Genomic DNA, 137,938 nt, shown 5'->3' on the forward strand with positions numbered 1-137,938 from the left:
TGGATTTAACCTAGCACTCTCCCTTGTATGAAAAGATAATCAGCGCCTGATAAAAGGTGGCAGGACGCAGCGACTGTGTGAATTTACCTCACACAACAACCGTAATGAAGCAGTCCGATCCCCGGCAAGTTTTAAAAATGCATCCTTGCAAAGAATTCAAACGTTTTCATCTTTCCTGCAACCCCTCTTCCCTGTAATCAGCCCTCCTTCCCCCGTCTCTCGTACGCATTCCATCTTTCTAATCCCCTTGACTGAAGAGCAGGAGACCCAGTGGCTCCGGGGCGCGAAACAGGGGGAGAAGTAAATTAGAGAGGAGGGGAGGGCTGGAGATGAGAGATGGAAGGCAAGGGAAGAGCGAAAGGGGCTCTCAGGGCTGCAGACACAGAAACGAAGGCACAGAAGGGATGAGAGCAGCTGAGGACAAAGACGGCATGATGAATAAAAACGAGAGCAAGACAATTCATTAAAAATCCATTTTTATTTAGACAAAATAATTAGGTACTATCAGAAAAGAGGGTAAGACACAGACTTAAACAAACCACCTTTAGACAAGCAAGCAGCCAAAGCTGATTATAAGCCCGAAATCGCCTGATATCTGTGAGCCTTAAGTAGACATTTTGGAAATCGAGTGACGTAAAACACTGACGTTGGTTTTTACGTCCTCACAGCTATCGAGACAATCTATTTCTTGTAAAATTCACCCCACAAACATGGATAAAATCAAAATACAAACTTCAATTTATCAAACTTTAACAACACACAGAACTCCAACACTTTACCACTCCTAGCATTTAACAAAATAAAAAGAAAGAATAAAAAAAAAAAAAAACTCTAATTCATTGACTGAAGTATCCATTTAATTTTCTAGATTTTTGTAGCTTTCCTGCTTTTTGGCGGCGGTAGCCTTAAATAACCGGCACCTTTCACCTGACGTTCTGCTGGTCTCATAACAGTCTGCCCGCTAACACAAGTCAAGAGTCTTATCAATGCCGCTGGCAGTCAGGACAGGATGATAATTCATTTCCAGACAGACCCTGAGGTAGCGGAGGTGAGCAGCACCAGACTGCAGCACAGAAACCAAGAGATTTAACAAGTCCTGAATCAAACAGTGTGTGGCTTTGTTCATGAAGCCCAAGTGGAAGAGCAGCACACTGATGAGGCTGTTACTTTCTGGCCAAGCCGCAAAGCCGAAACTAACAATGTTCAACTAAAAAGCTAATTAGAAACCTAATCCTAACGTTGGCCTCACTAGAGACCTTATGGCTAATCGTAAGCTTAATTAGAAACAACAAAAAACTTTTTTTTTTTTTTGCGGCTTGGCCAAAAGGTGAAAACCTCTGTGATGAAAAAATCTCTTTTATGGAATCTGTTTAGATACTGAATGAGGGCTGAAGACAGTTCATGAATAGTAAGCAGTCTACAGTCAATGTAAGGCATTTATGAACTAGACCTGGGTTATTGCTTCATGTACGTGGGATGAGTGAAGTGATAAATGAGGAAAAAAAAATACAAAAAGGTGTCTATGGCTTTCCCCAATGCTTCTTTATACAGATGTAAAAGTGTGTGTGTGCGTGCACGTGTGTGTACTTGTATTGTTCAAGGGACAACAGAGTAGGGTTGATAGGGCAGCATCTTTTGTCGGTCATTGATTGCGTAAATCCATGTGGGTTTGACAAAGCTCAGGTTGCCGTTCTCCATCAGAGCCTGTGATATGAGAGAGAGAGAGAGAGAGAGCGAGAGAGAGAGAGAGAGAGAGAGAGAGAGAGAGAGAGAGAGAGAGAGAGAGAGAGAGAGAGAGAGAGAGAGAGAGAGACACAGAGAGAGAGACAACGAGTCAACGAGACACAGAGAGAGACAGAGAGAGAAACACAGAGAGAGAGACAGAGAGAGAGAGACAGAGAGAGAGAGACAGAGAGAAACAGAGACAGAGACAGAGAGAGAGAGAGAGAGAGAGAGAGAGAGGGAGAGAGAAACAGAGAGAGAGAGAGAGACAGAAAGAGAGAGAAACAGAGACAGAGAGAGAGAGACAGACACAGAAAGAGAGAGTGAAACAGACAGACAGAGAGAGAGAGAGAGAGAGAGAGAGAGAGGTCATGAAGTGTTCATGTTGCATTACAAATGAACAGATAGGAAGTGGTATGAAACCATTTGAATTAATGAGATCTCTCCACATCAACCTGAAAATAGTACAATATGTAGGTCAACTGGCAACAATTTCCCAGAGAGGCACACTATATTGCAAATTAGAAAAGGTGCAATCCTATAAATTCAGATGCTACGCCTCTAACACGGACCTCACAAAGCTGAAACCAGTCTCAAAAGCCACTTGGTCCCAAGAACGGCTGGGCTGGGGTGAAAATGCAAACTAAACTAAAATATTCAGGTTCCCAATTTGTTTGGGAACAGAATTGCTTTCACTTTATTATACCTTCCAAGATAAAATTAAACACTTATTGCTTTGAAGAAAATGGCTTGGAAGCCCGGGTGCCGATAGTGTTCATTCTGACATGCTCAAAAGAAGTAATGCTTTTTTTTTTTTCTGTGGCTTTTTGAACAGATTGTTGGCTGAGCACTTTGTATAATAGAGCAACACTTAGCCTTACCTCCCTAAGGCCATTACCTCCACAAAATAATCAAAGCCTTTTGTGCATGTGTGTGCAAGAACATAAAAGAAAAGCATGCACACACACACACACTCGAACCCATTGTAATGCTCTCTGCTTCGAGCTACTGTACAACATCATGAGGCTGCAACGGCTGCCAAAGAAATGTGGATGTAGGGAGAAAATGTTGGGTGATGTAGGGAGAAAATGTTGGGTGATGTAGGGAGAAAGAAGAGAGGCCTCAACTCACGTCCTCAAAGGAGTCGTGCCATCCTTCACTGGTCACAACAAACTGCACCTTCTCGTTCATGTAGTCCTCGACCGACCTGGAGAAGAGACAATAAAAAAAAGTGTTTTTGTCAAAGATTTCATGGCAGAGAGTCAGAAAAAGAACAATCACTTCTACTGGCAAGTACAACGAGTATGGGAATTTGTCTTGGTGACAATAACACAAAAGCAAAATTCTGACTTTTTTCATTCTGTCAATTTCCATGACAAATGAAAACTGCAGTCAGTTACTGCTACAAATGTTCACCCTTCTCACCCGTTGAATGCAACGATGTACCGCAACAGTAGCCGTCTCTCGTTGTTAGGGAATTTGCCGTAGAGGAAAAATCGCTTTCCCGTCAGGAAGTCTGGAAGTAATAGGAAGAGGAAGAAGGAGAAAAATGGGAATGATGACACTCAAGTAATTATTACTGCTCTGATAAAAGGGAGAAAGGGGCAAAGCAACAAAGAAAACTGAGAAAACGACATAATTTGACATCTTGGCGTTTGTGTGTGGCCTGAAAGCAAGCAAGCCATTCAGATGCTTGGTATAAAATTTTAAATGTCAAAAGAGCAAGTGAGGCAGGCATGCAACCAGATTTAAGATTTACACTTCCCATCAACTTGGGGACAACTTTGCTTTTCAGAATTTTCAAAGTACTATTTGGTTTTCTCTGCTATTTTTCAATTTATAAGTAAGGAAAAAAATGCCTGCAATTCTTTCGTTAACACAAAATAGATATTTACTAATACTTTGGATATATTTATTCTACACTCAGCTTCATGTTCATCAAGTTGTCATGAAGAAAGTGTGTGCAGCAGTTACAGCTGCTAAGGAGGTTTTTTCAATGTACGTATCGTTTAATTGTTTTAGTGTTACCGTCACAAAATATTAGCATGTATGTATTTTTTTCCTCAAACTAAACCTAGTTAGTCTTCATTGGGGGTTAACGTTATTGCAAACAGACAAAGAAAACATGCTTATTTATTAAACATTTTCAAAAGCTAGGTGTCCCCGAACTTTTGATGGGCAGTGTAGAAGAAACTGAGGATAAAACTACATAGATAAAACTACAAACTACACAGGTGTGGACAAATGAGACAGGAAGACACAGAGGTTAGACATAGGACAGACGTACCTGGCAGCTGGGGGATGGGATGCTCCTCCTCAGCCTCGGCGTCTGTATTCTCGTCCGTCGACCCGCCGTACGGATCCTCTTCTTTCACCGCTTTCCTTCCCGTCTGTGCTTTCTTCTGTCTGCTCTCGCTCTCCACCCTTTTAGAGGGACAAAGAAAAGGACTCTTGAAAGGTTTCATCACATCTTTAATGATATATATGTGGTTCCATGGCTGCCTATCAAAAATCTCTCTACTCTTTTTTTTTTTTTCATCTTTTCCTAGCACTTCTTTTGTACATGATCATTCAATGGCCACAGGAATATTGTCAAGGCACCATGACCCATAATCTCCTTACTACTGATTCATTGTAGTTTTGGTGATGGGAGGAAGTTTATTTTACTGCTCTGGATAAGATGGTCAAGCTCAATGCCTAAAATGTAAAATGTAACGTGAAACAGTACTAATAATGAATGTTACCTGATTTTAATTACTAAATATATCAAAAACAAGGGGCTATTTCTTTAACATGTTACTGTTTTCTAAGTAAACAACAATACTCAATACTGTGATTTACTTTCCTTCCAGCAACAATTTAGTCAGAGGAGGAATCTCATTTCTCAGAAAGCACATATTTCATTTGGCCGCACAACTGAAGGACACAAGTATTGACCAACTCCTGATTGGTGTCCTTGGTGTCCAGAAGCTCTACATACATTATATAGAGCAGCTGGTCCTAATGGCACATCCCATTTACTTTTAACACAATGGATCTGAATCCGACTCATGGCCTTCACTGCATGTCATCCACTCTCTCCCCCGCAACTTTCCTGTCTTTCTCCACAATACACCAGTTATGCAGCAATTCCATAAAAATGGTAATAGGCTAGTGTGTGTGTGTGTGTGTGTGTGTGTGCCAAGATAACGTATTTGCACCAAACACCATGCATAAATCTTCATTCAGAGGAGCCATCAACACCACACAACAAATCATTTCACAGGCTGAGGCCACAGCTAGGTGGACATTAAAGGAATAGTTCACCAAAAAAGGAAAACTCTGTCATTGGCAAACCTGTGTTTCAACTGGCATGAGGGTGTGTAGATAATGACAGAATTTTAATTTTTGGGTGAACTGCATGTAGCTTTATATTGTAGCAAAATACAGGGTTTTTTCCAAATTTCATAATTTACTGAATCTGGTCAGTTGTCAATATAATGTACTGTACACTTGATGTCATTTGTGATGGGACTGAACAACAACATTTCACCATTTCTAGGCGTCCCAAGCCTGTGTAGGATCCCTGCATAATATGCACTCGAAACAAAATTTCAGTTACAAAAGCATTCATTGGGGATTCACCAAAACCTGACAGCTGCTGCTAATGAATTTCAATGAGAGCCCCCTCTCTGTCTGTTGGTAGCTCATTGCACATCCAACACACAATCAGAGGGAAACAATAGCGATTACAGTATTGGAGCAGTAAGAAAGTAGCTGTGGAGTCAACCACTGTAAAGGACACAGGGACACAACCCCCTCCAGATCAATATCAGAGACACTGGTGTAATTTATTTCTTTATTTTTTACCTCTTCAGCTCGTCCTCTGTGTCCATGGCAGACTCATCATCGTCTCCTGTGAAATCAAGTGTTTATTTGTGAGTACAGTAAAATTAAACCATGCTACAAATATTACTGTCCAATGACTATACTAGATTGTTCCTATATCCTAGTTCTTCAAATCACCATCGCTGCACTAATCTTCACACTAAGTTATAAGTGTTATCGTCAAATCATAGCACCGTTACAACTTCCCTGTTCTGTGGCCGGTCAAACAATTAGATCTGCTTTAAAATTTTAGTCAAATTGGGGATGGAAGTGAATCTAGTTGCGTCACGTTCCACACAAGATATTATGGCTATTCCTTTTCTTTAGATTTGGGAGAAAGCAGAACATTACAGACAGAAGAAAACACCTGAGAATTACTGAACTTTGTTTCCTGCAGGAGATTCATGCATGGGTTTGAGAGTCATGACGCACATTAGACTATGTAACACAGTCTCACAGCATTTTATGTGCCAGTATTTTAGCATCGAACCTACTGTATGACAATTCTATTTCAGTGCACAACTTTGGCCCATAGCATGTGGCCCATTTTAGATGCAGAACGGTGTCATATTTCATTTGGGAAAAACTGCTGTGCCTGAAGTAGAGGGAACTTTAGGCTAAAGGATGTTATCGTCTCTTAAACGGGGTTAAAGCTGCAACCACCGAGAAATAATGACGGGAGCTGATGCGTTATATCTTCCTTCCGTCCTCCCTCACAAGATTCCTCGATTTGTGCCTGTAAAACTTCAGGAAGACAATGACACCTTTTTGAGAAATAGCTTAAATGCGTCAGTAATTTTAACACGACCTGCCTTCTCCTTTGCACTCTGAAACATTTACTCCTCTTTGGAAATTATCCTTCAATATTTGTTTGCATGTTATTCTGTCAGCGTACAGCATAGTGACATTAGCGAAGATAAGGTGGCCATTCCTTTTCAGTGCACAACATGGAGAGACTAGTGCACAAATGCGAGGTGAACTGCCGTTTTAATGAAACGCATTAGCAGGTCAAAGGTCGTAACCTTGTTGGTGGCCATTCTATGCTGCAGAAGGAGAGGACAGAGGAAGCTGGAAAATGAAAACGCTGTCTCCCTGCGAATTATCACCCATCCTCGCTGCTCTCTAATGGCATGTATGTATTTGGTGGGTCAGCGTTCGTCATGTCGGCTCACTAATGCACCCCGGCACTTTACTCCTGCCCTCGCATTAACATAGAAATGAGAATCATGCGTAAGTCCCTTCACGGTGATTGCGTCGTTGCTTTCATTCTTCCGTTCCCCTCAAACAGCATCTATATGCTCCTGTCCTTTTCACGGCGCTGCTGTCGATTCATCCATCTCCAAGTCTACTTCATGAAAGTGATCTCTCTCCGCTCTCACGCCGTCCCCTTGCCCCTCTCAATTCATTTCATCCTCTTCAGCTGTAGTGCTACGCTGTCTCCCTCTCAAGTTATTTGAGTCTGTAGCAGTGAATCGCTCTCCATGGCCCGCAGCCATTTACAATTCTGCTCACGGGTCTTTGCACGGCAGATACATGCACAGCAAATCCCCAGCCAGCTTGTTTATTTGTATACGTATAACGGTGTGACAAGGCATGACAGGGACAAAATGATTTTGAAGGTTGTTAGGAGGAGTTAGTTCAAATTTGAGGAGCATCCATCTTCCGTTTCAAATATCAGACCTACTTAAAGTGAGCTCAAAAAAATGCACTGAAAATAAACAAGTTAGCCTACATGCCATACAAAAGAGCATCTGTTTTAACCTATAACACCCAAGAGAATTTCACTTTGATAGCACTGTCTTGTTTTCGTCTCTATCCACTTGCACTGTACCTGAACTCTTCAATTGCCTATTTGATCTTTGCTGTCATCCTTCCATTTCCTCTATTTCACCTTTTCAAGGGGCTGAGTGTCCACTTCTTCCCCTATCATTTAATCCTGTCTGTCATGTCTCAGGTGGACTCCGGTTATCGTTCGACTGAGACACACAATTTAAGACTCTATAAGGTCATCATACAGCTGCTCTAAAAGTGCTTTCTCCCTTATCCCGACAACATTTTCTGCAGTACACGTAACAGCTTCTAATTTAAGGTCAGTCCCGACAGAGTGCTTGAAGTGGCAACGTTGACGTCGACGCCGAACTCGAGCTGAACTTTAGCTTCATTGAACTGCAATGCGTGTCTTTGTACAGTGTGACTTTCTATTCAAGTAAGCTCGATGCAAACCTGGTTCCTCTAGGTCTGTGGAGCCGCCGTACTCATCATCTCCCTTCATCTTTTCTGGCGTCTTTTTAGGAGTGACCCGCCTCTCCTGTTTCTGCGGAGTCTGCGAGAAGATTGGACGACATTCAAAACTTTGATTCATTTTTCATTTGATCATTTCTTTTCAGGTTCAGTAAGTAATACATTTTACCCGCGTGTCCCTCTCCTCTTCACTCTGGTCGTCCACCTCCATCTCGCTCTCTGAGCTGGACTCTGCTCCGTCCATTAAATACCTGAGGGAAGACGAGAAAAGAATTAAGATAAAGGACAGAAGGGAATGAATATACTTCGATACTGTAATGGGAGCAAGATTCAGGGTGCAGGTAATATTTTTTAGGCTGGGCCATTGACGCAGAACCACATACTGTCCTGATGTTTATTTCTCTCTGGTGATCAAGTTCTTTTTGATGTACCTAACATACTTTCTGCATCTATAAATTAAACAATAGAAAAATGAAGAAGTAAACTTTGGAAAAACAAACAAAAACAAGTGAACTAGTAGAGCAAATTATATTCCAAAAAGTGACCAAGGCGTACTGTTAGAGGACAGCATCATGACACCATCAGTAATGTTTTATGCAAAGGTTAAGAGAGTGTTCGAAATGGCGAGAAAAGAAAAGCAAACTGTCCATCTCAATTTCAGAGTCAGTCAGTCTAGTTAAAAAGGTGATAATAACACAAGAGATGGGACATTTACAAAAACAGACAAGCAACCACCATCCCTCCCTCCCTGCTTCCCTCTCACACATGCATGCACACACACACACACACACACACACACACACACACACACACACAGGATACATTTCTCAATGAAGAAGTGACCTTTCCCCCCCTCCCTCACATATTCCTTCAAGCCTCTATAAAGTCACTTGGAGATTATCAGCGTGGAAGTGCGGAAGCGCTTAGAGTGAAATACCACCGTCAAGGGCTAATCATCTCCGCTCACACTGTAGGGAGAAATTCACTGACCTATACTTATATGTCTCATAAAATGCAACGCTGAGGAAATTGGAAAATGAAAAAGGAGAGGGCGGTCAAGGGGAGCGCGCAGAACCTGTTGCGCACGGCAACATGTGCTCCTACCTGGAGATAAGAGAAACAGGCTGGATCTGCTCCAAAGACAATGAATTGGAGACGGATTTTCTAAACTCAGAATGTTTGTTTGAGAACGTACACACAAATTATATTTAGTGTATGAACTTGCAAACAGCTCTGAACCAGAAATAGAGCCCATGTGACTGGGAAACCCCCTTGGATAATGTTAGAGTGTCTGGGAGTTGGACAGTGGAACATCTCCAGACTCTTGTCTCGTGATGACATCATACATTTGAGTGTTTCTCGCCTTAGGAGAAACTTGATCATATTCACAGATCCAGACTGAGCAACAAGTGACCTAGCCTGGTCCCAGACTCGCAGACAGGATGTAGAGGCTAACTGGCTGCAGCATCAGTGTGACTGAAATAATGCCAGAGCGGCTGGATACGGCAGTCACTAGTGATTGGTTAGGGGAAAATCCCCCACACACACACCCACAGAAAACGGCTAATTAGGAGGCAAGCTCAGGCTGAATAATGGAGTGGTAACGAAATGGCCATTCATTCTGAATATCAGGCTACAATGACTTCTACCTTGGGGTTGATTTTCCGTTTAATGTTGTATAAAGGGGCTACAGCAATAACGGCTGTAGATGAAATTATCGTGCCCATAAACATGACATTATAATGGCCTGGCTAGTGTGGCCATTATTGTACAAAGTAGGTCCTTATTAGCACAGTGACTTTGAGCCAAGGTCTTTGAGATCCTGTTTCACTGAAAAAGATTAGTCTATCCTGAACAACTCTTCAAACGATGCACCAAGTACGCGTCTATAACTACTTCTACAGGGCCAACTGCGGACTCCATAACTGCAATTCCAGATAGTTTTAAGGCTCTGATGTATGAGAAGTTATAGCAGAGAGTACTATCACAATCCATCATTTCAAATAGTAATCATTGCGGTCGACGAGCAAGTCTCAGACAAAATGAGCATGTGAAATGTTTCCCACCGAGCTCTTGGGATGCTTCAACAGAGCCTCAGTTTTAATGAGAAATTTGTTTACTCATTTAGTTCCATTGTACTGGGACATTGTAGAGCTGCTCGAGTGCTTTTTCGCTTCCCCCTACCCCCTCTTCCTCCTTTCTGTCTGCGGATCTTCTCCGATTGGATAAAGACTACAGAGAAAGCATTTCTGCGGTGCTGAGCGGAGGACACAATCTCATTAATATATACAGTATATATGGAGGAGGGGCTGCGTTTTTTTTTACCTGTGGACGCATGGCAGCAGCTGACTGAAGTTGTGCATTTGCCTACGAATGCTTAATGACAAACTGTGTGCATGAAGGAGCGACAGATTGAGAGTGTGAGTGAGTGAGTGTGTGTGTGTATTTGTTTGGGTACTTGTCATCATCAAAGTAAGTGGTCCCTTTAATTACCCATGGCAGATGCAGCTTTTAAATAAAGGATACATCATCAAAGCTACGCACTCCAAGCGTTGCACAATAGAGGGGCTGGGCAGGGGAATGGATTAGTCTGGCTGGGGAAACGAGCGAGGGGGAAGGAGAGGAGGAAGGAGGGAGGGGTGACTGATAAGGGCGAGTGTGAGAGAGAATGATGACACAGGCTATAGTTAACTCGTCATTTCTATGCCCTTTCTGAGAGCTTCTGATGATGAATATCTGATTTTATGAGATCACATTGTTGCCCAAACCCTTTGGCTGTATTTATTTTGAAATCTGTACACGTTTATTTTCTGCCCCCTCTCCCTCTCCCCCTCCCTCTCAGTCTCTTTACATGGCTAGTATACACATTGTGGCTGTCCAGACTATTCCTGTCACAATGCAACTCTGACCACTTTCAAAGCTGGTTTTGTAATGTGAGTAAAAATCAATTTCTGCTCATTTGGACCTATCACTTCATGACAAAAATTTCCCTGAAATGACACTGAAAAAGTCACATTAAAATGACTAATTATGGCCAAAGACGTCCAGAAGGAACGTTAACAACAGGTTTGTGACTCTCTATATGTGCAGCAAGCTTGTCCACAAGGTAATCAAGTAATCAAATCAAATTTGATTAATCAAATTTCACCTCAACTCATTTTCGCTGTGGCACTTAAACACAAGGATTTCATAGATTTGTGAGCAATATAAATGGCTGAAGGCAGGATTCATTTTCCTACAGTGTCCAAATTGATGCTGGATAATACCACAATGCCACTCTCAGAAACAAGACGAAGCAAATCATTGTTTTTTGGTGTGGAATAATTAACAGGACACACAGGACATGAATATACTGTGTGCGGGCACTTTTTTTTTACCTTTAATATCGTTTATTTGTATGTTCAGCACCAGGTTGTGCATACACTATTTTTCACTCTCAGAAACAAACCTGTTCTGCAAACAAACCTGTTCTGCAACCTATTCTGCCCTGTGCAACCATCCATTCAACCGCATTGTACACTTGAATTAATTGCGAATGAAAACAGAAGCCTGGGACCTGAGGCAACCTTGGATGACCTCGCGGCGTACGAGCCTGATGGGGAATCGATTCAAGCCAGACACAATCATAATCAAAGTACAGAGGAATTCCCTAAAATATAATGGAAAAAGCTTCATGTAACATAAATACCAATTCCAATTAACTTGGACGTTGCTTTGCCCAAGATGAGCGTGCTATCCTGCATTATTCAGCACACACAGATTCATGTGAAGCGATGACAGAAGACCTTGGTGTTGCAAAAGCTCCCCTTGTAATGAGGCAGATAATTAGAGAGCGGCTGGAGCTGCCTGGGTTGAATTTATGATCACAGCAGGCATCCACTGCTCAAGGTTACAATGTTCACTCTCTGTAGCGAGTGGGCATTGCTGCTGTGAGAGATGATTTTTAGAAGCTTCAATCAGCGTCAGTACTGTACACAGGCTGTACTGTGTGTAGAGGTGCAGAGCCAGCTTAAGAGAACCTATTAATTGGATGTGGATTCATTAGTATTCCCCACACTCTTGTCTTTCAACTGGATGATATGGGTTAAAGCCCTGCGTGAAGTGTCTTTGAGCAAAGAAACGCTGAATCCCAACCAGATCCAGAGGAACCGCTCTGTAGCTGAACCTGTACTCGGCGAGCGAAATGAGAATTTCCCTACAAGGATCAATAAAGTTTCGCCTCATTATTATCATAACTGTAACGATCTCTCTTCACTGGTCCCTTTTGATCCCCCCCCCCCCCCCGCCCGCTCTCTTACCGCTTGTATGAGATCTTCTGCTTCCTCTTATGGCAGTCCATCACCCATTCCTTCCGTACGATGATGCCCCCTGCTGATTTCACTTGGCTGTACTTGGGGGTGTTGGCAAAGGCACAGCTGGAGATTAATCGGTCGAAACAGACACACACACACACACACAGACGTGGTTACATTATTAAAAAGACGCCCAGGGCAACAGTCTGCTCTTACAGCAGAGCACAAGAAATGCAATCAAACTGACTTTCTTGGGAGTAGAAGTCATTTTTGTGACTGACAGTACGCTCATGGAATTCTGTCAACTTGTGCAGGAAAGAGCAGTGTGTACAAGTAACAATAAGGACAAATAAGGACCGCTTTTACATCCCCCCCACTTGCGCCTTAACGTATTTAACATTACACATTAGAGCTGAACAACTAATTGGAAAAGAAATTGAAGTCGCAATATGAACTTCTGCAATTTCCAAATCGCAGAGGCTGCAATTAAGTGCTTAAGAGAGAGGGGCGTCCAAAATTGATTTCTGAACAAGGTGCTTTAGAGCTGCAGGTAATCTTTGGTCCACAAATCAAGTGCAATATTGGTGAAAACCTTTCATCATACTCAAACTCAGTAAATCCTGCACATCTTTTTTTTTTTTTTAACAAAATCACTTTTCTTTAAACAACTTAGTTCTAAAAAAAAGTTCTAAAAAATGTAAGACAAGAAAAACGTTTTAATATCGTTCATCCCTATTGCACATGGCTCATCGCACATATCTTTTATTTTTATTTGTATTGTATTTTTTTTTTTTTCTCATTAGATTTTATGTTGACACCTGCACCAAGAGAAATTCCTTGTACATTGTACTTGGCAAATAAAGTTCTGATTCTGATTCTAATGCATCAATAAACTGTTATAAATGGTGTAGCATGTACAGCCTAAGCACGTAGTTTTCACAGTCTTCCTCACTCCCTTCCTGCATGTCACTTACATAAGGTGCGTGGAGTCGGGGGTCCAGTCGGGCCGGTACTTGGCTCCCATGGCCAGAGCCTTGTCCCTCAGCTCCCCTCTGAAGGGGTTTTGGAAGCCGCTGAGGACAAACACCACCCCCTCCATTAACCGGTTCAATGGAACCTGCTCAGCGCTCGGGGATTTGGCTTTGTGGTGTTTGGGTTTAGGCTCGGGTTTAGACTGGCTCTCCCTCTTCTTGTCAGGACTCTTCTGGGCTGGTGAGGCTGCAGGGAGTAATTAGGAAAACCAAATTAGTTTTGGGTGAAGAGAGAATTTGGATGCCAGGATCGTTGAATGCAATATACACTGAACTAAATTCAAACACTAAGGTAAGAGTGAGTTCACCTTTAGTGGTGCTGGGGCTGGGGGTGCTGGCTGGGCTGGGTTTGGGCCTGGGTCTGGGGGTGGCAGCTTTTCCCTCAGGTGAGCCTGTTGGGCTGGTTTTCTTCAAGGCAGGAGGGGCAGGGGCCGACTGCCGCTCCTTGCTGAACTCAAATTTTCTCTTTACTGGTGGCTATGAGGAAACAGAGAAATAAGAAAGTTAACCAAATTGACACCTTTTCGTGCTTGAGCTATATGAAATAAAACATCCGCTCAGCATCGAAAAACTGATTCTGCAAACTTGTTACTTATTACATTCTTTGAAAGAGGTGACAGGCAATTATAATAAAAATGGCAAGCAACCCTGCAATCACTGCAACCATGTCCAAATCCTTACTAGACTGCACTAAACAATGCAGCGATGATTTATGATTAATATCTCCATTGTTTTGTGCAAAATAGTTCTTTGCTTTTCAGCATGTCAGACAACTTTATAATTACCTTCGCCAACAGAGTTGTGAAGGTAATCTGAGAGCAAATATGCTCTCGGATGTTGATCTTTGGCCAAAAATGTTCTCAGACATCCCAGAGATGGTGTGTTGCTTAAAAACCCCCAACTCTGATGACCCTGGATCAAATCCCACCAACAGCTTTCTCTCCTGTCAGCCCTACTCTCTGTCCCTCTCAGCTTTCCTATTGTCTCAATAAAGAAAAAAAAAGACTGGACGCCTGCTTTCCTTAGAAGAAGCGAAGGATGTGATGGTCCGTACCTGTGGTGATGTAGAGTTAGAGGTGGAGGCTTGGCCTGAGGAGTGGGAGCCTCCACCAGATTGCAGCGCTGCAGCAGCGTAGCTCATCTTCTCGCTCTGAGGCGACACTAAAGAGAGAGAGGCACTGAAGGTTGGTAAGAGAACAAAGGAGCGTTATTCTAACAAATACGCTCGATAATAAAGAATGTCTTTGAAATAACCTCCCCCTTGTCTCCTGGCTCACTTAAGCAGCTTTAAATAAAACTTAATTATTGCACTGCGGGCCATTTATTATTCAACTTGATTATCGCTTTGTTATCATAAGAACCTGAAAGAATTTAATTGGGTATGAGCAGCTGTTACATTAAAACAAATGGATTTACCCTTGAGTGCAGGGCTGGTTTTTGTCACGTTTTCCCGGCTGAAGAAGAGGCTGCCAGGTTGTAGACTGGGTCCGGCGGAAGGCGACTCATCTTTTACCCTGAACTGGCCCAGCTTTGTCAACTTCTGCCACGGGAGAAGAGAGAGAAGTTTAGTGTCAAGGGAAAAGGTACGTTTGAAGTCATATGTTGAGACAAAGCTCAAGTACTGTTTCTCTTAACATGTTTTAATCTGACAAATGATTTCAGAACCTCAGAAACTGTGTAGTTCAATGGATAGAGAATGGCACTACAAACATTGTAGTGACAAACTCTGCCAGGGTTAAAGGTTCGATTCCCACTAGGACCACCATTGCAAACAATGCATGTAATAATGCATTCATAACACTATAAAGGCACTGTGGATAAAAGCGCTTCATGCTAAAACCCAAATGACATTATGAAATTTGTTTTGGTCCATTTTGAGGCTAAGCTTTTTTTCTGCAGTAGAAAAGCAGTTGGAAAGTTTGGGGAAAAGTCACATTCCGATCAAAGTCTTGTTTCTTTTGTTACTGTATATAAACTTTACCTAGAAATTGTAGAGGCCAATATTTCATTAAAGAATGACAAATGTTTGTAGATCTCAACAAGTCTATTGCTGAGTCTCAAGTGAAAAAAAAAAAAAAAAATACATCAATAGGGCGACTGCAGCAGAGGTTAAAGGACGAGACTGTGCTCTACTCACTGGGGAAGTTGCTGCTGGAGGATCACTTTTGTCCGGAGGTGAATGGAACTTCAGAAAGGCCACTCCATACGCAATGTTCTGCAGACAAATTCATCTGATGTTACATTTCACCTGCAGAACTGACTTTAACACTGATGCAGGATTTAAAAGAACATCAACAAAAAAAATCTACAACATTGTTTTAAGATATGCTTGTTATGTAGGATTGTTTTCTTTTCACAGAAGTCACCTTTAGTTCAGTATAACTACCTTTTGGTACAGCGGTCAAATGAACCACTCACTACGCCTCCTCTACAGCTGCAACAGTACTGTATGTCATGCAGCTTGAATGCACATAGTTACTTAATGTTGCATGAGTAGAGAAAACTGTATAAGTCCACTGCCTATGTTGTGTCTTACAGCGTCCCATTGCACTTTATGTCAAGTCCTGTTGTACTTGTACTATGTGACAGAGTACTGTGAAAATATGCAAACCTTACTATGTCTCTACAGCAGTTCTAAATACATGTATTGTAGTACAGTTAGACCAATATATATCGGTTTGCAGTCTGTAAAACCTGCAATTAACTTTTATTTTCTTTGGACATTTTATTCATTAATTTCGTCGTTTAATTAAGTTTTTTGTACATGTATTCCTCATTGAAAGACCTTATGTATCCTAGAGTTTCTCCTATCATTGAATAGGGTCAGCCTGCCCTGCCCACCAAAATCAATTTCATTAGCATTGTTTTCAATGGAGAGTGTTAGTGTCCCATGATCAAAATTTAGTTTCAGAGACTTTCCCACGCAGCCTGGAATAACACTCTTGGAGAAACGCTGAATATATGTATTTTTTTGCCATGAAAATGGTCAGATTTAAAAACACTGAATATCGGCACAGAATAACGACTTTTGGTGACTTTAGTCTAAAAATATATCGGTCTTGAAAAACTCATATCAGGCGAACCCTAATCTGCTCATACTGAATTCCCTGGGTGATCCCTGGGTCTCTCACCTTGCTGTACGGCTGGCTGCACACAATCTTCACCCTGTCCCACTTCTCCTGCGCCGTGCTCTTCTGCAGCTGGTTGGGCCCAAAGAAGCGCACCCGGTTAGTGTTGGTGCCATTTCGGCTCTCCGTGGGCGACATGAAGGAGGACGTAACCAACAGAACCTAGAAGAGAGAGAATAAAGTCAACGAAATTAAAATTACTAAGGGGTAGAAGGTGGAAGAATTACTAATTATCACCCAGAGTACACTGGTTTTGCAAGAATACCTCATAGTCCTGGTCTCTGACAGCCGATGAGTTCCCCACCAACACCTCGATGAAAGCTGACCCTTCGTTTCCAATATCTATGCTGTGCACCTGCTCCTCCTTCTCAAACTGAGAGAAAAGCAAAACAGCATCGGTTAAAAGCTCTTATACAGGGTGTGCAAGAGTCAACAGATCTGCTAGCCTTATCTTAGTCATATCTATCAGAAGAGAGTTAACTAAGAAAGCTCAGGATATTCTTCAGGACACTCTGCTGCACCCTCTTTTTTCTGAGTTTTAACCTTCTTCCCTCTGGGCGTAGGTACAGGCTCCCTAAAGGTAGCAGTAACAGATTTCGGTGCTCCTTTAACCCTGAGGCAATCCGCAAATTAAATATGTAACTGTAGTTAGGCGCGTTGAACATGGGCCTGTTCCCTGCTTATGCATACGTAGGGGGAGGATGTAGGCCTACAGCTTTTTCGAATTGCCCCACTGGGGATAATAAAGATTTCTCTACTTTACTCTCTTAGCAGCTGCAACCACTTTGAAACATAAGTCTTATAAAAGTAAGCAGTTACTTTGATACATGATTATGGGAAAGAAAGGGGGAAAATATATACTGTATGTGTAGGTAAGAACCAACCATAACTTTTGAACACAATAAGTTCATCTAAACAATGACAAAACTGATGGAGAAACTTACCTGTAGAATGACAGATGTTTGCTTCTCCCCGGGTCTCGCTGCCTTCCACTTCCTATAGGTGTCAGAGCTTAGCAGGTTGTCAGCCTTGTGAGTCTGTTATGAAAAAATGATGGTTGAACTGATGCTCACATATGGCTAAATGCTGCATATTTGACTTAACCACAAAGGTGTAGCGGCAGGTCTTCATTTTTGAATAAGGAAAGCCGTGGGTTGCTGCATATATTCACAAAAGCAACGAAAGAAACGGAAGGATAACTCACATTGTCCTCGCTGCTGCAAGACACGACGTGCTTCAGTTTGATTTCTGGCATGTTGTTGTTGCAGACTTTGACACACTGCCGTTATCCTGTGTGAAGTCAATAAACCTTTCTAGCGGTATCGTGACTGGCTAGCAAAGAATAAAAAACGGCAAATTTATTTTGGCCGTAATTGCAGCCACGAAAAGTAAAAAAAAAAAAGTATTTGTTTGCTGATCGGCGTTAGGTAGAAAGCTTGCTAATGTGTTAGCTTGCTAGCAAACAATAGAGAGTGTGTACTTTTGCTAATTAGCTTGATGATATAAACACAGCTAAAGGGCTATTACACGTGGACTTTTACAATTATTATGTACTTGGAACATAGTCGCCCGCTTTCTCGGTAACTTGGCACTAAAGTAGACATCAGCAAATACCGATTAATACTTTTAATTTAAAGTAAAATGAATGAGAATACGAACTCATTTTCGCACCAAAACCCTGATGTGTGTCGTGTTGTGACGTAGTTTCCGACTGTCAGGATTTCCATCCAATGAGTGTTGCGATATTCTTCTTCTCTGATATATAGATAAAGTGTTGCAATGAGGCTTGGGGTGCAGCCTGTCTCCCCCTAGAGGTAATGTATTTAATAACACTATTAGATTATGTGCAATTAAAGAGTTTGTTTCCAAAATGAGATATACAACATCTAAAAAAAAAATGACACCCACTCTCCCATATTGACTGCTGGCATGGAAGTGAAGCACATTATGGGTTAGTATTGAAGTTAGGAGTCATCTTAAGACATTTTCTTATAAAATAGTTCATTTCTTGGGGACAGAATCATTTACATTTCTCAGATATTTGATGATGAATTTCAGGTAGCAAAAGTTTCCGAAAATGGATATATAGCATTTTGAAATGAAACCCTTCAATTGTGACAGATGGTTGAAACGTCTATCGCAGTGCAGTGCAGTCTACAGCTGAAGGTTACTTTGGGTTATAAATGCTATAGAGCTGGTATTAAATAAATGTCTAACAAGACTAACAGCAGTGTGCGTGCATGTGTGTGTGTGTGTATGTGTGTGTGTGTGTGTGTGTGTGTGTGTGCGCGCGTGTGAGTTTGTCTGTGTGTCTGTGTTTGTGCGTTGGGAGAGGAGGGCATCCTAGAATAGATACAAGATGAAACGATGAAACCTTTTTATCAAACCTTTTCATCTTTTATAAAAAAAAAAAAAACATGCATGAGAGTACAGAAGCAGGTTGTAGGTGAACAATCAAAAAGATAAAAAAAAGTTCATACATATATATATGTATAGAGAGAGAACTATTCGAGACCTTACACAGCGTATTGTTGTAAGATGCTGGTGACATACATACTGTATGTACCAGGGTTGGAGCCATTCATTAATTCTATTGAGAATGCATGGTAAATTCCAATTAAATTGGAATTGGGATTGGAATGTGAATGTCACCCAGCTCTAAGTAAACAGAATTGGAATTGAATTGGAATGACAGGAAACAGAATTGAATTCCATGAAATTCCACTTCTAAGAGAGTTTGTCTTGACTCGCTAAACATTATGAATCAAACATTATGAATCAAATAAACGACAGTTCAACAAATCAGATACATTCAATCATAATGCATGAATTACGATTACATGTTAAGCATCAAACACCACCTGAACGGTACATTATTACGTAACATTTTATGATATTCAGTACTGATAATATATAACACTACGTGTAATCTCAGATATGTGGTAAGAAAAAACAAAAAATTCAATTCCAATTCTGTTTCCTGTAGGTTTTTTCAAATTCCAATTCCAATTCCCCAGTTGAACTGGAATTGATGAATTGACCCCCAACCCTGACATGTAGGCCTACAGTACGATAACCTGTAAACTACATGTACTGTATATGTGTGTATCGCCGCGTTAGCTATCATCATATTCATCATCAGTGTGAGAATGTGTCATCTAATGTGAGTTGAATCATATTAGAGGATCAGAGGATCTCCACGTAGATGGCCGTCTCAGTTTCAGCCACGGTCTGTATCTCTCTCACTGCTCTCTCCGCTTGTCTCTCTCCTCCTCCTCTTCGCTCTCCTCCTCTTCTTCTCTCCCCCACTCGCCTCTCCCCGCCTCTTCTGCCCATCGGACGAATCTGGGAAACAGGGACAGATGTGATTAAATCAATCAAGTTGTAGGGAGATATTCGCTTTTCAACCATACATGTCTTTCACTGACCCTGGACTGAATCTCTGAGCACATTCCATACAAATTGTACATCTATAACTACATATTCATATCTATCATATTTGTATTCCCTGTATAGTGACACTATTTATTCATATTTGGTACTTTGGTCAAACACTAAATGCAACTTACTACTGACTACTACTTACACTTATTGTATTGTATATACTGTATATATTTTCAGGAATCTCCTCTTTCTTTACTTCTTTGTCTCTGACATTTGATGTTTAAATTTGATTTGTAAAGCTTGTTTGCTGCTTGTTTGTCTGTCTAAATGTCTGTATATTGCACTGCACCAATCTCACCAAGTCAAATTCCTAGTATGTGAAAATGTACCTGGCGAAAAATAAATCGGATTCTGATTTTGATTCTGATCCAAGAATCAAGTTAACCAAATACCTGTTTGGTGTGGACAAAAAGCGGTGTGCAGTTCTGGTATACTAGTTGGTAGCTGCCATTGGTGTAGACGTGGGTCACTTCTGTGCAGTTGATGTAGAGGGGCATCCGCTCCTGATAAATCCCCAATTTTTCAGGGTAAACTGCCACAGGTCTCAGGACGTGCCTTAGAGGAGAGCAATACAGGCATTTCAGCCTCACAGCATGCGTTTGGTTCAGAAAACAGTAAAAAGGATTTGGATGCACTGCTCATACTTTCCAGCCTTCCTTCGGCAGCGGTACAGCAGAAGAAGAGAGAGGAGGAATATGACGAGGCAGATGAACACGGCAGGTATCACCATCCACAGCAGAGGAGCCGCCGCTGCGAGTCGACAAAAACAGTAGAGGTGGATCAGTGTGTGATCTAACGCAGGGGTTCTCAACCTGGGGGTCGGGACCCTCCAGGGGGTCGTGAGTCAAATTTTTTTTGGGGGGGGCAAGATAATTTATAGGATAGGAAAAAAAACATATTTCTACTATTCAAAATACTATTATTAAATACTATCATGTTTATTTTTCAGATTTTTCTCTAGTTTTTGCTGTTTCTTGTGAGGTAGCCTACTGAATAGTTTTAAGCCTCTGTAGACCTCTTCAGATAATTAATCCAATGAAAAAACTTGGGAAAATCATAACACATATTTCTTGTCATTCATACAAAAGCATGACATAATGGCATCACTAGGGCTGAGCAATATGGTTGTCATGATCAATATCATGATCATAACAATTTTGATCATGATATTGATTGATATATTATGTCACAATATGGCTTACACATGCAAAATGTTGAATAATCAACTTAATGTTCATCCCATTGAACTGAATGGTAATGTTAGGTGTGATGTCAAACAAAACAGAAATTTTCAAATAATATTCCTACGTTACCTCATTTTGTCAGAGTTTTTAAATAACCTTTGCTTGTTATCATCATTTTAGACTTTAGAATTGTGCGTCACGATATCTTAAAATCATCATATCATCACGATATTATTCCACTGAAAGGCGATAAACGATAATATTGAATTATCGCCCAGCCCTAGGCATCACTTAGTTATTCCACAACAATTACATCTAAAAAAAAAAAAAAAGTCAATCATAACTGTAATGTGCTCCGTATAGATTTATAAAGAAATCCCCAGTTTGGAAACCCCAAGTTGGGAACTGATCTAACAGACAGCGTCAGCCTCACATCAGCATCCAGCAGAATTATTTATGAGGTGTTCCACAAAATGCATAAAGTCCAAATGACGTGCTCAACTTCAAACACTTGAACCTAATGGGGTGCCACGTTCAGAAAGATGCAACATAACAAGGAAACACCAGCACTCCCTAACCCAGTCTCCAGTCTCTGCTTGTTTATTCAAAGCTGCAGCGTGTCCTGCAGACATTTCGGCACCGACCTTCATCAGTGTGAATAAACAAGAGGAGACTGAAGAATGCATTAGCAAGTGCTGATTTTTCCTTGTTATATGGGTTCACAAAATGTGCCAGGAGTAGGCTTAAAGCAACATTCCACTTAATTCTAACATGGAGGTTATTCTGCACTTGACCGCCATGAAAACCAGAATATAATCTATTAACCAAGATCGGATGCAGCTGGACGAGTTTGTAATGTTCAGATTTTCCAACATTTTAGAACATCATTTCGCCAAATTACTGATAGTTGATTACTAATACTAACCCTAACCCTAACCCTAACCCTAACATAGCGGAGGGCTACCATTTAGGAGAGATAGTTCCTGTTTGGGATCTACTTTTATTTTCAAATACTAATTTTAGTGTAAACCAAAAATAGAAATGCAAAATGACAATGGACCCAGGACTGCTTTGTTGTCTTAAAAGCGAGATCTGTTGTTGAATCTGTTTACGAACGTGTTAAATGTCAATGTTTGGGCTATTTTCGTGGCCTCATTCAAATGAATGGCAAGTAAAAATCTGAACGCTAAAAAATTCATTCAGCTGCATCCGATCTTGGTGAGTAGTTTATATTCTGCATGGTTTTCATGGCGGTCAAGTGCCAAATAAACCCCATGTTAAAACTAAGTGGATTATTGCTTTAAAAATAAAGATTTCAGTGGCAACCTGCAGTGTAAAAAAAAAAGAAGAAGCTTTGAACACACCTTCTCCTCCCTGCAGCAGAACGAGGGAGTCGTTGCCCACTGCGTTGAAAGCAAAGCAGATCACCGTCAGGGGTTTGTCCATGTGGCCCCTCAGTACGGCTGTTAGAGTCCCAGGCTCTGATGTTACTGACATGTTGTAACCACTAGGGGGAACAGTCCCATTAACACTCCAGGTGACGGCTGCTCGGGGGTTGGAGTCGACTGAACAGCGACACACCACCCCCGACCCCTCAGCAACACAGGCGGAGGAGAGACGGAGGATGGCTGGCTTGTCTGGAGAAGAGACGGTGCAGAAAAGTAAGGGCCATTGAAATAAAGGGGGGGGGGGAATGGTTAGTATTGTTGAAACATAAAGCACAAAAGAAACCATTTTAAAAGACCTGCTCCAGTGACATCATGGCCCCGTTCAAATTTCTAAACTTCTCTGAAACCAGTCATCCTCCACCAGTCAAAGTCTCAGTCAAAACCAGGTTAAGGGGAATCAGAGTGGAAGTAACTAATTATGTTCATTCACGTTACTGTGATTGAGTAGCTTTTTTGCGTACTTGTACTTTTACAAGTATATTTGTATTTTTTGAACATTTTTGCTTAAGTATTGTACTTCACCTCATTTTAAATCACATCCATTATAGAGTACAGATTCAGTGGCTCTCCATAAGCATCAGACACTGGATAATCATAAAGTGACAAACTGTGGAGCCATTCACAGTGAGAGTAATCTGGCTTCACTTTGTTTGTGCACTTTATTTTGATATTTCCAGTTTTTCCAATTAAAAGAATCTAATTTGAACTCTGTCCTCTTGTCCTTATAGAATCGAATGGAGAAGATCACATCTAACAACGTTCTCTTTTCTAAAAAGTAACTCAGTAACTTTTACTCTGAGTCCATCTTTTTTACTTTTACTTAAGTACATTTTTACACCAGTACTTTCAGGACCCTTTTTCAATTGTCAAGAATCCTTTATAAAGAAAAACATTGCAGGCAAAGCTTGTTTGAAAACTGTCAAATTGTATGTGCGGTCACTGGAGGGGGACTTCTTCTAACTTCTGTAGCCTTCATAGGATTACATTGTATGTTCAACGCCGTGGGATGGGACTCTCCTCGACCAATCAGGTTCTGCGCCGAGCAGCGGACTCTCATGTCCCGGGTGACGTTGTACACCCGGACTGTGTGCGTGCGGCGGTGCAGGTTGACGGTGCGGCCGTGCTGGCTGTAGGACCAGCGGTACTCCGTCACCGGCGGGTCGGCTTTACAGGAGCAGACCAGCAACGCACTGGCTCCCTCCTGGACCATCAGGGACTGGACCTGAACCGTCACATCTTTTGGGGGAACTACAGAGTATGCAGGGATTTAAAAAAAAAAAAAAAAGAAAAAACATTAAAGCTTTAGTGTAAAGTCAGTGCAATTCTCAACTGTTTGAGAATATAAAATGATCAACAATATTGTATTTACCAAGTGATTGTGCCTGTTAAACTGGGAAAATAGGAAATTAAACTTCTCCATCAGGAAGAAGACTAAGGTCCCTTCCTTTCAAAAGTAGCAGAACCTATTCTATTCTATTCTATTCTATTCTATAGCCAAAGACACACAAATATAAGAAATTAATATGGTCACATGTCACATGGAGCTCCTTCAAAGCTGCTGCTGTCTTGGCTCCTGGGTAGCTGGCCTCACACCTGAGCCTGGGTTTTGCTCGGTACGACGCAGTAAAGGACACCGAGGTCAGCAGCGTCGGCCTGTGGGCCTGAGGGAAGAGCGTCTGTACTTCCCCGCGCTCGCTGCCGTTTCCCTGGGTTCCTCTCTCCCAGCGCCACTGGAGGGTCGGCGGTCTGGAGGGGCAGTAAGAGCTGACGGTGCAGTTCAGACTGACCAACTGTCCTTCTGTGGCGGCCAACGTGCCGCTGATGACAGGAGCCTCGGGGGTTTCTGCCAGTGAGGAAAACGTCTGTGATCGACTTGTCTCATTATTATTGTGTATTTCATTCAAGTCCCCATGACATCAACTTCCATTACTTTTGCTTCCTGTAAAGCAGAGTGTCTTTAATGGTGACCTCATGCTGCAGTACGAGTAAATGAAAAAAAAGGAAACAAAACATCAAATCAAGGAAGTAAAGATGCCGTTTCATGGGGTCTTTAAGGGCAAAATGTACAACATGATAATTCTACAAGAGAACAATTGGTTGAACGAGAGTTGACAAAACCCCCACTCACCTGAGACGTCCAGAGTGAAGCTCCTCGGTTTCCCCCAAAGTAACTCATCACCTCCCTTCAGGGCGATCTCAAAGACACGAGAGTCATCGAGGCTGACCGGTTCGATCCTCACAGAGCAGTCTCCGTCCGCAATTCGCCCGTGAAGAGACGTGCGGCCTTGGAAGTCCCTGCTCACCTGATCTCTGTCCTCGCTGTTGAAAGCTGTGCTGCGGAGAGGGAAGAAGTGGCCTCCACCTCTGAACCTCAGCCTGACGTCCACCCTCTCCTTCCTGGCCTTGAGCGGACGAGAAGCCGGAGGAGGGAAGGAGCAGGGAATCACCACGCAGGACCCGGCCAGGGCCTGGACACGCTCAGGGACTGAAGGTACAGGAGAGAAAGCCTGGGTCCCCCTCCACAAGGCTGCTGCTGCTGTGACGGAGAAAAGGCAAGGCAAAACTTTATTTATATAGCACATTTCATACACAAGGCAAATTCAATGTGCTTCACATAAACACAAAAAATACCTAATTTGTCTAGTAAAATGACATTAAGATGAAGATAAAAATAGGTAAGGATAATAATATAAAATAGAAATATTATTTTATCATACTCCAGTATAGAAATGAACCTCTATACTTATGATTTACCACATTCCAGCATAGGAATGACCCTCTATCTTGGAACACAGGAACGAAAAGAAAATCATTACAATACCCAGGATCTAATTTAACTATCCCTTGCTCTATTAAACTGGTGTGAGCACCTACTTAGAAACCCAGCTTGAATGTAGGAGAATGTAAGGAAGGGAGAGAGCAGGTTTGAGATCAAGCTATTGGGCGCTCACTTCCCATCACAGATGTTTCCCTGAATTGAGCCCATGACACTTTTAACTGCCTCATCAGTGAATTCTGGTAATAAAATTGGTGCAACTGTGAAAAATAAATTTGAGTTAGAGAGACTAGAACTATTGTATTGAACTGCACTGTCTGAAAATGCGTAATCCGAGACGGAGAAGAATTTCGCAACAGATGTATTTTTAGAAAAGGGAAGGGGAATTCTGCACTTTTGGCTTTAAAATAGAGCCAAAAGTGCAGATCTACTATGCCTGTTTTCCTGTTTTTTCTTTCTATGGATATTATTTGGTCAAGTTAAGTACTAAAAAGGACCTTGACTGAAGTGATTTGCTCTTAACTTTTCATAATTCAATTGGAAGCACATTGTCATCAACAGTAATTTTATGAAGAAATGACTGAAATACAGGTCTACTTTATTCATGCAACAGAAAGTGCTTTATCTGTGAATATAAGATAAGATAAGATGCACTTTATTGATCCCCTAGGGGAAATTCATGTGTCACAGTAGCAATGTACAGTACAGTTGTACAAAGTACTGGGAAGGTAATAAGGTAATAAAAATTATAAAAATAATAAGAAAAAATAAAAATAGTGCAGAAAGGATATAGGCAATATACATAAACAATATAAACAATATAAAAACGATTAAAAAGTGTCTCAATGTCGAAAGTGTCTAAGTGGTGTTATCCAGTGTAATAAAAACTCCTGTGTAAATAAGTATATATAATAAATATGCAGTAAACCTACTGTATAATCAACGTTCCCCATTAAAAACAAACATCTCTCGAATATCCATCAAATTCACGTACAAAATCCGATTCTAATATAACTTTTTTTAAAAATCAACACGAATAGATTAAACTACTTACCAAAAACCACAGGACACAAAAGAAAGACTGTGTCCACATGCATGACTGCAACCCCGGCTCTGCCAGCACAGACAGAGGGAAGGATGAACAGATGGGTGAAGAGGAGGAAGTTGGATTGGTTTCATTGTGCTCCTGGTACTACACTGTGGACCTTTTGAACTCGCAATATCTCACAGAGTCATGTTTATTATACTCCTTTATTAAATTCCATTGAGTTATCCTAATGGCTCATAATGTCTTTCAGCAGAATGTGACACACACACACATACACAAGCTATATCACACACTGTTAAATTGGAGACCGTTCTGCAAAGAGAGTGAATATAATCTCACAATTTCTGATGATAAGTTTGTTTAAAACTAATTTAACCATTTCAAAAGACTCCAATAACCATATGGCTGGTGCAACTGTGTAAGGTTATAGTTTGCAAGGGAAATAAACACTTCAGCAGATATGTGTGTGAGACAACACATGACAAAGGGTGACTCACTCTCATGCTGCTGTCCATTTCCTCTAACGCTCCAACAACTGAATCAGGTCATTTTGATTCTCTTTGTCTACATGGGTCATCAAAACCTGTAATAGTGTGAGATTTATTATTTTGATAAAATATTACAAAAGTTCAAATAAAACTGATTAATAATTAACTGCCTGATACCGACTTGTTACCTTACCGATCTGTTCTCCAGTCAATAAATATCCTACAACATAACTAGGTCACCAGCATTATGTGTAAAGATAAATGCTGAGCATGATGTGTTTGAGTAGTTCAACGAGAGATCCTTCAGAAAAAGTGGTTTATTGACAGTCTTTTTCGGCATTAGATGGGCTTTTGAAGGCTCATTAGAGACTGTAAGACATGAACATGAATAACATATTTTGATATTTTTCTTCATGTTAAAGGATCTTGTGCATTGTTTTCTAATCTTTCCCACCTGGAAGGAGTTGGCATGTTTCTGTGTGATCAAATAAAACACCGCAATCACCGTCACAGACAAAGACTTGAATTCTCTTGAACTATGGACTCTCTGAGAGGGTGTTTGAATTGCTGCCTAAGTCATATGGTACTCCGCCTCCGTGCACCTTAAGACAGAACACAAACCAGCTGCACTGCCAACAACGCAAGACTGTAATGGCAAAACTAGATAGGAAGAAGGGCGATACAGGACCAAAAGATATAATATCTTCTTAAGGTAAGTGTTTTAATTTGTGTGCATGGAGCTACTTGTACCAAATTTCTTATTGTTTTTCATATTGGGAGTTTGCTGAGTGTGGGTGTGTGAACTATAAGGTCAACACAGTATTCGAAAGGTATCTACACTTTAGCATCCTTTTAAGAGAGTGTAGAAGATAATCAGTCATTTAAAGCTGTAGTCATTGTTAGAATCACTTCTTGCAATTTGTGTGTTGCCTATTATCCACAAATGCCTTTACTTTATTCTTCTTGGCAGTAGCAACATTCATATAAGCCATGAACTCAGCTCAGCAGCTACTCCGGTCCCAGAGAGATTTGCTGCTGAACTGGACTCGTGACCATCCAGCACCCTTGCTGCGTTGGTTACGTGATGCTGAGGTGCTTTCATCTGCCCGCTACCTGTCCTTATTGGAAAGGTCACCTTCCAATGCTGTGGCCCAGGCTCTAGAGACAGTGTGTGCCAGTGAGGAGAGCAGCCAAAAGTTCCTACAGGTACTGTGGGAGGTGCAGGATTATTACTGCAGGGATCTGCAGGTCTGGGCGGAGAGACACTGCAGGAGTGGCACAGATGGGAGGCCAGCGCCTGCACCTGTTAAAGTTGAAGGTGAGTCTGTATTAATATGTTGGTGATGCCTGTGCTGATTTATATATAAGTATTTATATAAATGGTAAATTTGAAGTTAAATGAAAGGTGTCATTGGAAATCCCACAGTGCAAACTGCAGGACTGGAACTAAAGACAACCAGGCTTTACTGCCTGAGTAAGAGTCATGGGAAAATTATTAACAGGGTACAATTTAAATGCACTCTGATGTCTTGCCAAGTTCTCTGCCCTAACTGTGGCAAGGATATTGCATATATGCCTACAATATTTGGTTCAGCAATGAGAAAGATAGTTGCAAACAACAGTTAATGCAATACGTTTTTCCAAATGATGAGTAAGGAAAATCACTAGTGTTCAGTTTTTTCAACAAAAACTACAAGCTCTTGTGATTCTTTTAGTGAAATGCATGGCACCTGCATATGTGTCTCAAGTTAAATTCCAAGTTACACTGTGTCTAATATCATGATTGAATATGTTTTTCCATGTTCATTTACAATGCCATATATTTGTTTAATCCAATGATACCCACAGACAAGAAGCCTAAAGGCCCCATTGCTAAACTATTCAAAGGGAAGAGCAAGGGATTCAACATAACTGCTGAAGTCAAAGGTAGAAATCTCTTCTTTTATTAAAACTAGGTCATAGAAAATTATTTTCCATTTTCTTCCAAGCACCATAAAACCTCAGACATATCACAATTTATAAAGGCAATGCTCTATTTAATTTTCCCTTCATTCATTCCTACATTGTGAAAATTCATTCAAATGATCTCTTCATAATGCAGTTAAAGAAGAACTGAAACCGGGCAGGAGTGTAAAGTTGGCCAATATTCGAGGTATGTAATATACTGACTATATACTTATATTTACTTTCGACAGAACTGCTGAATAATTCATTTGTAATCCTTCCTTGACAGAACTGCTGACTAATTAAAAACAATATTTTCTTGACTTAAGATGTCATATGATCTGCCAAATGTGTTTGCGTAATCCATTTGTTGCATATCTTCCATTGCAGTTCCCATTTCTGCCCATAAAACGACCCTTCTGAAACGCACAGAGCAACTAAAATGTTATTCAGAGGGGGAGGGAGAGGCTTCGAACTCAGCTTCTCACATCGAGATCCGCTACACTGACCTTTTCGTGACAGAAGATAATGACTTAGTCGACAGCAGCCAACATGAGTACTTTGACCTAGCGAGCAGACGAGCTCGCATCTATGTCCACCAGGCTTGCCAGCGCATCCGCCCGTGCCATCTGCTGAGCCCCCAAGGAACATCAGGACGGCCCCCGAAAAGGGTTAAAGTGAAGGGTATTGCTGGCATAGGAAAGAGCGTAGCGGTACAGAGACTGGTCTATGAGTGGGCGTTAGGGAAGAACATGCGTGAATTCACCTGCGTTTTTGACCTGCGCTTTAGGGAGCTCAATCTGATCGAAGCGCCACTAAGCTTCCTGGACCTGCTTGGAGATCGGTTCCGGTACCTAAAGACAGTTCTGCCTGATCTTTTTGCTTCGCCGAGCTCTTTGCTCTTCATCTTAGATGGATTAGACGAGTTTAAATTCCACCTGGACTGGAATACACCCGACAAGGACATTGACGTGGGGTCTAAGGTGCCAGTGTCAGAGCTGATGGTGGCTTTAATCAAGGGGAGTCTTCTCCCTGAGGCCTCCGTTATTCTCACAACAAGGCCGTCGACTGAAGCTCCCAAGCGTTTCTTCCAGAGGTGCTGTGTGGTGTTGGGCTTTGAGGAGGACCAGGTGAAGGAGTATACCTCCAAGTTCTACAAAGACACTAAAGTGGCTGAAAAAGTCTACGATTACATCCTGAGCAATGACAACCTGTTTGTGCTGTCCTTCATCCCTCTTTACTGCTACATCATCTGTACGGCGATGGCAGAGTTCTTCTCTTCAGGAACTCAAGATGGGGCTGACGCAAAGTCTCTGGAGCTAAACCCGCCCAGAACAGTCAGCGAGGTTTACTTCTGCTACCTGTTTACAGCGATTAAGCACCATGCTCTGAAGGGGAGCGCAGAGAGGAGCACCCCTAGATCTGAGGTTCTCTCGCTAGCCAAGCAACAACTGACAAATCTAGGAAAGCTGGCTTATGAAAACCTTCTAAAGAAAAAGATCATGTTCGACAGAGCGGACTTGCAGCGCTATGGTGTTGCACCTGCTGATGTTCAGAGCACCTTTCTCTGTCAGATCCTACAGCCTCTTAAAGAAGAGACAGTGGAGATGTTTTCTTTCTTCCACTTGACTGTTCAAGAGCATCTGGCTGCCCTGTACTGTGTAATCAGCCTCTCCAACCAGGAGGATATAATCCAGGCTCTGGACTTCTGGTGCTTTGGTCAACCCCCACCGTCCCCCACTGCCACACCCCTGCAAAATACACACCTGAACATGGACAAACTGGAGGGCCTCCAGATGTTTACACGTTTCTTCATGGGAATTCTTCGAGCAAGGCTGGCAGGTCAGTTGGATGGACTAGTTTGTTCCCCCATGGAGCAAGGGGAGGGCCTTCCCGCTGAGCTAGGTTTGTGGTTCCAAGCCCAGTTCAAGGGTAGGAAGCTAGAAAACCAGGAATCCCTGAATCTTCTCCACTGCCTAATGGAGTTCCACATGAAGGAAGCCACCAGCATTGCAGCACCAGAGATCAAGAAACTTAACCTGTTTAAAATGAAGCTGAGTGTTGTGGACTGTGCAGCGATGCACTATGTGCTGCAGTTTTCCCCACACAAGCTGCAGGAGCTCAACTTAGGCTACTCCAACATTGGGAACAGAGGACTCAGCAGACTGGGTCCAATCCTGCATCGCTGTGAATCTCTCTAGTGAGTTATACTTATATTCTATGACATTATCATAAACTATCAGATAGATAAATATTACAAATGACTACTGGATAACCACATAACAATCTTGAAAATGGATCACTTACATACTGCACCTGATGGAAACAATGTCCTAACTTATTGTTTTTCTAATGTCTTTCAGTTTGAGATACAACTGCCTGGATAGGCAGGCAGCTATTTTAGAATCTGCGATTCTGAAATCAAATGAATGCCAGGTGAAAAAGCTCTTGTAAGTCAATATATAGTATTTTTTTAAGAGAGTTGTAACACCAGCTTCAAATATACATATCGAGGGCATGGAGGTGTAATTGGCATAATAGGTGAAAATTAGATCTATACTGTATATCTAGTAAAAGCTCTTGAGGAGATCATTTAGTAGTGAAAGTATGTCTTTATTTGTATATTTATGTGATGACATTATCAAGTTAGGTCCACTTTTAGTTTTTTGTCTCTCCCACTTTGCCTCTGGCTCCAAGCCCTGGATATGAATCCTTAAATACTGTGGTGTTATGCAATACAGTTCATACTCTGTCCTTTATCTGTCCAGTATGTGTGGCAATAACCTGGGTCCAGAGGGGGTTTTGGAGCTGTGGAACGCTCTGGAGCACAACACCACTGTGGAGGAACTCTACCTGGACATCACTGGCATCACAGAGAGAGGCACAGAAAATATTGTCAACTGCCTCAGCAAAAACACCTCTCTGAAGACACTGACGTAAGTAAACAAAGCAACTCAGGCTCAGTGCTCTCAATGTTATAATGCATGAACACACTGCCATCTAGTGTGATTTAATGTCTTCACAATGTCAAGGAATGACTCTCACCTGGTTATTTTCTCCTATCAGCATCGTTGGGAACGACATCGGAGAGGTGGGGAGGAAGAGGCTAAGGGAGCTGGAGCAACGTCGACCGGGACTCCGGATTATTGGAAACTTTGTGGACGACCTTGGATTACTTCAAGCCTACCTGGACTGGGTCGAGGAGATCCGGGTCGACCGGGACCAGATGGACTCGGTGAAGAATGCAGATGCCCTGCAGTCGGTGCTGAAGGGACTCTGGGTGGCAGGGGAGAGAGGGGAAGAAGAGGAGGCAGCGAAAGCCAAGGAGCTGCAGGCAAAAATTATGGAATTGCTTAAATCCTCTCCGGATCTAACTGGCGGAAGATGAACCTGCAGGTCATAAATATGTGTGAGGTTAGGGCTTGGTCTGAAGTGGTGGATGCTGCAATATCCAAGGATGTGTGGTCTTTTTTTAACCTCATAAAGTAGCTTTTTAGTAGTTTTTTTAAGACCACTGGGAGTAATTTCTGTTTTCAATCTATTATAAATTAATTTCACACAATTTGAGAAAAATGATTGGCAAATGATGTAAATAGAATCAGTGGGACAGTGTCGCAATCATATACTGTACATATTGTAATTCAAATGATTTCATACACACAAATGAGAAAATAACAGCAGCTAGGTTAAGGTAATATTCTTGTGTAAAAAAGTATAATGCTATTTCGAGGTATTGTAACACCCATTCCACATCCCATGCAATTCATGGAGACCTGGATATAGCCAATCATTGTATTATTAAATTACAAACGTTGCACAAACAAGAAGTTGTAGACAGGGTGTATTTACATCTGACCTTTCCATTCCATGTTATTTCCATTAATCCTGAAAGCAGTCTTTTCCGATGCATTTGTGTCAATGAATAAGAAATTCACATTCATACATGTTCACGAAATACTAATCTGTGAATTTGATTGTATTTCATTACACACTTGGTGGTTGAACCTCTCTCAACACCTAGACAACTTCTTTCTACTCAGCAGATCTGACTGAAGTGTGAATAGGCTACGTTTTCTATTCTAACTTGAATTTATTCAAAATAAAAAAGAATGATTAGCTCATACTGTTCTACCAAGTTACTCATTAATTATGTCACACAGCTATGGCAACAATTGTACATGTTTACTGCCTGTTTTTGTGTTCTTAAGCTGAGAAAAAACCCAAATAACAGATATTTTCACAATAGTTTATAAAATTCTTACCATTTTTAACTGAAAAACATGCACTGCACTACCATATAAATATGCAATGTGACATTGTGTAGGCACTGTTTGTCATTTGTTTTACCCACCTTTCTATTTACTTAGCCTATTTCGTCCTCTTGTCTAGACTTGTGCTTATAGTTCAATTAGGCACAGTAACCCTTTAGCACTATATGAACTAACTGAGAACCAAGCAAGCCATTCAAATGAGTCATTACTGGTAAACTAACTTGTTAGCTGGCTAGCACACTGGGGTCACGTTTCTTTAGTAATGTTATTGGCTGTGTTTGCCAAAAAGTAAATTATTCTAAGTGGTTGAAGGTAGCTAATGAGCTAACAGCTAGCAACCACAGGAACCAGTGGTTAATCACCAGTCCAGACAAGAGGATGAGATGAAAGAGAGGATGAGATGAAATGATTTTTCAATTCTTTAAATCAGTATATTGACACACTGGTCCACTGTGTCATCTTATATTAGGTATTCATGATATAGAACACCAAATGAAAACTGCAGACTGATTCAACATTAAACTTCCATAGGCCTGTTATGAGGCTCTTGTTAAGGTGTTATGAATATTTTACAAAGTTCAATTGATGTAAAGCATTACCAATAACTCACTGGAGTGTTTTTACCACATCATTGTCTTCAAGACGCCGATAAGTTTGTGACAAGATTCATTTATGAGTTTGTGGAAGTATTCACAGCAAATCCCTTGTAAGTTTATTCATCTGTTTGATTGAGCTGCTCTTAAGTGACAGAGACATTACAGCGCTATTATCAAAGATTTAATTTCTACAGCAAGGCCAAACAGTTTAACTTGTGTCATTAAAACTATTACTAGGCTACTCTGAGTTCTTACATAGGCATTTTAAGTAAAAATTGCACAAGACCGGTTGACTGCAGTGGAAAAATGGGCTGAGCCAGTGATGGTGGCTGATATAAGGACCAGGGAGATACTGTGCTAAGATCTGTGGTGTTTATAGTCATTATCTTTGCAAGTTCAAGTTCAAGTTCACACACACACTCACATATCTACTTCTGCAAGTTCCTCATTTTCAAAGCCATTCTTACACAGACTAGTGGAAAAAGCAACATCACTTCTCTTTGCATCATTCATCCATCTGCTGAACAAACCTGAGGGAAATGTGAGTTATATCTTCTCTACAGTGTGTATGAATTCATCGAACCTTAAGAAAAAGATGATGAGATTGGTTATAAACTCTAAAAGTAAACTTTGATTTAAAGAAACGTTGGAGCTTACATCACTGATCATATATTTGCAATGTTTGAAAGCTAAGAGCAATGTGGAAGTCGTCAGAATTAACTTTAATTGTGTGATTTTTATATTATTCAGGTTGTATGAACAAAAATTACAGTATTTCTTCTAAGGGTTGTATTGATTCATTAAGCTAGGTCACATAGGATTTAGTACCTGTCAGCATTCATACATAATCATTTATTTATATATCAACTTATAGTTTTCAATTAGTACAGCTGCAAATAAATATTAGTGTTAGCATTACTGTTTTGTACTGTACATGCACATTGCTGTGAATTGGCTTCAAGGTTATTATTATCGTAAAACTAAGATGTAAACTGAAATCAAGCTAAACTATGAATTCATCGAACCTTAAGAAAAAGACGATGAGATTGGTTATAAAAGTAAACTTTGATTCAAAGAAATGTTGGAGCTTACATCACTGATCATATATTTGCAATGTTTGAAAGCTAAGAGCAATGTGGAAGTAATCAGAATTAACTTTCATTATGTGATTTTTATATTATTCAGGTTGTATGAACTCCAAAAAAAGGGTTGTATTGATTCATTAAGCTAGGTCACATAGGATTTAGACCTGTCAGCATTCATACATAATCATTTATTTTTTTATATTTTTTTAATTTATTTATTAACTTATAGTTTTCAATTAGTACAGCTGCAAAGAAATATTAAGGTTAGCATTACTGTTTTGTACTGCACATGCACATTGCTGTGAATTGGCTTCAAGGTTAACATAAACTAAAACTAAGACATAAACTGAAATCAAGCTAAACGAAACCAAACTTGTCTACTTGCAAAAATAACTAAGAACTAACTACTAACTGAGGTTTAGGCAGATTAAGTCGTCTCATTATTAGGACTACATTACGTACACCATGAGGAACAGACAAAGGAAAAGTCTACTGTTTTTAAATCACTAAAATGTTAAGGTGGAAAAGATGTTCAAGTGGGTCTCAGCTATTCCAAGAAACCAAGAATACACCAAACCTGGAGGAGGTTTTGCATTGTCAAAATAATATTCACAAAACATAATCTATCAGTGACTTCGGTCTAAAATATCACTATCGGTATCAGCCTTCAGAAACCCATTTACAAATGACATGTACCACACATCTAAACTGTTCCATCTGTTAGCTCCAGACTCCTCTAAACTGCAGCTTCTGTCTCTCCTGACAAACCAACATGGCTGGAGCTCTAAGACTCCTTCTCATTGGCTGTCTGCTGCAAGGTGAGTTACTGTAACCACAACATTTTGGTGTTGCAAAGAGCTGAGTGTAACATCTTAGAGACACAGTCAGTCCCTGTCAGAGACTGAATATCACGTATCATAGTGTGACATGCCACCTGTACTTTTCAGGCCTTGGGATTTCAATCTTATTTCTTGCCTGATCTGAACATTAGATGATGTTAATTAAAAAACAAAACAAAACAAAAAAACAACATATGTCCTAACAAACAATATATGCTACATTTCTGTGATTTTAGTAGGAAGTTAGCACAGTACATTGCATCATTACTGTCTTTGTTTTGTGTTTCAGGTTCCCTGTGCCAAAGGCTTGAAGCCTTTATGCCTCAGACTCTAGAGGTGCTGAGTGGATCCTGTGTGACCATCCCCTGCTCCTTTGATATAGAGGACAGATATAAACCAAACTTAGATAACACATGTACAGCAATATGGAAAAAAGATGGCAAAGAAGTGTTTGGTACAAATGATCCACCTAATCAACAAGCTAGACAGAGACTAAATGGAGAAGTAACAGGAGACTTAACAAAAAAGCAGTGCACCACAACGTTGAATAACATGACTACTGATTACAGTGGTGAATATTTTTTTAGACTACAATGTCCAAAATACCTGAAATATTCATTTTCTTTCAACACAGTGAACATTGTGGTCGAAGGTAAGTCCTGATATCCAATTACTGGCAATTGATGTTTATCTATCCAAATTGCCCTTGTAGAGGTTCATTGAACTTTTTTTGGGTTTACTGCACTGCAAATCAAAGAATGAAGCGAACAGTGTTGACTGTTCATTTAGTAACTGGTCCAAATGTGTCTTCATACCAGCTGCTCCTCCCAGCCCGACTCTAACAACATCCAGACTGGAGGTGAAGGAGGGGAGCTCAGTGAGTTTGAGCTGCTCTGCTGTAGCTCCCTGTCCTTCTCTTCCTCCAACTCTGACATGGACCCCCAGACTGGGGAACAGCCAGGAGACACTGAAGGAGAATCAAGATAAAACTAAAGTCATGACTTCTGTTCTGACCTTCACTGCTTCTCGCCTCCATGATGGACAGACGATCTCCTGCACTGCTCTGTACAACCAACAAGCTGGCAGTAAGAACCTGTCCGCTGCAGCAAATTCAACCATCAGTATTTTATGTGAGTTCATCTGTCCTATGAGCAAAATTGTGACATGGTGGTGGAACTGATTGCCTGTACTGTGAATTTTGTTTTTACTTAATTCAATTTAAGATAGTGGCAAAAAGCAATGTAGAAGAGAGAGAAAATTATTCTTTTGATTGCATGTTAGGAAAAGGTGTCAATATTCTTGCTTCAGAAGACAAAATGTGAGTTATTCCTACAGTATACAGATATCAGAACCTGCAACAGACAGTGTTAGGCCTACAAATGAGAGACAGAGTGGATGGAGATCAAAAACTTGTTGTTGGGTCAGAAAGCAACGTCACCCTCAATAACATTGACAGGAAAAAGAAAGGGCCATACATATGTGAAGCAAAGAACGCTCATGGAGAAGCTAATGCGACGGTTCTGCTTGACTTTAGATGTAAGTAGATCTATAGGCTGTCATGGTGACTGTTGATTATGTCTATAGGCATTGTACATGGTATGTGGTACATTATTTTGTCATGGTCTGTCTGTGTGTAGATACATTCTCATGAACATAATAATTTAAGAGCAATACATGTTATCATGTCACACTTACACCGCAGGTTCCCTCTATAGACGCTCTACGCTTGTTTTAGGGTGTTCCGTAAATCTGCATATACAAATGAGGGAATTGTGACTTTCTTGAAACTACTATAACTCTTTAATGCTTTAAGATACAGAGAGCATTACTACCGCCCATGTGTTATGTGAAGGCAGTCGACATCGAAATATTTGCTAATTCATTTAACTTGATTAATGACCTCATTAGTAAACCTGGTTATACGTAATATATCATGGTGGTTATGGCGGGACATTCTGCAGCTGAAGTGCCTCTTTGTCTCAGAGTCAGTCAGTCAGATATCTCACTGTTAGGAAGCTGGACATAATTTCACCATCAATAAGATGCATATTTATGATGGTGTGGAATATTACTGTAATGCACTGGATAACATGCAGTGAGTGAGTCGGTGCATAGTAAAACTGATGACAGTAGTAGGTTTGTTTCTTCTCTGATGTGTTGCTATTATTTGCTAAAGTAATTGTTTGACAAATGAAGTTTATCAGACAGTTTGGGTGGAAATAATTCATTTAAATGCGTACTGTACCATTTTGTGACAAAAAACACCTGTTTGACCGAGCCCTTGTCGTTCTTCCTTTTGCACTACAGCTGCTCCTGAGATCCTGTTCTCCTCTGGCTGCATCAGAACTGCAGCCCAGATCAACTGTTCCTGTGAGACTGTGGGAAATCCTCCTCCCACTGTAAAGTGGCAGTTGGACGGGACACCTGTCAATCATTCTGACAAGTTTACCATCAGTTATGAGCTTCTGAATGACACACGTCTGAGGAGCTTCATCGCTATTAACCAATTACAGAGCAAGGACTCATCCATTCTGGTCTGTTTCAGCATTAACTCTGTAGGATCTGCCAGCCTGCTGATGCCTGTTAGTGATTACCTGATGAATTGGCAAGGTAAATGTTATAGAGTGAACATTTTCCAACAGAAAATGAAACATTATTTTTCTTTGACAATTTTAATAATACCTTAAATATATATTATATATATTTTCAGAATATCGGTGGCTGTTCATAATATCCCCGATTATTATGTCTGCAATGGCATGTCTTCACATGATAACTATTGGGATTTGTTGGTACAAAGTCAACCAGTAAGTGATACATTTATTCCAACACATTAGCATTAACATAAAAACATGTTAACAGTGGCCATTGATGATGCTTCTAAAAATACTGTACCTTCCAACATTGTTTTTCCAGGCTCTCCAAGAGACTAAGGGTAAGCTATTAGTGTTTTAATTGATTTGTCTTTATTGATGTTTCTTCTGCAATCTACTGTACTGTCTGATTTTCTGCAAGTGTGTTTATATTTTTAAAGGAGGAGGAAGAAGACACGTATGCTTCGCTGCAGCTTTCTGCTGTTAGTCCTGAATATGACACCCTGCAGGTGAGCAAGGTAAGTGACATCATCACCGGCAAGGCTGTTGCTTCTTGTCTAGATCCGATAATGGTGGAAGAGCCTATCTGAAACCATCTCAATGTCAAACGTGCTACAGAGAACATCTCTAGTTGGGTCATTTATAATAAAAAACATATCTAAAATAGTTGTGTATGTACAGTATAAATCAATTGCTCCAAGAGTATACCATCTTAGGACATTTCCAGGAGGTTTCTTTGAGTCTCACTATGCAAGGACGGCACAGTTATCGTAATCTGACAACTTTCTGTTCCAGGATTGTCCTCCACCCTCACAGATGCGGTGAAAAGGGCGCTGCAAATCTCCAGTTATTGATGAACAAAATTTTCAGTGAGCTGGAAATCTTTATTATTTTGGTGAAATCATGAAGCATGACAAAAAAAAATGTTATCATGTCTTTTTGATGAATTGCTTTTTGTTTCCAAGTGTTTAAGGCAGAACAGGTATTAAACACACATTGTCAGTTGAGCATTTAATATCAAATATGTTGGTTTGATTTTTGTTGCTTGTCTGTTTCTTTTGATACTACAACCATTTTGTGGAATTTATAGACATTCACTTCTGCTGTATAATGACCGTATCCTGCTGTGATACCATATTCCTAATCATCATAGAGTCAAATTTGTTTGGACTATTTTTGAAATAATAAAGTGCACTTTTGAGAATATTTAGATTTTTTCAATTTCTTTTTCCAATAATATAGAAGTGGAGTTTCATTGTTTTGTTTTTTTATTTGGATTTCGTTGATTAGTAATTCATCTTAATTCACTCTCACAGATTACATGACTACAGCACACAGTAACCGGTGTTTTTGTCATACAGAACAATCTGTCAGCATTTTCAAACTTTGTGGCATCAGAAAGTGAGAAAAAAAAAAGAAGAGAGAACAGTAGTGGCAAAACACCCCGGCAGCTGAGGGAGAAATATTTGCTCTACAGTTTTCCTTCAGTGTACAAAGCTTTCACAGAATTTATTTCATAATACAATGTCATAGTTTAAACTTTGCTCAATTGTAAGGCTGGCACACACCTCCTGTTCTTTTCCCACTAGTTTACAGTGCAACAAAAGGGGCCACACATCCTTCGGCCAATTCAAAGTGGCTGCAATACGTTCGAAGGCATTGAAATATGAGTCTACCTCAGACTCCCTGAACGGAGGAACAAGTGCAATATGCCGGCTTACATCAAAACTGTCCTGGCGGATGGGAAGAGGTGATTGGTGGTGACTGGAGGATAGGTTGCTGCATTGACCCCGCTCTAACTCTAGAGCCCGCAGCCGCAGACGCATGATCTGTTTACTTTTGAAACTTCTAACTAGTTACTTTACTTCGTTACTTGCCCTAAATAGTAACTAGTTACATTACTAAGTTAGTCTTCATTAAAAGTAAAGCGTTAAGAGTACTTTTACCCATTTGAAAAGAGCAAACAAAATAAACTCCTAACCAAGGAAGAAACCGGAGAAAACAGGCTTTCAAACAAAAAGGCCGCCCACCCCTACAACCCCCAGGGCTGTTACAAACTATAAAACCATCAACACAACAAAGGTGCAGAACTAATGTGCTGGCAGGTTGAAAGCTGGCAAAGAAGGGAGACATCGTTGGACAGGTGGCGGCAGTTTTATACTCTGGAAAACTCAGCAGGAACCAATCACCAGCCAGGACACACCTACACAATCACACACAGCAACCAATCACAGCACACCACCTGTTGCTCATCAGACACACCCACAGATGAGGGAGAGAGAGAGAGAGAGAGAGAGAAACCCAACACAGAGCAGAGGGGTCATAACAGGCTGCCAAAGAACACGGGGACTCCAGTTCTTATATATGTAATTACAATTAAATACAGTATGCTATGAATTTTGAGTCCCATTATGTGTAAAAGCTACTCAACAATAATGACATTTGACAGAGGAATAGATTCATTTCTGAGTTTGTGGAAGTATTCACAGTGTCTATATTTGACAGCAAATCCCTTGTAAGTGTATTCATTTGTTTGAGCTGCTCTTTAAGTGACAGAGACATCACAGCGCTATTATCAATGATTTAATTTGTACAACAAGGCCAAACAGTTTCCATTGTGTCATTAAAACTATTACTAGGCTACTTTGAGTTCTTACATAGGCATTTTAAGTAAAAACTGCACAACATATTGGTGGAAAAATGGGCTGAGATGTGATGGTGGCTGATATGAGGACCAGGGAGGTACTGTGGTAAGATATGTCGTGTTAATAGTCATTATCTTTGCGCTCTCTCTCTCTCTCTCTCTCTCTCTCTCTCTCTCACACACACAACCATCTACTTCTGCAAGTTCCTCATTTTCAAAGCCACTCTTACACAGGCTAGTAGTGGACAAAGCAACTTCACGTCTCTTTGCATCGTCCATCCATCTGCTGAACAAACCTGATGGAAATGTGAGTTATATCTTCACTACAGTGCGTATGAATTCATCGAACCTTAAGAAAAAGATGATGAGATTGATTATAAACTCTAAAAGAAAACTTTGATTCAAAGAAATGTTGGAGCTTACATCACTGATCATATATTTGCAATGTTTGAAAGCTAAGAGCAATGTGGAAGTCGTCAGAATTAACTTTCATTATGTGATTTTTATATTATTCAGGTTGTATGAACTCGAAAAAAAGGGTTGTATTGATTCATTAAGCTAGGTCACATAGGATTTAGACCTGTCAGCATTCATACATAATCATTTATTTATATATTAACTTACAATTTTCAATTAGTACAGCTGCAAATAAATATTAGGGTTAGTATTACTGTTTTAAACTAAAAAACTTAAATAAAAATACTAAAATAAAAGTAAGACATAAACTGAAATCAAGCTAAACTAAACCAAACTTGTCTACTTGCAAAAATAACTAAGAACTAACTACTAACTGAGGTTTAGGCAGATTAAGTCGTCTCATTATTAAGACTACATTACTTACACCATGAGGAACAGACAAAGGAAAAGTCTATCGTTTTTAAATCACTAAGATGTTAAGGGGGAAAAGATGTTCAAGTGGGTCTCAGCTATTCCAAGAAACCAAGAATACACCAAACCTGGAGGAGGTTTTGCATTGTCAAAATAATATTCACAAAACATAATCTATCAGTGACTTCGGTCTAAAATATCACTATCGGTATCAGCCTTCAGAAACCCATTTACAAATGACATGTACCACACATCTAAACTGTTCCATCTGTAATCTCCAGACTCCTCTAAACTGCAGCTTCTGTCTCTCCTGACAAACCAACATGGCTGGAGCTCTAAGACTCCTTCTCATTGGCTGTCTGCTGCAAGGTGAGTTACTGTAACCACAACATTTTGGTGTTGCAAAGAGCTGAGTGTAACATCTTAGAGACACAGTCAGTCCCTGTCAGAGACTGAATATCACATATCATAGTGTGACATGCCACCTGTACTTTTCAGGCCTTGGGATTTCAATCTTATTTCTTGCCTGATCTGAACATTAGATGATGTTAATTAAAAAACAAAACAAAACAAAAAAACAACATATGTCCTAACAAACAATATATGCTACATTTATGTGGTTTTAGTAGGAAGTTAGCACAGTGCATTGCAACATTACTGTCTTTGTTTTGTGTTTCAGGTTCCCTGTGCCAAAGGTTTGAAGCCTTTATGCCTCAGACTCTAGAGGTGCTGAGTGGATCCTGTGTGACCATCCCCTGCTCCTTTGATATAGAGGACAGATATAAACCAGACTTAGTTAACACATGTACAGCAATATGGAAAAAAGATGGCAAAGAAGTGTTTGGTACAAGTGATCCACCTAATCAACAAGCTAGACAGAGACTAAAAGGAGAAGTAACAGGAGACTTAACAAAAAAGCAGTGCACCACAACGTTGAATAACATGACTACTGATTACAGTGGTGTATATTCTTTCAGACTACAATGTCCAAACGACCTGAAATGGTCATTTTCTTTCAAAACAGTGAACATTGTGGTCGAAGGTAAGTCCTGATATCCAATTACTGGCAATTGATGTTTATTTATCCAAATTGCCCTTGTAGAGGTTCATTGAACTTGTTTTGGGTTTACTGCACTGCAAATAAAAGAATGAAGCGAACAGGGTTGACTGTTCATTTAGTAACTGGTCCAAATGTGTCTTCATACCAGCTGCTCCTCCCAGCCCGACTCTAACAACATCCAGACTGGAGGTGAAGGAGGGGAGCTCAGTGAGTTTGAGCTGCTCTGCTGTAGCTCCCTGTCCTTCTCTTCCTCCAACTCTGACATGGACCCCCAGACTGGGGAACAGCCAGGAGACACTGAAGGAGAATCAAGATAAAACTAGAGTCATGACTTCTGTTCTGACCTTCACTGCTTCTCGCCTCCATAATGGACAGACGATCTCCTGCACTGCTCTGTACAACCAACAAGCTGGCAGTAAGAACCTGTCCGCTGCAGCAAGTTCAACTGTCAATATTTTATGTGAGTTCATCTGTCCTTTGAGCAAAATTGTGACATGGTAGTTGAACTGATTGCCTGCGCTGTGAAATTTGTTTTTACTTAATTCAATTTAAGATAGTGGCAAAAAGCAATGTAGAAGAGAGAGAAAATTATTCTTTTGATTGCATGTTAGGAAAAGGTGTCAATATTCTTGCTTCAGAAAACAAAATGTGAGTTATTCCTACAGTATACAGATATCAGAACCTGCAACAGACAGTGTTAGGCCTACAAATGACATGTATGATTGATTCATCCTTTTTTCCAGATGCTCCCAGGCTGCCCTCAGTGTCAGTCAGCCCCTCTGGTCCGGTGCCGGTGGGCAGCACAGTGACTCTGGCCTGCAGGAGCGATGCCAACCCAGCAGTGAAATACACCTGGTACAGAGTGGATGGAGATCAAAAACTTGTTGTTGGGTCAGAAAGCAACGTCACCCTCAATAACATTGACAGGAAAAAGAAAGGGCCATACATATGTGAAGCAAAGAACGCTCATGGAGAAGCTAATGCGACGGTTCTGCTTGACTTTAAATGTAAGTAGATCTATAGGCTGTCATGGTGACTGTTGATTATGTCTATAGGCATTGTACATGGTATGTGGTACATTATTTTGTCATGGTCTGTCTGTGTGTAGATACATTCACATGAACATAATAATTTAAGAGAAATACATGTTATCATGTCACACTTACACCGCAGGTTCCCTCTATAGACGCTCTACGCTTGTTTTAGGGTGTTCCGTAAATCTGCATATACAAATGAGGGAATTGTGACTTTCTTGAAACTACTATAACTCTTTAATGCTTTAAGATACAGAGAGCATTACTACCGCCCATGTGTTATGTGAAGGCAGTCGACATCGAAATATTTGCTAATTCATTTAACTTGATTAATGACCTCATTAGTAAACCTGGTTATACGTAATATATCATGGTGGTTATGGCGGGACATTCTGCAGCTGAAGTGCCTTTTTGTCTCAGAGTCAGTCAGTCAGATATCTCACTGTTAGGAAGCTGGACATAATTTCACCATCAATAAGATGCATATTTATGATGGTGTGGAATATTACTGTAATGCACTGGATAACATGCAGTGAGTGAGTCGGTGCATAGTAAAACTGATGACAGTAGTAGGTTTGTTTCTTCTCTGATGTGTTGCTATTATTTGCTAAAGTAATTGTTTGACAAATGAAGTTTAGTTTAAGTTTGGGTGGAAATAATTCATTTAAATGCGTACTGTACCATTTTGTGACAAAAAACACCTGTTTGACCGAGCCCTTGTCGTTCTTCCTTTTGCACTACAGCTGCTCCTGAGATCCTGTTCTCCTCTGGCTGCATCAGAACTGCAGCCCAGATCAACTGTTCCTGTGAGACTGTGGGAAATCCTCCTCCCACTGTAAAGTGGCAGTTGGACGGGACACCTGTCAATCATTCTGACAAGTTTACCATCAGGCATGAGCCTCTGAATGACACAGGTCTGAGGAGCTTCATCACCATGAATCGAGCACAGGGGAAGGATCCTTCCACCCTGGTCTGCCACAGCACCAACTCTGTAGGATCTGCCAGTCGTCAGTTTTGTGTTCCCAGCCTGGAGTCTCTAGAAGGCCAAGGTTAATCTTTTATGCAATGAATGACAGTATTAATTCTCAACTCTTTGGAAACTGTCAAGCTTTCTTGAAATTCTGGTGAATTCACCTCTGTTCTGGCTGTATAGTCATATATTAATAACTATTTATACTCTTCATCTGTATGTATTTCTGTTTATTCTCTTTTTCGACTACTGACTTTCATCTCAGAATTTCATCTCAGAATTTCATCTCAGAATTCTGGGAATAAAGTCAGAATTATGAGAAAAAAGTCAGAACTCAGAATTCTAACTTTAAACTCAGAATTCTGACTTAATACTAAGAAATGTTTTTAATTTTGATTCTGAATAACTGTGCTAATCTAACCTTCCATTATGTTATCCCTTGTATGTTCATGTCCAGGTCAAGTGCTGTTGCCATACTTCATCGCCACAGTTGCTGTTCTAACAGCAGCACTAGTGTGTGTTCTGGTGTTTGCTATCAGGTAGGGTGACTGCTTGGGAAACCCACAATGATCAGATTACCTGTACACAGCAAAATCATCTGTGTTAATTTAACTCGATGTGATCACATCAGCTCTACGGACAAACAACTCCAGTCAATACTTGTCAACTTCAAATAATTGTCACTGAAAAATCAACATAACACCGGAAAATTTGTTGTATATAGTATATTGACTTTCTCAGTGCTCACACTCCTTCATCCTGTCGACTAACAAATCCACGGTGGGAAAACCAAAACCGAAATGAATTTGACCATATAAGATGAACTTTGTCAAGTCCTACTGTATTTTTCAGGGCTCGGAAGACGCGCCATACTCCTCCTAAGGGTCAGACCACAGGTGACACCGGCACTGTTGTGGCGAGCCAAGCTGTGACAAATGTGGAGGGAAATGAGGTAACTTTTTAGACTCATAAAGTCTGTCCTTTAGGTAATTAAACAGCGATCAGCAGAATATCTGTACCGCTGACATTTTTTGGATTTCAGGTGCCACAGGAGGACATCTACATCAACACCAAGGCGCTGAGAGGGGCAGAAGAACCAAATACACACACCTTTAATAATAAACAAAACCTAGAGGCCTCTCACCCAGGCCCTAAACCTCTGTTCTGCCACACCAACCTGCCAAGCTCTGAGCCGCACGACGCGGAAGGACCCAGTAAAAGCACAAAGAAGAAGAATGAGGAGGACGGGGATGTGTTGTACTCCACCGTGATTTGGAAGAAAAAGAAGCCCATGAAGAAAACGAAGGGAGAAGACTCGGGGGATGCGCAGCCGGCCGGTAGTTCCTACCTCGAGGAGGAGAGGTGCATGCTGGGAAAGACGGACAGAAATTGTCTGAGCAAGACACAGGAGATGGAGAACCTGTATGATGAACTGAGGTCGAAGCAGAGTGCGGAAAAGCCGATGGATTGTGAATATGCCCAGGTTAAATTTAAGACCAAGAATAGTCTGGACAAGTAGATCAGTTCTGTATTCTTGTCTTTAATATCCAAACACCATCTGAAGCATTTCAGATGAGAGTTTCTTGACAAATTTAAGATTTTTTGTGACTGAAGATTTTATCCATTATCTTTTTTTCTTAGAATCTGCAGTTACAAATATGTATTGCCTATCAACTTTTAATCTCACATTTGTATCCACTATGAATAACTGTAACTTAAGCAATGCAAAATTGCAACTTCTATGATGAATTAAAAAATAATTTATAGTTAATTTGCATGTTCTGTGTGAATGCGCAATAATGTCAAATATATTCACATTTTTTCTGTTACTCGTTTTGCTCATGTATAAATTATAGGACGCCTCTGCTGTTTTCCATTTATTTGGCGGCATGGTGTATTGATTTCAACTTCCTTGTTGTTTATGTACATTTTTAAAGCTGCAATGAGCGATTTTCTGACCACTAGAAGGTGACACAAACCGCAGCACATTTGTAACTAAAGCACAGCAAAGCCGGTTACCAGTCTCTCTTTGACAGCTCTTTCTGCCACTGAAGGAATAGGAGGAGGAGAGGGTGAGGGCTGCTTTTAAACTGCAAGGGAGGAGACAAGCTAGTTTTAAACAAGACTAAGAGTCTAACAGCCTGTGACATTGAATGTTCGTTCCTGCCAGGAATCGAACTCGGATCTCCCGATTGAGAGTCTGCAGTCTAACTCCCTGAGGCACCCACGTGACCCACAAATTGGTGAACAGAGCGACTGGCCGACCGATCCTTAGAGCCCCTGCTGTCGCGAGGCTAAAAAATAAAAAGCTAATGAATGGAATGGGAGGAGCTTCTTTCCGGTGCGGAATTTGACAACAAGCTTTAGAAAAGAGGTGAAAACAGCAACACAGCTGGCTGCTGTGTGGATATTGTTTCATCATTATGTCTCAATGAAATCTCCAAATAGCACTTGTTAGTTTCAAGATTGGTTATAAGGTCTGATATCGCTTATTGCAGGTTTAATTTGAACTATATTGGCTGTATATTGGCATGGAATAATCTATTGTACTTAGAAGAAAGAGAAAGATAGATAGATAGATAGATAGATAGATAGATAGATAGATAGATAGATAGATAGATAGATAGATAGATAGATAGATGTTTTTATTTTTTATTTTTTTTGCATGTCTTGTATGACTAAGCACGAATAAGGACAAACAGGCTACAGAGCCACGTTTTCAGACTTTCTCTGTGGTTCAGGATGGCTGATTTATATCAGCTCAGCAAGTTTCCTGTTTGAGACTGAAAAGAACAGAGGGGAGCAGGGGGTGGGGTTGGGGTGGGGTGGGGTGGGGTGGGGGGGGGGGGGGGGGGGGTTCGCACTATAACAGATCAGTGGGCCATCACAGGCACATTCATTCAGCAGCTCCTCTGGCAAGGTAAGCTATCTTGTCCGTATCACTCATCAAGGAAAAATATGGATTGAAAAAATACCTCTGAAATTCCCAAAACACACGACTCTCCAGTGAAAGGGCTTGCATCATTAGAAAATCTGTCTTTTTGTACTTTTATAGGCCCGACATGTCTTTGAGGGTTTTGAGGTTTTAAAATTAATCCCGCTTGAAAAATGTACATTTTTGCTTGCTGATTTCATAATTGTACATACATTTTATTTGTTAAACTTGTTGATACTGTATATGGTGTGGATTACCTGCTATCCTTTGAGGACACATCCATACAGAATATATCATTAAAGAAACTAATATAATATTACATTGTTTGTACATGTACATTAAGTTTGTACATGTACATGCCATTTTGTATTCAGTGTTTTTGTATGGCAAGAAAAAGATCAACTTCCTTTTACCTTATCCTAAAACATGCTGAAGTTAATATTTGATGACAGTCACCTCATTTAAAACAGGGAACTCCAGGGGGGGGGACTTCCACATCCTCATGACATAAATATGGCTTGCCAAAGTGTTTTTGTGTCAGTATGCCGTCCAGACTGGCTGGCATCCTTTGGGGGAAAAAAATCCAAAAAGGTTGTAAAAAAACAAACAATAATGCATGAAATGAGATTTATTCTTATAGCTCAGAATAATATTGTATCATTTGGAAGAAATTGTTCAAAGAATTATTTGGATTTGATATCTCTTCCATCTTGCTTCCAATTGACAGATCATGAGATTCAAAATCATGATACACTGGCAGCCTTCACTGTAGCTGGATCTCATTCAACTATTTTTTTCTGATGTAGAGTGAACTACATACTTAGCTTATGACATTGGGTGTGAGAACATGAGCTTTATGTGAGAGGTTTGGCAATTTTGTGAAATAATATCAAGGTATAATATTTAAAGAGAACTGTAAAAATCAGGAGGAACATGTCTCTCCATGCAGCACAACATCAGCTCTGTTGAAATGTAAGATGTACTTTCAGGAACTATGCCTTGTTTCATTGTGTCAGTATTTACCAAGTTAATCAAGGTCACAAATCACCAGTAACATATTTTGAAAACTGCATCCTGTGCCACCATGGAAAACAGTACAGTATGTGCAGAAATGATGTAAAACCAAAACCATCATAATCCAACTGTAGCTTGGTTGTATTGTTATACTTATTATAACAACAAACATCGCCATGGTTACTATGTTTCAGAAATTAAAAGGTTGGACAGAAGAAGGTGCTGCTGTCTGACTATTACCGATTTTCTTCATGGAGACTCCTCATCTGCTTGGACTGCTAAGAGTCTTTGCTGGTAAAATATGTTTTATCTGTCTGTATGTATGGGTTATAACATCATTAAAATAACTAGGACTCCTAGTTAATATCCACGACTCCTAGGCGTTTAGCCTTATCCAAAATATTAAGAAACTATTTAGTAATCCAAAATTGGTGTTGGTTTTTATTCTATGGCCTGTAGATTCATAACTCAAAATTCATAAATCTCAATCTTCATCATTACGAATCAGCTTTAGCTGTCTGGCTAACTCGCTTTCTGTGACAACAAAACAAGTTAAGCTCTAATTCTCGAGGGAAGAGCGATTTTCTTGAATTTTATGTCTATTTTACCAATCCCCAACAAGCAGGTTTAGATGCGTCATTAAAATGAACTAACCAAAGTTCTCATTTTCTCACTTTCAGGATAATGCTAATTGCATACTGAATGTTAAAGCGTTAGCATGTGTACCAGACAGAGCTATCTGTCAGAGAGACAATCTCTCAGGAAGTCTGAGTAATCCTAGTTGGTAAATTCTACATGCATTATAATCTGCATTTTAATCTCATAGCTAACACTGTTGTGCAAGCGTACGACAAGCAGCTGTCGCTATAGTGATTACAACACAAACAGAAAACAGACAGAAAATCAGACACACCATCAGAAAAGTGTGAGACACTTTAGATATGTCAGTGTGATGCTGCTGCAACAAATTCAGCTTTGTGGTCAACACTGACGCATCTCTGTGCTAATCGTGTATCAGGTGTCTTGCATTCTCATTCATCTCCAGAAATAGTACGGCTAAAGAGAGAGCCAGCACGACTAATAATGTCTGCTATACCTTCTGCCCCCCCCCCCCCCACCCAAAGGTATCTTGGTTGTGCAGCAGCAGGTAAGCAGCTGGATAATTAAAGTGCCCACAGTGGTCACTGCGTTGGAGGGGAGCTGTGTTGAGGTTCCCTGCCACACACAGCGCCATCGTCGGGTCATCTGGTACCAGTACGACAGTCTATATTATCCCAAGGTCTATGATGGACTTAGCCCTCATACTGTGGAAGGCCAGTTCAGAGGACGCACCTCAGTACTGGGTAACGCTGCGGAGGGAAACTGCACCCTGAGGATTAACCGTGTGAGAGGAGCTGACAACAACCTTCAAGTTTACGTGTGGATCAACCCAGATGAAAAACCATCACAAAAATTCCACCAGCAAATTGTAACCATTCGCGTTGTTGGTAAGTATTTCGTAGTAGGAATTTGTCTATATTTATATGCAAAATTAGTAACTTTATGATACAGCCAAGAAAAATAGGGAAAGCACACGCTCAAAGATGTAACTTTTTTGAATTAGACAATCATTTTAGTATCTCTTCAGAGCCAACACAGCTCCCAACGTTTCGACTAGGTCTTCAGGGGTGTGTTTGGGTGCTGTGTTGGCTCTGAAGAGATACTAAATTGATGATTGTCCCCCATGATAAAACTGGGGAAGGGGAAGACTATGGATTGACCCTCGCCCCGTCCGTCCATCCGTCCGTCACGCACAATATGTCGGACATCGCTGATCAGATTTTGATTTCATAAACTTCAGGGAATGATGCGTGTCGTTGCTCCACTGCAGCATTTTTTTTAATTTTACTGATTGGCCCAAGAGGGGGGCGCTACAACGTTTGCTGTTGACTTGTTACTGATTGGTCCAAAGGGGACTGCATCATTCGTGGGGGACGACATGTTTACTGTTACCTTGCTCAAAAACGTTACATCTTTGAGCGTGTGCTTTCTCCTACACATACTTTAGCCACAAATTACTCAGCAAACATTTTGATCTTGAAAAGATGTTGAGACAACGGCCTGCACCTGGGTAAATACAGCACCGAAAAGAGATTTAGATGAAGTCTGTACTTGTCTATAGCTGCTACCTGCATCGTTTTGTGAAATTTCAACCTTAATGTCTTCCTGATATCAGTTGAAAATAGTTTTCAAAGCTGTTTTAATATGAATGTTTACTGTACCAAAATATCATGTGAAAATGTTGTGGTTGTTTGGGTTGATGTTGAACTTGGCCACCTCCTATCCCTCCATCCATCAAATGTTTGCTGGGTATTAATGATGATCGATGATCAAATAATTAAATAATTATGGTTATATGATTATTATTTCGATAATAGTTTTGTTCTAACCTCCAGGGAGAAAAGCTCCTATCGTTTCCATCCAAGAGGAAATGGTGGATGGGGAGATTTTCCAGGTCAACTGCAGCATAAGCCACTCCTGCCCCTCCTCACCTCCGTCCCTTCACTGGAACATAAGTCCCTTTCTTGAAAACTCTAGAGTAATGATTTTTAACGAGGAAGTAAAGGGGCAGTGGCTCTACACCGAGAACCTGCGAGGACCGGCAACATATAAATTGCATAAAAACGAAGTGAAATGTACCGCTCAATTCAGTACCTTCACCACAGAAAGTAAACAAACCACATTCAACGTCTTGTGTAAGTGGCATGATTTGGCTGTTCAGTATACAGCGGCAAATAGAGATACATTTAATTATCAAGCATGTCCAGAGGGCTGTATGTTAAACTGTTACTATTCTAACTGTGTACGTTATGAGCATGATCTCCCACATCCACAGATAAACCTGTAACTGTGACCCTGAGGGTGGAGAAGGAGCCAGTAATCGAGGGTCACAGCGTCACCGTGGAGTGTGTCGCTAATTGTAACCCACCACCGTACATGTACTCATGGCTCAGAGGACAGATGGGTCAAAGCAACCAAACAAATTCAACTCAGGGCAAAATGTCCTTCAGCAACATTGTGCGAGATATTTCCCTCTCCTGCATCGCTCACAATTCCATGGGAGCGGGGCGGTCAGACTGGTTGTATCTGGATGTTCAGTGTAAATATCTCACATTTTAAATCTACTCCTACCCTGACTAGACTTTATTTATCCTGGAATGTAGAATCTAGAATGTTTCCTGGGCAAACATGCTCTTTTTAAGCATCACCCTGCTACACATCCACACTAGGGAGCTGCTCAGTACAACCACAGTTTTCTTTTGTCGGCTGATGAGCAGCTCCACTGGAGCAATTCAGGGCTGAGTGCCTTAATTAAAGGAAAAATCCACCTAAAAACACAGTTAAAAAACAGCTATTGGTGATTTACCTTGCATTTCTGGGCCCATTTTGTTGTGTGGTGATGTATTTTTCTTATACCCGCGGATAACTGGCCAAACAGATGATGTGACATTACATTGAGATATTTCAAGTGCAGCCACAATAAAGTTTAATAACAGAAAAAATGTTATGTAATCTAAAACATCAACGGTAAACGTCAGGTTCTGGTGTCAGTCCCTCAGAATCAAAGAGCAAGAGCTTCTTTTTTTAGACGTTCAGCAATCAAGCAGGGAGAAATCCATCTTAGAAGAGGAGAGAGATGCCAATTTCTCCACCGACAGTAGCCTCGGTAGACCAGAATGCAATGCAGCCATATGTGTTTTGAGTAAAGGATGCGACTCTTTGTTCTTCCTACAAATAAAATCAACGGCTGGATGCAATAAGTTCACACTCGTTCTCTGGGGGTTGTCGAAAGGCATTCTGGGAAATGTAGGGAATCACTAACTGAAGTTAAAGTAGACAAGGCAGGTTGAGGGAAAGTGGGTACACAGAAAAAGTAAAGTACAGCTCTTCATCACAAAATAACTCCTGGAATGCATTTAATATCACAGATTGATGATATATAACTGTGAGAGTTTCCAAGGGTGGATTTTTCCTTAAAGGCACATCTGTTGGTTTTTGAAGGAGGGCAGAGTGTTACTCACTCACCCAGATGAGACAGTCTAGGAACTTGCAACCTTCCACTAACCTCCTGTTTCTCTAACCTTTAGGCTAACTTCACCCCATAATCTCACTTATCACAACTGTTTGGATTGAACTGATCTTGTAAGCGGTACAACTATATTCTTGGCTGCCCAGGAACAGACTATTTGAAACTATTCATACTCACGCGATAGTGAAGTAGGCCCATTTTTCTCAAAACCATAATGTTACGAAAAGATAAGATGAAACTTGATTGATTCTCTTGGAGGAATTGGATCATTGCAACAGCAGAAGTAATAGGACACAGTGGGGGAAAAATAGAATTTAAGCCCAAAAATAGAATGTAAAATAAGGAATAAAAACAATAAAAATACTAAAAACAATAAATATTTTTAAGAAAAAGGGGTTACAAACAATTACGGAGTTACATAAACATATCTTTGCTGTCAGGTGAAACGACCGTATCTCCAAAATGTCAACATTTCAGGAAATACGTGTTTAAGCTTGATGGCAATGCATTTTTCACATTGTCTAATGGGTTTTGAAAAGGTTTCCGTAAGCCCGAGAGGTCAGAGACTTTGGTGGGAAGTATGGGAAAGGGTATGGATTACATTTTATATCGCAACATTGTCGTCATATCACTTTCTAGACGCCCCAGTAATGCTGTCTGCCTCCGCCTGCCAGCTGACAGGTGTAGCTCTGAGGTGTGTGTGTCAGGCAGAAGCCTCGCCTCATGCCTCTATATACTGGACCATCGACGGAAATGACACTCAGCCGTCCTCCTTCACCTCTGTCTCAACAAATAAGGAAAATATAGTCTCTGTGGAGATAAATGGCCCTGCCCGGGGACATGTTAATGTGTCTTGTACAGCCATAAACTCGCTGGGCAGAGACACCAAACAGCTGTCCGTACACAGCAGGTCAAACACATGTAAGCACACTGTGTTTTTATTTATATTTATTTATTTAATTTTCAGACATCATAATTCAAACAGAGCCAACCAAACATTTTTAGATGTTCCCTCTACAGTTCTCCCATGGATGTTGGCTGTAATGGCATTTGGAAGTGTTTTGCTGTCAGGATGTGTGGTTTTCATTTACAGAAGATATCTCAGCTACAGGTTGGTAGACGTCTTTCCTCATCGAGCATCATGACCGTGTTGGGCTTCTTAATCTTAATCTTCTCTTTAAATTGCCCACAGATCACAGCTAAGACCCAACATTGATATCGCCTTCAGGTATTGTAACTGTACAAGTAGTTTTCTGTTTTTGATACAGTAATTGATGATTGATTGAATTCAAAATGAGACAGTTTGAAATGTTTTTTTAGGCTGCAAAATTTATCAGGCAGCTTCCAACAAGAGCACAGATACGAGAGTCCCCAAAGGTAAAGAAAATGTCGATCTCAACACGATTACCTGGGTTCATGTGTTGATATGATGCCCGGTATGGAGTGAGGAGATTGATTTATTTGGATCTATAAAAAAGTAAAGGACATGTAAGCATCTTTATTTTCTAAGAGCACAAAATATATCAGAAGATGTCCAACAACATCAAACATATGACAGCCCTCAAAGGTAAAGAAATGGATATTCTTCAAGTCACACTGAAATGAAAAGTATCATACCATACACCAGTTTGACAATTTACGACAAAAAAGAAAAAAAATACAGTACATATACATATTCTTGTATTTTTTATTTAAGGACTTTTACTTCCTGGAAAACAGAAAATCTTTGACATAAAAATTCCAACCAATAAAACCATCACAGATTTTTGAACAGTCCCGCCCCTCCACTCCTCCCTTCAGATAAAACTGCCTCCTCTCCTCCTAACTGATATCCCATTGGTTCACACTTTTGGAATGATCCCTCTCTGCGTTATGCCCCGCCCCAATATCCTGTTTGAAAAGGAAATACATCACATTAAAGAAGCAAGATGCTCTCAAAATGTGGTTTCAATGTGACTTTAAACTCAAATATCTGGGCCATTTGCAGTATAAATATTCAGGGCATCTAAGTGGCTTTTTGTAAATTTTCCACTCTCTTCCCCTATGAGATTACAAGAAGACGAAGGTGCAGAAGCAAGACCACGCAGGCCTGAGACCAGACCCTTGATGGGGGCTGAGGAGGACAGAAACTCTTTAGTGTATGAAGTTTCTATTGTGGAGAGGAGACCTGGACCGGCCGCAACTCTTCAGTACCAGAATCATCTAACCATCCCCAGCAGAGTGGTCCAAATGCAGCAGCAAACACAGGTACTGACAGTATTGGAGTAAATGTGTGGTTCAACAAATTAGGGCAGTATGGTCCTGTTAGCTCAGTTGGTTAAAGTGCATATCATGTCCCTGCAATGTCCTGTAATCTATCTAATAAAACAAAAATGCCAAAAAAAAAAAAGATCTTTAAAAAATGAGGGCAGTATTAAATCATACTCAGACTGAAAACCTTGATTCACTTAACAGGCAGTGGTTGTTCTCTGTACCATCTGTGTGCATCCGTAAATCAGTGAAAAGAATATGATCACATCTTTTCAATATTATTTGAAATATCTGCTACTAAGTGAGGCGCCTCATTTATAATCCTATACTTGGATTTGCTCACAACGTTGATCAAAAGATCTTTTCCCAACTGTTTACATACTACTAACCTTTATTTATAAAAAATAACTACAACTGAAGAAGAAGCCCATCCTCTCCGTCCATAAAAATGTGCCTGTCTGATCTTGGTGCACATGAATGAACTTCAGTTCCCTGTTCTGCAGAAAATCTACAATGTCCTGACTTTTATTTATCTATTTCTATATCTATTTATTTATTTTGTTCCATGTACAAAATACTGTACATTTTTATCGCACTGTACCTATGCTAGCACTTATTTTAAGCATGAAATACATTGGCATTGCCATGTGAAAATGTATAAAAACAATTTTGGCGTGGTATTGTAACCGTGGCATACATATTTCCAAGATCAAATTTGCTTTGTAAGGATTGAAAACATTTAGAAATATTTAAACTATACCTTTGATTCCCCGTAGGGTATGCAAAGTAACATGGATGACGTCTATCTAAACTCCTGATGTAGCAGAGGACATCATCCGCTGCTCTGAAGCTGCATGCTCATTAGAGTCTTAGTCACCATGTATGGTATGCAATGGCTTAAAGCAAATGGATTGCTGCATTAATTATGTAATGTACAGTTTCATTTTCACTTGCTCTTTTTCAGACTTGAGTGTATAGTTGTAGAGATATTCAAACTTGCATGTAATATTCATACTGACATGATTTTTGAATCTGAATTAAAAGTATATATGGATAGTAACGCCTATGCAGACTATGTGTAGTTGTTTTCTATCCCAAGTTAAGTTGTTCAATCTACACCTTTTGTTATGTTTCAAAACATCTCACATTGTTTTTTTAGCAGTGATGCCACATTGAAAAGGAACTCAGAAGGATGTCACAAACTAGATGACTATGCGGAAAAATAATTTGTGTGTTTGCAATGACTTTTTCTGTGAGCTTGCGGTGTAGGCGTAACTTTGAATAATGCAAACTCATGGCCTTATGCAATCAAAACCTAATTATCATGTTGAGAGTTTGATAAATAATGCCAGCAGAGATCCAGTGGGAGGATCCTTTGTTAATGATGAACACGAGCAATATCAGAGGCAGCATGAGCTAGAGTTTTGCATTATAGTTAATATTAACCAACTGTATGCTCAGTATAAAATGAGTGGATCACTGTGCTCGAATTTGACTTAGGTGCAGTCTCACATTTACAGCTCGTACTGAAAAGTTATAAACTGGCTGTGTTTGATCAAAGGCACACAGACAGCGTGGAGCTTCAGTTGATTTCTGTTAAACCTCGAGATTTTTGAAAATCTACTGCCAGGTAAGTAAATATATGTTTATCTTACACATATTAAAATTGACATAACTTTTTTATTTTTATTTTTTTGCTGTTGAAATTCTACAACTGGAATGTTGTTTGTTTAAAGGATCATTCCTATGTTTGTTTACTTTTTTTTTTCTTTTTTTTTCCCATGCCATGTTATTTTTGCTTGAGAGTAGTACTGTGGCTCAGGTGAAACTGCAATATATGGTTTTCTTCTCTGGTCAGTCATGAAAAGCAGCAAAATTGAGCCACTGCTGATACTAAATGAATGTAAGATACAGAATTAAGTTACAAAATTATGATTATTTCGCTAAAAACCTAAGGCATTGATGATGATTTAATTTGGTTTAAGATGATTTGGCTATGAATGTTGAAACATGTTTCATATGACCCTATGACCCCTGTTCATTTTGTGTTAGTGGCAGTTAAATGTTGCTGATTTGTATAGCAAATAGCGATTACCAAATCACGTATACAGACTTCACCTGGAGGGACCATGGACTATTCTCAAGTAAAAAAACCACTGTCCCATTGTTATCAAAAAGGGAAATAATGTCAAATCAAGTTCAGTGTTTGTCAACTGTTTGGTACCTAATGTAGCTACCAACTGTCTCTGAGGATGGCCATTTAAAATATTTGAAATATAATCAACAATTATGCCCCCAAAACAGGAAAAAAGGATATTTTTGAACTCTGAACATGCTACCCCACAATGTTACTTTCCAAATTTTGAGCATTCTAAATTGTGTCTCTGCATGTCATTCTCACTGTTTATTCTTTGCTTCCTTTGGTTTAGTGATGGACAGAGTGGTGAGTAGTGAGGTAATTCTTTCAGTCTACATCGTTACCTTCCTGATCGGCCTACCTGCCAACATCCTGGCACTCTACGCCTTCAGCACCAAGATCCACATCAAGCCGGGTCCGACAGACATCCTGCTGCTCAATCTGACCGTCTCAGACCTTCTCTTCTTGATCATCCTTCCTCTCAAGATGCACGAGGCTGCGTCTCGCATGCAGTGGGACCTGCCCAACGTCCTGTGCTCCATCAGCTCCTTCATCTTCTTCTCTACCATCTACACCAGCTCCTTGCTACTGATGGCAGTTAGCGTGGTGCGTTATATAGGGGTAGCTTTCCCCATCACCTACCATCTGCTGCACAGGCCTGTATACGCTATAGTGGCCAGTGCTGTCATCTGGCTGATCTCTGCAGCGCATTGCAGCATTGTTTTCATCACCCAGCACCACCCTTCCCTCTCCAGCAACACCACTGTGTGCTATGAGAACTTCACACAAGAGCAGTTGGAGATCCTCCTCCCGGTGCGTCTGGAGTTTTTCGTAGTCCTCTGTCTCATACCTCTTCTAGTTTGCATTTTCTGCTACCTGCGCTGCATCTCCATCCTCTACACCCGCCCCAGGATATCTCAGATGCAGAAGCGGAAGGCCATCGGCATGGCCTTGGGGACTCTAGCTGTGTTCCTGTTTTGCGTGATACCGTATAACGTCTCTCATTTGCTGGGCTACTTCCACGGTGCCAGCCTGCCGTGGAGGTACTACACCCTGCTGCTCAGCACCTTCAACACCTGCATTGACCCCATCATTTTCTACTTCTCCTCCTCCACCTTCCGCATGACTAGTAAAAAGTCAATTTTCAAGATGCTTGGACTGCAAGCGCTGACATTACAAAGACATGGCACAAACAGCAGTAGCCAAGAGTAGGACATACTCTCCAGGATGTCTAAATTTAATTCATAAGGTGAATGAGTGACTTGTAGCTTTCATTAGTAGCCTATAGGTACATATCCAAAGCTTCAATACATTTTCATTGTATATTGTGAAAATTATATCAAACATTATGTAATACTGCACAGACTGTTTTAACAGATTGTTGTAACCTTGGTCCTTGGCCAGATTTAACACTTTTTACAATAATACTCACTTCTAGGTTGTGATGGCTACTAGCTAATCAAATATCTCTTGTCAAGGGTGATAACTGTGCTCAAAAGCGTAATGCTGCTTTCCACCCCAACCCACCTACAGTTCTAGAGCATTTTATGACAATATCACAAGACAAGCCAAGTGCAGAGGCAAAATTCAAACTTTTTATTACTTTACAGTTAGCCATTTTCCATCTGTTTCCATTCATTAGTTTGCTTGTGCATGGGAATTGATATCTTGTTGAGGATGTGATTTCCCCCACTGCTGTGGAATTGCTGGAGCAAACGCACCCCGATCTGCAGCCTTGACATATTGTTTCCTCTTTACTTTAGCGTGGGCCAGCCACTCTTCTGCACTCATGCATTCTGTAGGCACACATGTAGAATATACCTGCAAAACAAAACATGAGTGAACTGCAAAGTGGTATGGTGCTTAATTAGCACACAGACAGATCAGGTACAGTAAAGGTAAACCATTCTACAAAAATTAAGTTTTGAATGAAAATATGTAGTTTTGGAGTTTTCTGGTCATAATTTGTACAGATGTGTTTTTGTTTTTGTTTGTGATGTGATGTGTTTTTTCATGATGCCAAGGCTCATGAAACCGTCCCAACTCTTAACTATATCAATTTCCAGAATTCATTAAAATTTGAAGAAAATTACATTTCAGAGTTGTCATGTGACAGCGGTGTGTATCGGTGATGTTATGGCTCATTTTCAAAGAATAGACAGTGCCACCATATGTGAAACATTTTCAAATATTTAGTGGCAGTCTGGCTCACTTTGTCTTACCGTTATAGTTCTATTATTGAACTCAAAGAACTCAAATGAGATTTTACATCTTAGGATAGGAAAATACACTGATTCCATGGGTAAATAACTCTACAGTGGTTCCTGATATCTGACTTACCTGCAAAGAAGGTCATGAGTAGTGCCACCCAGCCTAGTATGTAGGACCAAGAGAAGCGCCAGTCGCCAAAGCGCTTTCCCAAGAAGTTCACCGTCACTCCAGTGTAAATGGCCATTGCAAGCAGAACAAAGAGAGCTGACAGAGAGTACATATTAAAATTAATTCCACTAAATACGGAACTGAAACAGGGTTCAGTCACCAGTAACCCTGTGCAAACACAGCTATAAAAGAGTTTCTATGGCGGGCCTGGCTGAATTTTTCTTAGATTTACATAATATGTAAATAGCAGAAATGATATCGAAGACACGTAGGGACAACAAAATTGAATAACATCATATATTTGTTTACTGTCTGGTTACTGGACTCACTTGAGACAAAGAACATGATCCCAGCAGCAAATGAGCGGTTGAACCTCTCAAAGGCAGAGAAGTGGGCGAAGGAGAGGATTCCTGCGATGATGCCAGCAAAGCATGACATGGCAGAGAGGATCATGAAAGCACGAGTGGCATTCCAGTAGGCTGGGAAGAAAGACAACAGGAGGCAGAGAACATGTGAAGAAGGTGATATATAAGGAGTGGTGGAAAAAGTACTCAAATCATTTATTGAAGTACTCCATTAAAAGTAAAAGTTCTGCATTCAAAGGTTCACTGAAGTAAAAGTCTAAAAGTATTAGCAGTAAAATGTACTTAACTATCAAAAGTAAAAGTACTGTCCCTTTCAGAGTGTTAAATTATTGACGCATTAACTACTAACTACTCCATATACTGTTGGGGAGTTTTACACTCTAACTGCATCATTTATTATTATTATGAGCTTATATATGTTTTGCATGTAAGTCCTTGTTCTGCAAAGTAACTAGTACAGCCATCAGATAAATGTAGTGTAGTAAACAGTACAATATTTCCCTCTGAAATGTAGTGGAGTAAAAGTATTAAGTCTCACAAAATAGAAATACTCAAGTGAAGTACCAGTACCTCAAAATTTTACTTAAGTACAGTACTTGAGTAAATGTACCCGGTTACTTTCCAAACGTAATGAGTCACTGGAAATGAATCCATCTCCTGATATTTCTACTGATACCAGAACTTATATCAGAACTTATTTCATTCTAGTCAGTATAACTTATCGTTGTTGTTCCAACACACTGCTGGACTCTCACAGTCTCTGCAGCAGCAATCAAACTTAATGTCACGCTGCTTGAAGGGGGACAATGCTAAAATGGTGAATGTGTTTATGTAGAGTGACATGTACGGTGTACTGTCTATTGCACCCTCCTCTGGATTTGAGGTCCTGTTTCTCCTGTATTATGTGCCATGTACCAATATGCACCTCTGTCCCTATGCAAGTTGTCGATGTATCGCTGCACAAATGTCACCAAAACAACCCCCTGTACACTTACTATACATGGAGAATAAAGGGATTCTGATTTGGTTCAAATAGGAGCGCATAATCACAACATTTTGGCCAATTAGTCCACAGCCATGACAATCCTGGTGAGACCTGGTGAGCATAGGTGTGATTCAGGGGGAGACAAAGGGGAGTTTTCAGGGGTCCTAGCAGCAGAAGTGGGGACTCAAGTCACATGACTTGGACTCGACTCATAATTTTAATTGTTTGAGACTTGATGCACGAAGAGAATACTTGAGACTTGACTTGGGTTCTGGTGACTTGGGACTTGACTTGTACTTTGATGACTTGAAAAGGTTTCTAAAGTCTTGACAAAAGATATTGTGTTTGTGTAAATTATGTTTGATTAAACTTTAGATTGAAAGTAATGAATTCTGTTTTCTGAATTTGTATGGAATGATTGAATTTATTCAAGTTACAACTGATTATAGAAATTTAATTCTTGATGCACTTACTTAAGTTTTTATCCTATTAAAACCATATTGCATTGAAAAGACCTAGATTTTTTGTTTTCTTTAAGATGTTAAATTGATACTGGACTCTTGATTTGTTCTGACTTGACTTGGTGTTCTACATTTAGACTTGGACTTTTGACTTGAGACTTGTGCCTGAAGACTTGAGACTGTCTTGGGACTCGAGCAAATTTGTCTTGGTAACACCTCTGCCTAGCAGAATTTTTCCCCACTCACCGATGCTGTCAGTCTGCATGTAGCACTTGCCGGACATGCAGTACCTCCACAGGCCCTGGTGGGCAAAGCTGCCAGACAGACGGTACTGCATCCAGTAGTCTGTAGCTGTGGAGACCACCAGCAGGATGTTCCCCACGATGGCACAGAACAGGCCCCCTCCCATGAAGCTGTACATCCTGAGCGACACTATGACAGCGGTAAGGCTCTGTACGCTGCGCAAAGTGGAGAGGAGATGGGAGTCAGTGATGCGAGCGAACTAGGAGGGATGTAGGAGAAAGCAGCTTTCTACAGCAGGGTTTCTTAGCTTCAATTTCAATGTTTGTTTGGCTGGAAGTGGATTAAGGAGACATTCATGTTTACAGGAAAGGCCTGAAGGAGCGATTCTGCACATTTACTTTCACATCTGGGAGCTGCTCAATGCAATTAGTCTGATTCTGTTGGCCACTGAGCAACTCCACAGGTGAAAATGGGGGTTACAGTGAGTGTTAAAGTAAGGGTACCTCGACTGAAATTGTTAAGGGAATGAAAAGACTTTCATTTACATTCCCTGTCCAGATTCACTCGGCAGGACCAGGGAATCAAATCGACAATCTTCCGGCCACTAGCTAGCTTCTCTAACCATTACCTCCAACCAACAGGGTCAAATACGATTATGCCACTCCATTTCCTCAAAGACAAGAGTGACTCCCTCCCATATCATTGCCATAGAACATTTGCCAGCTGGGCAACGACATAAATGTGCTATCAACTCTTATTCCTCACATCAAATGAAAAAGATGATGGAGTGTCAAATCAGAGTAGGGGATGATATAATGTTCAATTTTAGAAGCAGCAATCATTTGATTTTTGTGGGGGGAATTGTCAAAGAACCCTCAAAATGCATGTCTGACTTGTCATACCACTGCTAGTAACACATGAAAATGCATATTAATTTGTCTTGACTACACAGGCAGTTTAAACAACAATGCGCAGACAGTAGAACGCTTTTCTTGAGAGCTGTTGGCTCTGACCAAATTTAAACTGAAAATGTCAACACAATCAGCAACACTTTCTACTACACTTCCTATGTAAACGTATTATCTTACATCCATCACTGCATGTGAACAAGCTGTGAACAACAACCCTCCCACTACAACCACACATAACAGTAACCAGATCAGAAAACAAGTGTAGGGTCAACCCACATCACAATGCTGAGACAAATGCTGCTAGCTGATACATATGCAGCCTAGAATCGAACCATGTTCAATGAAGTTTTGAAGGGAAAGGAGGATGATAGCAGCTTAAATATCAGCAAATGCAATTTTTTTAAAGATTTTTTCTGTGTGCAAATAAATAGACTCTTAGCTTACATAAGACAGGAACAATAATCATCCCAACTCCTCTAAGAAAATCTTACTTTATATCAAAAACAGGCTAAACCCTGCTGTTCTCTGTGGCTATACAAACTGTAGTTAGCCATAATGTTTTTTAAGTATCAAAACAACTAGTTGATGTGAATGGGTCAAACCAATCAGCATTTCAAAGATCAGCAGGACATGTCACACAGCTGTGTCCATTTTGCTCTCAGCCATCAGACAAACCATACATCACCCAGCATCAACACTCTTTGGTACTATCTGTATATGTGAAAGTAACCTTTAACCTTCTTAAAATGCATCATGTATGTAATAATAACAAACATCTAAACGTCTAAAATTACAAAAGGCAAAAAGCTTGTAAAAATAATGAGCTAGCATCACAAGAACACTATCCTGTCTGAAGCATGCATGCATTTATACTAATAAAGTACATTACATTTAAATAATTTGAGCTTAAATCCTGAAAGCTTGCCCATATCACATGGCGAAGGCCCTCTTGGCCCACCTGTGTGACACATACCATGACATGCTTTCTACTCTATTATTTTCCTCCCTATACTTATCACCCAATTGGCTCACAGTAGCATCAGATGTAAACAAAAGACCCGGACTACATCTTACCTGAATTCTTCAGGATAAATAAACCCTCTTAAGTATCAGCCTTTCCTCAGGGAAAGAGTGAGAGAGAGAGTGCAAGCCCGGAGTGAGCGAAACGTCAAAGAGGACCCCCTAGGCTGAATTCCAAAAAGTTATCCCCTCCACTTTTCTGTTGATGGAGGCAAAATCCTTTAAAACAATCAGCACGGAACAAATGCACTTGAGCTGGTGGGCAAAAAGGCACGTGACCCTTTCACACCGAACTAGATGGGAGTATTTTGGGGGCATGGGGTGTGGGTGGGTGTGTGTGTGTGGGGGAGGGTGAGAGTGTTGGGGGACGAGGCCGGTGTGCCACAGTCCTTGTCTGTTGTTGTATTAGGCATTCTGGAACTGTGGATGTGCAAAGGCTTGCAGTACTGCTGCGGTCAATGCAACATGCTGAAGCGCACACTTTCTTTCAGCGTGGCTGGGTGTGGTCATGGGGACAGATACACGCTTAGAACTGACACATGACCAAACGGCTGCTTAATAAAGTCCGTCTAACACACACCACATGCAGAGTTCACTCTACACCTTCACCTTAAATTAGGAATGACATTGCGGTAGCGTTGCACTGACAATAAAACACTGCACAGCCAGTATTGCACAGTAAAAATTTATTAAAAACTGACACCTATTTAGAGTATCAGCATTAACACAGCAAGTCAGCAGACAAGTTGCAACATACTTTAATAGCTTGCAGACGTCAAGGCAGTCACAGCTGCTAATGCATTTGCCATATTACTGTTTTTTTAATTTTTTTTTTTAAATCAAGTGACACAAAAACTTATGATTACATCCCAGTTGTTTGCTGGTCAGTCAAACTGGCTTTGAGTGTCATATCCAGTGAACTCTGCCCTCTGGGACACCTGAGAAAACACAGAAAGTGATGCCATTATCCATTATATAACAGCCTAAAGATTTTCACAAGTGATGTGTGTAAAGATGCTTTCAATATATTGTATGACTGGGAGTAGAAGAGCGCTGCTTTTAAACTGCACGTGTGTAGAGAGGTGTTTAGTCTTGTTGTGATACGCTACTACGAACATGCTTTACCTGGCTTTTTGCCATGGCTTATATTTGCATAAGTCACCTCTAGTGCCTGCTTCAGCTCCACTTCCTCCATGGTGTAATCAACATGTCTTGCACCCCTGTGTTCACCACATATAAACAAGCAGTGAATTTTATATCAATAATTTGTGATATGCCATCTCTATACAGTCTGTTTTGGTACATGTAATCTCTACACTTGCCTTTTGGTGGTGTAGAATTTCCAAAATAAAGTACTACCAAGTACTAGCACCAATACAAATACAACTCCTCCATAGATTGTTGACAGCAAAGACGATTCACCTGCCACAGATAAATAATAATGCCATCGTAAATGGGATTTAAAACAGCAGCTTAGTTAGGGCAAAGTAGTGCAAATGCAAAGCGTAAGGATCACTTGCCTCGAATTGAAAGTTTGTGGGAAGTACTTCCATGCTCATTGGTCGTATTGCAGAGGATATCATCACTCATGTTTGTGCTCTTTGGTCCGGTGAGAATTGATGTCAAGATCCTCCCGTTGAGCTGAGAGGTGATATTGAGCGTCTGATTATGGTCTGTGTTCAGCGGCGTCCAGACGACGCTGGCCGCCGGACGTGAATCCACCACACACTCACACCTGATGGCCTCATCTACCACCGAACATGATGACTGTGACAAGATAACTGGGGCATCTGAGACAGAGAGAGAGAAAAAGAGAGAGAGAGAGATTGATATTATGTTATGTTTTGTAAATCCACTTTCAATGGGCACTAAGTAATAGATTAAACTTTATTGACTTATTTCCTCCTACACAGGTCTCTGGCACAGCACCCCCACCCCTCCCATCCCCTTGTGTTGATGACCTGTAATTGACAACAATAAATACAATGTAATATATCACGATGCTATATAAGTACGTCTCATAAGTATATAAGTACTGTAATCATAATACTGCTTTTTTATGCCTCCGCGGCGGCAACAGTCGTGGCCGGAGGCATTATGTTTTCAGGTTGTCGTCCGTACGTCCGTCCCATTCTCGTGAACGCGATATCTCAGGAATGCCTTGAGGGAATTTCTTCAAATTTGGCACAAACGTCCACTTGGACTCAAGGATGAACTGATTAGAATTTGGTTGTCAAAGGTCAAAGGTCAAGGTCACTGTGACCTCACAAAAGACGTTTTTGGCCATAACTCAAGAATTCATACGCTAATTATGACAAAATTTCACACAAATGTCTAATAGGATAAAATGATGAAGTGATGACATTTTATATCCAAAAGTTCAAAGGTCAACTTCACTGTGACATCATAATGTTTTGCTTACCACTGTAGCTGAGAAAACGATCTTGGGTCATTCTACAAAAAGTGCTGTCACTTACTTTTGCAGACACCAAAATCCTTTAAGTTGACCTGATCATCACATTAATTATATATGTTCAATAAATAAAGACTGTCCTTGCAATGATAAAACAAAGTTTATTGGCGGAGGCATACAACCGCGAGGCAGTTATTTCTACTTTTGCCTTGAGAACAAGGCGTTTTAGCCTTCATAGCTGATATATTATACATTATGGTCATTTTGTTCTATGCTTATTGCCCCTTTAAAACAGAATCAGGCACATTCTATTCCTATGACTCAGGACAGTTTAGTTAAGATTTGTGTGCATGAATAGGCTAGAATTAAGAGATCACCAGAAAATGTCACTTGATGGCATCACTGTTATATTCTTGGTTAAACTAGAGATTTGGGAGAGAGTTGTACATGCTAAACTCTGTAAATCGCTCTTAATCATAGAAATAGCATATTTTAACTAGATTTTAGGGTGGATACATCCTTCTAGTAGCGCATACATTCCACATTCACCACCGTGATTGGAGATTCGGTCTCTCCCATCTCATTCCCGGCCAAACAGCGGAAGGATCTGGTGTCTCTGGTCAGATCTGGGAGGCTGAGACGCTCTGAACTCTCCCTGAGCTGGATGCTACGCTCCCCCTGCACAAGGTACCATCTGAAGAGGCTCAGTGGAGGGTGGCCCTGACCCCGGCAGAAGAGCGTGGCAGTCTCTCCCACCATGGGGCGGGCCGGTGACTGGTCAATGGACACGTTGGTTGGACGGGCTGGAAAATACACAAATGAAAAAATAGTAGTAATCACAAATGAGACGGTGTGCCCATCACTATTTCACAAGATTTCCATGCAAATTATACTATTTGCACTTTTTAATGACACTTTTAAATTGTTGATTACATTCTAGCAAGCCAATACCATTGTTAGAAAGATTTGTGGCTCAGAAATAAACATAATTCTACACAGTCAGACTTTGTTGTCATTGAACTTTGATTGATTACATCGTATCGTGGTTGTATCGAATCGTGAATCCCATATTGTGTATCGAAACGTATGGTGAGATAAGCAGATCGTCCCATCACTAATGAAAAAGTATATGGCACAGTCAAGGGCTGGGAAGAGTGTGAGAGGAGGTGACGGGATTTTGAAATGTTTCACTACCTTTTACAAAGACTGACAGGAGAACTTCATGCTGACCATGGGTGTTGTTGACCACACAGCTCACAGACGTGTTCTCAGCAGCACCTGCAGTGGACCAGGTCTCCTCTACTGTGTGATTCAGGGGAGAGACTGTTGAGGCAGAGGTGGAGACTCGGGGTTGTCCATCTACCATCCAGTACACTGCTGCCAACGGACAAGCCTTGACAGCACACCTGCAAACCATGTGGCCAACGTGGTAGGAGCAGCTGGACTCGGGCAAAACGGCTGGCTCATCTGAGTTCAAACAATAGTGCGTGATTAATTGTCATGTCATGGATGATTTGGGTCAATATTTGAATGTGAAAGCAATGAGTATTATTTTACATAGGATCGATTCAACCCAATTAGGGAGAACTCACATTCTGCTGTAACCACAAAAGCAGCTGAAGAGCTGGCCCTGCCCAGAGTGTTGACCGCTGTGCAGTGAAATATGTTCTCATCAGAGTCCAGGACGGTGACTGTGATGGTTTCTGCACTCTGGTTCAGAGCGGTGAGAAGTCCATCCTTCAGACTGTACCATATGAAGGAGCTGGCAGGGGGATTAGCATCACTGGTACATGCTAGGGACACATTTGTACCAACCTGAACCACTGACTTGTCTGCAGAGACGTTCGCAGACTTGGGAGAATCTGAAATTTAAAAAAAAAAAAGGAGACAGGGAGGTAGTGATGATGCAACTGTAGGACCAAATAGAAATGTAACTGTGGCACATTATCTCGCATGCAAGGTCAGCGTTTGTTGCGCATGCTAGAGACACATCCGCTGCAATATACCACTTTAGCGCTCTTCCTCATTTTGGTGTTCATCACACAAGCCAAGTGTAGGTCACTGTGGGTTTCCTTCCTTATACTAGCAGCTAAATCTTTAAATTGATGTTGGTATTTAACCTGTTATTATCCAGGTCACATTGAGATCAAGGTTCCCTTTTTACTTTGGAGCAATGGCACCAGCTTTACATTCAGAAAAATCATAAATAATCTCAGATGAAAAACAAGGAAGAAAAGGAGAGTAAGAGAAAGAAACAGTCAGACAGACAAAAAGCAACAACAACAACAGTGGCATAGTCCAGTCGCAATTTAATCAAAGCAATGACAAGTTCCGGTAATTTCATCCCCCATCATCCTAACAGCTAAGTCTAAATGTAACGGAGGTATTTGTCATTGCAAAATGGCCCCATCTACTGCATAGATCTAACACCTATTCTCAGCACCTGATCACCGCATGGTGGCAATGGTCAGCGTTGGGGTCAATTCATGAATGAACTCATCAATTCCAATTCCACTGAGAAATTGGAAGTGAATTGGAATTTCAGGAAGTTTAGTGAAATTCATGTTTTCTTTGTTTTTTCTTACCACATATCTGAGATTATACTGAATATATCATAAAATGTTAAAGCATAACATGATATTGTAATACATACATTATGATTGAATGCATTTGATTTGTTTAACGTTCTTTTATTTGATTCATAATGTTTGATTTATAATGTTTAGCAAGTCAAGACAAACTCTCTTAGAAGTGGAATTTCATGGAATTTAATGGAATTCAGTTTCCTGTCATTCCAATTCAATTCCAATTCTGTTTCCTTGGAGCTGGGTGACATTCCAATTCCAACTCCAGGAACTGAATTGGAATTTACCATGCATTCTCAATTCAATCCACGAATGGCCCCAACCAGTGAGAGACACACACATCTGACTCTTCTCTCTTTTTCAATGCGGGTATTTCCACAACAAAAGCAGGTTGACAGTATCAGGGTAATGTACAGTATGTAACACTGGCTTGGACTCACAGCTCACGTTGAGCACCGTGTCCTCGGTGGCAGTCTGTCCTCCTGGGTGTGTGACCGTACACTCCACTGCCTTCCCATGATCCTCTGCTTTGGCAGTGAACGTTATAGTTGAGAGCGAGCGCCAGCGTCCGTCTCCCTCGTCTGCGTTCCTCACTGCTACCTCGCCCCTGTGCTTCCCAAAGGAGAGGGAGGGAGGAGCTAAGGGGCAGGAGTGACTGACCTCACAGGAAACCCTGACAGCACCTCCCGCCACAAGCTCCTCACTGACTGTCATCGCTGGTTTAGTTGCTGTTCCTATAAAAACAAAAAAAGTCAGCAGAGACAAAATATAAACACGTAAGAGAAAAGTATACTTTCAAAAGGTAGAGGACACAAATTTGATGAATTTCACAACATTTCAAGTAGGGCTGAGCAATAATTCAATATTATTGTTTAGCGTCTTCCAGTGGAATCATATCGTGATATGATGATGATATTGTGATATCGTGATACACAATTCTGTCTAAGTTGATGATAACAAGCACATTTAATTTAAACTCTGACAAAATTAGGTATGAAACAAGGAATATTATTAGAAAATATCATTGTTTTATGTGACATCACACTTAACAATACCATGCGGGTCAATGCGATGAACATGTGATTTTGCATACCTAAGCCATGACATGTATTGAAACATTCTTATGATTATTGTGATGTTGATTTCAACCATACCCCTAATTTCAAGTACACATTTAAAAGAGGATGAGTTTTCTTTTCCCCCGAGGATTGCTCATAATCACACCCTTTGATTTAAAGACATTCTTGAGGTACTTTAATGCAAGCTGACCTGAGACTACCAGGGTCACCGACTTCTGGTAGAATTTAAACCCGGCGTCATCAATCCAAGGATAGATCGCCTCTCCATTGTGCTGTGCCGTCACGTCGGTGATCAGCAAGGTGCAGGTACCGTTGGGGACGTTTCCCAGCAGCTTGGTTCTGCCTCTGAAGTGCTCCTCTACAGCTTTGGGCCGTGCGCTGCTGTAGACCAAGGGGTAGTTTCTGGGCATCTTGGAGTAGAGGTACCAGGAGGCGTCACGGGGGGTGTGAGAGGTCGGGTGGGTGAAGGAACACGGGACGACCGCACAAGACCCTGTCAAGGCAGATACCTGGCTCGGCAGGGTGACTCCCCACTTGTCACCCATCACCAGTACGCTCCACATCACTGGAAACAGAAGGGCAGCTGATCAAGGTGAATGTTAATGAGAGAATGATGGGATATAATATAATATCCAAATATGATTGGTGGAAGTAACTAATTACATTTACTCCTGTTACTGTAGCCTAATTGAGTAGCTTTTTGGTGTATTTGTCCTTTTTTAGTATTGCGTTTTAAGTCAGTAATTTTTTACTTAAGTACATTTTACTTAAGTATTGTAGTTCACTACATTTTGAATCACATCCTTTACAGAGTACAAATTTTGTGGCTCTCTATAAGCAACAGAACTGGACACTAGTAAATTGGCCAATTGTGGAAGCATTCAAAGTTGAACTGTCAGTCAGCAAAGAAGGGAAGAGTAATCTGGCTTTACTTTGTTTGTGCACTTTATTTTGTAATTTCCAATTTTTCCAATTAATAGAACCTAGTTTGAACTCTGTCCTCTTGTCCTTTGAGAATTGCATGGGAAAGATCACAATGTTCTTTTTTCTAAAAAAAAAAAAAAAAAAAAAAAAAAAAAAAAAGTAACTCCATAACATTTACTCGGAGTACATTTTAAATGAGCTACTTTTTACTTTTACTTCAGTAGCTTTTTACACTAGTACTTTTACCTCTATTTAAGTAAAATACCAGGAATGTAACACTTCTACTTGAGTAGGACATTCTAGAACTCTTTCCACCACTGGATATAATGGTAAGGCACACAGCAGGAGGGTTATGATAAACAGAACATCAGGTCCATGGAGAGAACAAAATGACATCCTGAGAAAAACGCTTCATCTCCTGCTATCTCTGTCATGGCAAGTACTGCATCCACATAAATCACTCCTCTCGGTAGTAGATCACAGTTCCAAGTATTTTGAGAACTGTACTGTAAAGCTAAAAAGAAAATTGGCTAAAAATTGTGAATAAATTGTTTTCTCAGGAAAAAATACCTTGAATGACAAGGAAGTGAGGTCCTCTATGAAAGCCCATGGTCATTACCTGGGAAGCATAATGGGAAATAACAATATAACACTTATGCAGTGAATTCTACAGAATATAATGTGAGGAAAAATGGAAAGACAACTTTTGTGGTTGGGAAGTGTATTACAAGTTTGGAATTGATCCATCTATTTGAAGTGTAAACATGTTTTTTCATATTCTCCACATTCAGCCCAATGTATAATTTAATATCATGACATTATGAAAATGCACTTACCTCAGATGTTCTTTGTACCCTCTGTTGATGATGGATGAAACGTTTTTCCACACTATCTCTTCACATGTAATCCTCTTCTGCTTTTTCATGTGGTCAAACCAATTTCGCAACCTCCTCACATTAAAACCAAAAACATTTGACATACATGCGCCAAGGACCAGCTGTAGTCCTATATAGACACTAAAGTCTCAGACATTCAGCTAAAGATCAATCATAGCATGAGAGTGACAAAGAGAGATTACCTCAACAATAGGCCACCGAATGGAAGGAAGCAAAATGTTACAGCCAAGTCATGCTCAAGGCCGAGTGATATGAACAAAGTATCATTTTTCATCACTATCAGTATGTCCCAAACATTTGGTTAGTTCAAAAATGCACAACACGATACCAGGAGCAATGTATCAGCTATAGGAAGTCCAAATTATTTTTTCTTTATTTGAGCATATAAAGATGCTGAAACAGAGGGGAAAGTATAACTGCACCTGTTTTGTCCAAAACAAAACAACAGACTTTTAAGCACATCTCACCTAAAAAAAAAAATTTTTTAAAAACAAGATGACAAATATGTAACATAAAAAAAACACAAAGAATGCAAATACAGAAATCAATACACCCATTGCAGAAAATGAAATCATGAATCAAATACTGATAAAGCCATTTCGATAACATTAGGTAAAATTGATCCGACAGTGGCAGGGAAAGATATTTTTGGTGCAAAGTGTGATGTGTGGATATGAAAGCAGAACCATATGGTTATATCTGTGGTTTAAATGAACTGTCATGAACTTGTGAAACTATAGTGAATAACAAGAGGAAGGGATTTCTTGAAATATCTATTATCATGAAAAGTTTACCATAGGACATCCTGTAATTCCAGCAATAGAATCATCGCTATACGCTCAAAAACAGGAAACTGACTTCAGCAACTGGGCTTGCCTCAAAATATGGCTAAATAAAGTCATTGATACAAAGTTAAAATTTGATTTATTGTATATAAATACTGTTACAAATTGACACATTTAAAATATTATTATTACACAGGATGATTGCACAAGTAGTATTTATCAATGGAATCAATAGTGTATGCCACTGACCAGCTTCGTCTAGTTAAAATGGCAATGATATAAATATATAAAATATGATACATTAAAAGACAACACATTAAAAAAACAAAAGCATGGCATGCAAAACATTAACATACACAACAGAATATTATTTGTCCTTCAGACAGTTGTTGCAAATCTCACAGGCGGAGGAGGGACGAATGTGGGGAGAGCCACTGATCTTTCAGACGGAGCCTGAAAGAAAACAGACACACGCTTGTTCATTTGTACATCGACAAAACAAAACAAACAATCTTCCACTTAGGTATCTTTTATTAGCCATGGTACCTACGTGATGTAATATGTTGTAATCAGGGGGAGACTTCAGCCCGCCTGTCAACAACTTATGAGGAGTTATATCTGGTTGTGTCACCACTGCCTGTGGGTGAAGAGAATGAAGCTCAAACAACCGTCCAAAAGCACAGACGCAGAATTTATTTGCCAACTTGTGTAAATTCTAATGCTGAATATATACACTACCAGTCAAAAGACACACCTGATTGAATGTACTATGTTTTTCATGATCTTAAAGCCATTTTGATCTAAAGGCTTATGCTTAAATGTGTGAAATGTGTTTCTTAGACAAATATAAATAATGAAGTTGATGCCTATGTATGAATTTCTTTCCAAAGCCTTTGACTTTCCATCAAGGCAAAGGGCGGCTACTTTAAAGAATCTAAAATAAGATAGTTTTGATTTGTTTAACACTTTTTTGCTCACTGCATAATTCCATTTGTGTCATTTCATAGTTTTGATGTCTTTACTATTATTCTAAATGTGGAAAATAGTAAAAATAACAAAAAATGTGTTGTCCAAACTTTTGTGATAGTGTATTTGGAGTGTGATAAGTAGAGTCCGTCTATCGTATATCTTGCACTCTGAGGTGTTGCTGTCGCTACACTATGTTTGTCTCTATGAATTGTAACTAACTTGCTAGTGTGTGTCTGCACTGATGCCACCAAAACAAAATTCCTGAACATTTTTTGTGCCGAATGAATGAGGCGATTGTGAATCCAACCTTCTCAACTGCTCTGGACACTGGATATCTTGTCTGCCGACCTAAGAAACACAGAAGGAATGTCAAAAAAACTCAACACTGAATGTTACAAGTTGTCATAATGTTAAAAAAATGTCACCATGTTTGAAAACTAGATTCAGATTTGGTGGTGATGAAGGATGGTTACTTTTCTTCTTGAAGTAGTAGACACAGAAGTAGATGAGGCCGATGAGGAGGAGGAGGAAGAGGAGGCTGCAGGGAATTCCAGCTGCAATGCCGGCAATTGCCGGGCCGCTCAGCCCCTCACCTAATATCACCAGAACACACCGAAACCAAGGATTTTGCTGTGGTACCATGAATCAGCCCTTTTATAAAATAGGTGACGCTTCCACACGATATGGTAATATATCATACCTGGTCCAATTCTGTGGGTCTCGGACGGTTCTCCCTCAGTCATTCCAGCTCGGGGGATGACCCGAAACCTGTATATTGATTTGGGATCCAGGACCGAGACGTCCGCGCTCCGAGCAGAGCCGGGTTTCCGCTGAATGGAGCGATATTCATTTGAGCCGCCCTTAGTTTGACTGCCGTTATGATTGTCACTGAGGAGATCTGGTCCTTTCATTTGGATGTCAAAACCTTAGTAGGAGCACATGTGATTGTGTTTAGTCTTGTTTTTATTTTTCTGATTTAAGCCAGTAGGATAAGAGCAAAGAAATCCCTGACCCGTCACCTGACTAGATTGTGGCCAAACACTGTATTGATCAATATACAGTCCTCTTTGATGAGGAAAAACCTTGTTATTCTATACAGAGTGAGAGAGTGACTGACAAGTCAACAAAAACTGACATTTGCCTACCAGAATAGTTTCGACATTTTTTCCCAACACACAACACTGTTTTAATGTGTGAAGCCAGTGGCTTCACACATTAAGCAATATTTACACCCCTATCTTCTATGTTTAGAGTTTCTGCTTTCAACACTGTGCTGTCATTCTTCCTGGGCAGTTTTTGCTGATACGTACGAACTCAAAACAGGAAGGTTGGGTTTCCGTGTGATGTTAAGAGATATTCCCGTCGAAACAAATTAATCTGGAACCTTGCACAACCGCCATCCCAGAGCAATAGCTGCCTTACCTGTAACGACAGAGGTAGGCGGGACCTCCCAGGTCAGCGTGATGACGGTTCCATCTTGATTAGAGAACAGACTGGAATCTGAGATGGTCGGTCCTGGAGAGAGAGAGGTTGGAGAGGGAGATCGAGAGAGAGAGGGGGCAAGAATGGGGGGGTATACTGAGACTATGGAGCTTTGTTTAAAGGGAAAGAGCAATCTCAGGTATTACTTAGCTCTCCGTCTGAGGCTCCATTGTGCCTCTCCACTCTGGTAACGCTAGTACTCCAAATTAGAATTTGAAGGCAACAGATTCCTCAGTATTTGAAGACAGCACAAATAAAGGCTGTGTTGTAACCTGCAGTATGTATTGTGACAAACAGACTGTAGTCCAAAGCAAACATTTCCTCAGACCTTGCAGCAGAGTGTCCCTTCTCTGGCTGCCCAGCGGGTTGCGGCAGGTACAGGTGTAGTTTTTGAGGAGAAAGCTGCTGATGTTGTAATCTCGAATCCTGAGCTGCGTGGTGTCAGCGCTGATCTGGTATTTTGTCCCGTTGGTTACAACCTCGCTCCCTCTGGACCATGTGACCACAGCTTTAGGAGAGGCTTCACTGATACACTGGATGGTGACCACTACTTTGCCCTCCAAGTCAACTGTGGTTCTGACACTTGGCAAGAACTCCACTGGAGTACCTGGGGAATATAAGGTTTTACTTAAAGGATAAATTTGGCAATTTTGGACCTATATATAATTTGTCTCTTAGATACTTGTGGTACTTGGATCTGAGCTCCGTTGCTAGGCCTGTCACTGCTAACAATGAGTCCAAATGGAGTATGTCAAAATATCTCCAAAAAAGCCATTTATCAGCTCCACAGGGGAGCTGAGAGTAAACGGGAAAGTTGCAAAGTGCATAAATTAAAATTAACTCTGATTTCATGACACAATTCCGCACACTTTCACTAATCAGGAACAAGCAACTAGCAATGGAGCTTGCCGTTTCAACCGACAGTTGACTCCAGAGCAAATATTCTCTGTGGGTAACATACTACAGGTATGCAAAAGACAAATTTTACTGTATATAGGTCCAAAATCACCAAACTTATCCTTTAAGGTTGGCAACTGAAATCACTAATGGTCATTATGCAGACAATGTATTCTTGAAGAACAGGTTGTTGAGCCTCTAGACAAATAATGATCCAGTAAAAAACCTTAAACTTACGTGCCGTAATATTACACTTATTCTGCTGGAGAGGGTGGTCTGCAATGCAAGTGACGGTTTTCCCATTGAGGTCGTCTGAAGCAGTCACAGTCAGGCTGAGGTGCCCAGCCCCACTGCTGCTGTTGCTCAGAGCTGGGAAGGAGAGCTGGGCCTTTGGAGCGCCCCCTGACCAGTGACAGTGGTACTGCAGGTCATTGTTATTCACCGAATGCACAGAGCACAGCGGGTTGCCCAGCGGCTTCTCTGTCCAATGAGAGAATTGTTTATGCATCATTATTTGACTAGAATCAAGCAAGCACTGAAACATAAAACATATAATCACTGTCAGGCGAAAATCTTGTATCTCCAAAATGCCAGCTTTTCAGGAGCTAAGCATTGGCACAGCAGCCTCGTTTTTAGCTTTACCCGCCATGTGTTTTTTAGTTTCTCCAGTGGGTTTTGAAAGCGTTTAATAAGCCCAAGGAATTTTTTCAAGAAGCCCATGTAATCCTTCAATTAAAGTGAAAACATGGAAATGGCTTTACAAGGTTTTCACATGACAAGAGCGACATGCATATAGTCAAATCTGTTACCTTGTTATTGTTGGTGTAGCCCAATTATAATATTCTTCCAGACACACTTAAGTATGACATTAAGACAGGGACTTGCAAAATGCTGCATCCTTTCACATGAATACAATATACCCAAAAGACTGTAATACTCCTACATACGTCTACATACCATAAATGTATACAGTCATGTTCCTCTGGCGGCGTGCTCCACTCTTCTCATTGAGCAGCTTGCAGGTGTACACGCCCCCCTGACTCGGCTGCACATTGGTCAGATTCAGGACTCCTTTGTGGGAATCAGAGAGCGTCTGACCACCAAAGACCCATTCCGCAGACGGCTGTGGGAATCCCTCTGCCTGACAGGAGAGGCTGAGCGAATCCCCAGACACATAGAAGGACTGCGCTGGACTGGCCTCGAGTATCGGCTCGTCTGGTCCATCTACGAAGAGAGAGGGACATGGGTGCCAGATTTAAGATACAAGTAAACTTTCCACAAGCTGGTGTAAAATGGATTTTACATAGATCAGTGTGTAAGCAAGCAGAGGTGGACAGTAACATTAACTCAAGTACTGTACTTGCGTACAATTTTGAGGTACTGGCACTTTACTTGAGTATTTCCATTTTGTGAGACTTTATATACTTTTACTTTTAAATATTGTACTTTTACTCCACTACATTTATCTGATGGCTGTACTAGTTACTAAGGTTTTACATGCAAAACAAACAATAAGCTCATATGAAATAGAGTTCAAACTACCAACAGTATATAGAGTAGTTAGAGCTACAACATTAATATACTTCTTACAGGTTAATGCATCAATAATTTAACACTTTGAAAGGGACCGTTCTTCAGAATGAGTACTTTTACTTTTGATACTTCAGTACATTTTACTGCCAATACTTCTATACTTTTACTTAGGTAAAATTTTGAATGCAGAACTCCTAATTTAATGTAAAAAGTATTTTTCCATTATGGTGTTGCTACTTTTACTTAAGTTAAGGTTTTGAGTACTTTTTCCACCACTGGAAGTAAGAAAATGAGGGATCCCATTTCCACAGGCAGGACAGTTTTAGATGGTGGTATAGACAGTGTCCAGTAAGGACAGATATAGTGAAGTCTTTCAAAGTAATCTCTTCCTTCTTACACAGCACAGTGACATTCTTGTGGGTCGTTACATCGCTGAAGGGGTTCGCCAGGAACAAGGTGTATCGCCCGGTGTCGTTTCGTTTCGGCCGATTGATCACAAGGCTCTTCTGCTCCACCGAGTAGTGCGAGTTGGTCTTTATCTCCACGCCACTGAAGAACCACATCCACTGCTCAGCCTCTCCTTGCAGCGTGCTATACTGCAGGGTGAACTTGTCAACTCCCTCCGTGGCATAATCAGGCTGTGTGCTCAGAGTCACATTCTGGATGGATTCTGTGAAAGCAAAAGGTGGACGGATAGTGGTAAAGGAGGATGAAACACTGTAGTCAAAACAACATCAAGAACAATGGTGCTTCAACTTTCTTTCCATTCAAATGTACTAATCAAGCTCCATTTTGAAAGATAATAAAATGCGAAACTTCATTGATGCCCAGAGGATAAAGTCTCCCTACGCCTCCCTGCTGCCTGAGAGATTATATCGTGGCATTTCTTCTTCAGATTCAGAGAAAGCTTTATTGGCATGAATCAAGTAGTATTGAGTGTTGCCAAAGCATATTATAATAATACAGGACAAAATAAGGTATAATACAGATGAATATGGTACTTTATTAGATGGTATACTGTGGAAAGAGAGGATAGGAGACAAGGGTTCTGAACTGAATTTGAACAAACATCACAGTACATGATGTGTGCCTCAGCCTGCTGAGCTACCAGCACATCCCTTTACCCTGTTGTTTGGCTCAAATCCTAAACTTACATAATATGTCATGCAGCCTAGCTTCACTGCAGGAATTTAGGAAGCTTTTGGCAACATAGCCAGCAGCTTTGGAAACCATTTTCTCCACAAGTTGGCAAACCATTTTCAGCAACCAGCCACTGAATCCTGCCCCAGTCTTTGAAAAACACTGCTACAGAAGCTCGTCTCCAAGTGAGAACCCCATCATGTACTCACCATATACTTTCAGAATGAAACTCGCAGAGGCTGTGCCCAGTCCAGACTTTGTTATCTCCATGGTGTAGTTGTTGCTGTAGTCAAGCTGCACATTTACAAAGACAAGGGATCCATCTGGCTCGATCTTCAGCACCTCATTGTGGACATTGGGTATGTCTGGGGGAGTGCTGGAGCCAATAGTCCAGGTGACCACAGGTAAATTACCCATAAACCACCTAACCACAGGGTCAGAAGCACCACTGAAGGACACAGCCAGTGTCACATTTCTGCCAACTTGGGCATTGACCAGAGTAGGGCCAGGGGGGGAAACCTGCAGGTCACAGTGTGCACCTGTCAGCATGGACACAAGGAATTAGTTTAAAAAGGAGGAAATGTGCACTGGTGGGAAAAAGAGCTAAAATGCACGTATTTTATCCTGAATCTACTAAACCTATTATAGGCTTAGGCTAACTCTATTTTTCCTTTGTTTTGCAAAACCTAATCTAATTTTTTCAAACAAGGCTACGCATTAGTCTTGATAATTTAATTCCGGAACCAAGTTTGATATTTAGTGAAGCTTACCTTGAAAAGTAACGCTAAGCATCAACGCCAGCAAAATTGTACTTAGCCACGTCATTTCACTGAAAATAAAACACGAAAAAAAGTCGTGGAGCTCACGAACTTAAGAACGGAATAGGCTACCTTACGTTTAGCAAAGCATTACAGTTTGTTAATTTTAACTCTGTTTCCAACATAGCATAAGCCCACAAGCTGAGAAATGTCCTTGGAGTCTTGCACAGCAGTGATTGTGAATCCTCCGGTGCGCTCGAGCTGCTCAGGTACTGTCATCAGGGCGCGAGAGCAGTTCACCTGTGCTGAGTCAAAAGCCTTGATTGTGCACGTGAGACCACACCTCTCATCTAATTACACAAAACAGTGCCTCCCTTATTTCTACTTTAGTATTATTATTTTAATGTAGAATTTATCTCTGTTTGATTTATAGACATATAACACAATAATAAATAATATAAGGCAGATGATTGCTGCAACACTTTATGAATTTACCTATTATGCAAAGTGGTGCTCGTGCTCGGCTATTCTAGATCAGTATCTTTAAGAACACCTCGAGCAAAGCAGTCGACTTAACAAACAGTAATATGAGAAATTGAAGAGATCTGGTTCCCATGAGAAGACCCGCAGAGCCCTATGTCCCAATACAGATGCTAGTTTCTTGCATATAGCTGCTTGTAATAAATCATTAGAATTAATAGTTAGAATAAGTAATTAGAATTAAGTTTATCCAATTTATAGCCATAAATAAATATAAGGTGGTTAATGGATAGGCTATATGGTTAAACCCTCAACAGGTTGGACTGCATTCCTTGCCCTGTCTATGTTGTCTACTGTGCACTGTATATGGTTGAATGAAAATAAATCTGCTTGACTTGACCTTGTAGGATATACAGTGCTTTACATGCCCCGATGCTTCTAGAAAACTGCTACAATAATCACTGGTTCCCATAGGTAGAACTTAATTCCACCAAGATGAAACATACTGGATCTAAAAAATACTTTGGACTTGGTCTCCCTGTTCTTATTAAGGATGTACCATTTATTTGTGTTACCCATTAGCACGTTAATAGCATACATAGTGCCACTATGTGTTGCTATTAATAGATGTGGTGTTGAAAAGTAGCGAACGCAAATGTGTTTTCCCAAACTAGACTCACAGATGTGTTGAAAATTACATATCCTTTTAACAGTGAACAAGATGAGACTTTTCTCTATCAGTTTCAGCATGTATGTGGCATTATCAATTTTATCTTCTTTCCTGACGCATAATTAAGTTCCAACCATCAAGGTCCTCTCAGTTACAGGAACGGAGCCATCTAATCCAATGAATTTGGAGGAATTTGTGCACTGTAATGCAGTCTGATACATGCAGTCTCTTACTCGTGGAGAACGTTTATTTTAAGACAGCCGCCGAGTTCCAACAAAAAGAAATGCCAAAATAATAGGAATAGCCATTGGTGGATTTAGATATGAAAAAGACTGTTTGCTTTATTGTTATGGTAGGATCCTGTACAACCAACACAGAATTGAGGCGCTTGTGGTAAAAAGTCAACTTTATGATCCCTTCCCCTTGCTCATACTGAGAGACACTGTCAAGGCAGACCTGAAACCCAGTTATAATTACATAAACTTTATACAAGCCAAGTCAGTAGACAGTACATAATCATCTTAATATGTTTGGGTTCATATTTACATATCTCATTTACACAAACTGCACCTCTTAACATGTTTGACTACAGGTGTAGACGGCGAAACGGCTGAGTCAAGTTGAAATGCATCGTACAGGTGGCATAATGTACAGTGCGATACAAACAGCAGCATGAATAAATGGAAGTTGTTGGCTTTAAAGTATTGCATTTAAGAGTGTAGGCTCTCCATACCAAGTTGTCTACACTCACAGACAGATTAGTATCTCACAGATGTACCCATGTAAATTAAAATACACATAAAAGACAGGACTCTCTCTCTCTCTCTGTGGGGGTGACCGGGGTTGCTGCAGGCAGTGTGTCTCAGTACTCCTCCTCTCCTGGCAATTCATTCTCTGCATAACCACGGGAGTCACAGTGTCAAACAGAGGGATTAGGCGGGTATACAAGCTAGTCCTCCGGGTCTGCTCACGTAATGCAGTCCAGCTGTTCAGTACAGAGTCCTACAAGTAGAGAAGAGAATTATTTTAACCAGGTCAAAAAAAGCAAACAAAAAAAACATTGAGATCAAAGATATCTTTATCAAAGGTGACCTGGCCAAGAAGGCAGCAGCAACACAACACTTCACATTTAGTTTCACACAAGAGAAACTAAACAGTGTACATAAATAGCACAGTTTAAAAGAAAACAACAACCACCATGTCAAATGAACCTATAGGGGCATAGCGATCTGAGAGGGAGCGGAAACCAGAGCAAGAGAGAAAAGAGAGGGCAAGTGGGAGAAAGAAAAAGAAGAGAGAGAGGGCACAGTGACTCCAGGGGTCAAACAATGTTAAAAACACAATTTCCAATAGAACCATCTTTTACTACAGTACTTCATACACTTTACTACAGTTTTGAACTCAGTTCCTTAAGTTTCAAGTCTTTCTGTATGGAGATGTGTCATTCGAGACAAGAGTTTTAATAAAACTCTCTTAAAATCAGTTTTGCTTGTGTAATCACATGACACCCTTTGTCAATGTGATTAATTTGTTTTTACAATGAAGAGATGGTGATATAAGGGATATGATATTATTAATCCCAGCAAACAATTATCTCATTCATCCTAGAGGTTAAAGCATACACAAGCTTGCAGCGTACTGATTCTAAATGAACTAGTAGGTATTATTTAACCAAGAATATCATTTATTTTAGGTATACAGTGCTTACCCTACAAATTCAATGATTGTGGACTGCCCCTTTTGCTAAAAAATGTTAGCACATTAAAACTTAATCTGGTCTTAATACCAACCTAAAAACAAACATGTAAGGAGCTATTACCTTACAAATGCTTACTCATAGATCAGATAAGAGTATCCAAATAGGAGCCATTTTTAAACCATCGCAAGTACTGAAATTCATACTAGAAAAAGCCCTGTGTTGCTACTAAAGATTGCAGTGGAAATGCTGGCATGTACACTGATACTCACCCTTCTGCTAAGCCCTGCGCTCCCCTGCTCAGGCTCCCAAAGCCTCTATATCCTCCCCGCCTCCTTCAGCTTGCCCACCAAGTCGTCCACCGTCTCCACCTTCATGCCTGCCAGTCTCTGAGGGGGCTCGTCCACTCTCAGCACCTCCACCCGCGATGTCAGCTCCACCCCCAGGTCTGCAGGCTTCACGTTGGCGATCTTCTTCTTCTTCGCTTTCTGAAAGGAGGGAAAATGGAGAAGGGTATGGTATGTATTTTGTACTGATTAATTAACGTTTAGCATTTTTATTGTCCATTTTATTGGCTTTTATTATTGTTACTGTTTACGAAGCACTTTGTTTTGAAAAGTATCTAAAGTTCAATATTAATTGTTATTATTAATATGAGTTTGCAGTATATTAAATCTAATTAAAAATTGCCTAGATTAGATAAATCAGGGATGTGATATTTTTCTTCCAGAGTTTCAAGTTTCAAGTGAATACAACTGCAACTTCCTGCTTTTTGTGTTCCCAATCCCCACTACATACCATGATATTGGGCAGGGTGGCATATCTGGGGGTGTTGAGTCGAAGGTCTGCGGTCACCACTGCTGGTGTGTTGATCCTGATGGTCTCCAGGCCGCCGTCAATCTCCCTCACCACTTTCATCTTGTCTCCTTCCAGTGTCACCTCAGATGCAAAGGTGCCCTGCAATAAGAAGTTGCAGCTTGAATTCAGCACTCAGGATACGCAGTAATAAAACAGTCCATCTGGAATAGAGGGCTAAATGTTCTCCATCACCATTTCTCACAATATGAGGAGACAGAAAAATAGTGTGAGGTTATTGGAGGTCATGAGGTCAAAATGCCTCATCTGCTGGTTGGACCATGTGACTACACTTTAATTGTACACTCAGTCTAAGAATATAAATCCATGGCACATAAAGGACTAGCCCTAACACATGAGAAAGAAGGCATTCCAATAACCAGATGTGCAAATGGTAGTAAACTTGTAAATGAGCTGCTTAGCTTGCCAGTTTTGTGCTCCAACCTTGGAATTTAAACTAACCAGTTATTTTCAGTCAAAGTGCCCCATCTGTTGGCTGTCCAGTGTAATTACATCCCAACTATCCAAGCAGCCTTTGACCTGCATTGCTGATCTGTGTTGGCTGACTGTGGCTCTGACTGACTCAAACTAGTCTCCACCAACCTTGATAAGGCTCTCTGGACAGGGGCATAGCCTTAAATCAGCACTGCTTCCTTTTTTCATTTGACACTGTAACGGTCTTGTAAAGACCAACAACAATAGAGAAACTGTGATCCTAACATTCAGTAATCACTTAATCCTAGTCATATTTTAAATCATAGATAAGAGTTAGGTCAACACTGGCTGTTCTTATTTTTGGGACAGGTTGGAAGCGACTCATTCAAGGACCAAATAAAAGTTAAAACTGACCTGAGGCCAGTCCAGTAAGGCTGCTGTCATCTGGCCAGTCTGATTGCAGTCATCATCAATGGCCTGTGAAAGCAACAGCAGAAAGTCATTAAATGGAGATAACAGAGACGTGCAAAACGTGACTAGTCATCAGATCTCAGTGTACAAAAGCAAACAGCAAACAACCTTGATAGAATAACACTGTGTTATGGTAGACTATTTTAATATGGATATTGGCTGATATTGATCCAGGGTGAAATTGTCTCTAACCTGTTTGCCGAGGATAACGAGTTGCGCCTCCTCCTTCTTGGCCAGAGCAGCCATGATCTTGGAGACCTGCAGGGGTCCCAAGGTGTCGTAGTCCTTCCCAGACACTTCCACATGGATGCCACGGTCCGCCCCCATGGCGAGGGCAGTACGGATGGTCTCCTGAATGAAGGGCACATAAGGGCCAATAAGGGCCAAAGACTTGGAATTGGGATAACAACAATTATACAACCACTTGTGGGGACAGGGGAGAACTGTGACTCGACAATGAAAACAGAGTTCCGTTAACTTCGTTTAACAGCCACCGCTCCTAACAATTTCCCTCACCAATCTCCAACTGGGTACAAGGATAATTAACTAATCTATTATTTTTACAGAACCTGATTCTCGAATTTTCTTGCTGTTTCAATACAAGCGTGTGAGCACCTTGGGATGCTTGGCAGATGAATAATAAACCCTGCAGTCAGTGAAAAAAATATCTCATAATAACCATAAGACTCTACAAAGCTGAAAAGGTAACAGCAAAACGATTGAAATGATTGAAAATCCGGTTGGCTGCAATTTGTAATATCTGAGACACATTTGACAACTACGTCTGTTTTGGCATATTTCTAGTTTGTTGAATGGTTTCATTTATGTTATTTAAACAGAATTCCCATCTCTAGGACAGAGTTGTGTTTTCACATGGGTGCCACGGTTAGTAGGTACCGGCTTTAACCTGTCTGGGATATGGGCTCAATCCTCTCAGACAGTAAACACATGCTATCAAGCCTAGGGGTCAGATCCCTGTACACATTTGTAATATTGGCAAACAGATATTATTTAGAACCACCAATGGGGTAATGGGTATCAGGCTTTTCAGTGCGTGGCAGAACTACTTTCATTTGTACTTTGTATGTGTGATAATTCCTGTTCCAACTATCACCTGAGAAAACCTCCACTATGTGCAAAGCATCCACAACCTATGAAAATAAGCATGTAGCTTAGCAATTGTCAACGAATGGGAATGAAAGTCCAAGTAAAACTAGTCCTCCCCAATTTAAACTTGTCCCCAAAACCCAAAAGGATTAGAGTCTAACATATTGCCCCCAGAAGTACTCGAGGACATCGGTAACAAGGCAGCGGTGCGCGACCCGGTCCCGTCACACCCACCTGTACTTGCTGCGGCCCACAGCTGACAGCCACCACCTCCTTAATCAGCTTCTTCTCCTTCAGCTTGACCGCCTCCTCCACGGCGATCTCACAGAAGGGGTTCATTGAGTGCTTCACACCATCCGTCACCACGCCGCTGTGGTCCGGCTTCACGCGAATCTGAGGAGGAAGAAGACAGCGGGACAAAGTCACTATGGCTGTGCAAGTCGACAAACGGCCCAGATGGCCCAGATTCTCAGACAAACTGTCGGGCAAGATGACAGAGGCTGCACACAGGCAGCGAGCCAACACAGTGTGTAAAGGTGAAAGGCTAGACATCTACGTGATGCAACAGGAGGTTTGTAGCTTTGTACCTGGCAATGAGATATGTGGATGAGCTATCTCATGTCTTTGTGGTTTTATTACTCTGTGACGCTGTACTATAGGGAGCTGTGGAGAAGATTTTTCTTAAACTTCTAATCTGGAAACTAGGTCTGGTTTTGAAGCTAGCTGTTTTATGGGACAATATCTGTACTCTATGATGCTGCATGAATGCTCTCACATCTGGAGATGTATTCTAGCAATAAGCAGGCAACATCACTGAGGAACTCAATGCTGAGAATCCTCAAAAAGAATAATCTATAAAGGAAACAGTCAGAGAACTTTTCCAATATGACAAATAATGTATTTTAGAGGAGGCACTGTGTTCTACACCACAGTAAAGCCAAAAACATCACATTTTGATTCTCTGTCTGGTAACTGAGAATGTATTGGGTTATAGAGTTACAAACGTGCTGATATTAACGCCCTGCCACTGTACAGATCCTGTTGGGGGCAGCTGAAGCAGGAGAGTTCTTGCTGACACCTGAAACAGCTGCAAACAGATACTGATCACGATGTTGTGCTTCATTTCTAAGAATCAATATTTCCCTCTAGAGGCTGACGGGAGTGGAATGAGATTGGCAATAATTTTATGACCACATTGAAGGTGGAGGTTAAAGTAGACCATAGTCTTCTGGCCTCGCTAATCAAATATACAAAACAGCATTTTAGACTCACAATTTAGATGGGGAAATACCCTTAAGCTAATTCTTGGCAGGGTGTTTGTTTAAATAATATTTTCACGCACAAATCAACTACTGACATTGCAGCAAGTGATCTGAAACTTTGCCATAGCAGTTTTTGATACGAGGCAAATCAAATGGAAATAAGTTTCCAAACTTTATGAGGGCAGGCTGCAGCTAAAGACATGTAACAAGCCAGCAGTCACTGGATGGCATTCTTGCTAGAAATTATCTCAACTATTCACCTTCTGCAATGTCGACGTTGTGAGTTTAGTTGCAATTAATTGCTACAGCTGTCAAATATGCGGTCTATCAGTAATGTGGCTAACAGCTCCAGTACCATAGCCAGCTGGCGTTAGCAAGCTAACGTTAGCTAGCTAGCAGAACACAAGTCAAGAGCGAGAGCAATGCGATATTATTTCTTTTACAGTAAGTGTGCATGTCAAGTGAATCGTTTTCCAGTAGTGGGGCATTACCTTGACTGCGTAGTCAATAACACGCTTAACTCCAACAAGAACACGGCCAGACATTGTAGCAGAGTGTTTGCTTCAAGGTTTGATAGCTACACGGTCACCGCAATGAACCTTCACCCAAGGAGGGGAAGCCGGAATTATTTTAGGGTGAATCCAGACCAGACAGGGGGCGTATCTAAGGGGACCGCCTATCTTTCCAGCCAATGAAAAGCTGGCAAAATGAAAACTGCTCAACGGGTAGTGCCGGTTCTTGGTTCTGATTGGCTGAGTTGCGTTCGAAACCGTTGTTAAATTAAGCATTAAACCAGTCGATGTCGTGGTTGCTTTGACTTTTGGACAATTCAAAGTGTTTTATGCACTTATCGAAACGCTCTTAACTATTCTAAAATTACTGTATGCCCCATTTTGAGTGGCTTGTTGCTTACTCTGTCAATCATATGGGATATTGATTACAACTAATATTACGGTGCTCTTGTTATCTGTGTCGTAAACAAAACCCTTCCAAAGAAACGTTCCGCTGTATGTGGGGTAAAGTTCATGGCACGCAGCAATTTGACTTATTGTAGGATTATGTCACCTGCGCTTCAAACAATACATGGCATTTCACACTAAACCATGACTCATTATGTTTAGCTATGTTAGCTTTGATCTACATGATACATAGCCTACTAAGATTGATAGCTGAGGCAATATGTAGGCAGCGGCAATGTCTTTATGTCATTGCAATGAGAGTCATGCAGCCTACTTTTCATATTTTCGGTTGCCTGTATTCAGGGCAAGCACTATTTACATTTTTCTTCCAAGCAGTCTCCTTGATATTTAAAACTCTAATCAACGAGTTCTGACAAAATGGAAAGGATCTTACTTTTAGTATTATTCAATATCACATATTAAACCACATATTAAAACAAAACATTCTTATTGTTGGTGTTATTATTATTATTATCATCATCATCATCATCATCATCACCATCAGCATCAGCATCATCAGAGAATCCCTGCTTTTTTACTCTTTCTGGGGATCGATGACTGTAAAGGACTCATTTCACAAGTAAACTACCGGTAGTTATTTATTGATACCAAGAATGATCATAGTTATTTTCTTCAGGGTGTTCATATGGGCGGCTGCGGTTGGAGAAACTGCTTGTTTGCCGTGTGTAATGTGAAGCTGGGCATTACTGGAAAAGATCGACTTCCCCTGGTTAAATATGCAAATACATTTTATATGGTTCTTGTACAATTATTGATTGGATTTCTTGTCATGTGTCGGTAGTGTAGGCATCTAGTAAAATAATCCATAAGAGACACACCATTGCTGACAACTGGACACTCTCATTCAAAGATTATTAACAGTTCTGGGTTGAAGTTTAGGACAGGGGTTAAATGAGTCAGTCTGGCTGATTTGACCTGCCCACTTTCTCTTCGCGTAACTAATATCTGTGAATCAATATCAGCTGAATTTATTTCCAAGGTTCCACTTTCACAACACAGTGGGGGAAAACTGCTTTGAAAGCGTGGACCGTGATCCACGTCGAGCTACAAATCCAGTAGTGACAGTTGAGCGAGTCACCTCGGATCACCCAGCAGCAGCGGCCTCCATTTTAACTTCGAGACCGAGCTATACCTCACGTGTCCTGGGCTGTCTCTCTCACATGACCCGAGTGTTTGTTCCCGTGATCAGCACTTCCATCTCCGTCTGTGACACCGAATATCACTTTTTATTCCGACCCTGATGGATATGCTTGAACAGAGTCTGGACACCGCAAGGTAACTGTCAGCCAAAATGGCTAACCGAGCCAAGCTAGCTACAACATGCTATCCGGCTAGCCAGCTAACGACGGTAGTCTAGGCCTGACCTAAAAACTGTTGTCAAAACGAATGCAGTCTAGGCTGTTAATTTAACAAGAGAGGTGGACGACTAACTTTGCAAGGGACATAGTTGTAGCCAAGAAGATGCATGTGCAAAAGTCAAAAACATGAACGGAATTGATAACTTTAAGATGAGTGCTAAGTTAGCTTAGCGAGTAAAACATAAACAACTGTCTTGTTGTTAGTCACTGCAGGTAAGTTAGGACAGTAGCAAAGCTGTTGACATTGTGTTTTGTGGTTGATTGTCTGGCTTCTTGGAAAAGATAGCCGTCAGTTAGTTAAGCTTATGTTCCGGGAGGCAAATTACCCAAATTATTTAGATATTCAGAGAATACATTTGTAGTTAGTTTGAAGAATACCAGCTGATTGCGTAGTTCTTGAAGCTGAGTTGCCTGTACTTCTGTGATTTTCAGCCAAGAAAAGCAAGAAGAGGAGGTTGTTCAGATATCTGAAGGTAAGGATTTATTGACCCAGCAGTCATTGACAGCATCTGGCACTTGCACAGCAGTGATGCTGATATTTTGTGTTATTGCCAGCTGCTCAGGGCTAAGTGGTACCACAGTTTGATCCTAAACCAGCAGTAGCTTGACTTACATGTTGTATCCTCTGTAACTGAACTGAACTCAGGGCTTGGTAGCGGTCAGCTTTATTTGTTATCCTTGCTTTCCTATCTCACTACTGCCTTTTTTTCCCCTCCTTTTCCCTGGAGACGGAACAGGAGGAGAAGAGCAGACAGCTGTTACAATAGCCAGTGTTCAGCAGGCTTCAGCATTTGGTGACCATAACATACAGTATCAGTTCCGCACTGAGGGTGGGCAGGTAAGTAACCACTGGATGAAATATTATGACACTACTGCTAAAAGCTCTCTTATTGTCCATCTCAGAAAGAATCTAAGTCTCCCTAGCAGCATAGGGACATACTTTTCTATGGTAAGATTGCATTTCTGCAGCACTTTAAAACAGTACACATCAGAATTACTTTATTTGCCAGGTAGAATAAATGTTGTGTTGGGGGCATTTGTGCAGAGACATAACGGTAGCAACTAACAGAGCTCCACAGTACATACTGACACACATGGTAGAAAGGACCGGACCTCATGTACAGTGCAAAATGATAGTGCGAGACATAAGACTGGCAGTAGAATACATGTAACTCCACCGCGTTCAACAGCAAAGGATTAGCACTGTCACCTCGCAGCAAGAAGCATAAGGGGTTCAATCCCTGGGCCCAACCCTTTCTGTGTGAGGTTGCATGTTCTCCTCATGTTTATATGCGTTTCCTCCAGGTACTCCGGTTTCCTCCCAGATTCCAAAGACATCTAAATCAGGTGGATTGGACACTCTAAATTGCCCATAGGTGTGGATGTGAGTTTGTGTCTGGGTTAGACCTGCGATGGACTGGCGACCTGTCCCAGGTGTCTCCCTGCCTTGCACCCAATATATGCTGGGATAGGCTTCAGCCCCTGGCGACCCTGAACAGGATTACGTGGGTAGAAAAAAATGAATTAATTAATGAATGATTCAAAATACACATCATAAAACGGCTGTTTTTTTACTGGTCTTTTACTTGTGTTTGTAAGACAGTGGTCAATGATAGACAGTGGGGCGATGCAAATAGATTAATTGGGTAGGATAGGTTAACATTCACATTTTGTCCTCATTTGGATGGTTTACTCTGGAGAGAAATAATAGTTTATCGGTGTTCTGTGTGGCTCATTTGGCGTAAACAGCGCTGGTGTGAGTGATCATGTGATTCCAGTCCGTTCTGGGATTGGCATGCGGCTGGTGTCACATGTCAGTCAGGAGGAGAGTCACATGATTAAGAGGTACAAATACTGATTCTTTGTAACAAACAAGCTGATTTTCTAGACTTGTTTTTAAATTGAATCAGGCGCATTCTGAAGCATAAGCATATTGCCTGGGATGGTGAGATCAATGCACTGCTTAGAGCAGGACTGTCTAGTCAGATACCAGGCTTAGCTGAACTGAAGCAGCAGATATGATAAACAAATCTACAAGTAAGGTAAGGTTTTGCGTTGTACATGGGACACCTGCCCTAGGGAATGTTGAAAATTACATAAAATAACAGCTGATCTCGCTCCGTGAATTTTCAAATTCTCTCTATCCGTGTGCATATAGACACACACATACACACTAAGCTCCAACACACAAACTAAATATATCTCAGCCTCATATGCTCATGTGCCTTGTGTTTGATGTTTTGCTCGCTCTCTCTCTCTCTCTCTGTCTCTCTCTCTCCCTCTGTCTCTTGCTCTGTCTCTCCCTCTCTCTCTGTGTGTGTGTGTGTGTGTGTGTGTGTGTCTCTCTCTCTCTCTCTCTCTCTCTCTCTCTCTCTCTGCCTGTGTCTCTCTTTCCGCCCCTCAGGTGACGTACCGTGTTGTCCAGGTGACGGACCAGCAGCTGGAGGGACGAGACGACGGGGGAGGAGCGGTGAGCGTCGTTTCTACGGCCGCCTTCACTGGGGCTCCTCAGGCAGTGGCTCAGGTACCAGAAACCCCCCCTTCTACTGATGAACACAGAGCAGCAGGTTATATTAAATTGCTGGTTTTTAAGAGTAAATGCACTCTCCAGCCACCTTTTTCAGTTGAAAATTGATGTAAATTTGTCATGCTGAAAGAGATCAATCATGTTAAAAATCTTGACATTATAGGTGTAATAAGGTTTTTACCGTCCCATAGCACAAAATGGAAAATGGGGTTTAATAGGACTGTTGATCAATACCAATGATTCAGTGATTACTTAATAATGTGCTGTGATTTCTATGAACGCAAATAAAGGCCATAAAAGCTTCTTTAACAAATTTTAACAGCCACTGAATACTTACTATCGAAAATCAAACACTGCTGAATTCATAGCATTGAAATATTTTACATTGAAAACCATGTTTCTGAATATATTGGTTCTGAATTCACCTCTTTGAACTTTAAAATATGAAATTTCTTGATTTGCAATTTCAACAGCTGAAATTAAATTAAAATTCAAGTTTCAGAAATTCTGGCTTACAAAACTCATGTTGCACTTGTAGCACTAATTTTCCATCATAAACGTGTTAGCGTTCTGTAATCTCTTCCCCCTCTCTTTATCCCAGCTGTCAAACTGCACAGTATCTTGCTTGGGGAATGTAGGGGGGGTGCCAGTAGTGAGTCTGACAAGAGTCTGAGGTGTGCTGTTGCCTACTGTGACTGCTCTGTTGCTACTTGTTAGAGCTCTCCTCTCTCTCTCTCTCTCTCTCTCTCTCTCTCTGTCACAGGCTGTGATCCAAAACCCTTTCAGTAATGGAGGAAGCCCAGCAGGAGAGGCGGTGGGTGGGGAGACGCGCTTCGCTTACTTCCCCGCCACCGCGGTGAGCGACGGGACTGTGTCTGTGCAGGCCACCACGGACCCCACACTCACACAGGCAGGGGGTGAGTCAGTGCTCACACTAACTTGGGCTGAAGCTTACCACAGAGCTACAGGGCTAATTTAGCCGTACTCCTCAGTGACAAACAAGACTATAGAGGAGTACCAGACAGTGAGAGAACAACTGCCTTCTTCTCAGTATAGTCACGAGTGAAGCATAATGAGGCACAGAGAAAAATAAACCATTCTACCTTCAAGCTAGGGCTACACAATATTGATTCTAAATCATATTTCCTTTTTTTACTGAATATTTTGATTGAAACATGAACTGTGATGCATGTGGATACAGTTTTTTCAGCATAATTGCTCTTTCACTGCTTCAGCAATTTTCAAAAAAAAAAAATGTGTTTGAGGGTATTAAGATGCTGTATGCTAAGGATTTGCTCAGTTTGAATAAAATGAAAGATTTCTGTCATGCATTATTGATTTATACGCAACAGATTTTGCACACCATCAGAATATCTGTGAATCTGAAACATTTCTCTCTATGAGAAAAACATGCATCCTCTAACCACTCAGAGATTGCAGTAGTCAAATAATTGCACAGGCCTAAATTAAACTAGTTACACTGATCATGTTTACTTTATGTCACGTATCCTCCTAGTCTTCTTCTCTTTTTCTTCCCTGTCATGTGGCATTGTCTGGCTATACTAGCCTCTCCTAGCGGTTTTCTTTTGGAGGTTCAGAAGAAGCTGATAGACTAATTTTGGTCAGGGTGTCATTAGCTGAGGGCTGCAGTTGTCTACCCGGCTGTCCAGGAGGGTGGTCAGGCCTTGGTCGACCCTGAGAGCCGGGTTGCAGCCGTCCAGCTCCAGGCAGCTCAGAAACTATTATACAGAACCAGTGTGTCCATTGCTGCAGAGGGCTTTCGGTTTAGGGCTGGACCGTCAGCTTTTCCTGATCCCTCAGGATTTTATAGATCTGTCCTGAGGGTCTGGCGCCTGCTGAGGCATACACGTGTGGAGGGTGTAGTGCCTGGACTGTGGGGTATGGGAGGAACCTTTTTTCCATAACCCAGTGGTTCTGCTCGACTTGGGGCGTTCTGCCAGCCTAAGGATGCTGTGAGGGGCTGCCTGGTGATGCCACAGCGGGGGGGAGTTCCCTCTACTGAGGCTATCTGCTGAAACTGGGGGTTGGGAGGAGGAAGGAAGACTTTCTCTTATCAGGGCCTAGGGCAGTTTGGGCAGGCAGGGGGTAAGGCCCCATATGCAGGAACCTCAGGATCTTGGAGAGTCCTTTACAAGCTGCCACTTCCTAAGAGGTCAGGGGACTCGCAGTGGAGGATAGTACACGGGACCTTGGCGACAAACCGTTTTCTGGCTCGGCTGGATCCAGGGGTGGGAGATGGGTGTCCTTTCTATGGAGTATCAGAAACTGGTGTCCATGTGTTTTTACAGTGGCTATGGGTGACGTGTTTTGAACTTGTTGAGTGTCCTATAATGTGACAGACTGGGGCAGATTTTCTTTGTGGGGAGCTTCACCCTTGGTCCTGTGGATTCTGCCTGTAAAAAAGCAGCAAGTGTGTTGCTGAATTTTCTGTCCAATCAGATTTGTGTCCTCCTTTCTTCTCCTTGCAATATATTCTATATAGATATTAATCTTCTTGTAATTACCTTTATTGTAATCACCTGCGGGCTTGTTTATTCCCACTCCTTGGATTGCATATATAATGTTGCCTTTTTTTATTGTTGATTTGTTGCCGTCTGGACCGAGACATCATGGTTTTTAACTAGTAAATAGAAATCTAATTTTGCATATTGAGAGAGTGTCTTGCCTTCTTATCCTAGTATACATCTTTACATTTAAGGTAGCACCTCTTCTCTAGTTGCTGGAGTGGGAATCTCCCTTTCACTGAATTTTCTGTTTGGCCAGACCATGTTGGCCATCTGGCTGACCCGCAGGAACGAGGTGAGGGGGTTGGGTCCTACAGGCCCTGTAGCAACGCTGAAAGGGTTGAAAGGGTCTCTGCACGCCTTAGAGAGCAGTATGAGTATTTTTCTCTCAGGCATGATATTGTCTCATTTATGAGTGCTTTGGGGCTGCATACTGCAATATTTACAGTGAGAAGGAGGGTCTGACTGTTTGTATCTAGATGTTGATTGCACCTGTGAGCGCTCCCAGCACTGCAAATATTGTTGTTGTTGTGGTGTGTGGATGGGGGGTTGATGAGTTTTTAAGCCGATTTTAGTTACGTGTTGTGAGATGTTTCATTAAAGAACATCAAAAATCGAAGTCTTCCCTGCCATGTCTTTTTTCTCTCTTTCCTCACTCCTGAATTAACAACTCCTGTCCCTTCCACAGGTCAGTTTTACGTGATGATGACCCCCCCTGATGTCATTCAGACAGGCACACCACGAACCATAGCCCCACGCACACAGTCCTACCCTTCGTGAGTATCAGCTCCATTAGTTCCCTTCTTGGGACGGAGACAACATTGACATTGCAGTCTGAGCCACATCTACTAACAAATTAACCATGGCTCAATACTCGAAAACATTTTTGTTATCCCCTATGTAAATGCCACAGGAAATAGGCTGTTTGGTCATTTTATCAGGCAGTAAGTTTTCAATTGGATTATTGAATTTTTGAGGATTTTTTTTGTTGTTCAAAAGTAGAGGAAATTGCTGTTTAATGTTCAATGCTATAGAGCCATTCACAGCTATTAAGTCAATTCTGATTCATTTATACAACATGAAATGCTACTGTTTTCTAACTTGGTCCAGACTGTGTTGCTGCCTATGGAGTCTCTCTTTTCTCTCTCCTGAACTTGCTGATAAGGGTGATGTTATATCATGGATCTTTATTTCAACACATCCTGGTTAACCTGGTTTCTCCCTCTCTTCTCTTCTTATGTTGTTTATCTCTCAAACTCACAACACGCATCATAATAATCATGCATCAAAGGGATCCGCCTCAGACTCTCTCCAGCTGTTAGTCACATGCTGGTGATTGCTGTTATTATGATAATCAGCAGGCTCACCTGAGCACAGCAAAATTGACTTATAGCTATTTTCATTGTATGCTACCAGTACCAGCCGAGTTCTGGCCTATTAGCGAGGCCTATCATTTAGAAAAAGAATTCCAACATGTCTGAGTTCAAAGTATGCTTGTGTACCAGAAACACATAGGCACATGAGGCATGTGGCTGAGAGATGCAAGGTCCTTTAACGTCAAATTATGTATTTTTTTTCCATCGTTTGGTAAAAGCCAAAGCAGTCTTTTGCTTGTTTGGTCATCCAAAATGAACACATGACCTATTCTCAAATTGAATTAGCATTGAGCTAAGTGAATATTTCTTCCATTTTGCACCATGCTTATCCTTAACCCTTAACCCGTGAAGCTGACTGCATTTTATTAATTTAGCTAGTGCTCTTCTACAGAGTGACTAACAGTGGTTCAGTGTCTTACTCAAGGGCACTTTTGCACGACACATTCACGCTGGCTGTTGATGGAGACACATTGGCTGTTGTGGGGGTCAAACCTGTGACCTTCCAGTCGTGGGACAGGCCCTTTAACCTCAAGGCCACCCCCACTGTCTACAACATGCCTGCAACATGAATACTTCAAACCAGTGTATTCATTAGTGGCCTAGTGATAATTCTGTTTTTTTAGGGGGTGTCATGTCGAGTCTCATCACACACTTGGCTCCTGATTACCTCCTCATTATGATACAATTAGTTTAACAAAAGACGCAAACAGTAGACACTCAACAACACTATTAATTGGCCTGCCTTTCATTTATTATTTGTCAAGTCAGGTACATGGATAGACAACAAGGCTGTCGACTGCTTCTGTCTCTGTCACAGAACTTGAGATTTCTCATAGCTTAGTCTCCTTTGTTGTGGGCAGCATTATGGGGAGTTCTGGATCCATTTTCCTAATTTTGGCAGCAGATCCGCTGTTCTTGATGGTGCTTGATGTTCACAGCATACGACAGACTGCTTTACAGTCAGGAGTGAAGGACAAGCTTTGTTGCAGAGTGTGTCTGCATTGCTGTGTGTTGAAATAGGGAGTATAATGTTTTTTTCCATCTGTCAGTATGCCTATCTGCAGTGTGTTTGTTTCTATTTATTTCCTTCTTATATGAATTATTTATGATTTTTTGACACAGGCTTCAGGCTTACATTAACGTGTAAACTAATTAACATTGACATTATCATTGATATGTGAGTAAAATGAATGAAAACTCCCCACCTTACCTCCCGTTTGCAGAGATGAAAACGAGGTGCTGCAACATGAAGGTTTAAACTGGTGAGGACAATTTCCACATTCCCCCACACTCCTTCACAGCAAATGAACTAATCAAATTAGATCACAAGAAGAGAGAAGAAGCACACAAACCTATGCCCTCCTCTCCTTTCCCATAACTCCCTGCTGATTTCCCCTGCTCTTGATGTGTCAGACACAGATGTAGCATTTCTTCAGTGTTGACCCCGATCCATTGTTGTAAGTTGTGCTTGTGGCAAAGTTATTTTTCCATTAGGACTTAGAAATTAGGTCATTGTTCTCCATCTGGAAACAGATGGCTCTCTCCACACTTTTATTTTAGTATCAGTTTCAAAGCGTGCCCTGTCTTAGCTGTTCGAGCATGAGCTTTGTTCTTTCATTTAGCCTAGTTTGGAATAAGTCAGTGGCAAAAGTATCCGGACAGTATTCAGTATTCACCTTAATCTCAACTTGTATTTCTTGTCAAAAGGTATGTCAGGAATATTGGGACAAATAAAGTAAATGAAAACCATGCTTTACCAATTTTGGTCATATATCCTTTATATACAGCAATTGTAAATAAAGGGGTTTTTGATCCATCAACCTTTTCTTTCATTGTGGAAATCATACATTAAGAGACTCTGCCAAGCCCAAGATGCAGTCCCTTTTATCTCAATGCACAATTATTTTGCACAATGTAGATGAATTTGACTGACACCATGTGCAGGCCATGTGATGATGTAATGGCTTAAAAATGGACAGCCAGGTGTCATCAATTGAAAGGCCCTGGTTGCAACCTGACACCTGACAGCAGACATCCGCCCTGCTGAAGTGTCTTTGAGCAAGGCACCGAATCCTTACCAGCTCCAGCGGTGCTTGCTCTGTAACAGACCCTCCACTCTGATTTGCCTGTGAAGGGGAACAAGTGAAAATAGGCTTTCTCTTTCGAGGATCAATAGAGTATCAAAAAAAGAAACCTTCCTCCTCTACATCCATACTTTAACTTGTATGGAGCGCTTCAACAGTGGGGTTGTGCTCTGCTAATTTTCTTATGGATTTCTCCGGCAACAATAACTCTCAGGAGCCCTCGGATGAGGTTTGCCTCTGTAAGTTGTGAAAGGGGAAAAAGACTTTCCTCCAGGCCTGTACATTTAGTTATTCATACAGTCATCCACATTTTTTACACTGCGCCTAAGAGTACTGTAGAGCAGAATCCATTATACAGCTGAAATCCCATTAAGATGCATTGAGATACAAGAGAGACTGCAGTTTGGCGTGGCTGACTATCTCAAAGGAAGATATCAGCAGTCTAGTTAGGTTGATGGGTCACAAATTCAACACCATAGAATAAAGGTGTTGAAAGAGGATAGACAAAGCCACATGAATGACCTTGCATGACATTAATTTACTTGTTTTTTGCGTCCCAGTACTTACGCTTAGCTGAAATAGGGGAAACTCGATGCCGCACAAACTATTTAGATACTTTCTGAAATGCTTTAACATACAAGAAAAAAAACCTCAAATTAATAGTATAGAGTGTACATTTGCCCTATAGATTTTTTGATGAGAAATACAAATTTGTTGAGTTTACAGCAAACAAAAAACCCATTTCACTGCACTTTCCATTTTTTTTGCCATGGACTGTATTTCACATTAATTGGAGGAAATGCAGTATTAATTGTATATTTCATTGCATTTTTCAAAAACATGGTTGGGATATAGACAAACAAGCTATGTCATTACGTATGAGTGTGCCACTGGCCTGTTCATGCCTTGGTGGGTGGTTGGATAAGACTCCCTGTCACGTCTCAGGGACTTAATTAACACAATACCTAAGGGAAGACACCGAGACAAGAGACAGTTGTGTCATTAGCCGTACGCCCAGACTCCAATAGACAGCAGCTGGTTTTCTACAGCGGTGTAATTTTACAGCATAATAAAACAGTGGGCTCCCTCCGGGCCACACCTGGGAAGAGGACAGCCAGCAAGAATAAGGAGTTTGGTGGTCCAGACGGGTCTCAGTATTCCAGTCAGAGCATCCCCCGCTCCAGGCTATGAGGTGGTGTCATGCCTGCATATGTTGCCTCGTATGGCTGTACCTCAGCATGCCTACCAAAGCCTCCACACAGCCTTAGAGGCCCTCCTTGAGTAGCATAGTGGAGAGGGCTGTGATTATAAAAGGGGTCAATTTAAAGATAACGGTGAAGAACAGGTTTTAATTGGCACAGGATTAGATGAATGCGGGGCTGAGGATTTGTGTCTGATTGTATGGAGAGATAGGAGGTATTGTAGTGTGTGAGAAGTATTTAATTTTCTGTCTGTCTGCAGGAAAATGGATGGACCTCGAACACCAAGAGATGAGAGGAGGAGAGCGCAGCATAATGAAGGTGGGCAATTACCCATGATTGTGGCTTTGTGTGTGATCAGAGACAATGCAACACAATGCAGTGTGGTGCCTAAATGTAGGGTTTGTTGCAAGAAAATCACCGAGCTCTGTCAAATTGCTCCATCGGGAATAGATAACAGCATTTTTTTTTTTTGGACTGGCCACTAGGGAGTGCTGTTGAGCTGTCAAACTCAGACACTATTAAGTACCTGCAGCCACTGAAATGAAAGGCTCCAGGAATGAACCTGCTTCTCAGAACCAAAATTACCCTCAACCCCCGCATCTACAAAACACACTACAGGGTATTTGTGCCTCTGACGTGTTTCTGTTTTACACCTTCCCAACAGTTGAGAGGCGGCGAAGAGACAAGATCAACAACTGGATTGTCACCCTCTCCAAGATCATCCCAGACTGCAATATGGACAGCACCAAGACCGGGGCGGTAAATCAGTCTTTTACCTTTTGCTGTTCATCTTGTGATGAGGGTCAACTTGAATCTGTGTGACCGTTATCTTTGTCCTTCTAGAGCAAAGGAGGCATCCTGTCCAAGGCGTGTGACTACATCCGTGAGCTGAGGCAGAGCAACCAACGGCTGCAGGAGAGTCTGAAGGAGGTGGAGAGGATACAAGTAGACAACGAGCTGTGCAGACAGCAGGTGCCCAATCAAATGCATGAAATCCAGTCCCCACTCTAGCTAGCAGCTATGGCATCAAAAGAAGATGCCAGGACTCCAGTAAGGGGTTAAGAAAGCTATGAATGATAATATGTTGAAATCTTGCTTGGTTTGTTGTTGCAGGTAAATAAGCTGAGATGTAATAAGGTAACCACACTAGGCTGCATATGTGGCTGTGAAGATTGCTATTGCATTGAATGGATTAGTTTGCTTTAAAGTGCACCACAACACTCTTTCGCTTCAGTCTCAGCAGCATGAAATCCATCTAGCTCCATATGTATCTTCATTTCTCAAAAAACAAACCCCCTGAGATTTCAACCTGTATAGATTATCATCACAGCCTGACAAAGAGGATCAAAGAGTTTGCAGTCATACAATGAGATGTGCTACCTGAAATCAGCGCTTTGAGAGACTGTAGGAATAATATGCTGGGGTTGTGTGAGGACTAACAGCATACTAATGCACTCAAAGTATTGTGAAACCTTGCAGCTCAGAGGCTGCCACATGTCTTCGTTCCCCATTGAATCCCAGGCCCGCGAGGCACTCGGCAATATATCCTTATTCTGATGCTCAAAGCTCAATATCCTCTCCTCAGTCCCGCAGTGGAGAGGCAGTGAATTTGGGATTCACCCAAGGGAAATGTAGCGGAGATGACATACCTTGAGATTTGATAATCCAGTTGAGTTGTGGGCAGGAGTGTGTTTGAAAGGGGCTGTACACAGTACTCTTTAATCCCAAGGATTGCATAGCCCCATGTGTACATCAGAAGCATCTAGCACTTCCAGTCATCAAAAGGAAAAGTTTGGTCTGTAAACTTGGAGCTATATTTAGCCGTCACGGGGATGATGATGTTGATAATGAGATTTTTTTTGTTCTTTGTTCTTCAGATCGAAGAGCTGAAGAACGAGAACGCCTTGCTCCGAGCGCAGCTCCAGCAGCATGGCATCGAGACGGTCGGAGAGACGCCACCGCAGTGAGAGAGAGAGAGAGGAAAAGAACGGGGAGGAGCACCACCACTCAGACACATAACCGACTTGGCGGAAAAAGAAGGCGAGACGATGGAAAAAATCGACTTGTGAAGAATCACTTTCTTTTTTAGCGAATGCATCCTTCCCTGGGTTCCCAGGTTGCGAACCCCTCAGCAGCCAATTTTGGCTGCACTTGACTGTTCCAATCCTATTGAGATAACCACCCGTTACAACTCAGTAGAAATGTGCTCCAAGAAAATATGACCACTCACCACCACCAGAGTGCTTTACTAGCACTAGGAAAGAGAACCTTTGCTGAACTCCTCCCTCGTTTCATATTTATGTAGCCTCACTCATGGACTATGATGTTGACCATTTGTCATTTGATTTGTTCCCTGCCAGTGTATTTTTTTCCCCCCATTATTAATCTTTGACTTAGTTCATGCTTTTATTCTGGTGTTTGTGTTTTTTTGAGTTCTGTATTTTGTTGTTTTTAACTGTTTTAATTTATTAGTCCGCTTGCTGACAGAAGCCTTGATGGAGACCAGTTACATTGAATCTCATGCACCCCAGAGAAATAGATTCAAGTATAAATGAAATACACCAAATTATGCAAAACATTGTCATTCTGCAGTCAGAAATAATGTCTAGGCTTTATCCAAGTCACACAGATAGCTCAGCTATTGTTCAGAACGACAAATGAGCTGTGCTTTTCTAAATACGACAGCTCATGGTGCTAGGATGACGTGTGTAGATATGACTTCCAACGTATTAATACTGATGTTACAGGATGTTAGAACAGTTTGTCTCCGGGAGTAAACAATGAATTAATGGTAATCAATAACTCATTAACTTCATGCTGGCCTTTTTGTCGTAATAATTACCAGTAAGTATGCGCAATCTCTAAGCTTGATTTGAAAGAATGTGGTCTACTCAGATTGTGGGGCATTTGATTGACCAGAGAAACAAAAAGTCAAGGAAATGTCATGATTTCGAAAGATCCAACTGTTGAAATATCAATAACATGGTAGGAACATGCAGAAGATCGTCAGAGGCCAGCGCTCTGGGTTGTGGACTTAACAGGAGTGTAGTGCGAATTCCAACTTTTGCCAAACTAAATATAGGTACTGCAGGTTTTATTTTCATCTTTTGTTCATGTGTGATTTGCCGGTGTCTCAATATGTGTAAGAATAATCCCCACATGTTTCATTTCGAGCTGTTTGCTCTATTTTGGTATTGCAACACTTCAAATGGAGCTCAACGCACAAGGGGGGGGAGAGAGCACCCTGGAGAGTAGTACTGAAAGACTTTCTGCTCACTATGGAAAAAGAGAACAGAGAAATTCTGTGTTGCACTTCTTAGCTGAGCAGAACTCGCTCTCCTTGGTAAAAGAGGAATAGTTGCAGAGTGGGAAACTTGAAAATTATCCCACATATTTCTCCACCCACTCAGGCGAACAATAACTAAGCTGTAATTGGTTGTACAAACCGAAAAAGCAAATATTAACAATGTTGATGATGATGTGTATGAATATACATGATGTATTTTTGTTCTTCTGCTTTGGGCAATATGAGTGAAATTGGAAGAGAGATCTCAGGCTTTGGAGTCACTTATTAGAGCACGATTGCGTCTCCCTGTATCAACAGCTCAGGATCCAGCAAAGCAAAACCAACACTCAGACCCCTGGCAAAATCATGCAGACTATCACATTTTAATATCTCACACTCTGTAAGTTAACGCCTTGTGCTTTGGAAGTGCTGTTCTGCTCCCACTGCTAGATTCAAATCTGAAGTGGATGGTGCAAGTGTCTGATCCATCAAAAGAAGATCCTAGCCAAAGTTGAATGATAGATGTTTTGCAGTAGAATTGTATACACCTTGGTGAGAGGAGAGAAGATATCCGAGAATGTGAATGTGAAGAGACATGAATAATGCTTTGGAAGACAATGATGTTGGCAAATGGAAGGTCATTCGTGGCTGATTTTATTTTATTATTCTTTTTTTCGCATTTCTTTTTTTGAAATGGCAAAGGAAAGAAAACTTAAAAGCCTCTTTTTCTCTCTGTAGCAGCCTCACTGTTCTCAGGTTAGATTGTAAGACATCTTTTCTAAGTAAAATGGTGGAAAAATAAAAATTTCACTGGCTAATAACCTTGATGGGCTGTGTCGTGGCTGATTGTCTTTCCCCCGTGTCTTGGGCATCTCCGGTAATCTATCCATCCATTATTGTTCATGGAATTAATTGATTAATGCACTGGTAAACTTGAAATCAATAAATGGCTAGAAGACAAGGAGGGCACCTTGGGTGAAAAACAGTAATAGTGGTTAAAAGGTACATCTAAGCCCTCACTGAGATTGAGCTTGACATCGCTGGTCTAAAGCATTTAAACATCACTTTGCTGTTAGGGAGCGGCCACTTTTAGGATAAACTTTTAACCGTGGACTGGAATGCAGTGTACTTCCACACAGGCACACTATTTCTAACTCTTAAAAAAGCTCTTCTTCATTATCTATCAGCATTCATTAGGATGACACCATGTGTTAAATTTGCCTCAGTTTTGTCTTTTGACCCTCCGATGTCTCTTGGCTTGTCAGACGGCCGCCATCCAAACACACAGCTGGGCAGGCAGGCAGGCAGGCGTCTGTGTGTCCCTGGCTCTGTTTGAAGTGGCTGATCTCTGATCCCACATACCTCTCTGATTGGGACATACTCTCTGCTCTGTGTCTGTGTCTTTCACCCTTATACCCGTAATGGCTCTCTGAAGGGAAGCATGCAGGGTTGAAAATGAAATCCGTTTGAAAAGGAAATCTAAGCAACATAGATGTGTTGTGGTTCTTCTCTAGCAAGTGTGAAATGTTTTTGCCAGCGAATACAACTTCCACCTTTCAGTACTGATAATTCACTTTAAATTAATTGATGTTTGAACTGCAGGAAAGCGTCTTAGCTGTAAGCAATGAATTGTTATTGCTGAAATGACTTTTAATGGATTTGAAACACTGGTTTATGTCTGTGGTCAATGTTTTGCAAATTACTGTTTCCAAGCCTAATCTCTCTGTTCCTCTTTATGTCTGGAGGGTGGGGCAAAGGAACCTGCTGTAATTCATTTATGTGAATTGGAAAACAGTGTTCTTTTTTAATTATTGTGCTCAGCCACTTCTATTACTGCACATGGTTGACTGATTTTCATGGAAGTCATGCTGAAGGCCAACACATGCTGCCAGGAAACCAGGACTACATGTCCTGCATGCTCGTCTTACCTTTGTGCTGTGAGCTGTTTCTTGCAGAAATACACTGTCAGTAGCTGGTATTGTCCTCTGCCTAATTCATAACCCCTCTCTCTTGGTTGTTATGTGTCGAAAATGTCTGACAGAAAGAGCTTTGTACCATCTGACATGCAGCGCTCCTCATACCTGCGTGTGTACCGGACAAACTCTCGTCTTTCTTGGGCCTTCATTAATCACTAAGCAGCACCGTAATGTCTCCCTCACAAAAGTATCGTAACAAAGGTGTGTATTCTGCCGCGGTCAAGTAATGGGGGCTAGGAATGTGCTCAGAATTTCTGTCGGAGCAGCTATGGTCTCACTGTTTACAGCATGTAGGGAGGCGCTGGTCAAACTGACTGGGGAGTTTGGTTGCCCCTACAAAAAAGAAGAAACAGCAAGGTCTAGATATTTTTGAAAGCCAGATTTATGAAATTCTGTCTTATTCTTACGTAACATAAAGATTTATCCTTTTTACACTGTTCACTAATGGTCTGGAACTTCCAAAAAATGATTGCCTCCCCTTCCACACAAATTGGGGAATTCCTCACCCTCAGTTGCTCAAAGTGCAGCAACCCACTAACCTGAGCTCCACTCTGCCCCCTGAGTTTGACGAGCTACGCTGCGTTTGGGCGACATTGCGGTCGTCAGGTGCAGCGCATGGTCGGATGGCCGCTACTATAATCTATTCGCATGTTTATTTGCTGATTGATGTGTTTATGAAGTCCCAACGCCGGTGCTGCCTTGGCCCAGTTTTGAGGGAACATGCAAACACCCAAGGCGACAATCTGGCTGTGTAGCCTGAGGTTGTGGAGGAGGAAGGGAAGGGCAGTGAGGGTGGGGGTGGGGGGGTGGGGGGTGGGGGTTCATGCGGTGGGTTTGGCAGCAGTCAAGCTGCCATGGTAGTCAACGTTCTCAGTTTAATTTGTGGAACCTCTCGTGGCGCCATATAAAGCAGGTTGGGAAGGAGAGGAGAGGGGCGGGGGTGGGGGAATAGGGGATAAAAATGGACGGGGACAGAAACGTAGGACGATGATGAAACAGGGACAGACGGGGGCAATGCCCTCGACCGGGGGAGAGAGGTAGAGTGGCGCCTGCTGAGGTGAATCCGTCCGCCACGCTGGTGCCTGGCTTTGTTTGGCCAGAAGATTCCCACTGATAGCCTTGCTGGCTGCGACACACACGCATGCTCAGGAAAACACAGGCGCAAACACACAGGCATGCAAAACCCAGGCCTCACTCGCTGTTCACACTCTTCTTCTCTCTCCCTCTTTCTTTGTCATGTATTTTATCATGTGTCTTTTATGTTGTTAATGCTGTTCTGTTATCAGCACACCGAGACAAATTCCCAACAACTAAGTTGCTATGGCAATAATGTATTGAATCTTGAATCTTACTTCTGTCTCTGTCGTCCGCTCTCATCTTGGTACAGTAAGCCAGTGTCATGTTTGTGTTGCTTTCTCACAGATAGAGCAACTTACTAATGGCTGAGTCATGCATACTGAACTGTAATAAACAAATGACATGTGTTCGCCATGACTGGACATGATGTGCAAGTTCAAATAGTGGAGTACGACCCCAAACTAGCCTCTGAAAGACCCCCCACCACACACACACACACACACACACACACACCATCTCTCTCCTATGTTGCCAAAGCAGTACAGTATTTCAAATGTTGTAAGATTGCAACATTGACTAATAATTAATAATGAATAAACAGTAATCTAACAAATATCAACAATCATATCAACAGCAATATAATCAAAAGCAGTTCAGTAACATTACTAGTTCAGTTCAATTTTTGCATTTCAATTCAGTTGATAGCAATATTGGAAAGAGAGGAACTCTTCTGAAAGAGTGAATAGATATAAAGGGAAAAGGAAAGGAAATTTGGAACAGACAATACATTTTCAACATTTATATTTTCTCTCTCTGTCTCTCCCTCTTACACACACACACACACACACATACATAGACACAGACATACTGTGCCATCGCCACCACTTCCACCTCTCCACCTCTTCAGATTAAAAAAACTATGGGTAGATTCCAGCAGATGTGGAGTCATTCGTGCTTCTATTTGTTGACACTGACGTTGTGGTCACCCAAAGCAAGCGCAGAGGCCAGGAGGGTTATCAGTGAACGAGACAGACTGACGCAGGGGTCCCGCCACATGTTGTTCCGCTGATTGACTACAGCACAGGCAATTTAGAAACACTTTGAAGGTATAATGAGAATTCAAATGGCCCCAGATTTTATCGGTGATTATGGCCGACACCATATCAGTTTATACCCAGTTTTTTCGTTGTTGTTGTTGTTATTTCATTTCCACTGTTATTGATTTTTGTATGTATTCCCAGCCTGCTGTTGTTTTGGTAAATTCTTCCAACGCTGACAGGTTAATTAATCTTAATCAAGGTGTTTATCAACCCCTAAGTGATGAGGAAAAAATAATGCAATATAGTCCTCAATATTTTAAGAGTAAAGTGGTCCTTCTACGCATTTGTTAACTATTTGAGTTATTGCTATTATTAATATTATGGCATTGCCTTTACATCTATGTCACATTGCTTATGGTTAATATCCCAATGTAATGTGTATGAAAGGTAAATAGTAATACTGTTTGGAGGACACAAAAGCATGTACACAACCAGCATGTTATGTACAGTATGTTAGGCATTATATAGGAATGTGGTAATTGTGAAGCATGGAAGTATGGCTTCACTCGAAGAGATAAATACGCTGTATGGTCTTAGAACTGTACTTCTCCTCAAGAACATAAAATCATGATATGAAATGGGGACTTGTTTAAGGGTAAAACACCAGGAGAAATGAATCTCTTTGCTGGTCAAATATAATAAACCACATCAGATTAAATTATATTCATCTATGACTAATACACGCTGAAACACCTTGGCTTTCACACAGGTTTTTTTTTTAATCCTGGCTACTGTTCCGCCACTCTCAAAGGGATTTAATTTGGTTCAACTGCAGGTTCCCGTGTATTATGCAAAAAAAAATGAAAGTGTTGAAAATGAGGGGCTAATTATTCCATTTGAGAGGTTGTAATTACATCCTTTAGACTGAGCAATGGATACTCCAAAGTGGTTCCCTCTCCTCGGTGAGGATTTCCTAGGTCAGAGAAAGTGCAGCTCAGTCAGCCATGCAATAACTTGCCCCCATGCAGTCTTGGACAAATTCTGGTTGCTGTGGGAATTTCCTGAATTCCTTCCTGTTATTTTCCCTGAAAAGAGTCATATTGGATTCAGTTCTTTTACAGATGAATCTCTAGAAATGCTGCCAGGAGTCTTAGCACCGCATCAACACAGAATATATATTGCTTCCATATACTGTAAAACTTGTGTGGTGATAGTCTCCGGCAGCAACTTGTTCATGTGTGGAATTGTGTGTTCTGTCTGCGGAAAATAATTTAATTTAAAAGTTCATGGTTGATTTGATATTGTGGAACAGACACTGGGGCCCCACAATCAAAAATAGATTAGAGAATTTCCCATACTCTTACAGAAGTATGAGGAGGAGAAGCGGGGAGGTCGAAACTTCCCCACTGGAGTTAGGTAACAGTTGCCAGGAATGGGCCGGGCCTCCCTGAGTGATGAGGCAACAGTGGCCAAAGTGTGTATAAATACCAGCACACTCTGCATACTCAACCACAACACAAGGGAAGGACTCAGAACAGCTGACAAGAGTCACCTGAAAAGATCTGAAGATATCCAGTTACCCAGACAATCCCCATCCATCACTGGAGCAGAAGAATCAATCGAAGACGTTGTGGTGCTCTTCAGAGGCTTGACACCCATGAGAGAGAAGACCTATCAACTCTGATCTTCAAAGGATTTAATAACTAAACCATTTAAACCCCCCCCCCCTAAAAAAAAAAAATGAAGGCATTCAGCATTGCAGTTGCAGTGACACTCGTGCTCGCCTTTATTTGCATTCTGGAGAGCTCTGCTGTCCCATTCACCGGGGTAAGAATTTAACTTAAACTCACTCCATTTGCTTATTAGCCATAAATGTTTTGTCAGGATGCGAAGACGTGGTTCCTAAATGTGCATAATTCATTAACAGGTGCAAGAGCTGGAGGAGGCAGGGAGCAATGACACTCCAGTTGCGGCACATCAAGAGATGTCAATGGAATCGTGGATGGTATGTTCAATTGACTGAATGAATTAAGCCAATTACCATGAGCAAATTAAAATCTAAGTGGATGTGTTTTCCCTACGGAGTATGCTGATGCTCTCTCCACACAAGGAGAGGATGAACAGAGGATGTGATAATGCTGGAGATGAACACCTAGCTCATGTCTCTCTCTCTCTCTCTTTCATGCAGATGCCAAACCACATCAGGCAGAAGCGTCAGAGCCACCTCTCTTTGTGCCGCTGGTGCTGCAACTGCTGCAGGTTCAACAAGGGCTGCGGCTTCTGCTGCAGGTTCTGAGGATTCCCGCAACGACCACTTCTTATTAATTTATTATGCTTTTCGTCTTGGAACCCCAGAACCGACCTTTTCTTGACCTCTTTCTCCAATGCACGGCCTGTATTATATACTTACACACTGTTTTGTATCATTTTTTAGAGGTATGATTTCGAAAATACTACAGAAGGAAAAAATACTTTAAATAAAGGCTATTCTTTTGTATTTATTTTGTATGTTTGTAATACTTTAACCCTGTGCATCTTTTTGTAAGCTCAATGATGTAAATTTGGTTCTAAAAATCTTCCGGATGTGACAGTTTCTTTAGCTAATTTTGGTCGATCAAGTTAACACTCGCTGTTAAATAAATATTGAACATCGGAAACAACTGCAGTGATGTCTTTTTTCAATATGGCAATATTGAATAGCAGTAGCTCTTTAATGATTCCACATTGGATGTAAATCAAATAACACAAATGTCAATAATATCATGGCTAACTCTACACATTTTACTCATTTGTATGTGTGATATAGATCATAATGAGATTTTCAGTATTAAAAGGCGTGCTCAGTGACATGCACACATAGTCCACACATTATAATAATTATACTAATTATACATCTGCAGATACTAGTGTATACAGTATAATAGAGTATTACTGCAGTAAGCAACACTATGTGCTATTATTATAACTTGCAACTTGTTAATCATTTAATGACACTAAAGTGTAGCAGACGCAATCTGTAAAAGTGTTATTCTTTTAACAATGAAACTTAAAGTAATTATCTGTGTCATTTTCATATAAATAAATGTCTATTTTGCTACTTTCTATCACCGACTGACACAACACAATAGTGAGTCAATCTATATCCAGTTCATGAAAGCTTTTACATTTGCTGTTGTAAACACCCGGTGTCTGGTAGGTCTTTCCCAGGATGAATAGAAGAAGAACTGGGTAGTTACCATGGCTGAACAGACAAAGTAAAGAAAAGAGCACCACCTACAGAAAGAAAACCCAAGGAAAAAGACATCACAGTTTGATTGCCAAGCAGCCAAAGTCAGAATTAACACCCGCCAAGCGGCAAATGCCAGTGGATAAATCAATAAGTGTCACCCGCTTCACTGACCAGTAACCTCAGAGATGAGATGATAATGTTCGAAAGCCTCTGTGATATTGAGTTCTGTTGCACTTCATGATGAATTACAAACTTTATCTATTGTATAACTGAGTGAGCAAGTTTTACATTTACACACCGTACCTAATTCTGTACATGAAATTGACAAAGGGTAGGGTGACATATTTAGATGGAAAATGTATATTAATTGTTTCGGCCGGTAAAAAAAATATTCTTGTCAGGTACGTTTTTTTTAGTTAGAGCCAAAAGTTAATTTCAAACACTGTTGACAAGTGATCTCTGGGAAGTACCATTTGAAATGACCTAATATCCTTTCAAATGTACCTTCATTTGTTTGAATTTTGCCATCAACAATTTGTACAATAGGTGTCACTTGTTTCAAATGATGGATATCTCATTTTTGAACAAAACTACTTGTGTGTTCAGTGGCTTAAAGGAATATCGCAGCATTTACATTTTGGTCTTGTTATTTCTGTCTGTTGATCTATTTGTCAGCATACTCTAAAGTTACTATAATCCAGAATTGTGCGGCTCTCAAGAGTTATTCTAACCCAGACCTGTAGCCTACTACTGAGTTACTATAACCAGGAATTCAAGTGGCTGTTATTGGTAGATTATAGAGCACTTCTTCTCAGCTATAAGCAGTAGAAACAGAAAAGTGAAAAAATCCCCAAAGAGCTCAGTCCATATCCAAGTTCAACAAATAGAAACCGCCGGACTGCTCATTAAAGTCAGGAATGGGGCCTTTAATATGGCCGAGACAGTCTAATGCTAGAAAGGAGAAAAGAGTCATCAAAAGAAAATCAACATCGTTGAGGGCAAATTGGACTTCAATAAGAATTTTTAACGACACAACAAGAATGAACGCCATCGGCATAACAGGCACAATCATCCCTGTGTGTTGTCTCATCCTTGATAGCTTAGCGGTTCCACTCCAGGCAAGTTTGTTTATTGGATTTCATTCAAATTAAAGTTACCTCATCGAGTGTGATAATGCGTGTGTTGCATTCTAGGTGCAGGAGGAAGGAGTGAACCGTCCATTTTGGGCATATCATTTGATGTACTGGTGAGTGCGTCTGCAGATCAATCACAGCTGTTACGATTTTAGAATTTTGCCTTTGCATGGTTCATTTATGTGGCTTAGAAGCACCACACTAAACTGCAAATTCAAAACCAGTCTTTGAAGTAACCTCAAATGAATAAGGATTTTTGTGTGTTTTAAAAAAAGTGATAATCATTCTCAAGAAAGCAGTTTGTTTACACTGATTGCTGGCCATTGGCCACTATGACTACAGCATCTTTGACACAAGGGACAGGCTTTGATGTAGGAAAAGCTAAATACTTTGATGGTAGGATCTGCGGGAAAAAAAGCACACACACACACACACACACACACACACACACACCCGCTCTCTCTCTCTCTCTCTCTCTCCCCCCCCAAACCCAGACAGTGATATCATTTCAGTCATATGGTGTAGCAAGTGTCCAAAAAACTATCTTTTTTCTTTTTCATGTGGATGTGGAACCTCCTGTCAATGAAGACTCAGTGTGAATCAAAAGACCTTGGTCTGCTTCAAAGCATCTTTTACTCAGCGCCACCATAGCTACATTTTTCTGAATTAAATTCAGCCCTATTTTCCACTTTACTTGTGATATTGCCGGGCATATCAAGAAGATAACGATTTGTCATTATTATGGATCTGTGCAGTGCAGTTCTCAGCCTTTGGGTAGAGCTAGACTCCGCAGAGTGTGTGTGTGTGTGTGTGCGTGTGTGCATGTGTGTGCGTGTGTGTGTGTGCGTGTGCGTGTGTTTGAGTCCTGTGATGACCCGGGGGCTCTCCAGGCCTGGTGTGATTTAACAAGACAGGGATGGGAATAGACATGGTTACTCTCTCTCTCTCCCTCTCTCTCTCTCTGCTCTCTTTCATTGATCACAGGCTTGCTCAAAGGCCGGGGAAAGAACATGTTAATCGACTGCTTGGCTACCGAGAAACAACCTTCCACATTCCTGAGCTTTAGGGAACATTTAGAGGCCCGATACCACTATTGACCAGCGGCCATCATTGAGATTCCACCATCCTCACCAAACAGAAAGGATCTTCTTCCTGCTGCTGCCGATATCACTTCTCCTCACACCTTGTATAATACATCACACCGTACGATTTGCATTTAGATCACCCCCTTCTCTTGCATTGCACATTGTGTGCCGGGATCCCAGTCGATACTGCGGTGGGCTCCTAAGGAGAATGGATGGAGATGGTAATGAAGGCGAACCACCAACACAAACACGCCGCCCGGCCGTTCCTCCACCCGGCGCCGTGCGGCACCTGGAGTCGTTAGTTTTAATTAGTGGAGGGGAGTGATAGGAGCTCCTCTCCCCTCCCACCTATCCTCTCCGGCGGAGTGCAGCAGAATACTGATGCTCCCTCACACCACCCTTATATTTTTCTTTTTTTTTTCTTTCTTTCTTTTTTTTTTTTTTTTTTTTTTTTTCTTCACACAATGGATCCAAAACAATGAGTTCTACCCCAACAGCTACCTCAACTCAGCAGGGTTTGCCTGTTTGGATGGAAGAATGAATGAATAACCCGGTGAACATATTGGTCAGCTCGTTTGGATTGATTAATTAAAGGAATAATCTGTGACATTTTCGTATAAACGTTATACTACTCTCTATCGCTAATTGATATCACACAATGGTGATTCAACCTATAACCAGTTCATGAAAGCTTTTACATTTGCTGTCCTAAACTCCTTTGGCACAGAGGAAGTGATGCGTTTTACATTTCCGGCGGCAGCAACAGCGGTTTGTTTGGAAGAAATAGAAGAAGAACTGGGTAGTTAGCATGAGCAGCGATAGCCACCATGGCTGAACAGCTACAGAAACTCAAACTGCATCAACAGAAAATCCAAGGAAAAAGACAGATTGATTGATTTGATTAACAAGTGATCTTTGGGGAGTGCAGTGCTGAGCACCAAAGGTGTTGCCAAAAAACAAACAAACATAACGAAAACCAATAAACAAACAACAAAAACACAACGGGGATCTTGCGGATTACCACTTTAATGAATTGTTAATGTGATGTGCTACTAGATATGCTACGAACATGTTTGGAAACATCTTAATATGTCATGAAGGCGCACATCGCACAACATGGGTCTGCCAACTGGATTATTCAAACACACACGATCTAAAGTAACTGCTGATGTGATATTTAGGATGTGTGTGTGTATGTGTGTGCAGCTGAATCTGGGCTGGATGTTAGAGAGCCTCATGACTGCACCATAAAATTCAACAGTAAATTCTGGTCTGCTCACCCGCTCTCAACACTGATCAGACCTTTAGTCACCTGCACTAGCCTGACACTCCACCCACACATACTGTAGAATTACATCAAGCCCACCACGTCTCACCCAGTAGGCCTAGTTAGCTGTAGTGGAGGAAAGCAAGTGCACTGTCCTCTAAATTCAGGCGCAAACATTAGATTAGCTAGTAGGCACTGATAATGCACTGTGGTATTTCAGAAAACACTATTGGAAATCTCCTGTTTGTCTAATATTACAGTTCCTATGACGGCTCCTCCATGCTTTATCTATTTCATTCTTATTCAAAGCTGCATTTGAAGGGTTTGGTTCCTGATAGAATCGCTCCGCTCCGCTCCACACCCTCTCTCCCTCTCTCTCTCTCCCTCTCTCTCTCTCTCCCTCTCTCTCTCTCTCCACTGAGGCACATTCCATGATTTACATTACCTATCAACTCTTCCAGTCCCTTGCCATCAAATACACAACACGGCCTTGCAGCCAGCTGGAATGGCTTAGGCTCTGCTTCATCCTCGCACTGCCTGTATGCCAAACCGAGGGGGTCGTCTGCAGAGGGTTTGATGGGGTTTCTGAGAAATAGGTCCACTGTTTGGGAACCCGCAACACTCTAGCGGCCCTATTGGTATGTAAAGTCCTATCTTGGCTCAGGCGAGTGGAACTTTTTTCATTTTCCAAGGCTTCTTGAGTCCCAGCCAAACTGTGGAAATGTATACAGTGTACAAGTGCATTGCAAAACTATTGTATGCTCCCACTTCCAGGCTGCACTGGGATATGAGGCAACTTGTGTGGGTGAAGTAATGCATTTGAGGTGAAGCATAGAGATTGGACTGGCTTTTGAGGCAGTCGGTTTGCCTGAGCACACCAAATACACCCCCAGGCAATATCCTCTCTTGGCTTATGACCATATAAACGCTGCTGTTGTCCATGCAAACATGTGCACACATTCACACACCAGCGTGCGCGCGCACACACACACGCACGCACACACACACGCACACATAAAAATCAGCCACCCCTAAAAAATCACAATACTTCCCCAAACCTAGAAAATGGTGTCCCCTCACATGCAATATTGCACATAGCCATGTGTTGAATCTGCATAAATCATGTCAGTGTTACTCAGACTTATATTACCCTTGGGAGAGCTGTGTATTTGAGTGCTGCGCGGTACCCCCTGGTCCACGCTGATTATATCAAACAATATGCAGCACGACTGGAATACATAAGGAGAGTGGGTGCATCTCCCCCCGTGGTTGAACTATGCATGAAGCCGCTTTATCTCAGGGCTCAGTTTAATACGGCAGACTTCGGAGGAGCCACCCTGGGGTGGATAGATAGGGCTTGTCATTGTTTTACTGGCTCACACTCCACTATGCAGCCGTATAGGCTCCCCAGTGTGCCTCTAGTCAATGTAACGGTGCTACAAAATCAGAGAGCGTGGATTTGTCATTCTCGCGCACACACACACATACACATGTTCCGTCGCTTAACGATGAATGTGCACTGAGACACTAAAGTGGAAGTCGATGCCGTTTAGAGTGTCGCTGCAAATATGTAACAGAATCAGATCACGGTGAAAGATAAAAAAAAAGAAAAGATAATGAGGTTCCTTTACACGGCGTACCTCGACGAGTGTGTCAAAGGGTGCATGTTAATAACCAATTGTAAAGACTTGCATGGAATCGTACCAGTCGCAAAGAATCATATTGCGAAACTATGAGCGCGTGTCCAGAGTTGAGTAGTCAAATTAGTCCAGGATTTATGTAACAAACTAATACATGGGATATATTGCGTGGAGCTCATGCACCAGTGCATTCCCGTGTAATAGTATAATGTCATAGATGACTTACTTAATCTGTTCTTGCTCTGTCCAAGTCTCTCTCTCTCTCTCTCTCTCTCTCCGTCTCTCTCTCTCTCTCCCCCCCCAGCCTTCATCCACATCCATCACAGTGAATGGCCGGTGGCCTGAAACAAGCCTACCCTCACATAATGGATGGTTCCGATTAGCTGCCTGGGTGTATATGCTAGACAGCGGCATGGCGAGTTGAGCGCTGTGAGGCTGGTGATTTGTAAGGTCACGTGCGGCGCTACAGTGGGGACTGATATTAGCGGGCCGTTGTGAGTCCCAGGGGAGCCATGCTTCCTGCTGACGCCATCACATCTGTAGGCAAATGTGTGCGCACGTATCGCTCCCCCATCTCCTCCGCCACGGCTCCCGCACAAATAACTTCCACCCGGACTTAAAAATGAGCTTTGGGTTGCGCCATCTATCGATCCACCCCCCCCCCCCCCCCCTCCCCCCTCCCCCCCTCCCTCATTGTTGACAAGGTCCTTTTTCAAAGCACTCCACCCCGTCTTCTGCAGCTTGGTTTAGCTTGTTACATAAACTGCCTTATGCTATTTTGTTTGGGTGAAAGCGGAATTTTGTTTCAGTTCAATTTGGATACAGCCAAGAAAGTTTGGACGAGTATTAAAGAGGGAAAAACAAAACATGATAGTAAGTTTCTCTCAAAAAGACGCTGAAGCAGAATAAAGGAAATTCTTTTATCTGAAAATAGGTCAGTAAACAACAAGAAGATGCATGAATATATTTTAGTAAATAGCACATGCGCTGACTTGTGGCCAGCTGAATATCTGCGTAACTCATCTCTCTCGGTGCAGGCTCTCTAAGGACGCTCCAGACCAAAGCATTATGGGAGAGGAGGAAACTTCATCGCGAGCTACCGCTGCAGGAGAATCATCCCTAATTAAGAAAGCTCTTCTCTGGTTTCTCTGCTCCGCTGTGCTCTCATACGCCTCCCAAATTCCTTACATCCTCTTATGTAATTCTCTGCTGATTTCCTAAGAGAAGGCCTCAGAGGGTTCGCCTAAGCACCTCTTGAAAGCAACACGTTAATGACAACAGCACAGCACATTAACAGTCATTATTTGTTTTTGCGCATGTTGCGTTAGAGGGATTTCAAGGAAGGTGATCCTGTTTGTTCCCTCAACAACGGCTGGAGCCTAATCCAAGCTTTGTTTGTGTATATTTGTGTGCGTGTGCATGTGTATGTACATATGTGTGTGTGTGTGTGTGTGTGCATGATGACTCAGCACTTCCATGACAATTTGAATGATCAATAAACTTGTTAGAACAGCTGCCATGTCATTTTTCCCCGAGACCCCAGCTCCCGAGGGGACGGTTCTCTTCAAAAATGCATCACACAAGCTCCGGACGGGGGGGGGGGCAGAGGCCTCGGAGCGCTCCCTCCTCTCTCCTCGGGGTGGAAATCGGGTAAAGACACTGACTTGAAGACGAGTTATTTATTAGACACACACGCGCAGCCTCTCCCTCTCCTGCTGACTCAGCTCTCTGGTGGCACCCCACAGCATAAATCAGCAAACCCGGGCCTCTTTTCCCGAACCTCCATCCATCCATCCCTGCTCCTGGCGGTGGTGGTGCAGTACGGGTCTGTCATCTGTTGCCGCACCTGCCCCGCCTCTTCCAACAACCGCGCGGCACAGCTGGGGGGAGGAGGGGTGGGGGTGGGGGGTTGGGGGGGGTTTCCCTCGGTCCTCGAATGCGACTTCCCATTGAAAAACATTCCGTCTGTGCTCGTCGCCGCATGACGGGCTAAATGGAGGGGAACAGAGTTTTGGGACGGGGAGCAGAGATACACCCAGCTGTACTCCTATTCACAGGAAGCGTGCCAATCCTGGCTCTAGTTAGTCTACCCTGTTAATCCACTGCCATCACACCTATCCTCCAAGCACCCATCCACCATAGCTCACTTCACTTCCTGGACCGCTCCTCTTCCAGCCAATCACAGGCTTTACTGAAGCCATCAAGGCCGAAACTGGAACACTGACCAAATTCTATGAGGAAATCGCTGAAACCGCCACGGTCGGAGAGTCTTTTCATTTTCTCAGTTTCCCTGGAATGGTTTGTGGTAAGATAAGGTCCCTGCGGGGAACTTGTATAAAACCCACTTCCTGCTCCTCCTGTTTTATGCTCTCCATTATTCTACAAGGGCTGATAAAGTATTGACTGCTTGGCTTGTAAACCGTTATGACCTTTACCTGTTATTTTTTTAATAGGGCTTGTAGACTATCATGGCAGGACAAAGGTAAACAAAGCCATTGACAATTTACCGGTGACTGTTTACTTCTGGTTGACTCTCGAACACGGTCATAAAATATGCATTAGCAACCTTTAACACCAAATCATTTCATACATTATGAATATCTTTAATTAGAATGCTGAAAATACCATCAATTACAGAAGAAAAGTTATTAATTAAAGCTTTTTTTTACGAATAGTGTTTTTTCCCCGAGTAGTTTTGCTATCTTAAAAATTCCGAAAATCAGCAGGCAGCATGGGACCGCAATAAATGGATTCCTAACCATGCAACTAGTTCTTTTTGAAATGTAATTCATCAATGAATCATAAAGAACAGTATTATGACTCTGAGCCTCTTTATTCCGTCGCATCCTTGGTACTTGGGGTATTTTTATAGAGCACTTCATTTCTGAAATGTAATATCTCTTTCTTCTCTGCCTTCTGAGCCTCCCTTAAAACATAAATCCACTCCAAACCGGCGTGCTCCGCAGTCCGCAACGATTCCGCCGTCTCGCAGATTAAGGCAGAGTGATCCAAACAACTTGGCAACTCTCTCCCTGACACTGCACTGATTTGCAAACTGATTACCATGTAAGAAGAAAAAAAACACACTGCCGGATCTTAAGAGGTGTCAGTTTTTGGCTGGGGGAAAACCCCCCCCCCCCCAAAAAGAAACGCATATAACACAGAGAGGAGGAAAGAGGAGAGACAGGCAGAAGGAAGAGAGGGGAGGAGGGAGAGGAAGGAGAGGACAGAAGGAGACAGGAGGCTACAATAGCACTGATTGGGACGGCGCGAGCCACCAGATGGGGAGAAAATGGGGAGTGACGGAGGAAGACGGGGGTCAGCTCCTGTGTGGCAATCTAAAAAGAGAGAGGGGAGGGAGGGGAGAGAGGGGAGGGAGGAGAGAGAGAGGAGGGAGGGGAGGGAGGGAGAGACACAAACCACAAAGATGGAATCTAAGAAATATAGAAACAGTAGTGCGATGTAACTTTTTTGTATGTGCAGTGTGAGAGGAAGGAAGACTCCACAAACAAGGAGTGAGAAGAGTACACTAGGGGTGAGAGAAGGTCAGATGCATACAGAGGCATCAACAGCAGAGGAGCAACACGCTGCCAAAAATAAATGTCATGGAAAAGATTCTGAGCCTGTGTTGCTGTGGGGCCGTCTAACGTGTCTGCGTGTGTGTGTGTGTGTTTGTTTGTGTGTGTGCAGCCATAAGCCTGCAGCCGGCCTCCTGGTATGGGGCCGGGCCATGGTCCAGAGAGCGCAGGTAATTTGACGGATCGCGCCACTCACGCCGGCGATGCTCGCAGCCCTCCCTCGCGGGGGATTGTTTCCCCGAGCTTGTTTGGCCAGGCTGGCAGGCCGACATAAGATGAATAGGGCCGCTCTCTCTCTCCCGGCCTGTCTGTCTCTGATCCGTCCTCCCTGCTCCAAGGTCAGCCAGCCACGGAGCTGCGGAGAATGGGAATGTAGGGCTACAAGGGCTGGCTGGCTGGCTGGCCGGCTGAGGGAGAGGGGAGAGAGGTGGAAGGGGGCCGGATCAGAGGTGGGAGGAGAGTGTGTTTGTGTTTGTGTGTGTGTGTGTGTGAGAGAGAGAGAGAGAGAGAGGGGGAGGGAGAGAGAGGCAGAGAGAGAGAAGACAGATGTCAGGGAGTCTACAAGCAAGGTACATGACTCGGGTCTGAGCAGGTCTGCGTACGCCCTCTGTGTGCCCTGTGGGGTGTGTGTGCGCATGTGTGTGTGTATGTGTATTATTGTGTGTGTGTGTGTGTGTGTGTGTGTGTATATGTGTGTTTGTGCGTGACATGGAATAAAAGATGCAAGAAAAGCCTCAATTGCCATTAACATGCTGCTGGGATTGAGCCTGCCAACATCCAGATCTCTTGGCCCACCTGCAGTTAAGTGTGTTGGTCTCGCTTTGGTAGCAGTGCCAACTTCCTTCCCTTACCCATCTTTCCTGTTGGAGCAAAGCTCATTATCAACTTGAGTGTAGGGTTAAAGGAAAAATCCACCCCAAAACACTTTAACACTGTTAAAAAAACAGCTACTGGCGATGTACATTGCGTTTCTGGGCATATTTTGTTGTTTGGGGGTGTATTCTTCTTATCCCTGCTGGCCAAACGTAGACTATGTGACGTCACATAGTCTACATTTCAGTACCTCAGGATCAAAGAGCAAGGGCTAATTTGTAGACTCACCATTTTGCCCCGATGTTCAACAATCATACAGGGAGAAATCCATCGTAGAGGCAGAGCAGAGACACCGATTCCTCCACTGACAGTAGCCTCAAAATATGTTGTATTTTTAGTATGGATGCCTATTTTGGTGTTTGGTTTGATGTTTGTCTTATTCCCACTGATAACAGACTGGATGTAGATGACATGACATGACATGATGTCACTTCTTCTCGACTGGAATACCTCGCACTCGGCTATTGCTGTTGGTATCGCTCTCTTCACCTACATTTTTAACCCACAGCTGAACACACAGTTCACACCCGTTCTCTGTCAAAAGTAATTCTGGGAATTCAGGAAATCACTACATGAACTAGAAGTAGACGAGGCAGATTGAGGGAAAGTGAGTATACCAAACAAATTAATTACCTCATCACAAAATAACTCCTTGAGTGTCTGAGGGTGGATTTTTCCTTTAAGGTTAGAATTAGGATTAGGTTTATGTTGGGGTGAGTGTTCAGGTTAAGGTTATACATGAGGTAAGGAGTGTTAAGATTAAGGTTGAGAGGTTAGGGAATGAATGTTGTGAATGGAAAGTCCTCATAAGTATAGAAGCATAAGGGTGTGTGTATGTGTGTGTATGTGCGTGTATGTGTGTGCATGCGTGCGTATGTGTGCATAGTATCTGGGTGTAGTATCTGTGTGTGTCTGTGTTTGTGGGGAGTGTGTGTATGTATGTGCACACATGCATGCTTGTATTTGTGTGTGTGTGTGTGTGTGTGTGTGTGTGTGTGAGCCTCATGAGTCTACTGTATAAATGTCACTAGATCATCTCTTTGTGGATGAGGCTGAGTAACTATGGCTCAGAAAAATCAATTTTGTGGCCCATAAGGGTAACATAAAACCACATAACATTTTTATTTTTATTTCAAGACATGTTAGCTAAGCTTATACTTAAGGCTGGGACTGCAAATCATATAGCAATCTCTTTACTGAATATTGCACACGTATTGCAATAAAAATTGCAATACATGTGGACACAGCTCTTTCTACACTAAATAATTTATTTTTCAGCATGCTACTGCTTTGGAATTGCTAGAATTAAAATCAGATTTTCTCTGACATGACACTTTATTTGTGTTGCCTAAGGAATCTGTACAGCACAGGAATTTGTTTCCTTGTTTAGGAAGCAGTGTGAAACACCTGCCTCTCTGAGAAAAATGCAGTCTCTTGTGATATGAAAATTGCAGTAGTCAATAATGTGATTTTGATGTTTTTTCAAATGTGCAGCCCTATATAAGGCTTGTACATTCCTCAGCTTATTTCATCAGCCCTCCCTTCACCCCTTTCCCACTCACTCTTCCTCCTAACCCGTTCTCCGCCCTTCCTCTCCGCCCTGCCCCCTGTCCCCTCCTCTCCTCTCCTCTGCTCCTCCCTCCTTCTCTGTTCAATCTCTGCACTGTCAGTTTGTGGCTCTCGCCTCTCCTTCAGTCATTGATCACAGTGGCAATAGCGGTGTTTGCCGGTCTGGAAATGCGTGTCTCGGCGGGGAAGGGAAGGAGATCAAACACTTTAATTACCGCGGGCTTGTAGGTGGCGCTGGCTACAGGCAGCAGCCATGTAACAAGGACAGGTAGAAGAGAAACACCCGGGCAAAACACGGACGCATCAGAGCAAAAACCTCCTTAATCCGGACACACACGCTCACACACTCATGTTTCATCCATCGTGCTACATCATATTGCGCTTCTCACACTCGCACGCATGCATCCTGCTGATGTGGATGGGCCTCGAATGTGTGTACATACTGTGTAGTGTGTACTAGGTGGCAAAAAAAAAAGGAAATTCACCAGCACATACTTAACAGAGGGGAAATCACTTACTCACGCTTGTGCTGTATATGTGATTGCGGAGAGTGCATTCTTCCAACCGCGGGCCCATATAACGACCATTTCCATCCACATGCAAACAGCATAAAAGCATTAGCATACATAAGCAATCAAATCCACCGTGCGCTCACATGAACATACACAGCTTCATAAATAACATTTCCTTTTACCACACCAACCCAATGTGATCTGCCAATCTATCACTAGAGATGCACAATCCTTCAAATATATATCTGAATATCCACCGACTGCATTGTCATTCAGCTTTTATCGCTCCGCACATTCATTTGTATGACCTGCATTGGGTGATCCTGCAGATAGCTACATGGAGAGGAGGAAAAGGCTGACACAGACTTGCACTGTGATTGATGCCCTGTCTCAGTCGTCCCACTGCTGATTCAGAGCTCCAGGCATTGTGGGAACCAACTCTCTACTTGACTGGTTTTTATTCCTCCCAGGTAGCGCCTCCCTGTCACTCAGTGCACCATCATGACTGCACACAGTCTCAACCAGCTAATCAAGTGTTACCTCCGGCCTGGACCTGCAACGGGGTTCGTAAGACTCAGGGTCAAAGGTCGACGAAGAGGGCTATGTAACCTCTGTTATTATTATTAGTTATTTTATCTTGTATCCAGACTTATCAAGCTTATTTTTAGGATTTTCTTTAGTGAAATCATCTTACTGCACTGGCAGATAATTTTACCAGTTTCAACAAATTTGACTGTTTTTTCTCAGGATGATGTAACTTGTTTCAGGACGTTTACTTTACTTGAAACTCTTATTTCAAGATTTTCTTCATTGTTTTATGATGATTTCTTGAAGGAAATTAAATGTGTTGAAACCAGCAAGATTATCTGCCAGTGCAGTGCGATAATTTGACTAAAAATACCACAAAATAAGCTCGATAAGTCTAGAAACGAGATAAAATCACTGCACAGCTTGTCATTTTTTGCAGTGCGAGAAGTGGATGTAGAATGAAGAATGAGAGAAAGAGAGAGAGAGAGAGAGAGAGAGAGAGAGAGAGGGATTAAATGAGAGATCGTGAAAGTATGACTGGTGGTACAATAGAGACAACCAGAAAACAGGTAAATTATAAAAAGTCAATTATTTTAACATTAACAAAAAGGGGGAAAGATAAGGTATGAACATTATAATAAGGCCGGCGACACAATGCCTCATGCTGGTGGGACTCTGTTATAATTGTTCAGGTCGCTTTGTTTGTGGGTTTCTGACTTAATGAGCAAATTATCTCCATATTGAATTTTAGTTTAGGCTGAGCGATGAAGTGTTTTCGTTTTTCCCTAGGTAAAAATTGAAGCAAGTGGGCAAAATGTAATCAAGGAGATGCAATCCCAGCTTACTGTTTGTGACCATAATTTATATTTTCATCGAGATCCTCTGCAAGGGGGGGCTTCCCTCAAAGGGCACGATGAAATAGAAGAGATAATTAGAGAGATAAGTGAAATAATAAATGTAGAGGGATGATTGCACTCTCCTGGTGTTTCATCATTTCTGTCTTGCACGGTATCGCTCCTTTATCTGTTCAAATGTACTGTTACTGCTAGCCCCACAGGGACTGCCAAAAACACATCAGCTCCATGGTTGTTTGGTCTGGCTTGCACCGCAAAAATGGATTTTTTTTTTTCATTAAAAGGTGAGGTCTTTGATATGGTGGATCAATTTTTCAGAAGTGTTTTTCTTTGATAAACAAGGGCCTTTTCCTCACACGACGAGCGCAGGCTTGGACCCAACCCAGCGCATGTTGGAACGAGAGCAGTCGAAGAAATGATGGAGAAAATGAAGGGAGAGAACAGAGAGAGAGAGAGAGAGAGAGAGAGAGAGAGAAAGAGAGAGTGGGGGTCTTGGAGGGGAACAGATGGAGATGGAGGCAGCGGCAATGAAGAGTAGAGAATAAATATTTATGTCCTGTAATGTTTCTGCATGACAGATTCTATATCATATTTGAATGCCGTGCTACACCTCAACCATGAGAAATGTGTTGGCAATGAATTGCACACTGCGCCAATAAAGCACATTGGGGGATTTGGAGGGGGAAAAAAAGAGGAGGAGAGAATAGATGAGGGGCTGTGCAGGGAAGAAGGGAGGCAGCAGTGAATGAGGAGAGAGGTAGAAACAGAAGGAGCAAGAGAGACGGGGAGCAATAGAGGGGAAGAAAAGAGGAGAATTGATATGAAAGGAGGAGGAGGAAGAGGAGAAAGTACAAACAAAGCACCGACAGACTGAAATTGACAACACAGGTACGCCGTATGGGACAGCGTACACCAAGCAGATCGAGAGTCGTACACGGGGAAGAGATGGCGAAAAGAGGCAAACGAATGAAAGAGAGAGATTTGTGGCCCACAGAGTGAAGGGCATGAAATGACTAGAGCCAGGGGGGCCCAGTGGAGTGTGTCCCGGGGATATGAGTGACTGGGTCAGGGGGAGGAGGGGGCTGAGGGAGCAGGGGTGGATCCAGGCAGGGTCTGCGGAGCCGGCTAAAGCAGGAGAGGAGAGACGGACAAGGCCCATTAACTCAGCGATAGCACCTAACCAGGGGCGCCCAGGGAGGGGCAGCGGCGTGGATCTGCACCGAGGGTTAAAGAGATGGGAGAGTGAGAGAGGAAGAACATTTAAAGTGGTAATCTGCATGATCCGTTTTTTTGGGGGGTTTTTTCGGCGGTCATTGCTGCGGTGTTTCTGCACTGCGCTTCCCAGAGATCCCTTGTCAATCACACTGTTTCTACTACTGTGACGTCTTTTTCCTCTGATTTTCTGCTGATGAGGTTTGAGTTCCTGTAGGTGGCGCTCTTTTTTTTGTCGCTGCTCATGCTAACTACCCAGTTCTTCTTCTATTTATTCCAAACAAACTGCTGCTGCTGCCGGAAACGTAAAACGCATCACTTTCTGTACGCCAGAGGATTTTTTCCAGGAAAGACCGACCTGACACTCGACGCTTAGAACGTATAAAACCTTTCATGAACTGGGTATCGGTTGAATCACTATTGTGTTATATCAATTGGCAGTAGAGAGTAAATATCAAGTAAAGAGTCTAAATGTTGCAGATTATTACTTTATGTCACTGTTTCCTGGACTTCACTGTATGAATAGTGTCTAAAAAGGAATGGGAGAAGTCATGCTGCGCAGATCGGCACAAAAACAAAGAACTCGCAGCAATATCCCCAAACTGAGACAAAAAAATATGACAAAGAATGCACAATGTCAAACATCAAATATAAAACAGAGACAGTAGATAGAAAGAGAGAAAAGCCCCACTGATTTTACCTGGGGACGTTCAGTGATTTGTAATAATTGCGGCGCTCGTCTGTGATTTTAATCCGGTGGGAATCTGCCATGTCTGTAATTTCAACCTTCCTCATGAAATGAAAAACGGTGGAGCGGAGGCAGCAGTGGCATCCATAAAGGAGAGGGTTTTGAATGCATTTTTGGTACTAACTTCACATTTTGCTTTGCTAAATCAGGAAGTGAACTGTAAAATCTTGAAATCCTGTATCCAGGAGACCGGTGATTTCAGTGAATTTCATTATCCAGTGTGTACGCATTTCACAGTGATTAGGGGGTATTTCATTAATTACACCAGTTCCCCACATAATACTAGTGCCTTGCGAATACTGCTGAAGTTACAGAGACAATTTCCTCTGCATGTTCCTTGGCTTATATACATGGACAAGCACACACACACACCTGAATGACCCTTATTGCATTTGTCACTTTGGCCAAACCTTTCCGGTTGATGTCCACGGTGCAGCCTTGGACTGTATGCATATGAGTGTGCCCATGCACTTTAATGCCACACAGCGCTGAGAGGAAGCAGTGATGTGTGACAGAGCTGCCTGACTGCTGGAGATGCACTGGCAGGCCGCATCAATGGAAGTGTCTTCCTTGCTCCCCCTAAATACACCCAGACAGAGACAAAGACGGAGGCTGCTGACTGAATCCCTGAAACGGACAGCCCTGGGACATCGAGTGAAAGTCAAACAGTTTAGTGCAAAGTAGTTAGGAGCTGGAGCTCTGTCTGCCGGGTCCATTAAAAGAGAGGAAGGGCAGGTAAGTGCTGCAGTGGTGCAGAGGCTGGCATATGCCAAGCCAGGGGGGGAGAGACTGGCACTCTGGACCCCCTGCCTTAAGTGTCATCTGTCACTGTAGGGAAGTGTGTGTGTGTATGTGCGTGTGTGTGTGTGTGTGGCGGTAGTAGTCGGGGGGGTGGGGAGGAAAAGGAAGATGGAGGGAGAAGGAAAGTTGGCAGAATAGAGGGCAGGAAGAAAAAGACCCGCCAGAGACCGAAGAGAGAGAAAGTGGATTATATATCAGCACAGTTAGACTGGCCTAATTGCTAGACTGTGACATTATAGGGTCACACTTTATTTGGATAGTCCAGTGTTGATACTCAACTTCTTATCAAGTGAGTAATTTGCCATTTAAAAAGTCTGCTGTGAAAAGTAAATAAAGTCTATAGATATCCAGTGCCTGGGTTAGAGTTAGTGTTAGAAATAGGGTCAGGTTAGCGTTAGGGTTAAAAATGGGGTTATTATTAGCAGTGTTAGGCAATTTACTCATATTACTCATTTAAAAACTAATCACATCACATTACTAATTACTCAACAGGAACAGTATTTAGTTACATTACTCGTTACATTACTTTCCATTACGTTGGCAGTAGAGGCGCCTTGTTTTTCCTTGAGTTTCATACTGCTGTGTCACGTATTAGATGCTTTGATAAATTGGATGTTGTGTTTTTGGCTGTGGAAAGTGCTTTGCTGCCCACACATAGTTTACAATGGACGATAATGTTCTTTGCATCCCTGACTGAGATAAATTCAAAGTAATGGGAATACTTCCAGCTGCTGAAAGTATTGTCTCACCCTCACCCTCCATCTTTTGTTTTGCTTTTTTAGCTAATAGCCGATGTAAACCTGCCCGCAGTGTTGGCAACTCTTTCCCAAGCAAAGTAGCTATTGGCTGCTCAAAAAGTCGCTAGAAGTCGCCAGGTGATGTCATACGCTAATTTGCATAACAATATATATCCTACAGTTCCTGCTCTTAGCAGAGGGAGGGGGGCTATGCAGTGTGTGGGAAGTGCTGTGATCATCAGACCACTCTGGATTAGACAAGGATGTAGAGGAAACTGGCATCATCCATACCAATTTATTGCCAAATGCTTTGGGATTCAACACATTAACATTGTTCCCCATGGTCAGAAAAAGTCTCCAGATTTGTCGCTAGTTGCTTTTGAGAAATAAAGTTGCCAGGGGGGTCTGAAGAGTCGCTAAATCTAGTGACAATGTCGCCAAGTTAATTGGCAACAGCGCCTGCCCGCACATGTCCTTAAGATACTGATGACGAAAAAAACAAACAAGGAGTTTGAGAAAAAAAAAAATATTCAAAGGAGAGAAAATAAAAGGTTGAAAGGGGATCATGGTTTAAGTAACGTAATTTGAAATTGTAATCCCTTACAATACTCGTTAAAGTAATCACATTACTGTGTTACTGAGTAACGCATTACCGCCCAACACTGGTTATTAGGGTTACATAGTCTGTGGAGATGCACTAAATAGGCAAGTGACACTTTGTTGAACATCTACTTTTTGTCACCTGATAGTTGAGTATCAACACTGGACTGTTCAAATAAAGTGTCACTTAATTCTGTGGCTGGCAGCGACGACACTGTGTCTTCATTCAGTCTCAAACATAACAACTTCATCACCAGAGTCTCAAAACGGTCTCAGAAGTACATTATCCTATACAGAGTGGAGCTGGCTTATTTATTATTTCACCTCATAAATAAGAATATTTTTTTGTATATTTTTGCCACCCATTTCCATAGTAGCCACATCTCTGCTGACGTACAGATGCTCAATAGCCTACAAGTGTAACAAAAGGCATTGTAGCTAAATGTGCATTATTCTGTCATTGGAAAATGCTTCCCTTTCAGGAGGTGAAATAAAGCTAGCTGATAAAAGAAAAAGTGCATTCAGCAGAGCAGAACATCAAGAAATCACATACACTTTAGGAGTGAGGTACCGGGGCTTTATCATTCAAATAATGCAAGCAATTTCCCGTTTTATTTGGCCTTTCCTTTTTGTTGAAGACAGGCTGCAAAGAGGAGCCCTCACATGACACACATTCTCTTTCAGTCCGTAACACCTTATAACACCCTCTTGAATTCCAATTTATTATCCAGCGGCAGAATGGATAGTAGTTGAGGGACTTATAGCCTGAGACGCACCCCTTCTTCCATTTGTAATCAAGGTAAAAAGGACAGGCTATGTACTTTTGAACAAGGTACTAAAACTCATGCCAACTCTGTGAATCTGGTTCATGAATACAATAAAAAAGAATTGACAGCCAGTGTTTAGAGCCAAAGGGATTTATTATAAGATACAATCTAGAATTTATTTGACCAATTGTATTTTGGATATATTCATGCATTTTCTTTAACAGTTGAACTTGTAGATGGGGGGAAAAAAAGCTTTTTGGAAGGTTTTGAATCCATGATACTCAAATTACAAGCCTAATTTGCTCCAATATTTTCAAACATTACAAATTTAACCAGACATTTTACTGACTCAAAACACATAACACTCATGGTTATATATCTTGTGTTGTCAAACCGTACATCAAAAGCTCAGACAATGACTTTCTGAGTGAAATAAAAAATGTGTTCAATCCGAGTCCAATCAATCTAACAGTATGGGGGGAGGTTTGGCCCGAAGATGCTACATAATCTGTCTCCCTGTTCTTGAGCCCATGAAGACCTTCCTCACCCCCATCACCACGCTCCGACACATTTTGTTCAGACTCCAGAAGCTTCTGCCTCTCGTATCTATCTGTCTATTTTTTCTTTTTCTTTTACTTTTACTTTTTTTTCTCTTTTGCCACAGGGCACAGCGTGTCATAGCGCAGAGCAGGTATGGACGACAGGGTGTGAAGTTTAGGTGAGAATACACAATGGCATTGCAGTTCACTTCATTTCATTACCGAGCTGAGATCACGGCGAAATATTCTGCACAGGTGTCAGCATGTGTCACCTGCGCTCTCGCTGTCGAGCCACAGTCAAATCTCAGGAGCTTCGGCCTTGGACGTCTCAGTCTGCCATTGAGCGGATGAACTGATCGCATGTTTCACAATTACTTGCTCTGCCGTTAAACCTTCCCCTGAGCGCGCCTGTTCCGCTTTGAATGCATCTCTCAGGAATTTGATATGCTGCTCTTGAGACAATCAGCATAATAATAGTAAATTGCCTTTTGTTTGAGGTGTGTGGCCCTGGTCACTTATGAATAAATCCGGTTTCTCAGCGCCATTTGAATAATAGATTTAAAGATTTGTCTGGAGATTAATCAATCACACAGGTAGATGAAACAGATAAACTGTGGTTATGAATAAATGATGCATGCTGTGAGAAGTGTAGCTTAGATTAGCAATGGTAGTCTGGACTACAAACGCTTGAAAATTGCATTGTATAGAAGGATTTAAGGCCCTTTGAATTCTTTGGTTATTATGGGAGTTCAATTGGTCTATACTTTAGCAACCCATTATACCCCTGAAGATATTGAATGGGTTAAATACCACATATTTTAAATAAAAGTCACTTTTGTGGAACACTGGATGACTCACCAGCCATCACTGAGCACATAGAAGCCATGCACTCTCTGAAAAGAGGACAAAATTACCAAGGAAGCGTGCCTAGAAGAGAAATGCATCCCACTTGGATGGAAGACCAGCAGTGCATCTCGTAGCTAAGCTTTTGGAAGCAGCCACCCAGAAGTGCTGCCTGAAGAGAGAATTATACTGCTCCGCTCTCAGAGTCAGTCTTAACTGTGTGGAAATGGGCACTTTTGGCCTCCTTAAGGAGGCTCAGCATCCGACACCTGCTGCAGTCTTGGGTTACAGGTGCGCGTTGTCCCTTCAGGGCATTAGTTAGCAGTTCAAACCATTTTCCAGAAAGAGGGGCTGGGAGAGGCAGGAATTAAGCAAATGGCTATCTTTAGAGATGCCTGTAGGACCCTAGGTAGTGCTGGATACACGTCTCGAGATCCAGATGCTCATGGTTGTTGGGAATTGCATTAGACATATGCTTTGATAGAGCTTGGGAAGTGCGAAACATGATTTATTTTTAAGATATTATATTTGAGATAGTGACGAAAAAAGCGAAATTTTCAACAGCACTATAGATGTACTTACTCTATTATGGTTCTGATGGAGCAATTCATTTCATCGTACCCCGGGAATACATACTGTATAAGCATTTCAGTCTTTCCGGGTTATGTCATGCTGCAATCAGCCTGGCACTGTGATAAACTCAAAGCCTTCAAATGAAATATCCAACTGCACAACCTTGAGAGTGTGTTTCTCAAGGCAGCTTTTTCATTGCCTGCCTTCTCTGTGAGGAGCTTTTCACAGCGAGCGTTAAGTGCTTGGGACTGAACATGAGGGCCATCATTCACAGACGCCTTCTGCCAGGGCCACATTTCACCAATGGAGCTTAGCACATCCTCTTTTGGGTACAGAGTCAATTTCTAAGCAGTGTTTTTAGAATGTCAAGGCTCTGTGCCGTGTTGCTCCGAAGACAAAGCCCCAAAGAAGTCACGGAGAAGTCAGATTCACTACTAATCTTCAGGAAGAAGACTTTGCCGTGGACGTTTTCTGAAGGCAGGACGGAGAACAAGAGGACGGAGAACAAGAACAGTGAACAGTCTCCACTTTCCCAGGGTGGAATTTTCCAAAGGTCACAGTGCCCATTCACACACCAATTTACATTGATCAGCTCTCTCCACAGTTGTTTATCCACCAGGAGTTTTGCCCAGAAACCCACCATAAATCAACTGCAGATTGAATCTAACATCAAGAAAAATCTAAACCCCCTTCTCCTTATGAAAGCAGCGGCGGCAACAAGAACAAGAACAACAATGAAAAGCTTTTTTCTGACCTATCTCTATGTGCTTTGTTAGACACATTGGTTGGTTTTCCTTCCCCAAGTTTAGCTCGCATTTGAAGTAGATCAAAGCGCTGCACATTTCAGAAACAATCAGGCTGCAAATCCCAGTGGTCATTTGAAAGTGTTGACAAAATAATTAAATAAGGAGGGGAAATAAATTGTACTTGACATTCAGTTGTGTTATCATGTTTCAACGTTGTATAGCTATTTGTCGAAATTGTAGACCAATGTTCACTAGTTCAGTTCGGGGTAAAGTGCATAATTACTGTAATGACTTAATCAGGTCTCACCCTCTCCCCACTGTGTGTGTGCGTGTGTGTGCGTGCGAGCGTGTGTGATGTTTCCTCTGCACATCTTCAGCTGTTTTCCTAAGACACCGAAATGCAAATCAGGACTTTCATGTGGACCACAGTCAGCTGAATAAATACATAAACCACACAATATCCTATGAATATGAAAATACATGCACAGCAGACGGCGGCTGACTGACAACTGTACTGTATGTTTGATTTTCCCTGTTTATTTATCAAATTAATTTGTCATGGAGAACCAAGGACCAAATACCGACTCCCCGAGCTAATGATCTTGTCAATAAAAGCCATGGTTTGCGGAGGAGGAGGAGGAGGCCTCTTCCAGGTGGCACACAGCCACGGTCCCCATGCCAGAATAGATTATCCTAAAGGTGATGCAAGTTTGCAAATCCATGATAATGAGAGTCATGCTGAGTTGCAAATCTGCTTGCTTCAGAAATGTCAGTGAACTACTTTATAACAACAGCTGCTGTCCTGTCATGACAACTCTGTCAAAAAGGACGACACGTTCAGCCTCATAATCCATATTGCTCCAAATTGTCCCGTGTCGTTTGAGTTATGAATTGCGGGGCTGAAAAGCACAGCATAAAAACACTGAAAATGATCAGTGCATATTGAACAGAGAGATATTGCACAGGTCAAAAGAGATGGAGGAAAAGGCTGGAGGGGCTGAGAGCAAGATGGATATCAGATGAGTGATTGAGATGGAGAGCTAGAGGGACAGACAAGTAGAGAAGCTGGGTGACACTTCATTGATTGGCACTCTTGTAGAGCCGGGACAGATTCCACATCAGCACTTACGTATTCGATTCAGAGCGCATTGACAAATAGTCCCTGGTGCTTGGAAAGGGAACAGGACGTGTTTAATTAATGGCCAAAACAAGGGGTATGTTAGAGGATTAAGCAGGAGCAGGGCAGAGGCGATGGACAAAACTGTGATTCCTTCACCCAACTTGGACAGAAGCTGGGCATTGGCTACAATCAATACATTAATTAAATCCGCGTGTGATAATCACACAGAGATGGTGATGACAGTCCCAATTCGATTAATGATTTTACTGGGGACCAATCCAAGAGCAAAACAAACGTGCCAGAGTCATGACATTAAAAGCAAAGCATATCCGGTAGACGACTGTTTAACTGTGTATTGATGGACCGTGGTAAATGGGTTAAGAGACAGCCAGCGAAATGAATGACAGGGCCGTAAACAATCAAACATTTAATTGTACATTCCATTCCACTTAGCAACTCGGGTGGCTGAAAATAATCAATTTTAAAAGCCACTGAGTTAAGTCTCAGGAGTGCTGAATCGGTTTCCGGATAAATTTAATGCGCTGTAGACTTATCACCATCATGTTGAAACCCTTAATACTTCAACTGTGCACAAAAATGATTGCATTTCTAAAACTCTCTCTCTGTATCTCCCTTCACCTCTCAATTCCCTCTCTCTTTTTTTTCTCTCTCTCTCTCCAGGCCATACAAACACAGCACAAACCTTCTGAGAAAATACTGTATGGCACAGATTGATGATAGCTCTTCTGCTCATACATTGGCGACCGCCACCTTGTATGGGTGTGTTGAGCGTTCATGAGAAATGGATAACTCTACTAGTCTATGCTTGTCTGATTGCACAGCACAAACAGCTGACTGCTGCCTCTTTTCTGTGGCTCTTTTGTGAAAATTTGCATAGAAAAGCTAACTTCCACAAAAAGTCTGTTTTTCAATTTCAGGATTCTCAAGAAGTTTGTTTGTGATGGTGAGTGTATGTGATTTAGGCTATAACTTTCAGCTGTACCCTGTGAGGATACAAGTCTTTGGTTGTCAACCTGCCCAGACCCTTTCCCTATCCAAAAAGTGTTCATCAATTCTCTTACATTTTTCCATCAATCAGATGACCAACACTGCGGTACTTCTTCAGGGGAAAAATGTTTCCAAGCAACTGCTGCAACGACTCACTGAGAGATGACCATCAAAGAGCAGACAGGATGAAATCACAACTCATTCGTCTGCAGGGCTCTTTAGCCGCTTCACTAACACAGTTCGAGGGTAAGTAGAAGAAATCAGTATCTGCCCTTTCCCATACTTGTATGCTTGTTTGTTATACAGTGAAGCACCACTGAAGTTAATGGTGGACAACAGTGAGTGTGTGTGAAGTTAGCCTATCTAGTGCAGAAAGCCTAGAAGCCCTTTTAGTGCATTTTGGCAGATAGGAGTTTTAGTTGTAGAGGCAGAGCTGCTGTGGAAGCAGAAATAATCTGATTGGTTGAGTTAAGACTCAGTGGGTGGAGCCAAGAACCACCATTTTTGGAACTCAGGTCAAAACATTAATAAAACATATTATGAATTTATTTCTTTGTTCATTCGTTCATTTCCATGGCATTAATGATCTCATGACTGACTCATCACCTGGGTGATGCACGGCAGCCAGTTTGCGCCAGAACGCTCACCACACATCAGCTATCTCAGTGGAGAGTAGAGGACTGAAAGAGCCAATTAGGTAACGAGGGATGATTAGGTGGCCATGATGGAAGGAAGGCCTGTTTTTGGGAATTTTGCCAGGACACCGGGGTTACACCCCTACTTTTGCGATGAGTGCCGATGGGATCTTTATTGACCACATTACAAAGTCCCTTTAAGGAAAGTCACTTGGGCGCCATCTTGGATTTTCTTTATGATATGCACACAAAGCTATGTCCATTGGTCACCATTCAAAACTGATAGAGCGCACTGTCTCTATATATAATACTGTCTCTGACGTTAGCCGGAAAAACAGCTCTGCCACTGAGAAACATTTGTATAAAACATTGTTGAGTGTGGAGAGTTAATTAATATCTCTGCCGCCCTGTTTAAACATATGTGTGGTTTAGAGAGGTTAATCATGGCACCGTGACTTGCAAAGGGGCATTATAGGGCATTCAAATGTTTACTTTTACGATAGAGGTGACTTGTGAATAATTTGGCGACAACAAACCACAATACTTTGGAGATAACAGATCGCAGTGCATCTGTATACTGTACACAACCAACCTGGTTGAGTGGTAATATATCTCAAGCCTCCACTGTACTCTATATCATAGCGCTGTGTTCAGTAATGCACTGCTGGCTGCCAACATCATATCTTATGCATGGCACCAATTCTGCAGTACAGAATTGTCTGCTTAGCAATGCCATCCACATCCAATCAAGACATTGTTCCACAACTCCGGGGAGGTTACCAAGGAAGGGAACAGAGCAAAAGAGGCCCATTCGTAATGAGTTGCAGTGGAACGCGGAGAGGGCTAGATAGAGCGAGAGATAGAGGGAGAGAAAAAGAGCGAGAGATGGAGGAGGATAGAACTGGGTGAGGTGGCGAGCGGATTGGAGGATTGCGTCAATGATAAGAGATGGCGGAATCAATTCTGGACGAAATGAGAAAGATTGATTTGGGAGTGAAACAAAGGAAATAGTGACAAGGGCTGGGGTGGGAGAAGGAGGGAGTGGGAGAGAGAGAGAGAGATGGAAAGATGACAAAAAAAAAAGAGATGTCACTGAAAAAGCAAGATGACTGCAATACACAGGGGGAAGGAAGTGACAGTGACAGACCATCAAAATAATAAAAGCCCCCCAAAAAAAATCAACAACTAAAACCTCGGAACAAATTATGTTCAGTAACTTCATGTGTCAATCACGAATATCGTAATTTTAGAATTTCCATTAGTTTTTGTTTGTATTTCACGCTCATATTTGATTTTTCCATTTCAGCCGAGTTTCAGTTAACTAAAAAGTTTTTCCTAATTCCTAATTTCAGTCAACTATAATAACCTTGGAGCCAAATGAGCTAAAATGAATGGAATTATCCTGAATTGCATTGATAGATAGTTTTCTCAAGCATACGGTCATTATTGTCGACACCGGCCCACCCTCGCTCGCTCTGCTGCACACACTTTGATTGCGGCACGTGACCCCGGCTGACATTTACACACCACGCAATTAGAAATGTGTGCATTTGTGCATCGACTGAATTCATCAATGAAAATGTCCCCCCCCCCCCCCCCTCCCCCTCCTGTCTATCTCTTTCCCTTGCTCTCCGCTCTCCCTCCCTCTCTCTTTCTCTCTACCTCAGGCAAGAAAGCAAGGTCGCTATCCTCATTAAGTTCCCTGGCTCTCTCTCGCTCACCTACGGCCAGCCCCACCTTAAGCTGCACGCATTACTGCCGAATCAAGCGGGGAGACAGAGAAATTGAAAAAAAAAAGGGGGGGGGGGGGGGGGAATAGAGAGAGAAAGAAGGGGGAGACAGTCACAGTCAGAGAGGGAGGGAGGGGTGGAAAAAGCAGAGAGAAAAGAGAAGAGAGAGACAAAAAAAAAATGGAAACGAGAAATCAAAGAAGGGCAGAGAGCGGCGGTGAGGGAGCGGTGCGGTTTAGCGTGGCTAAATGGAAAAAAAGAACGAAAGAGAGGAAGAGACAGAGAGACAGACGACAGGGACGGAGAATCCATTAGGGAACACGGGAGTGGCTGAGATGATGTGTGAGCCAGTCATAAGCGGACATGCTCAAAGCTTAAAACTATGGCACTTGGCATGGTTATCCGTGATAGATATCTACCTTCAGAAACCAGTTATTCATCAATGCCATATTTCTGTTGGCTGGGAGAGCACCAATTCAGGCTCAGAGGGAAAACTGCTACGGATCCTGTCTTTCGTAAGCAACTCTGAGCGGACTAATCCCAGCCTAACCGCTTTTGTGGACCCCCTCTGCTGTTTCCTTACGGCTGAGTCAGAGTTCAATAATCCCTACAAACGCAATCATTGATTAATGAGTTGCCTCTCAAAATGCAACGGTTATGGATACAAACGGATACAAAAGTCCTCCTGATGATAACGAAGCACTAGAAAAGTTCAAATTCCTTTTTTTTCTTTTTTTTATTTCTCGCCCGCCCATTTGTTTGAAGATCTATGGGATGCGTGGATGATTAATGACACGAGGAATGCTCTTAACGTATTATCATTAAGGATTTTTTAATTAGTAGGGGATGGTTTCTGGAGTGAGACGCAGCACTTACTCCAAGTCAGGAGGAAATGGGCAAAGCTCAGCAAGGCCTTATGACCTGGAGGGATTACGGGGCCGCTCACAGGGCTTGCGCAATAAAGACAGATGCAATAAAATGAAAAAAAAAACCCATCCGCCGCAGCCAGACGCTAACTAAGGCATTGATGTGACATGAAACACGACCGGCCAATCCGACATCAATCTGCACTAATAAAGCGATTATGCTGATGTTGTTTGTGTCATTGTACTTCAATACCCCGTGTCACTGACTTGCGTCTCGAACGTCCGCATATTGCAGTGGCAAAATTTGATGGAGTGGGGAATTAAAATGAATTGAAAATGGCAGTTGCATTTCGAAAACCATAAAACAGAGAGAGAGAGAGAGAGAGAGAGAGAGAGAGAGAGGGAGGGAGAGAGAGAGAGAGAGAGAGAGAGTGTTAGGCTGCAGACATTATTAAATTCCATCATCTATTACAGCTTGGCTCGTGGCTTTGATCCGGCTTCAAGGCCGCACTCTCTGACGCGCTCCGGCTCCATTCGCCCCTTAAAAGGTGACTCTCTCTCCACTGTGTTTCATCACTCATTTACCATCCATAATTCACTACTCCGCCTGTGGGGAAACACATACGCACGCATGTGTACGCCCGCGTACGCCCGCACACACACTCGTTCATAGGTTAAAGTAATTAGTACGCAGCCTTGACCAAGATGGAGTACAAATGCATACAAGATTTTCATTTTGACCCCCAGAGGGAGAAAAGTGTTTTTTCCCCCCTCCTCTATTTTCTCTCTTTTTCTCTCTCTCTCTCTCTCTCTGACATCTCTCCATTTCCTCTGTCTCTTTGTGGGTCCTCCTCATCATCTCCTCTTCAGATTCAGATGCAGTTCTTCAATTTCAAGGTATTTTAGGAGCGTAGCATGTTGCACCAGCAATCAGCACGGGAAACAATTGTATGCTTAAAGTGGATGTAACAACATCAAATTGTGAGGTGCTAACAGCAGGCATTGTATCAAGGGTGGAAATGAACCAAATTAATAGGCTATGGTGAATAAATCAATTCTCCTGAATTGCAAATATGGGGCTCACTCCTTCCTGGCTGTTCATCTCACGACTGTGGATAAACTTTGGAGAGGATCAAAACCAATTAAACTGCAACAAGTTGATCTCTGGTGTCATTCGACCCCTATCCACCTCTTTTGATCCCCCCCTCCTCCCTCTCTCTCCTTCTCATCTTTTTCCTGTCAATCAATTTCCCACCACCACCCCTATTTTTCTTCCCAACGCAACCATCAGTCGTCATCCATAATCCCATACATGAATCCCCCATCCAATTCTCTTTTCCTTCCATCTGTGCTCCTCCGTCCTACTGGGATCGGCACATCCGCGGTGCAAAGCTTGGGGAGCCCACATCACAGTTTCCTCTCCAGCCTCTCCCTTTCTTTTCCCTCCCCCTTCCATATCTTCCGCTCTTGCTTTCCCTCCCTCTCTTTCTGCTTCTTTTCACCTCTTGGGATAACATAATTCAGACGACAATCCCGTCGAGACCGAAGGCTCTCGCTCGCTCTTTCTTCGTCCCTCTCTCCTTCACTCCTTCTCAGTGGGGTTCTCCGAGGGACAGTGATTACAAGCAAGTGCCTGCCGCCTCTGCCATGCCAATTAATGTGGGGGGCTTAAAGACGGAGCAAGGGGAAAGAGGGAAGAAGTGCCGGTGCCCGCATCTCCATACATTACCATACTAAACAGGCTGGTGGGGTGTCTCAGCCCAACTGGTAGCTCTACAGCAGACACTTCAGGGACAAGTTCGCCCAGCCAGACTTACTCCAAGTCGGGCATGTTTGCATAAACTGCCCCGCTCTCCAAAGGTGTCCTCCTGTGTTTGTCCTTACAGTCAGGGTGCCAGGATCTGACATTATAGTACGGGTCCGCTTTATAGTCTATTAATCGGGGGTGAAATTGCTGTCATTTTAGCCAAGGCACTCAAAGGTGTCACACTGACTCTGACCGTGGATGATACGCACACAGGCTCAGGCATATACTGCACATTCAAACACATTTATGTATGCATACATCATGCCTATACAGACACAAATACACACACACACATGCACTACCAGTCAAAAGTTTGGACACACATTTTTCTTTATTTTTAGATTTTAGAGTAATACTAAAGACATCAAAACCTTTGGAAAGAAATTCAAGTTTGTTTATTTATATAGCCCTTTATCACAAGCATGTCTCAGAGGACTTTACAGAGAATGTGTCTAGCTAGATCTAACTAAACACAATCAATGGTGATGGTGAAATTCATACATAGGCATCAACTTCACTATTTATATTTGTCTAAAGAACAAATTTCAAGCATTTAAGCATAAGCCTATAGATCAAAATGGCTTTAAGACATAGTACATTCAATTAGGTGTGTCCAAACCTTTGACTGGTAGTGTACACACACACACACACACACATACTGTCATGCCGCTTGCAGTCCTAACTAAACAAATAGCTGACTGCAAACCATGAGTGAGTTACAATCCATCAAACTATCCCTACTGAGGTTCCCCTTGATGAGTAATGATACAGTCAGTGGCGTTGTGGCCAGTCGATCACACCCTCGTATGCATCATGACCCCTGTCATACATCAGCTGTGCTGAGCTACTGCAAATCCCAGCTCACTATAACTCTTACATCTAGATTCTCACTCTGACAAACAGGTCACATTTTAGACTTCTGGTTAAATCCAAAGGAGGAATTAAAGAATTATTCTAGTTTGCGGTAACTACGCCATTATAAGTAATTACCTTCAACCCTTGAAGCACTTTAGTTAAATTTAAGGAGGGCTGTTAAAAAATAGTCACTCACCCAAATAATTAAGGATGGAGATGCTGAAAGTTGAATGTTTTTGCAGAAATGATTTGCGCAATTAAAAGTCAAAAATGAGTTACAATAACTGATTGCTTTAGCTAACAACTTGCACTTAGAAAGAAATTAAAGACTGAAGTGAGAAAGCGAAAATCAACAAAAGGTCAGTGCTTTAAGATGACTGCTCTAATGCGCCGGCGAAGAAGATGAGTTCTTCCTCCTCAGCAAAAAAGTGTCTTGCTTTTTCTGTCTGGGAGAAGCTCTCAGAAAGCTCTAAGCCCTGGTGCTCGCCGGCTCATCTTACACACCCCTTTTCTTTTTATGACAGGAATTTACCTAAATTTGTCTTCAGACCTAAACAGATGACCCGTTCCATGCCTTCCTTCCTCTTTAAACATTCCCCCTGTCTTGGGCCGCGCGCCTCCACTTCTCCTTTGCATTACTTTACCCTCGGTCAACATTTTAACTCGCTGAGCAAGCAGACGCGCTCGTTTTCAACCTCAAACTTCTGCTTTCCTACTCCTATGTCCACTCACTCGTACCTATTATCTTTAAGTATGAGTTTTTCCTAAGTGCCCGTCTTTCTCTATGTACATATGCCCATTCACTGCGGTTTGATGTGAGAGTTCACGATCTGTCTGTTTAAGTCTTTCCCAGTGGGCCTTGGATGCCTCAAGTCCAGCCGATCCTCAGGCCGCATGACAACTCACACACAC

The 137,938-nt window shown here is 41.7% G+C and overlaps 12 protein-coding genes across 14 annotated transcripts; 7 read left to right on the plus strand and 5 right to left on the minus strand.

The window, feature by feature from the left end:
* Window positions 1–475: 475 nt before the first annotated feature.
* On the minus strand, window positions 476–17,966 carry xrcc1 (X-ray repair complementing defective repair in Chinese hamster cells 1). The gene is made up of 17 exons (XM_071926603.2): window positions 17,486–17,966; window positions 17,226–17,318; window positions 16,547–16,654; window positions 16,285–16,443; window positions 15,291–15,368; window positions 14,570–14,693; window positions 14,208–14,314; window positions 13,462–13,630; window positions 13,097–13,340; window positions 12,129–12,245; window positions 8,000–8,081; window positions 7,813–7,912; window positions 5,572–5,617; window positions 4,010–4,146; window positions 3,148–3,238; window positions 2,854–2,929; window positions 476–1,704 (listed from the first exon to the last, which is right to left on the minus strand). The coding sequence occupies exons 1-17, from the start codon at window positions 17,534–17,536 to the stop codon at window positions 1,597–1,599; spliced, it is 1,890 nt and encodes a 629-aa protein (XP_071782704.2). The 5' UTR covers window positions 17,537–17,966; the 3' UTR covers window positions 476–1,596.
* An 860-nt stretch (window positions 17,967–18,826) lies between these two features.
* On the minus strand, window positions 18,827–23,943 carry LOC139932729 (uncharacterized). Its single transcript, XM_071926597.2, has 6 exons — window positions 23,889–23,943; window positions 23,342–23,605; window positions 22,274–22,546; window positions 20,370–20,475; window positions 20,118–20,280; window positions 18,827–19,626 (listed from the first exon to the last, which is right to left on the minus strand). Exons 2-6 carry the CDS (start codon window positions 23,565–23,567, stop codon window positions 19,468–19,470), a joined length of 927 nt encoding a protein of 308 aa, XP_071782698.2. The 5' UTR covers window positions 23,568–23,605; window positions 23,889–23,943; the 3' UTR covers window positions 18,827–19,467.
* A 3,716-nt stretch (window positions 23,944–27,659) lies between these two features.
* On the plus strand, window positions 27,660–32,001 carry LOC139932743 (NACHT, LRR and PYD domains-containing protein 3-like). Its single transcript, XM_071926617.1, has 5 exons — window positions 27,660–27,987; window positions 29,004–30,813; window positions 30,977–31,063; window positions 31,382–31,549; window positions 31,680–32,001. Exons 1-5 carry the CDS (start codon window positions 27,660–27,662, stop codon window positions 31,999–32,001), a joined length of 2,715 nt encoding a protein of 904 aa, XP_071782718.1.
* Window positions 32,002–35,337: 3,336 nt separating this feature from the next.
* Window positions 35,338–39,163, plus strand: LOC139932768 (myelin-associated glycoprotein-like). The gene is made up of 8 exons (XM_078287023.1): window positions 35,338–35,383; window positions 35,694–36,056; window positions 36,223–36,534; window positions 37,712–38,014; window positions 38,115–38,211; window positions 38,321–38,339; window positions 38,439–38,516; window positions 38,794–39,163. Exons 1-8 carry the CDS (start codon window positions 35,338–35,340, stop codon window positions 38,821–38,823), a joined length of 1,248 nt encoding a protein of 415 aa, XP_078143149.1. The 3' UTR covers window positions 38,824–39,163.
* A 1,681-nt stretch (window positions 39,164–40,844) lies between these two features.
* LOC139932754 (sialic acid-binding Ig-like lectin 5) lies at window positions 40,845–46,053 on the plus strand. The gene is made up of 9 exons (XM_071926630.2): window positions 40,845–40,949; window positions 41,752–41,839; window positions 42,150–42,512; window positions 42,679–42,990; window positions 43,274–43,537; window positions 44,308–44,613; window positions 44,992–45,073; window positions 45,387–45,486; window positions 45,577–46,053. The coding sequence occupies exons 2-9, from the start codon at window positions 41,794–41,796 to the stop codon at window positions 46,051–46,053; spliced, it is 1,950 nt and encodes a 649-aa protein (XP_071782731.2). The 5' UTR covers window positions 40,845–40,949; window positions 41,752–41,793.
* A 2,500-nt stretch (window positions 46,054–48,553) lies between these two features.
* Window positions 48,554–53,933, plus strand: LOC144541913 (sialic acid-binding Ig-like lectin 5). Its single transcript, XM_078287025.1, has 8 exons — window positions 48,554–48,563; window positions 49,608–49,970; window positions 50,919–51,038; window positions 51,359–51,622; window positions 53,192–53,473; window positions 53,558–53,663; window positions 53,745–53,780; window positions 53,873–53,933. Exons 1-8 carry the CDS (start codon window positions 48,554–48,556, stop codon window positions 53,931–53,933), a joined length of 1,242 nt encoding a protein of 413 aa, XP_078143151.1.
* A 2,109-nt stretch (window positions 53,934–56,042) lies between these two features.
* On the plus strand, window positions 56,043–58,318 carry LOC139932748 (free fatty acid receptor 2-like). The gene is made up of 2 exons (XM_071926624.2): window positions 56,043–56,065; window positions 57,254–58,318. The coding sequence occupies exons 1-2, from the start codon at window positions 56,043–56,045 to the stop codon at window positions 58,149–58,151; spliced, it is 921 nt and encodes a 306-aa protein (XP_071782725.2). The 3' UTR covers window positions 58,152–58,318.
* A 332-nt stretch (window positions 58,319–58,650) lies between these two features.
* Window positions 58,651–61,550, minus strand: lim2.5 (lens intrinsic membrane protein 2.5). 2 transcript variants are annotated; one of them, XM_071926625.2, is made up of 5 exons: window positions 61,269–61,550; window positions 60,538–60,553; window positions 59,648–59,797; window positions 59,280–59,414; window positions 58,651–58,760 (listed from the first exon to the last, which is right to left on the minus strand). In XM_071926625.2, the coding sequence occupies exons 1-5, from the start codon at window positions 61,548–61,550 to the stop codon at window positions 58,699–58,701; spliced, it is 645 nt and encodes a 214-aa protein (XP_071782726.1). In that variant the 3' UTR covers window positions 58,651–58,698. The 2 variants fall into 2 exon arrangements, with proteins under 2 accessions (XP_071782726.1, XP_071782727.1); XM_071926626.2 differs by lacking the exon at window positions 60,538–60,553 and having other exon boundaries at window positions 61,376–61,550.
* Window positions 61,551–71,569: 10,019 nt separating this feature from the next.
* vsig10l (V-set and immunoglobulin domain containing 10 like) lies at window positions 71,570–79,011 on the minus strand. 2 transcript variants are annotated; one of them, XM_071926643.2, is made up of 12 exons: window positions 78,777–79,011; window positions 78,216–78,545; window positions 77,264–77,536; window positions 76,291–76,557; window positions 75,571–75,813; window positions 74,765–75,043; window positions 74,377–74,469; window positions 73,655–73,879; window positions 73,428–73,547; window positions 73,262–73,302; window positions 72,536–72,622; window positions 71,570–72,438 (listed from the first exon to the last, which is right to left on the minus strand). In XM_071926643.2, exons 1-12 carry the CDS (start codon window positions 78,829–78,831, stop codon window positions 72,364–72,366), a joined length of 2,088 nt encoding a protein of 695 aa, XP_071782744.2. In that variant the 5' UTR covers window positions 78,832–79,011; the 3' UTR covers window positions 71,570–72,363. The 2 variants fall into 2 exon arrangements, with proteins under 2 accessions (XP_071782744.2, XP_071782745.2); XM_071926644.2 differs by having other exon boundaries at window positions 72,532–72,622.
* Window positions 79,012–80,225: 1,214 nt separating this feature from the next.
* On the minus strand, window positions 80,226–86,355 carry etfb (electron transfer flavoprotein subunit beta). Its single transcript, XM_071926633.2, has 7 exons — window positions 86,232–86,355; window positions 84,713–84,871; window positions 83,564–83,722; window positions 83,315–83,377; window positions 82,409–82,567; window positions 81,883–82,098; window positions 80,226–80,916 (listed from the first exon to the last, which is right to left on the minus strand). Exons 1-6 carry the CDS (start codon window positions 86,283–86,285, stop codon window positions 81,928–81,930), a joined length of 765 nt encoding a protein of 254 aa, XP_071782734.1. The 5' UTR covers window positions 86,286–86,355; the 3' UTR covers window positions 80,226–80,916; window positions 81,883–81,927.
* Window positions 86,356–87,607: 1,252 nt separating this feature from the next.
* On the plus strand, window positions 87,608–101,903 carry usf2l (upstream transcription factor 2, c-fos interacting-like). Its single transcript, XM_078287201.1, has 11 exons — window positions 87,608–87,995; window positions 88,511–88,551; window positions 88,807–88,916; window positions 90,483–90,602; window positions 91,369–91,522; window positions 93,819–93,906; window positions 95,730–95,768; window positions 98,052–98,110; window positions 98,457–98,551; window positions 98,636–98,764; window positions 99,670–101,903. Exons 1-11 carry the CDS (start codon window positions 87,961–87,963, stop codon window positions 99,757–99,759), a joined length of 960 nt encoding a protein of 319 aa, XP_078143327.1. The 5' UTR covers window positions 87,608–87,960; the 3' UTR covers window positions 99,760–101,903.
* Window positions 101,904–106,697: 4,794 nt separating this feature from the next.
* On the plus strand, window positions 106,698–107,766 carry hamp (hepcidin antimicrobial peptide). The gene is made up of 3 exons (XM_071926613.2): window positions 106,698–106,998; window positions 107,099–107,176; window positions 107,360–107,766. The coding sequence occupies exons 1-3, from the start codon at window positions 106,912–106,914 to the stop codon at window positions 107,465–107,467; spliced, it is 273 nt and encodes a 90-aa protein (XP_071782714.1). The 5' UTR covers window positions 106,698–106,911; the 3' UTR covers window positions 107,468–107,766.
* Window positions 107,767–137,938: the final 30,172 nt, after the last annotated feature.

Source organism: Centroberyx gerrardi, chromosome 12, assembly GCF_048128805.1.
Source record: "Centroberyx gerrardi isolate f3 chromosome 12, fCenGer3.hap1.cur.20231027, whole genome shotgun sequence".
Classification (NCBI taxonomy): domain Eukaryota; kingdom Metazoa; phylum Chordata; class Actinopteri; order Beryciformes; family Berycidae; genus Centroberyx; species Centroberyx gerrardi.

What these genes read in the sequence shown, in the direction of transcription:
- xrcc1 (XM_071926603.2), bottom strand. Translation starts at nt 17,536, where the DNA reads ATGCCAGAAATCAAACTGAAGCACGTCGTGTCTTGCAGCAGCGAGGAC. An exon ending in AACCAGCCCTGCACTCAAGG is followed by an intron (nt 14,315 to 14,569) that starts GTAAATCCATTT and finishes CTCTCTCTTTAG; the next exon opens with TGTCGCCTCAGAGCGAGAAG. An exon ending in CAGAAGATCTCATACAAGCG is followed by an intron (nt 8,082 to 12,128) that starts GTAAGAGAGCGG and finishes GTCTTCCCTCAG; the next exon opens with GTATTTAATGGACGGAGCAG.
- LOC139932729 (XM_071926597.2), bottom strand. Translation starts at nt 23,567, where the DNA reads ATGGTCCAGGAGGGAGCCAGTGCGTTGCTGGTCTGCTCCTGTAAAGCC. An exon ending in CACGGCGTTGAACATACAAT is followed by an intron (nt 22,547 to 23,341) that starts GTAATCCTATGA and finishes TCTCTTCTCCAG; the next exon opens with ACAAGCCAGCCATCCTCCGT. An exon ending in TTTTTGTCCACACCAAACAG is followed by an intron (nt 19,627 to 20,117) that starts GTATTTGGTTAA and finishes CCTGTTTCCCAG; the next exon opens with ATTCGTCCGATGGGCAGAAG.
- LOC139932743 (XM_071926617.1), top strand. Translation starts at nt 27,660, where the DNA reads ATGAACTCAGCTCAGCAGCTACTCCGGTCCCAGAGAGATTTGCTGCTG. An exon ending in CATCGCTGTGAATCTCTCTA is followed by an intron (nt 30,814 to 30,976) that starts GTGAGTTATACT and finishes AATGTCTTTCAG; the next exon opens with TTTGAGATACAACTGCCTGG. An exon ending in TGCCAGGTGAAAAAGCTCTT is followed by an intron (nt 31,064 to 31,381) that starts GTAAGTCAATAT and finishes TTATCTGTCCAG; the next exon opens with TATGTGTGGCAATAACCTGG.
- LOC139932768 (XM_078287023.1), top strand. Translation starts at nt 35,338, where the DNA reads ATGGCTGGAGCTCTAAGACTCCTTCTCATTGGCTGTCTGCTGCAAG. An exon ending in CATTGGCTGTCTGCTGCAAG is followed by an intron (nt 35,384 to 35,693) that starts GTGAGTTACTGT and finishes TTTGTGTTTCAG; the next exon opens with GTTCCCTGTGCCAAAGGCTT. An exon ending in AGTGAACATTGTGGTCGAAG is followed by an intron (nt 36,057 to 36,222) that starts GTAAGTCCTGAT and finishes TCTTCATACCAG; the next exon opens with CTGCTCCTCCCAGCCCGACT.
- LOC139932754 (XM_071926630.2), top strand. Translation starts at nt 41,794, where the DNA reads ATGGCTGGAGCTCTAAGACTCCTTCTCATTGGCTGTCTGCTGCAAG. An exon ending in AGTGAACATTGTGGTCGAAG is followed by an intron (nt 42,513 to 42,678) that starts GTAAGTCCTGAT and finishes TCTTCATACCAG; the next exon opens with CTGCTCCTCCCAGCCCGACT. An exon ending in CAAATGTGGAGGGAAATGAG is followed by an intron (nt 45,487 to 45,576) that starts GTAACTTTTTAG and finishes TTTGGATTTCAG; the next exon opens with GTGCCACAGGAGGACATCTA.
- LOC144541913 (XM_078287025.1), top strand. An exon ending in GTCCCTTCACTGGAACATAA is followed by an intron (nt 51,039 to 51,358) that starts GTCCCTTTCTTG and finishes CCACATCCACAG; the next exon opens with ATAAACCTGTAACTGTGACC. An exon ending in AGAAGATATCTCAGCTACAG is followed by an intron (nt 53,664 to 53,744) that starts GTTGGTAGACGT and finishes AATTGCCCACAG; the next exon opens with ATCACAGCTAAGACCCAACA.
- LOC139932748 (XM_071926624.2), top strand. Translation starts at nt 56,043, where the DNA reads ATGACTTTTTCTGTGAGCTTGCG. An exon ending in ACTTTTTCTGTGAGCTTGCG is followed by an intron (nt 56,066 to 57,253) that starts GTGTAGGCGTAA and finishes AGTGGTGAGTAG; the next exon opens with TGAGGTAATTCTTTCAGTCT.
- lim2.5 (XM_071926625.2), bottom strand. Translation starts at nt 61,550, where the DNA reads ATGTACAGCTTCATGGGAGGGGGCCTGTTCTGTGCCATCGTGGGGAAC. An exon ending in GATCATGTTCTTTGTCTCAA is followed by an intron (nt 59,415 to 59,647) that starts GTGAGTCCAGTA and finishes ACTCTCTGTCAG; the next exon opens with CTCTCTTTGTTCTGCTTGCA. An exon ending in ACTCATGACCTTCTTTGCAG is followed by an intron (nt 58,761 to 59,279) that starts GTAAGTCAGATA and finishes TTTGTTTTGCAG; the next exon opens with GTATATTCTACATGTGTGCC.
- vsig10l (XM_071926643.2), bottom strand. Translation starts at nt 78,831, where the DNA reads ATGACGTGGCTAAGTACAATTTTGCTGGCGTTGATGCTTAGCGTTACT. An exon ending in CAAGAATGTCACTGTGCTGT is followed by an intron (nt 76,558 to 77,263) that starts GTAAGAAGGAAG and finishes CTCTCTTCGTAG; the next exon opens with ATGGACCAGACGAGCCGATA. An exon ending in GACCCACAGAATTGGACCAG is followed by an intron (nt 73,548 to 73,654) that starts GTATGATATATT and finishes TGGTGATATTAG; the next exon opens with GTGAGGGGCTGAGCGGCCCG.
- etfb (XM_071926633.2), bottom strand. Translation starts at nt 86,285, where the DNA reads ATGTCTGGCCGTGTTCTTGTTGGAGTTAAGCGTGTTATTGACTACGCA. An exon ending in TTATTGACTACGCAGTCAAG is followed by an intron (nt 84,872 to 86,231) that starts GTAATGCCCCAC and finishes CTTCCTCCTCAG; the next exon opens with ATTCGCGTGAAGCCGGACCA. An exon ending in CCACCCTGCCCAATATCATG is followed by an intron (nt 82,099 to 82,408) that starts GTATGTAGTGGG and finishes CCCTCCTTTCAG; the next exon opens with AAAGCGAAGAAGAAGAAGAT.
- usf2l (XM_078287201.1), top strand. Translation starts at nt 87,961, where the DNA reads ATGGATATGCTTGAACAGAGTCTGGACACCGCAAG. An exon ending in CAACATGAAGGTTTAAACTG is followed by an intron (nt 95,769 to 98,051) that starts GTGAGGACAATT and finishes GTCTGTCTGCAG; the next exon opens with GAAAATGGATGGACCTCGAA. An exon ending in GAGAGCGCAGCATAATGAAG is followed by an intron (nt 98,111 to 98,456) that starts GTGGGCAATTAC and finishes CCTTCCCAACAG; the next exon opens with TTGAGAGGCGGCGAAGAGAC.
- hamp (XM_071926613.2), top strand. Translation starts at nt 106,912, where the DNA reads ATGAAGGCATTCAGCATTGCAGTTGCAGTGACACTCGTGCTCGCCTTT. An exon ending in CTGCTGTCCCATTCACCGGG is followed by an intron (nt 106,999 to 107,098) that starts GTAAGAATTTAA and finishes ATTCATTAACAG; the next exon opens with GTGCAAGAGCTGGAGGAGGC. An exon ending in TGTCAATGGAATCGTGGATG is followed by an intron (nt 107,177 to 107,359) that starts GTATGTTCAATT and finishes TCTTTCATGCAG; the next exon opens with ATGCCAAACCACATCAGGCA.